Consider the following 144,179-nt stretch of genomic DNA (forward strand, 5'->3'; position numbering starts at 1 on the left):
TTCTAAGTGCCCAGCAGATGGTAGGCATCCCTAAATATTTTTATTATTGTTTCGAAGTCTTCACTTGAATTTAAACTGGAAGTCACGATGATTGTATACAATGACATGTTGGCTAGGGTTGCCTTTGTGAGAAACAGGAAGCCTCCAGAAGATGTTTCATTCCAAGGGAATAATGAGATCAGAATACTGTGTGAGGCTCTATTAAAAATAAAGGGATAAAAGTGCTTTGGGACTGTAGGACAAGGTGTCTGTGAGTCATCAAGGTGACTGTGAACCAAGCCTGTGGACTCTCTCCTTGGTCTTGCAGTGAGGGGAGTCTGTAAGTGAAATTGAAAATGCCGCTTTGCTAAGCAGACAGGCAAAACTGCACTGCATGGTTGTCCCTTCAACTATAGGCGACTTCCAAAATGCCTAGAGAAGATGGAAAAAGGACCATCTATGAGTCAGCCTAGACTCGATGACAGCTATAAAATGACAGCTATGAACAACCATCAGCACCCTGAACTTGTGACAAGCAAATGGTCACGGTCACCCACAAGTCCATGCCAGGGGAAGGCACGTGCCGAGGACCACTTTGCTCTGGTCACAGGCACGTTTGGTATGATACTGCTTGTAGCTGTGGTGCAAGCATGTTTTGCATTTCTCTTTACTGACTCCTTGCTGTGTCATCCTTGCCTCCAGGAACCCCTCACTGAGCAGGTAGAAAGAGGGCAGGATGCGGGGCCCACCCTACCAACAAATTCATACAACTTACTCCGTTTGAAAAGAGAAAATAGAGAAGGATTTAAAGTTCAAAAAACCATTTCAGAAACCATTACAACTTGAAACTGCCATGGAGCTATTTTCCCTTTTCATACAACACAAAATGATGAAACTGGAAGCATGGTAGGGCTGCACTCTCAAGCTGTGTAATTAGGATGTGTACCTCTCTGCAATGGCCTAGCTGCTTCGAGAGCTAAATCCAGATGAGAATATTGAATAAAAGATTCAACTGTATGTTTTCATTTAGAGTTGTAAATCAGGGTGCTGGACAGGGTCACCCATCCATCCATCAAAGATAACGCTAAGGGAAGACAGACAAAAGGCCCGAGATGCCTGGTATAATCTCCCAACGCAGCGTCCTGAGCAGCTCATAGTGTCTGGCACTGAATTTAAGCTCCAAATCACTCAAATCCTAAAGAGCGACTCTCAGTCTGTCATCAGGAAGCCAGCTCTCCCAGGTGTATTTTTATCCCAGCCTCATCTAAGTTATGACAACTCACCTGGTTGGTTTCTGCCATTTGAGTAGCGAGAGGCATCAAAGTGACAGGACATCCGTCTCCTTGTTCCTCGTGAGGTATGGTAGAGACGAAAAACAAACCTGGGGAAACAGATTTCAGAGTATTGCCGAAATGGCTTCAAATTGGAAAGAGAGGAATCGGGGACTGGTTTTGCTTTCTCTTACCCAGGGCTCTTCTGAGACTGAACGTCCCAGGTTGGCTCCACTGTGGGCACCGATTACATGCTTCTGTCTTTGAATGCTTTGGTTTCGCCTCATCTCTCTGTTCTTCCAGTTCTTATTCACAGCCTGGACATTGCTCTGTTGGCCATTGCTTCACAACCTGATTTTCTATCTTTCTGGACATCTGATCCATTAGGACGCATGGGTTTTCCGCATTGAAAAATGGGGGAATCAAGTGCCTGCTTAGTTCACATGAAATGTTTTACACACACACACACACACACACACTCACAGATGTTACAAGGAATTTAAGGTCAACTAGTCATTCCGATGAAATATATTTCTTCTGCTAAAATGTTAGTCTGTTTAAATGGATAAACATTAACTGCATATTTCAACGTTTCCCTATTGTATTTTTTGCTTTCTGTTTCCCATGCCTTTTCTAGACCCCTCTCCCCACACCCCATTCCCTAACTTCTTTGGAAGTGATGGAGTTTCTTTGATTTTATATTTTTCTCTGCTGGTTCCGTAGACAGGCATTTTACTTGTATTATTTTAGTTAGGCTGCTAAAATTTTTTAAATGCCTCTGACTTAACAGGATGAAAAGTCGTTCTCTTTGGTCTGCTACAATATGCTACAACACAAAATGAGGACTAAGGTGCACCTGGCCCCTGGCATGGTCAATGGCCTCATATGCATGTGAAACTTGAACTTGGTATAAGGAAGGCTAAAATAGAATCAATACATTTAAATCATGGTGCCGATGAAGAATGGCAAAAGGACCATGGGCTCCCCCAGAAAACAAACCTGTCCTGGAAGCAGTACAGCCAGCATGGTCCTTAGAAATGAGAACGGCGAGACTTCATCTCATGTACTTTGGACATGTTATCGGGAGAGGCCAGTCCCTGGGAAAAGACAGCGCACTTGGTAAAGGAGAGGGACAGAGAGGGAGACTCTGCATGAGATCCGAGATGATGGTACACACAGTGGCGGCAACAATGGGCTAGGATGGGGTTGGGTGGTGTGGGGGGCAAAGTGTGACTCTCAGGCCACATTTGGCTCTTTTGGTAAATACTTGGGCTCTGAAGTAAAATTGAAAACCAGCTACAAGATAGTATTCACATAATGGTGGTTCCATTCGTTTCTAAACACATCTTCATTGCTCTCAAGTTAAATTGTCGTGAGGAACAGGATTGGCGCTTCCCGCCTCAAAGGTTTGCCGACCCCTGGGCTAGAACAGAACAGTGGTCAGGATGGTGCAGAACCGGGAAGATTCCGTCTCAGCGGAGCCAGCAGCTGCTTGTGGCCAGAGAGTCCGAATTCTAATCTGTCCTCTGACCCACTCACATGAGCTCCCCTTCGCTATGAGTCAGAAGCCATTCTGGGCAGCCTCTTCACTTCTTGATTTTCATCATGCTGTCTTCCTTGTCATCGGTCTGGGCTTCCTTTTCATGAAACTTCCACAAATCCATTGTCTGCTTTCCTTTTCCTTCACTCAGGTTATCCTGGCTTAACTGCAATGTCTTTCCCGTGAACCGTGGAAAAGCATCAGCTGTACCTTTTGCCGAGGGATAACCGCAAGAGAAGAGGCTCTACCTTAAATGCTACTAGGATTCAACTTGGGTCCTAGGACTCCTGCTTCATGGCCCAGGGCTTAGTTGTTTAGTTAGTATTTATTTTGTCATGTCATGTCTGGGCCTATAGTTCATCTCAGGGGCCCTTGTAGAGTAGCAGTTTATATGCTGGGTCAGTAGTTTGAAACCATCAGCCGCCCCACGTGAGGAAGATGAGGCTGTCTATTCCCATAAAGATGTGGAGTCTCAGAAATCCACAGGAGCAGGTCTGCCCTGTCCTACCAGGGTCACCATGGGCTTGATGGCACTGAGTGCAGTTCATCTTAGACAGACTCTGCAATTGCTCTACACCAGTTCTCACATGAGCAGTCACTGTGCCATCAATAATTTTTTCCTCAACCATGCATTTGCGCCTAATGCCTTATTTATTTTGTCAAGAAAAAGCATGGCTAGTCAAATATGCAAGCTGTTGGTTGTGCATTGCACCTTCGACAGTCCTCGTGCTTGGGGTGTTTCAGGACGACGTTCCAGAGTCACCATGGTTCACTGCTTCATGCACATGATGCTCCCTCTGGAAATAGTGACTCTTTCAATATGACTGGGGACAAACCAACCTGCCATCCTTTGTGATGGATGTTGAGGACACCTACAAGTGACAGAGATAAATGCCTCAAATGGATCTGTAAATTCATTGATAATTTCCCAATCAATCCTACTTGGATTACATTATTTTATGAACATGTCATTAAAGTTTTAGTTACTTTGTTTATGAACCGCAATAAAGTCTCCTAATTAGGCGATTCCACCAAGTGAAGTCGAACTATGGGTTACGATATTTAATAACACCAAGATAAGTCATCTTTGCTCTATGACATTCATAGCCTTTATCTTTACAATTGTCCCCAGATTAATGTTCTTGATGCTTCGGAGAATCGATCAGCAGATCAAGAGTGCTGTACTATAGTGAGTGAGGGGGCACCTCACCCTGGCCAAGGGAGATGGGTACCACAGGTGTCCAGCTTTCATGGTGACAGCTTCTCTAAAGACACGAAGCAGTTAAGGAGCCTGTGCTGTATTGCAAGGAGCACTTCTCAAATATCACTGAATCTTGCAGTGGAAAGCATTTTAAAGATGGTCTGCTTCTCCCTCGGCCCTGCATCCAGCCTCGACTTTATCGATTAGGAATCACAGTCCCTTTGGCTGTTCTCAGCTTGACAGCACATTTCAATCCCAGCTGTCACCTGGACCAGTCCCCAAGAAGGCTAGGCAGGAGCGATCTCGGTATCTATCAGTTGTCTGTGAATTCTTCACAGGCTGCCTGGACTTGGCAGTTTGCTTCCCCACAGAAGTCAAATGGGACCATTCAGACTTGACCTCATGTCTGAAAACATAGTGCTAAGGATCAGGTTCAGGCTGGGCACCCCACTTACTGCCAGTTAGAGAGGCAGAGAAGAGGGTGGTGAGACCACCTCCGGCATACATTTACAGAACCATCCTTCCGGGAATAATGCACAGGAGAGCCAATTCCCCCTCGGTTCTGTGCTTGAGAAGGATGGAGGACTCTTTGTCAAAAGACATTTTCTTCTTGCAAGATATTCGCTGACTTGCGCCACGCGCCCAGCTCTGAAGTTTGCATCCTCACGAAAATAATGCTGCCTACAATCTCCCGGCAGTTTAATTTCTACAAAGAGAGAGCGGATAGTACCTTAAGCCACTCTTTCAGAAATGGCAATACCAGCCCAAGCAGACTTTGGGGGATGACAATGGGAACGACAATGGTTGTCACCAAGGTAGCTGCGTCTGACTACGAACTCATGTGCCACAAGAAGAAACTGTTGCTAGGTCTTCAACAGCTTCACAATTGTTGGTACGCTGGACAGAGCCCAGGAGATGGCAGCTACTGTGTATTTTCAATACCGTTCAACCTACAGGACTCCTCTCCCAGGATCATATTGGACAATAGTTTGTGGGTGACCCATAGGGCTTCCGTTAGCTAATTTTCAGGAACTGAGCTCCAGGTATTTGTCCTACACCCAGAGTGGAAGCTCTGCTAAAACCTGTTCACCACAGGTGACACTGCTGGGTTATGAAAAGGAATCAGTGGCACAGCACCCAGCATTGCAGCAACATGTCAGCCACCGCAGGGCAACCCAAAGATAGTGGAGCAACAATAGTAGCGGTCAAAATGGATGCGCTGAGTGTCTGGCTTCCTTATCGAACCTATGGCAGTGAGATTGGGGGGTCATTACTAGCATCAACAGTCCAAGGATGAGTCCTGAGAAGTGGAGGTCAGAGATACCACATTTCCCCCAACATTTTACCAATTCTGACACCTTCTATCTCTCCCATGTCACTTTCCGTTTCTCTTCTCCATCTGCTAATGATCACAAGGGTCATAGAGAACGCGCAGACAATACTCATGATGGGGTTATTAAGGAAGTAACAGGTTACACGTTTGGATCAGGAACAGCTCCGGATACAGTTCTTTCATCCAGACAATTTCTCAAGTGTGCACATAGACAGACCTCAATTTGGCCCTCAGACTTTCTGTCCTTGGTCTTGCAGGAGTCTTGGTCTAGCAGCCAGACTTTAGCTGGCCTCTGCCCTGCTCAAGCAATAACACAAAGCTCCTTTGAGCCACCCACAAGTGTGCAGAGGCATTCAAGCCTGGGAGTTAGTGTTGGCCTGAGGCCCTCTTCTCTCTGGTTCTGTGGATCAGTTTCCCAGGGGTTCACGCCTGCCTGAAGGCACTCAGCTCTCTTGCTCTATCGGCCAGCAAGCCCAACATGCTGTGCCCTGCCAGGCATCTGGTTCTGCCGCCTCTGCTCTGCTATTGCTCTGCCATGACTTTTCACCATTTCTCCTTGTGTCTAATATTACAGTTCTTTCTTTATGGTGCCTGAGCCTAGAAGGTTCTCAGCACAGAGATGATGGGTTCAAAGGGTGCGTTCCATTACTAGCTCTTCTTTTTGGATGGCAGCGAGGGACAGTCTGTTTGTCTTTAAAAGAGTTCATTTTAAGATCAGTGGGATGCAACATTGACCAAGCCCCTCATTAGGGTAGCATCATGCATTTTATTTTTTTGCATGGCTAGCAAGCTACCCAATCCCCATTGGGGGTCCATGAGAAGCTTATTTACATGGTCCCACCAATTATTTGCTGGAAGTTATAAGACCGTGGCAAGAAAGGTCATGGAAATGCAATCCATCCGTCGCTAACAATTATTCCCTATGAATCTTAACTGAGGCTGTATCTTGGATTTTACTTCCCATGCAGTACAGAGGAAGAATGGGACATTCAAAGAGGTTGGGAGTGCTTCCGACCTGTCAGCTCTGAGGCCAGGACTCCAGTCAGGTAGTCTCCTTCTGAAAGCAGGCATCTAACCCCTCACTACACTGCATGGAATGGAAGCAGGGAGATAGGGGCGCCTGGAATGCAAACACAGCCACCTGCCCTCACACCTGGCCCAAGTTCTTGGGATTCCAGACACCCCTCAAAGCACAGGCTTATGTCAACACGCATTTTCTGGAGAAGCTGAGGTTATCTGGGAATCTGGCTGCCAGTGTTGGTTCTCTGATCTGCCCTGCTCCATCCAACAACGTCAACCCAGCTTTCTTGCCAGCAGCCAGCAGTGCAGGGCAGCCAAGACTAACAAGGGTAGGCAGTGTGCAGGGGACCGGCGCATGAATAGCACCATTCTTCACCGTCCAACACTGGCCCCATTGTTTCAGGCAATGAATAGAGCTGTGTGGAAAAAAAAAATTCACACACACAGCAAAAGCAGCAAAATTTGTCTCTTTGTGATGGCTTCGAGACTGGGTGAAAAAGTCGTGCTTCACCTGGTGCTGTTTTACATATTCTTTCACAAACAGAAAACTCTCTCTGGCAAGGGAAGAGCCTTTTTCTGAAAAGGAGAACGTTGCAGGTCGCAGTGCAGGTGGGAGAACAGAGGGTCGACCCCGAAGTTCAACAGCAGTCCTTCATTCGCTCCGGCACTGGGGCGACCAGCGTGATGATGCATCATTTTGATGGAACGTAGCTGAGCGCTCCTCCCACAATCATCCTGATCTATTCAGGATCCATTTCCCCAGATGACAGAGGGTGAGTGATGCTCATGGGCATTCGACTGCTGTTTTTGACAGGGCTCTCTGTTCCAGCAAATAATTGCCCCACTTCTTTCCCCTTCAGCAGAGCTAGGCTCCCCGGGTCTCAGAACCATCTATGGAGCTGTGTTTCTGGGCTGCAGCATTTCCAAACCAAGGGATGCATCCCCAACTCTCTGTGTCTTGGGGTACCATGCAATCCAAATCATAAACCCAACCAAACCGCTCTGACATCTGCACGCAGAGAACGTACCCTTCCTTGAATCGCAGAGACACAGCCTATGTCCTCGGTCTATAGTTTTAGCTGATCTTATTCCTGAAGCATTTGTAAGATCACCATTGGAAGTCCATGCCCTGCCATACAAATAGTACTAAGTAGCATTCTGGGTGAATTCGGGTTTTGCACATCCTGGTCTCTTACAGTCGAGTGAATTTCATTTCTCCAAATTGACTTTGGATTGAAGTAGAGACACTTTCAGAGGCAGCTGAGTGTAATGACAAGAGCATGGATGCATGGGCTTGAGATGCACGCAGACTTACATGCTGGCTCCACCGTTTGGTAAGTGGCTGATGCGATGAGGCTGCTAATCACCGAGTCAGCAGTTAGAGCCCCCCAGCCCCTCTCCAGGAGAACGATGGGGCTTCCTACTCTCGTAAGGCAGCCTCGGAAACTCAGAGGTCCCTCTAGGGTCCTATAGGGATGGAGTGAGATGTGGGTTGACTATCTGTGTCTGCTTGTCCTGTAAATACCTCATTTATGTGTGGATTGCCCTGATGTGACACTCAACACTACATTTTCACTGTGAAGAGTGTCAAATGCAGTTTAGACAATAGCTGCCTTACACTTAACCCCACATCTGACACTACGTCACCCTGCATAATGCAAATGGTGAACCAGTTTGGCTGCGAACTAGAGGGTTGAGCCTCCCAGAGGCACCTCCGAGGAAAGTCCCCAGTGAGCAGAGCAGGTCTGTGGGAGCTGGTTTCCATTTATGTCACTGTGGGAAAGCAACTTACCTTCTCTCTGCCTGCTTTTCTCACCTATGAAATAGGAAGGATGCTGTCCTGTCTACCCCTTAGCATTAGTGTTACAATACAAAGAAGATCCGGTATGTGGATTTTGCTGTAAATGGTCCAAAGCACAGCAGGGACTTGATAAGGGTGGCAAGGCGGCCCTGTTGTGACTGCTATTGTTGCTGTGAGGCCCTGCGGAGTCAGTTCCTATCCAAAGCAACCCTATGGACCACAGAACGAAACACCGCCCAGCCCTGCGCCTTCTTCGCAACAGTTCTTCTGTTTGAGCCCATTCTTGCAGCCACTGTGTCCATCCATCTTATCAAGGGCCTTCCTTTTTTTTCATAGCCCCTCGACTTTAGAAAGCATGATGTCCAGTCTCTCCTGACAACATGTCCCAAGTACTTGAGGCGAAATCTCGCCATCTTTGCCTGTGAAGAGCACCTGGCTGGGGTTCTTCCATGGCAGATCTTGTTGTCCTTTTGGCTGCTCCTGGGACTTTCCCTATTCTTTGCCAATGCCAAAGTTCAAATGCATTGATTTTTTTCTTCAGGCTTCCTTATTCAGTGTCCACCTTTCATATGCATATGATGGGATTGAAAATACCATGGCAGGTGTGTTGGGGGTGGGGTCAAGAGCAAGCCGTTACTACTCCTCCACCTCTAGCTCCAGGTGGTGGTTCCAACCCTTCAGAGGCGCCTCAATGACATGCCTCACAGCCATCTGCTTCTGAAAGTCAAGGCCTTGGCAGCCCTCTGGAGCCATTCAACTCGGCACCTCAAGCTGGAGTGGATATTCTGAAGGAATTCCCCTGCAGACACCACCATAGAGCAAGGGGTACAAGTCTGCGAGAAATCATGGAATGCTGACACGCACAGAGCAATAAAGTTTTTTTAAATGAAGGAATGGCATTGTACCCCACCCCCTCAAGTTTTAGTTTGTAAAATAAAGACTTTTGTTCCCCTTAAGTTACCAATTGCAAACATCTTTGAAAGAAAGATTCTTTAGAGCTGAAAATCAAGGGGTGGTGGAGGAATTATAGACTAAAAGATTATAATTTAATGGAAAGTATCTATCTCTTTAAAATTTTTAGTTATTTATTTATTGAAGGCCCAATGAATGCTCCTAAAAATGATCAAGGTTAAGGGCAGAGAGCTGAAGACATACTGCCTTCCTGTTGGGTGCTATAGAGTTGAGTCTGACTCACTGAATCCTGTGGTGCACTTGGATAAGCAGTAGGCTGCTAGCCACAGTGGTGGTGGTTCAAAGCCACTAGCTGCTCCGCAGGAGAAAGCTGAGACTGGCTACTCCAGTAAAGACTAGACAATCTCACAAACTCTAGAGAGCAATTCTACAGGAATCTTCAGCCCTATGGGGCTGCTAGGAGCCCTGGTGGTGCAGTGTGTTAGGCATTGGCCTGCCAAATGCAGAGTCAGTGGTGGGAAACACCAGCCAATCTGTAGGAGAAAAACGAGGTGCTCTCCTCTTGTGAAGAGTTACAGTCTCAGAACTCCACTGGGGCAGTTCTACCCTGTCCTTTAGGATCCCTATAAATCAGAATTGACATGATGGCAGTGAGTTTGTATTTTTGTTTTGTTTTTGTGTTTAGGTTTATGGTGCATGTTGGGATTGAATCGAATAGAGTGGGTTTGGTTTGGTTTGGTTTGGCTTGACTTGGCTTGGTTAATCTTTATAGGAGCATATCACCAGGTCTTTATTTCTGTGAAGAGGCTGATAGGCTCAACCCCCTGACCTTACGGTTCACAGTCAAGCACTGAACCATGAAGCCACAATGCTCCTGAAGCAGTGCCCTGGAGTCTTTACCCAATCTGTTCTCTACCGTTTCTCCATTCCTAACCACTGCCCTCTCCCTTTCCCTGTCTTTCAGCCCCCAAGCTCTCCAGCACTATTTTTATTTTCACTTTGCCATTTGATGGCTTTCAGATATTAAGCATTCTTCACTCTTGCAACACAGTACTCAGTAGGATATGAATAGTACTTCAAAAATACGTGGCTGATTTCCAACTTTATCTCATGTCTTCTTCAGTAAATATCCTAATTCTGCCAGCTTAATTAAACATGATTGCTATCCTAATTCACCTGTGTGTTTTTCTGTAGGGTTGATACACTACTGGAGATTCCAATCAATATAGCAGAAATGCAGGCTATTCAATTAAAAAGGGGAGGGAGAGGTTTTATATTGGGCCTATGAAGATATTTTGTGCATTCATTTCTAATGGTTTCAGCACTGCGTAGGCTTGGTTTTGGCTCTCAGTCCGTACATATCTCCGAAGCAAAAGAAAATTTGTTTTTGTTTGCTAACACATTCAACTTTAATAAAAATTGGGGGTAAATGGATCCAAAGGGAATTGTTTCACAGAAGGGGTGAGGCCCCTCTCCAAGGGGGTGCCTGCCCCCTCCATTCTATTTCACACTGCTTGCCATTTAATATCTATGACTACTTCCCTAGTATTTAACCTAACAATGCTTTTAAAGATTTAATATTACCCTCTTTTCCTTCAAATGATATTTGCATAAGCCATAATTAAGTTTTTGGAGCCTTATAAAAAAACCTATTGAAAGAAATAAAGCAGTGAGGCAAACACTGTAAATTGGATTAGCTAATCACACACAGAAAATGATAATAGCTTCCAAACTGTAAGGTCAACATTTACTTATATTTCCTGAATATTATGGCTGTTAATATTTTAAGATCTATTTATACAAAGATGTATCTCTGCTTTCTAATTTGCTTCTTGATTCAAAATGGTCTCTAACAACTACAATCTTGTAACCCAATATCATAATCAAGCCATTGAACTTTTAAATTGAAGCCAGCCTCTTCTTAAGCACCTTCATTTGCAAACATGAGGAGATGAAAAAGCATTTATTTTAAGATGCAAATGTTTTAATTCTTTTGGAAAGTAGAAGGGTGCTTGGACCCGACATGCCAATGTGAACCACCTTTTAGCAAATAGAAATCTTTCGAAAAGATGCAAATTCTTCATTATTAGTTTAACTTTACCATTAATTTTTGAATTAATATAAAAGATTGTATTTCATTGTGTGACCATTTTGTACTTTGGTTTATTAATGTTCTTAGCCATCTAACAAGCCCTTCAAGGAGCAAAAGTGTGCACTTCTAGCTGCGACAGACAGAACTTACCATTTTTAATTTTACAGCTCGTATCACAAGAGGTTGATAAGCAAATGGAAAGTTCATTTCAGCAACGTTTCCTTTGATCATATATTTGTGTTTGAAATGTTTTGTTCTTTTTACAGGACCAACCAAAGTTCACCGAATGATCAAAACATTCCAATCGAGGTGGGGTGAACATGTGACCAGTGTTAAAACGTAATCAAACCTCAAAGAAACAGAAACCGAAGGTTTATACTGAAGTTATTCTGTATGCGTATAGGGAGATGACTCTAAATCCATAAGAAACGCCAAGAGGTCAAAGGAAACTAGTTAGTGGGAGGCTTATAAACAGAAAGGAAAGAAGACCAAAAGATCGATAATTGGGTTAATCTGTAAGTGATTGATTGAAATCAACTGCTATTGGATTACTTACTTTGGGCCTGGCTGCTAGGAATTGGACCCTCCGCCTACTGCAGACACAGACTTTTCAGACTGATGATCAGGGAACCGAGATGTGGCCGAGTGGATCACAGTGGGGGTGCTAGGCTTCTGGACAGCCGCGGGGGAACATCTCAGGAGGAAGAGGAGACTCTACTGGACTGATTGAGAGTCTGGGGCACCCACGTGGCAGCTCTCCCCTGCCCTATAGGGTTGCTCTGAGGCAGAGTGATAGGGTAGCCGTGAGTTTCATTTGGAAAGGCTTCTTAAAGAGCTCAGGGGGGTGTGTGTGGAGGGGTGCTGTCAGGTAAGTGTTCTACTGCTAACCCTAAGGCTGCAAGTTCAAACCCACCAACTCCTCTGGGAGAAAGTGGAGGCTCTGTGCTCTTGCATAGATGTCCAGTCTTGGAAACAAAAACAGGGCTGCGATGAGTCTGAATAGACTCATCGACAGTGGTGGTTGGTTTTAAATGAAATAATCTTCTTAAAAGACTCAGCAGTGCAGTGGGTCAAGTATTGGACTGTGATTGCAAAGTCAAATTTTCAGCCTTTAGGAGGTTGGGTGAAGTGCTGTGGAGTCGCCGTGAGCTAGAAGGGGCTCTGTGGCGGGGGCTTGGGTTGGCGTCATTTTCACTGCATCCGCAGTTCATGGTTTGTTGACTATTTTCGAGCAGAGTAAGACAATTTCACGTGGCTGCTGAATCTTCCCGACAGGCTTTCTCAGTTTGAGTCAGTCTTTTTATAGGAATTATTTGGTTGCATGGATACGCAATCCCTTACAATTAAAGGAAAATGTTATTAATTTCCCTCTTCATCACCAGGATACACCGGCAATCAATCTGTACTTAATGATGGAAAACCATCCACTGGGAGGTGCTATGGTTGCCCTTAGAGTTGGTCTCATTGAAGTCCCCCGAACACAATATTATCGAAGAACTTGGGACCAAAATTGCATCCGTGGCTTCTTCTTGAAGGTGACAGTTATTTTCAATGTTCTTTCTATACAGCAAAATGATGAAACGCCAGGGAACTTTCCATTAAACCTTAGCAGGCTGCCCAAGTTCAGCTTTGTGTGCACAGCCAGGTTGGGAAGAACCCCGCAGACGTGACTTCTATTTTTTATTTTTATCAACTTAACAAATGTTTGTTTGCCATTTGCTTCGGACAATGGACTTAATAAACTCTTTTTGCCTAGTTAAGATTTATGGAAAGTGTCTCTCCCCTTATTTATCTCATTTGCAGAATATGCATTTGCATAATGGCGAGACGGGGCATTCTCATTCCTGCGTTTCAAGCACTTCCATTCTAATTTTCCTGGTAATCATAAGTGCACTTAACAACAATGGTCCATTGATCCAGCATGTCTCCTACCTGCCCTGGAGCGACTGGGCAATTGTTAACCAGAGAAGCCACAAAACAGATAACGGAATGGACCATTAGTGCAAAAGCGATGCCTATCATGGTTTCAATAATAATTAATATGCAGGATAGCTCGCCTTGTCACACACCATTTCAGACTGGAATTGCATCTGTCAGTCCAAATCCTGACTCCATTCGAGGCATCCAGCCCCGAATCTAGTTAGACAGCTAACTGAATTAAAACAAAAATCTACAGATGCATGATAAATGCACAGGATGCGATGTCACACGTGAATGACTCCTGTGCGGGCCAAATGACAGATGTATTTCCGCGACTCCAGGCCAGGCTCCAGCAGAAACCACTCTTCATTTATCAATAATTGGGCCTTAATTTCATTTGGCAGTGGTGGAGCGGCATGCTCAGCTTCCTCTCCAATAGACGAACACTAATTAGACTTTTTTTTTTCTTGTGGGGCTAGGGGGTGGGGGCGTTGGGGCATCACTCTTTTGATTTTATTTCAAACATTCAACCCTAAGCAAAGATAGAGCTTATCCTTTGGAAGGGAAAGGTCTATTTCACCCACAGCTCATTATTGCTGGTAATCTCTTGCAATGAGAACTCTTCAATTATTAATGTTCCATTTTGATAAAGATGAGAAACATAGGAGAGGCTGAGTGGGGGAAAAAAGACCCAAGAGGATGGATTGAATTTATCCAGCCCATCCCTCAAAATATCTGCTACCTCTTCATGCTCTCTTCGGAAAGTGCTTGCTTGGCCCTGTAGGTCAACCTGTGCATGTGAGTCTGTGTACACATGCTTCGATGGTAAATGTGAAAGAGAGAGGAAGAGAGATGGAACCACAACAGAGATTCACAAATATCATAGACAGATGGACGGACAGTGTGGAAAAACTGGGCGGGGGGGTTGTGGGAAGAGTCTTAAAATTGTCACTTTGAAGGAGAAAATGATTAGGACTAGTTCCTCAAGTTAGGATCTGAATCTTCAGGCAACATTTGATAATGCAGCTGTTTTTATTTTAGGTGAATTCACTGCAATAATTTGTCAAATGTTTGATCATTCCAAAGAGAGGGAACACACTCTACTACCATTTATAAAGGAACCATATCCAAACTTTTAAAAAACATATGTCCAGGAGAACAGACCAAATCTCTACAGGACATTGTTTGAAACAGCCGCAGAATTACCAAAGATATATGGAAAGCACCCAGCTATTGGCCCTGTTCCCCTATGTCTCCATCATGGAGATCAGCATTCCCCTCTTTCATTGTCTGTGGATTCCAAATGTTCATCTGTTCCTTTTTTTTAAGCAAGAAGCAAATTGGCATGGCCAACCATTTGCTCTGGCTGTTCCCCGGAGTAGACCTTTCTCAATTAAAGGAGGCAGCGCTAGTTGCTCATTTGGGCATTGGACCAACTATTCCTTCCACTTCTCCCTAGCATCGCCATGCTCCCTCCCTCCAATGAGTGATTAAATGGGGGTCTTGCTTCTTCTTCAACTTCCACTCGAAAACTATTCTTAGCTCAAACCCTATGAATGCCCACTGGGGACTCATGCTAGTCCCCTGCCACTCAGACCGCTCCTGATGACATGTGTCTTATTCTTTATTGGTATAGGTGAGGGTGGCGATGTCCTGAGGACAGATTTCTATACCCAGATGATCTATTGAGTTGGCTGCCTGATCCAACACACAGCATCATTGAAGAGGACGAGGAACAGAATCCGTTCCCAATTCACGCCAGCCGCTATGCCAAATTCAACAGAGAGCTCTCCATATGGTCTAGCACCAGCGAGGTAATGTGTATATTATATGCCGCAACCAATGAACTCTCAGAGGTTTCAGTGGCTCAGAATCGCTATCAGAAATCTTTCCTTGCAAATCATGGGAAACTGAGCAGCATGCCATAAATGGGAAAGCCATAAATAATGTTGCAACCCAGCCACTAAGGCTGTGGTGAAACGCTGTGCTTGTATTATCAGCTCTAAACACTGACAGACACGGGGGTTTGTCTGCCATTTTGTAAGCAGGCACCCCTGCAGAACACACGAGCTCCGACGGGCTGGCAAGTGGCAATTTTCTTGGGAAAGATGTGAATGCTTACAGATTAAACAAAACAACAAAAAAAATTAAGACAATGACTTGCCACTTACAATTCCAGAGTGGAAGGATTTTTAAAGATTGCTGCCACTGGTTCTTCTCGGGAGATTTTTACAGGAGGATAAAGCAACATATGCTCCGTAGAGTATATCAGTATTTAAAGCATTCTTTGCCTCTCCCAGCGGGAGGTTTCGACTTCCTGGTCACCTCATTGACATGAAGCTCGTTCATGTGACTTGGCCAATGAAAGGTGAGTGAAAGAGTCACCTGCCAGCGTTTTTCGAACCACCAGGTGACTCTACAATGTTCTCTCTCCCTCCACCAGGACACCAGAAATATCCCACGTAGAGGCTCGTGCCATCGGCCTGGGTCCTAGAGGAAGTATGTGGTGCAGTCTTCTATCACAAAGAGGTACTGTGAGTTCAGTTAGATTGTCATTGTTTTAAGTCACAAAGATGTGGGAGAATCATTCATTCCTACCGAATAACTCACCTTAAGATAATTGGTATAGGTCTTGGCATATGTTTAAGATAGTATGGACTAGTTTATTCATCATTTAAATACAGTATTGCTCTTTGGTGAGGATGTCATAGCTAACCATACTTACACTCAACAATTCCCACCCAGAATCTTCAGTCACCTTCGTCGCGTTCTTCACATTGCAGCGATATTCTCACTAGTTCTTTTCTAGTTGTTTAACTCTCGCTAACTTACTCTCTGCCCCACACACCCTCATCACCTCCCCACCCCCCATACCACACACAGCCCTCTCACCTAGGCTTTAATTGCCCATTGGGCCTCAAAGAGATTGTTTCTAAAGAGCACAGGACTTGAGGATGATGCTTTTTTTCTTTTTTTAAATAATTTTTTTATTTATTGAAAAAAAGTCCAATACCATATAACTTAATTGTTCAATCGCATCACGCTTTGTGCAATCATCACCACAATCTATTTCAGAACATGTTGCTCTCTTACTCATTGCTAACGCCCCATTGCCCTCCAGCCACCTGGGCCATGCCCTTAGGCAATTATCAGTCCAGTTACTGTCTCTATGGATCTAACTGTCCTGGGTTTCATATCCAGAAAATCATACAAACACAAACAGGAAGCAAACAAACAAACACAAACAACAACATTGATGACCAAGCAAAACATAGAAAAGCCTCAATCAAAAAGAAAGCGGAACATATTAAAACTCGAACATCTTTCAAATGGGCCAAAAGGAAGATTAAATGTTAATATTCCTAATACATCTGACCACAATAGAGTTTACAATAGTCTTTTTTCTGACAGCAAGGCTGCTCCCATCCCTCCACTATGGTCACAGGGGAATCACGGGAGGCTTGATCCATGCGGGCACCCAGCGAACCGAATTTGGGTTTCAGTGTCATCCATAGATTTCTTTCTGCCCACCAGGTGTTCACAACCGTTGGCATTCTTTACTAGTGAGCTAAAAGAGACGTACTTCAAAGGGCACGACACAGCGACCTTGCACTGGGGTCCTGGTAAGCTGTGAGTTAAGCATTTGGGGCAGCTCACCACAAAGTAGTGGGTAACACCCACTAGCCACACCATTGGAGAACAATGCAGTTGCCTATTCCCATAAAGATGGCTAGTCGTCGCAAGCTTAAGAATCAGTTGCTGCAGAGGGGTCTAAGAGAGGAGATGAGCCAGTCAAGGTGCAATATAGCAACGATGAAACATACAACTTTCCTCTAGTTCCTAAATACTTCCTCCCCTCACCCCCACTATCATGATCCGAATTCTACCTTGCAAGTCTGGCTAGACCAGAGGATGTACACTGGTAAAGATAGGACCTGGAAACACAGGGAATCCAGGGAAGATGATACCTTCAGGACCAGCGGTGTGAGTGGCAATACTGGGAGGGTAGAGGGAGAGTGGGTTGGAATGAGGGAACCGATTACAAGGATCTACATGTGACCTCTCCCTGGGAGACAAACAATAGAAAAGTGGGTGAAGGGAGACATTGGACAGGGCAAGATATGACAAAATAATAATTCATAAATTATCAAGGGCTCATGAGGGAGGGGGAGTGGGGAGGGAGGGGGAAAAATGAGGACCTGATGCCAAGGGCTTAAGTGGAGGGCAAATGTTTTGAGACTGATGAGGGCAATGAATGTACAGATGTGTTTGACACAATTGATGTGCATATGGATTGTGATAGGAGTTGTATGAGTCCCTAATAAAATGATTAAAAAAATAAAAAGAATCAGTTGTACTCTGGGCTATTGGGATATGAGAATGGGCCCAAACATCACGAGTGGGAGGGCGGTGCAGGAGCAGGCAGTGTCCTGCTCTGTTGGGCACAGAGTCGCCGTGAGGTGGAACATAATTGACAACACCTAACAACAGCCTATGGTCACTGTGAATCAGCATCAACTCAATGGCAGTGGGTGGAGGGGTGAATTTTAATTGACATGATTTTTAAGGGAAAGGACCAACTTTTCTTTGTTCTTGGATTTCATAGCATCTTCCTCTCAGCTACACAATACTTCCAGAGTTTTGCCTTCTGGGGGAGGCAACCTACTTAATCGGACATTTTCGTGGTGTAGATAGGTAGGGCGGGTGACAACAAGGAGCATTTTCAAAACATATTTTGTGTTTAAAGGTGAATTTAGGGGGTAGGTTTACTTCAAGATTTGAAGAGCATTTGAGGGCAATTGTCTTGGGATTTCTCCCAGTCTCAAGGAAGTCTTTAAATATTTGGAATCCAGTAAGGCTAGGTTCTTTTTTTTTCTCTTTTCTTCTTTTACATTTTAAAGGCTAGGTTCTTAAAGACTCTGAAGCTCCACATATTTCTGCCTATCAGGATCCATCAATTGTGCCCCTGGCCACCATCTAGATCCTCTGGTCTCAAGGTAAGTTCGCAGTGGCTCATCCTACTGAACTATTTAATTCGATATCTTAGCATAAATAGTGGCAGTCCATGAATCTCGATAAACTGTGATAAGAAGATTGATTTGTCTTCAGTAATCAGACATGCTGCTGTTGTTGTTGTCATTAGGTACCCTCAGGTCTGTTCTGAGTAATAGCAACCCTATAAACAACAAAACCAAACATTCCTCAGTCCTGCACCATTCCTCTAGTTGATACGATTGAACCCATTGTTACAGCCGCTGAGTCAATCCGTCTCCTTGAGGGTCTTCTTCTTTTTCAGTGACCTTCTAATTGAGCATGATAGGATCAAACATAGACGGAGATAGTGCTTTCTGCTGCCATTGACCATTCTCTATGTGCACATGATTCCTTTGGCTTCGCCTTCAAAAGTTTACAGTCAGTATGTGCTGGCTGTAACTGTGGAATGTAAAACTGCTGGTGTATACATTTCCCACTGTTCATGCCACTTCCTTTTCATGCCTTCAGGCTTGCTTCACACACTTCCCATCTGGTGCCATAATAAATATTATTTTTTAATGCTGGTACCTAATATGGAATATTTCAAAGTTTTCAATCTGCATTTGATTCTGAATCAGAGCAACCCAATCAGATGGAGCAGATCAACTCCATAGGGTTTTGGAGACTAGAAATCTTCACAGAAGCAGATTGCCCCATCTCTCTCCCAAGGAATGGCTGCTAGATTCTAAGTGTTGACCTTTGGGTTAGCTGACCAATACTTACCTATGTGCACAATGAGGGTTCCTTTTGATTGACACTCAACAAAACAAAAACTGTACCACCATTGAGTCGATTCCGACTCGTGGAAACCCTACAGTATAGGATAGAACTGTCCCGTAGTTTTCTGAGACTGTAACTCTTTAAAGAAGTAGAAAATCTTGTCTTTCTCCCAACGATCCACTGGTAGTGGTTTTGAACTGTTGACTGTGTGGATCACAAACTCAATGCACAACCACTCCATCATCAGGCCTCCTGTGATCTATGCTAGGTTACATTCATAGCCCATTCTGATATCAGGTGAGGGATTGGGCTCACAATGTATCATGCACAGGGATCAAGTTGCTTGTTCAAATGCAGACCTGGGGATATTTTTGCTTTGGCAGAAGTTCTTCTTACAACTCATTGGTTGCTCACAGCAAATCCTATTATGGAGTTGATTTCACTAAGTTAGGTCACATCATGGGGGATTACTAGGCTTTCCTTGCTGAAGCACTGAGAATCCAGGCCCAACTAAGTTAACACAAAATCTAATGACCACAGTAATGAAGGAGTTTATTCCATCTCATTCCGTTTTTGATGATTTAAGAATATTTAAGTCCATGTTATTTTATAATACTTTGTGCATTGCTGCACTGCCACACATACATAAAAACTCTTAATGAGTTTTTAGTACTATAGGCTTTACTTCTCCTTTTTTTCTATCCTCATAGTCAGTTTAATTTCAGCAAAGGAAACAGATTTTTTTTTGCATTGTAAAAGGGAAAATAGCTTGTTACATTTGGATGTGTGACTTTCTCAAAAAGGAGTAAGCTGCTTGTTTATTATAATGGAATATAGAAGAAAAGCAATTAGTTCTATATTCCCGGCAAATGATTTCTTCCTGACCATTCCTCATGCAAGTTTCAGACAATTTAAGCAGAAGTTAAAACACATGGTGATAACCTCTTTGGCTTTCTGTGCCCTGGATTATCATCTGCTCTTTCTTTGATCGATTACCTTGCCGAGCTGGCAGCACTAGGAGGCTTTGTGCAAGATAAAAACATCTGATAGACAGCAAGCAGGAAGGTGGGCATCGAGGATGTTAACAGGAAAACTAATATTGTCCTCTATTAATCAATTGAATGCCTCATAATATTGTTTGATTTAAGCTTGGAATAAGTCTGTCTGCTCAGAAATACATAGAAAAGTTGGTGTGTATTGAATGCATCCCAAGAGACCCGAAGCATTCTACCCTGGAATTACAAAGGAATAGAGGAGGAAGGGGATTGTGTCTTGGCCAAACTGAAGACCAAAGATTTTCAAGTTATTTTCCCCCAATCCATCCTCTTAGCCATGTGGTGTTTCAAAAAGTAATACAATTACCTAAAGTGGAGAGCCAGGCAAACCTTAGTTCAGACTCAGGTCTGTTATGTCCTGGCTTGTGGGAGGCCCTGAGCCAATGTCTCTCAGTTTTAGTTTCTTTGCAGTGAAATTGTGAAAATGAAATGAAATGACATATTAAAAGCATTGCTCTAAGGAAAATGTTAAAATTAGCTTCCATTTAATAAGAGCCTCTATGTTTGAATATTAATATTTGGTACCCTCTAAAAAGGTATCATTACTAACCATTGTATAATCTGGGATATTAAAGTTCAAAGAAGCAAAATAATTTGGAATTTGAGCTCAAATCTTCAGATTCCAAAGCCTATGCTATTTGAGTTTTTGTTTGCTCGTTAAAAATTAGGCCCAGTCTGTTAGTTTAAATCCTTTGCACTCAACTAAAATTATTCAAATCCAATATCCATTGATGAGAAGAAAAGCTAACAGGAAGTGTACATACCACCATGCTGCATGTGAGGATCTTTCACTCCAAGGTGCCTGCCCTGCTCTGAAGGCAGAGGAAGGACCATGCTCCTGGCTATTGTTACAGCCCATTGAGACCACAGACACTGTTTAACAGTTAACATCTGGTCATCAAATAATAAAAGTGTAGGCTCAAAAACAATCACTGGGTGATCACCTTTCTCACATAAGCGCTGTAGAGGAAGGTGTACATAAGCAAGTGTGGTGAAGAAGGCTGATGGTGCCCGGCTATGGAGAGATATAACATCCGGGGACTTAAAGGCTTGAAAGCAAACAAGCGGCCATCTAGCCCAGAAGCAACAAAGCCCACACGGAAGCAGCACACCAACATGGGTGATCGTGAAGGGCACAGGAGACCAAGTCTCAAACAACAAAGGCAGGGGTGGGGGTGTGGAAATCACATCACCGTGAATGAGGGGGAGTGTGTGATGGGGACCCAATGCCCATCTGTAGACAGCTGGACATCCCTTGCAGAGAGGTAGTGGGGAGGAGATGTGTCACTCAGGGTTCAGTGTAGCAACAATGAAACTCAAAACCTTCCTCTAGTTCCTGAACACTTCCTTCCCTCCCAATTATCATGACCCCAATTCTACCTTGCGGACCTGGTTATACCAGAGGATGTACAGCGGTGCAGTAGGGATCTGGAACACAGGGAATCTAGGACAGACGAACCCCTCAACACCAGCGGTGGGAGTGGCGACACCAAGAGGGAAGGGGTGTAGAAAGAGAGAACTGATCTTGGAGATCTATGTGTAAACTCCTCTCTGAGAGATGAGCAATGGGAAGGTGTATGAGGGAAGACGCCGGGCAGTGTAAGATAAGATAAAATAATTATTTATAAACTATTAAGGGAACAGGGGGAAGGGGGGAGCGGGGAGGGAGGGAGTGGGGGAAAAAAAGGAAACCGAGCTGATTCCAGGAACCCAAGTGGAAAGCTAATTTTGAGAATGACGAGTGCAACGAATGTCTAAGGGTGCTTTGCTCAACTGATGTATGTATGGATTGTGATAAGAGTTGTATGAGCCCCAATAAAAAGATTTATTCATTTTAAAAATAATAATAAATAAATTATTTTGTTGGTGAAAATAAAAAAAGTGTAGGCTCCATGAAAGCACACTGGAATTCCCAAAACACACGATCAACTATCAAAATTTCAGAAATACTCTTTGTCGTCATAAGAATAATGATCTTCATAAAGCCACAGCAGCGATGTGAAAAAGGACTATTGACTGTGCCGGTGGGCAATGGGTCAGTATTCAGCAACTAACCGAAAAGCTGGCAGAGGAAACCCACCCAGAAGCTCCACAGAGAAAGACCTACCAATCTGGCCCCATGATACTACAGCCTGGAAAACTCTACAGAGCAGTTGGACTGTGTCCCATTGGGTCGCTAGGAGTCAAAATGCACAAGGAGCGTATCCGTGGGAAGGTGTAAGACACTCAGTAAGATGAAGTGACCCCACGGCTCCCCCTATGGACTGGAACATAACAACGACAGTTGTACAGAAGACCACGATAAGGCAGAACCAACTCGCTGGTTACTGACAACACACACAACCAGGGACTCGTTAATGGTGTTGACGAGAACCCTGAGACATTGTTTCAGGAGAAAGGCAGCACATGGGTTTCTGCCATCCTGGAATTCAGGTGGTCCAAGATCCTTGTTTTCCCATGAATGAGTTTTCTGACATCAGGCAATTCATAATCTGTCTGGATTTTGGTGTCCTTGTTTATAAAGGCGTATAGTCATGTCTCAAGACACCCTGGTGGCATAATGGGTTACTCATTGTGCTGCTAAATGCAAGGTCAGCCGTTCAAAACCAGCAGCTGCTCCTTGGGGGGAAGATGGGGCTTTCTATGCCTGTTAAGAGTTACAATCTCAGCAGACAGCAAAAGCCAGATGCCTGAGAGTGGCAGGGTAGTAGTGGCTCCAGTGCAAGCAGACTCTAGCCCTGACCTTGCTCCCCTTCCCACGTGTTAGTTGTGCATTGGACACGAGTTCCTGCGCTCTCCTCAGCTGTCAAACACTTGTGCAGACAAAAACACTCCACCACCTTCCATTGTTCCCCAACCCCTGAGGCAGCCACCTCCAGGCCTGTTGCTATAGAGCCTACCTGTATGTCAATAAACAACAGCTGAAGCAAAAAAAAAAAGTTACAATCATGGAAACTGCTGGAGCAGTTCTACCCTGTCCTAGAGTCACTATGATTCAGCATCAACAGTGATGACAGTGAGTTTTTTGTTTTTAGTTTTTGATGGTCATTTTTCAGGCTCCTTCTATCTCTGAAATTTTATGATCTGCAATAGGGAAGAGGTATGGTTAGGGTAGGTCATAATGTTGCTTTTCTGACACCACAAGAAAGAATGTGCTTCATTCTCGGCAATCATGAACATACATAGATAATTATTCTCTTTGCCACCCGCTTGTAAGTACAACTATTCGCGTGACTGTCCATTTGTTTTATGGTTTTTGCAAGGCCCAGGGCCTAGCAGGCACTTCCTTCATGAAAATGGCCACTGCTGCTGCTGTTGCTGCTGATGATAATGAAATGGAAGGTCAAGGTCACCATCATCGTCCAGATGTAGTGGTGCACTGAGGTACTGACTCAGCGATGCCTAATGGAAATGTTTCTGGGGATACTTCTGCTTTGCCCCTCTCCTCTCTACTTCCTCTAAGTTCCTTTTCCCTTGCTGACATTGAGCCAGGGCTGCGCTAGGCAATCAAAATCACCACACGAGTCTATCCAGACACCAAAAAGTCAAGGATGCACGTGAAAGGCTTTATCGTATTGTTCTGAGCTCCTTGGTTTGGAAGAGGTGACTACGATGAGTGAATTGGTGCCACTGGGAACTTGCTTCCTCTTTGAGTGTCCGATGCCTGTCATAGTCCTACCCCAACAAAGACCAAAACAAAACAAACCAGAGCAGCAGACACGTGCTAAACACCATGGGAGGAGTCTGCACATGCACTCTCCTCACTTAGCTTCTATCACAGTCCTATCAAGTAACTTTGAGCACCCATAAACTACAACTTCGAAACACAAAACAAAAACCAGGGTCGCTATGAATCGGAATCAACTATTAGTGCGTTTTTCTGAGTTTTAGTGAAGTGATAGGCCCGGTCTCACATAGCTCATTCATAGCACAGGGAGGAATGGAAAAGCAAACACCAACCTTTTGCCACAAAATCAGACACATAGTCACCCTTTAGGACAGACTAAAACTGCCACATAAAATTTCCAGAACTGAAATCCTTAGGAAAGCAAACTGCCACATCTTGCTCCCACGCAGCTGCTGCAGATTTGAACCATCAGCCTTAAGCTTAGCAGACAAGCACTTGATCCCTGTGCCTCCTGGACTCCTCCCAGGAAGGGATGAACCTTCTCATTTTGATTCCAAGTTATTTGGAATCCAAGTTATGCCTCCTCTCCCCTAGAGCATTTCCTTCTTCATTCTCTTGAGAGAGGGTACAGTCTGGGGGCCATTGAACCCGAAGATGTGTTAACTTTTGTTACTGGAAAGTTTGCCATTTTCAGGCTGTGCTTGGTCCAGTGTGAGAGATCAAAACGAACTTTCAGGGATAGCTACTCTTCTGTTTGGGAGAAAGTCATTTGGTAGCTTCTTTGGGTTAAGGAAAAGCCACCTGTGGCTCCATGGGAGAATTATATTTACACTGTTCCTGTATATTTGGGGCTGTACAGTAGGAGGGAAGTCCTTTCTTATTAACAGTGGTACCATCGCTATTCTTTGTGGAGTATGATCACATCTTTACAGAACTACCAAAAATCGCATCCTTACATAACGTCACTGCATATTGACAAACCACTGAAAATAATGACCTAGTTGAGGTGAAATAAAACCTTAACCATTACACAGAGATATAAAGGGGGGAAAGAGGCAGCATGAATATTTAACATTATACTATATTTTATTAGCAAGTCTCCACTCTCCTTAACTCACTGCCATCGAGTCATAGCAAACCCTCTCCTAGATTTCTTAAAAACAATATAATAATAGCCAAGCAACCAGACAGGCTGAGTCTAAAAAGCAACTCTCCTGAATTTCCCACCCTGGAACTGATTGCTTCTCATATTATATAGTCAGAAGCTTTTCATAATAAACACATTAAGGACATAAATTATAAAATATTCATTAGAATTGGTGATGACAACAATATTGTCTGGGATATTAATGATCTAATCTGTTGCCCTAAAAACCTTAGTCCTCTCTTCAAGTTAGAAAAAAGTCCTCACCTGTGTTCGGAGTGGTTCAAATTTGCTTATTAATGCTGACAGGATGGTCACTCCTTACATAACCATTCAGTAACCCACTCAGTACAATGGCATTTGTACACTCTCCTTTAATCACGGGTTTTCTCTCCATAGTCATTTTTTCCCAAAATAATTATAAATTGGAACCTTATTCTAGACAACCCCCAGCCCCCACCACCCACAGGAAAGGCAAGATACGCCAATATTTCTTGAGAACCCAGGATGACTCCGGTAGTAGGAGCTACAAATATCACCTCAATCAGTTGCCCGCCTGGAAGGCAAACAGAGAGCAAGTATGCCATGCCATGATGTCACTGGCATCTTCTCCGTGGTTTTCTTCTTGTGTAGCATCTCAGGACAATGACCAGGTGAGATGTTTTTCACCGTAGGATCTGTTGATGGTGACTGAAAACCAAGACCTCAACTTACAAGCCAGATACGTTATCACAAATGCACCTGGAAGGAAGGATCTCTGAGAAAGGATTTTGTCTTCAAAATGAGAACATAGGCTGTTGTGTCAGACGCATTCAAGGCCGGTGGCTCTTACATGGGAGTGGAAAGATTGCTAGCTTCGAATTGGAGCTACAAACTTGATTTTGTTGTGTTTTTAAGAGGGGGTTAAAAGAAGCTCAGAACATGTCTTTGATATCAACAAGGTGGTTTAGAAAGCGTTTTTGAAGGATTCTGTATAAATCGGTGGTTTATATAGAAAATCATCTTTAAAATGCACATGAGATTTAAAGTTGTTTAGGGAAAAAACTTGCATGTTGGACTATTGAGTGCTAACAACGTTTTGAAAGTAGATAATGATGATGGTTGTACAGCAGTGTAAATAGACTAGCAACAATTGAACTCTGCTAGAAAGTGTGGACAAATTTTATGGAATGTTGGCATATCTCAATTAACAAGACCCTCTTGAAACAAATTTTTCTGTCTCTATTATCACGTAGCTGCGAGTGTATAACTCACTGACATTGAGTCCATTTTTGACTCGTAGCAATTCAACATGAGGTTTCCAAGACTAAAAACCTTTCCATAAGTGTATATAGGTAGCTGCTTTTTGCAATCTTGCTTGTTAGGACAGGAATTTGGCCAATCAAGCTAGAGGGGAGTTTTGAATCAGCAAAGCCTTACACATGGTCTTAAAACTCTTAACTGAAGGACCAAATGTTTGTCTTATAATTGGTTGTCATGGTGCTATGGAGACATTGCTTTCTTTTCAAGTCTACAGAAGGCTTCAATTCCTAATATCTGCAGGAGACACCAGTGGATGTCTCTGCCACTGCTACTTCCGAGAGAAGCTAAATCAGCTAAAGATCAAATTCAATTATACCGCACTGGATACAGTTAACCCCCCTCCCAGCATTTGTTCTCCTTAAGTCATTTCCCCATGCAGAGAATTTCACAAATAACTGTTGAGTTAAGGAGTGAGACATATATTAAATCAGAGAAATCATTCAAGTCGTTGTGGGGAAAACTTATCATGTTAACCCATCTTTTGAGAAAAAGAAAGGTCACTTAAAATTTTTATAGTATATTAGATAATAAAGACAGTAATACTTATGTGAAACTTAGAGACAAACATTGAGAAACTAGCAATTTATCCAACCGTATCTTTCTAAGATTCTATGAATGTAGGTGTACATATGGATGTATCTGTAGGTGTAAACTTTAGAAATGAATCCATAATCACTCATATGCTATATCCAAGCCCACTGTCAGAGAGTTGATTCCAACTTCCAGGGAAACTTAGAGGATTTTGAAGATTATCAACCTGTGCAGGAGCAGATATTCTCAACTCTCTCCCAGGGAGGCTGATGGGTTGAACCACCTGTCTCGCTGTTCACGTTTACCCAACAGCACCGCCTTAGATGGGATCTGCATCAGTACCCTCTTTCTCCAAGGCAAAAGGGTCCTGTCATCACAGTGGATTACATATCGGCCTGATAGCTGAAAGTCCAGCTCCTACACAAGAGAACCATAAGGCAGTATGCTTCTTGAATGGCTGAGAGCCTTGGAAAAACCTACGGATTCATTCTACTCTGTCCTATGAAGTCACGATTAGGTGGCATGGACTCAATGCCCATGCCTTTGTTTCTTTTGGTTTTCATCAAGAAAATTACAGTAGAAACAAGACTACGGCATGTGCAATCCTAAAATGGTGTATCTACGTGCCAAAATGTCCAACTCCACTCAGATTCCTCTGCAAACACTAGCTTCTAGTAGGTCTTAGAGCCAACTGAGTTCTTCATTATCTATAAAAACGTCATCCTTAGAATTAGTCACTAAGAAGTGAAGTTAGACGACTCATCCAAGCAAGGAGGTGACTGTAAAAATAGCCCTGGGCACTCTTAGGTCATCTATTTGAGTCAGGAATACAGACGCCTAGTAAAAAAGGGTGGTGTATTAACACCATACCCCCTCCGAACCTGTTGTTTAATCTAATGATGACTTCAGGAACAAGTACAACGGGGACCATGGATTTGGGGAAAGTTAAACTATAACCTCCATTTGAGAGTCACAGTTGCTATTCAGAGAAGATGCTCAGTAAGGCAGGACCCACTGATGAATAGTCCCACTCCCTGCTGATGGTTGCTGTACAAATGTTTCCTTCTGAGGTAATGCCTTGAATGTGCGTATGTATGCACAGCCAGTCACCATGGTTAACACATACGTATGCACAGAGCCTAGAGCAAACGGAACAGATCTGAGGTCATTAGAAACTAAAAATCCTGAGCTCTCACACTTACCCTGGAGAAGTGCTCTCCTGCAGAAGTGTCAAAGGGATTTTTAATAAAATGAGCCAAACAGCCAGTCTACTCATTAGCGTTTTGCACTGTACGGATGTCAAAAACAGGAAGAAGTCCTCATGCCCCTTGCTTGCAGAAGACTGGGAGTTTCCTTCATTGCGTATTTGGTTCATTCCAGATGCACGGATTGCGTTCCTTTCATTTGCCAGAATCTGTGTTCAGCAATGGTGAGGCAAAGATGAAGAAGACTCCCCTAGCCTCAGCAGGCTCAAAGCTGACTGATGACAGCAGACATTAGACTACTGATCATAGCATGTGGATGTACATAGGACACCAATAAAGATATGATTAGTGGGGTTTTTTGGACACAGTGTTTCACATGACTGTGGGTTTGCTGGTGGTTTCAAACTGCTGCTTTTATGATGAGAATTTCACAAACGTGTAACAGAAGAGACTATTCAATAGAAGGAAGGAAGGGGTGGGGGATACCCTCAAAGCCACAGGCACAGCAAGACCCCAGTGGGAACAGTGGGGGTAGCCTATTTTAGGAGGGGAAAGCACAGCCTAGGCATGTAGTCAATAAATCACAGGGATCTAAACCATGGTTTTGTTTGCTTGTTTTGCAATTGGAAGAGATGGTCAAATGTTCATGGGGTGGGAGGAAGGGGCCTCTCTGGCTGAGGGGAGTTGATCCAACAGTGCAGCCTTAATGAGCAATACCAGCCCAGTCAACATATGACAAGTGCTATGTGAAGAGCATAGAAGACGATCCTCAGGGGGGTTTGTCCTCAGAGGGGGTTTTAAGATGGAAGCGTAAGGATCCCTGCTGCATGTTGGTTGTTTCCTCCCTTTGCTTTCTCTCCAGAGAAGTGGTTTTGGAGGGACCGGTGCCTTTCCTAGCCTTGCCTTGATTCGTCCTTATGCATGATAATATCGCCATAATAACAATGTCGTCTATCATAAAGGCTTAAGGTGGGGATAAAATGGTGAAGAGTAAGTAGGAAAGTGCCTGATCGATACGTTGCCTCCTATCTTTATGCCCAGAAGGCCGTACATCCACGTCTCTTCCGCACACTCGGTAAGTTCCCAGCCAGACCACGCCCCGCTTACCTTCTCTATGAGCGTTTCCGTGATGGATTGTATGTGCTGGGAAATGTGGCGATGCTCTCTTCAATGCTATTTTAGGGATTGTTCTTATAACATGGTTCATCAGGTAGTAAACTAGGTAGAATAACTCTAAGAGTTTTTTCTTGCCTGGAGTTTTTTTTCTCCACTCGCTGCCAGCTTGGTGAGGAGCACCATAAATCACTCTGACAGCTCTAGGTGTCCAGAGGTGGTTTGCCAAAATGGAGAACTGGGAAGCTGTTTGACATTCACAAAACATTGTCCCGTTGCTTCTCCTTGCGGGTAACTGCACACAGATGAGCGGTTGATGCACACGTTTCCTTGGAGGAGGCAAGGAAGGCTGAGATCATATTGACAAGGAGGCAGAGCCCTTTGCAGACTGCCGAGGGGGCGAGAGAAGTTAATGACGTAGCAGAAGCGTGCATGGTCGAGTTCTGCTCTGAGTGGTATTAACTAGCATGAATATCAGGCATCAGAGTACTTTGTCATGAATCGTAACTTTTTGGATCCTCCCATGTAAGATGTATTAAAAAAGTTTGTCCAATAAGACAAATACAGGGACGCAGAATGCCCAAGGTTCCATATCTTGGAAGCTAAAGGTGGGGACTTGAGCGTTCTGGCCAAGCCACCTCTACCCCTTGGACCACATCATAGCTCGTACTTCTTTGGTGGATGTGCAAAAGAGGGCGCTCTTCTCTCATGGTCGTAGTGAGAGTGTGCCTCCGTAGCCCTCGCTGCCTTCAAATATGAATACCAGCTCATGTCTACTGAGTGACAAAGATGTCCCAGGTTTTGCTGCTCCGAGCTCTTTGTCTTAACGTCATGAGCTAAGTATTATGATAACACCCCACCCCCACCAGTATTCCACAATATAAGGACAGATTTTTTAATGTTTGTGCTGAAAGAAAAAGAGAGGAAGCAAGAAAGGCTAAATAGCAGAACTTATCTTTCCAATTAACACATATTTATTGGGTGCTCCTAATGAGACAGGCATTCTTATAGTGGCAAGCATATTATACTACAACCCCTGTACCGCTCTATCCAAAATGATAACATGAACCACTATTATCTTGGGTCTTTCCATTACAAGAGCTAACCCTGTATCCTAATTAATATTGATAATTACAAGAAATCTAAAGCAAACCTCATCTCGTTATTTGTGAGACATAAAAAAACCTCATCATTAAAGGCAAGTCTGTCTGTTATTGCTGCCAAAATTAACATTATAAGAGCAAACTAAGCCAATGTAATGAGATTTTTTTTAAAAAAAACGAGAAAGGAATAATACAAACCAAACTGTCACCATATTCAAATGTATGATGGCTGACTAAAAGCTTTAAGTACTACAGCAAGACTCGTAGATGCCTCTCCAAAAGCCAATGCACGATCCATAAGAAAATGTCTGTATATGAGCAATAGGACATTTTAAAATGCAGGGGGAAATTATGAAATTTATAATTGCAATAGATGCTTAGAATGGTTAGGAATACACCTAACAAGGAAGATGAAACCCTTATATGATGAGCAATATAAAACATTATTGAAGGAAGTTAAAGATGACCTGGTTAAATGGACAGACATGCTATGTCCCCTGATGGGAAGACTCAGTATGACAAAGAGATGATTTTCCCATAGTGACCATAAAAATTCAAAACAACTATCCTAGTCAAAAACAATGTTGATGTGTCTCTACAACTGATTGTAGAAATCATCTGGAAGAGAAATACAGAAAATTGTGACATTTTGGGGAAATATAACTTAAAATAGATTCCCTCTCCCAATAATCAAAATATTATATCAATAGTAGTCACTAATACCTATCAAATTAACATAGGAATAGACAAGTAGACCCCAAAAATCAATAATATATTAGTTGTAACTAGGCACACTTGATTGGAAATATTACCTGTATTCACACATATACATACAGGTAATCATTCCAATTAAGAGGATAGGCTATGCAACTATTAGGAAATTTGGAATACTGGATACTCCGTAGGAAAAATAAGTGAGTTTTTCCCTCACATCATACCTAACCTAACCTTTCAAATTTCACATGAATTAGAAATTCAAATACACTTAAGCTACAAAATTCTAGAAAACAATAGAAGGAAAAATTTAAATTATGACAGAATTTACCCCATGAGCAACTTCTGTGTGAGGAAAGATGATAAAATAATGATAAAAGGCATGGGAGAAATTGAGATCAAAGGTGCCAATTCTATAATAGGCAAAGGCTTAAGAAGTGCTGTGTACAAAGAGATGAAGAGAAGTCAAAGCTGCACTAAAGATTTTGGCAAGCAACAAGGCTCTGACAACGAACAGAGTCACCATGGAAATGGCTCAAGCACGCATGCAACCTTGAGGTGCCTAATGAACGACATTAAAATATTTCAGAAGCCCTAATCAGTTGACGAGAAGAAATTCGTACGTAAACCCCTTCCAAAGAAAGGTGATCAAATAGCATGTATAAATTATCAAACGGCATCATTAATATCACACACTCACATAACTTGTTCAGCATGCAGATTGAGTAAGTGTGGTGAAAGACTACAACCCAGATGTGCACCATTCCTGATTGTAAACCATGTGATCTCCCATCCTTTTCCAGGACTGCCCGTTGGTCTAGGTCTGGGTTCCGCATGAAAACAGTGCCATGTCCTGAACTTCCCCTTCTTCGCCATGCTGTCCTTCATTTGTTGACTGTAATCCACACAGTGACTGTAAGCCTTTACATAGTCAATAAAAGGCAGGTCAACATCTCTCTGGTATTCTCTACTGTCAAGCAGGATCCATCGGACACCGGCAAAGGGGAGTCCTCCTTCCAGGTCCTTTTCTGAGTCCGGCTGGCACTTGTGTGGTGTATGGATGAGTGCGGCTGTTTTTGTAGTAGCTGCATGCTGACCCAATGTTATGAGAACCTGGATTAGATATGAAAAAGACGATGGCACCAAGAGTGGAGAGGGCTCATGAACAGTCTGCACTCTGCAGATGACCCAGCCTTGCTTGCTTAAAGTTGGGTCATTCAAATTCAAGAAAATTTGAAGCACTTATTGGGAAAGATGCAAAAATATGCCTGTGGTCTTCAGTAAAGATTCCACCTCAAGTTTAAGAACACAAAAATCCTCCCCACAAAGAAATGACTGAAGTTGTTGAGAATTTCAGTTTACTTGGATCAACAGTCAATGCCCATAGAAACAGTGAAGAAATCAAATGACATGTTCCACTGGGTCATCTCCTCCAAAAGCCCTCTTTGAGCATTAATGAGCAAAGATGGTACTTTGAGGTATTTTCAACCAATGGTATTTTCAGTCACCTCACATGCATGAAAAAAGAGACATGAAGCAGAACTGGTGCACTTGGATTAGGGGTGGTGAAGAATATTGACTAGACCGTAGCCCTACTATAAGAGCAAGTACATCTGTTCAGGGGCAAGTTCGGCAAGAATGCTACGTAAGTGCAAGGATTGTGAATCATTGTGCCATGGACTTTTGACACATTATTAGGAGAGACCAGTCCTTGGAGCACAGACATCATGTTTGGTCAAGTCGAGGATCAGCAAAGCGAAGGGAGTCCCTCGGGCCACACGAATTGCCATCGTTTTTGCAACAATTGGCTCAAACCTAGCAAGAATCCAGAGCGCGGCAAAGGAGCAGGCAGCATTATGTTCTGTCGTGCGTGAGGTCGCTCTGGTTCAGAAACAGCTGGCTGGCACCCGAAAACAACATAAAGCAATAGAAGGAAAATCCGCCTAACTTAAAATTTAAAAATGAATATAAAGGGAGAACTCAAATGCAAATAGCCACAGACACCAGAAAATATGTTCCCCTTCATAGTAATTAGGGAAATACAAATTAAAAACAACATCGACATGGTATTTTCCACAAGATTGACAAATATTTTAAATTTTCATAGCACCCAGTGTGAGAAAAGCAGCATTTATATTCACTGTTAATATGAGTGTCAATTGGTGGAGACTTCTTCAGGACAATTTGGCAGGAATGATCAAATTTAAAATTATGAATACTCTTTGACCCCTATTCCAGTAATGTATTCCAGGGAGATACTGCTGGAGAAGCACAAAGACATCTTTGAAAATTTATTTGGGAGCAGTAATTGCTATCACGTTTCAATGATCCTCTAAAGCGCCTCTTGGTCTAAAAAGAATTTTTTACCCTTTCCTCCCAATTAAAAAAAAATACACTCCTGTATCTGTGCATTTAAAAAACAATGGAAAACTATGATGACGTCAATGAAAAGACTCGTATGTAATTGATGCATAACACTGTCCCCCCCCCAGGGAGGTGGTTACAAACAACAGAAACTTGGGTGAAGGGAGACAGATATGAAAATAATAATAATTTATCATGGGTTCAAGATGGTGGGAGGATGAAGGAAGGAGAGGGAAAAGAGGAGGTGATACCAAGGGCTCAAACAGATAGTAAATGGTTAGCAAATGATGATGGCAACATACGTACAAATATACTTGACACAATTGATGTATGGATTGTTATAAGAGCCCTCAATAAATGATCTTTTAAAAAAATAAAGACGTGCTATGATCCACCATGTTCTTTGATGATGAAAATGCCTAGTCCACAGGAAATTCCTAACATCAATGTACACACAATTAAAATGTCATCAGGAATTTTAGGACCATAACAAAATAGCTCTAACGTCTCCCTGGATTTTATATGAAAACATAATAACTACATTGTATGAGACCATTATTATAAAGAAAAAAATTTTATGTGTCCCTATGTATGGGTGGCTACCCACACGTGTCTGTGTGTGGCTCATTTTAAAAATAATTTTCTTCTTCTTACCTTCTTTTTCCTTCCCTCCCTTCACTGTAACCATTAAAGTCTGCTGCTCCTTAGATGAAGCTTATTTTTCTTGATTATTTTTTATAATCCATACTGATGTCTACAATTCTTGATCATCTTCAGCACGTGCTTCAAGAGCAAGGTTGTGTGTTCATAAGACTTGCTCCAGGACCGTCTCAAGTACATTGGACAGGTGGTATCAGGAGAAGACAGTCCCTGGAGAAGGACGTCATGCTCAGTAAAGGAGAGGGGCAGCAAACGTAGAGGACGGCCCTCAATACGACGGATTGGCACAAAGGCGGCAATGCTGGGCTCCAACAGAAGAACAGCTGTGTGGATGGGGTAGGACCGGGCCATGTGTCCTTCTCTGTCCACAGGTGGCCTCACTTCACAACGTCATTAATGGTCAAAGAGCTCTTCATTCCAGATAGCAGAGTGGAAAAATGTCGGGGTTCATTGGGCATTTTGTAACAGAAGCCAATACGAATTCTCACATTGGCATTTACTTGTGGGAATCTTTCCTAAGGAAATAATTCTTAATACATTTTAAAAAGCTGTGAGCACAATGAAATTTGTGGCGGCATTCATAAGACTATCATAAGTTTGGGACCATTTTGGGAAATTTGGAATGCAGCCCCAATAATGGAATAATTATTTTAACGAGGAATCTAGCAACAAAGATGGAATAATTCAGTAAATAATAATTATGGTATCTATTTATTGAAGTATGCAGAAATTAACAGTAGTCCTTATGAAAAATGTGTACTCAAATGCAAACAGGCATATACAAAACACTACATGAAGAAAAATCCCAGAAAGACACCCTCTGTTTGACAGAGTTTCAACTCTGTAAGAAAATGCAAAATTGAAAACATATATAAAGACTGCAAACTCATAGACCCCCAATTGAAGTGATGGTATATGAATGAGGAGTTACTGGATGGCCCAACCTTTCTTTGTGTTTTTCTACAGCTTCCAAACGGTCTAAAACAATTGTGTATGAAAACAAAAGTTTATTTCATAAAACGGTTGGGGAGGGAAAAAACAACTTGGTGGCACATTCTGCAACATACGCTGCCCATGCACAGGACTCTGGGGATGCTAATTAGAAAATGATGAGTTAATTAAAGTTGTATGCTTAGTCTCAATGGCAAGGATTTCCTTGAATCCAACAGTGGTTTTCTCTCCATTTGCAGAATGTGGTTTCTGGATGAAACACTGAGAACAGACTGACCCTCTGGACACAGCGATTCACGTCAGAGCCGCACAGTTGCAGGTGCATGCTGTTTGGTTGGGTTTGCCAAGTCAAAATAGCTGTGCTTCCCACTGTGGTGAGCCTTTCCAACTTCAGACAGGGCAAGAGAAACTCTAAACTGTTTGCCCTTTGCAGATGTACTGAAATTTTACTGAAACTCTCATTTTTTCCATGCTTGTATCACCACCCTGAAAATAAACATGGAGGACATGACTGCAATACCAAATATGCCCTCAGTTATTGGGAAAAATGGTGTTTTTCTCAGTTGTGCTGGGGCTCCAGCACTCCTGGCTCGACATGAGAGCAAAGACAAAGAAAAACCACACTTTCCCCTCCGAAAGACCAGCTTATTATGGAGGCTTGACTGAGATAGGAGGATCTGTATCAAAGGTGCCATGGAGGAAGCACTGGCAAGGTCCCACAGGGAGCAACGAGAAGCTAGAAAACCTTGGGACAGAGCTCCCTCCCTTCCTCTAGGGTCAACCTGTGGGTCACGACCCCTTTGGCTGGGGGGTCAAACGACCCTTTCACAGGGGTCACCCAATTTATAACAGTAGCAAACTTACAGTTATGAAATAGCAACAAAAATAATTTTGTGCTTGGGGGGTCACCACCACATGAGGAGCTGTAGGAAAGGGTTGATGAGAGCATCATAGGGCTCCCTTACAAGATGTTGAGCTACCTTGCAAGACGTGGACACAAGAAAGTCCATTCTGGAATGTCCGTGATGTCCAGCCAAGTCTTATGAGGGTTCCCCAAACTTTCTTGGGTGGCTTTTCAGACCATCTTTTTGTTCTTGGCAGTGGCTCAATATTAGGGGCGTGACCTAAATATTATACTTTATTTCTTTTCCAAAATAGAGTTTCTTGTGTCGTCGTCTCACAAGGTAGTTCAACGTCTTGCAAGGGAATTCTATGAGGCTCTCATCAAGGGTCACAGCATTAGGAAGGTTGAGAACCACTGCTCTAGGGATTTTAGGTCGCCACTTTGTTCTCAATTTCTACTTCCTGTTTCACCAACCCCCAACACGAATGTCATGAGCACTAATTAGCTATTGCTTGTTCAAGGGCTATAAAGCTGAAAGGCACCCTAGTGCATTTGGGTGGGAGATCCTGTGTGGAGAAAATAGCTAATAAGCTCAGCCACCAAATTTGAGGCCCCCACCCAGAAGCTCCTCAGAAGGAAGCTCTGATGATCTGCTTCTGAAATCTTACTCAAACACCTATGGGACTCCGCTCTGACAGGAATGCGGTCACTGTGTGTCCACGTCCCCTCAAGGGCAATTGGTGATCTGTTTTCTTGGCAGGATACTAAAAGAAGTCCCTCTTTCTCTCTCATTGAGGTATCCATCGAGAACTGCAGAACACTTGATGAGGCATTCCCTCGTGCAGTATTCCCACCCCCTTAATCATCACTACACAATTACAATTGCCCATGCCGAGGTGCACACCCAGCCACTTCCCCAGCACTGTAGCTGTGTTCGCTCCAAGAGAACGGAAAGAGCCTGGAATGGAGAGGTAAGGAAAGGTATTTCTATAGCATCCTAAAATATTTTGGGAAAAGAGATTGATTCTAAGTGAGTCCATCTCGTAATCTTGGTTTCACCCTTGGGAAACTTAATCAGCAGGCCTCTGCTGTTGGAGTAGAGGGCACTTTGGGCCATTTGGGGGGCGAAAAGAGCTGGAAAGCTAATACTTTAATCATCCTACGGACTCATCAAGATACCTCTTCATAGCATTGCCCACGCAGCCAGGCTCAATGAGCTACCAGGAGCAGAGTGCAGTGTCTAAACAAACAGTGCGACCACAAAGAGCCAGGAGATGAACACGTCAATGATATGTTAGAGAAGAAAGCAGAGGGGGCTTGGAATGCCACTTAACCCCCTGGGTTTGTCCTTGAAGAAGCAATCGCCATTCCAGACCCTCAGGCTTTGCCATCTATCTCGGTCATCTGCTGAGCAACTTAGTCATCGCGAGCACTATCCGCCCCAGGAAGCTGTGTGGCTCTCTTCTCTGTGCAGCAGAGCCTCTCATTAAATATTTTGCTAATGGTGCGGGGGAGGGGGGGTTATGATATTTCAGCTCGCATTGTTATTTTTAAAGCAAAGATGTCATCTTGAAGACTGTCAAGCTGGGTTCTCTAGAGAAGAAAAACGAATCATTGATTGTGTGTGTGTGTGTGTGTGTGTGTGTGTGTGTGTGTGTGTGTGTGTGTGTGTGATGCCCTGATGGTATATGGTTACATGTTGGGCTATGATCTTCATGGATGGCAGTTCAAAATCACCAGCAATGCCACAGGAGAAAGAGTGGACTTTCTACTCCCATAAACAATTACAGACTCAGGAACCCATAGCAAGTTGCGGTGAGTCTGCATTGACTGGATGGTGAAAAGTTTTTGTAGATAGATACCTAGATACTACTACTACTACTACTACAGATAGATAGATAGATAGATAGATAGATAGATAGATAGATAGATAGATGATAGATAGATAGATAGATGATAGATAGATAGATAGATAGATAGATAGATAGATAGATAGATAGATAGATAGATAGATAGATAGATTCATATCAAGATGACTCACGCAGTTGTAGAAGTTGGTACATCTGGTCCAGGTTAAGTCTATGGATCAGATGTAAGCTTCTCCTAACTTCTCTAGCTGCAGGGACGTACAAGCAGGAAGCAAGAAGATGAAGCAATAAGATTACCAGCTGGTAGATGGAGAGCTGAATGAATCTGACTTTGGCTAAATGAATCTGGAGTTAGCAGTCTGCTGATCGCTCCTGGGATTGGCAGGTGATTTAACAGGAAGTCGATGAACTAGATGCAGGCTCCAGATCCAGCAGAAATGAGCTAAGTTCTGCAGTGTTGAATCTATATCCAGAGTGGGCCACACCTTGAATGAAAGCTCCCTCAATAATATCAAGGCTGTGAGCAGATGAAGGAGGTGGCGCTCTACCCTATTCTTCCCCCAACTCTTTGGTTATTTCACAGAAGATCTCATTGTGGGGTTGACCACATACTATATCATATCATGGAAGAATCTGGGCCTACATAACTTGACATAAAACCCACCACAAGAACTAAGGTGCACCTGACCTAAGCCATGGAATTTTCAGTAACCTCATAGGCATAAAAAAGCTGTCAGTAGAGTGAGCATCATAGAGTTCCAATTTAATAAAAGAAGGTATTCATGCATTGAGGGAGTGTTTGAGTAGAGGCCCAAGGTCCTTCCGCCACCTTAATACTTGACCTATAAATATGGAACTCTATGATGCTCACTCTCCCGACACAACAGCTGGAGCCAAAGTGGGTGAACAAGTAAATGTGGTGAAGAAAGCTGATGGTGCCCGGCTATCAAAAGAGATAGTGACTGGGGTCTTAAAGGCTTGAAGATAAACAAGCGGCCATCTAGCTCAGAAGCAACAAAATCCACATGGAAGAACACACCAGCCTGTGTGATCGAGTGGTCCCAAAGGGATCAGTTACCAGGCATCAAAGAACAAAAAATCATATCATTGACTGCACACCTCCATGATAGGATCGCTGAAGACAAATGGGTGCATAAGCAAATGTGGTGAAGAAAGCTGATGGTGCCCGGCTATCAAAAGAGATAGTGTCTGGGGTCTTAAAGGCTTGAAGGTGAACAAGCGGCCATCTAGCTCAGAAGCAAATAAGCCCACATGGAAGAAGCACACCGGCCAGTGCGATCACAAGGTGCCCAAGGGACCAGGTATAAGGCATCATGCAAAAAAAAAAAAGATATAAGTGTGTGTATGCATGTGTATATATGTGTATATGTATGTATATATATACATATATATATCATATTAAATGAAGGGGGAAGTGCAGAGTGGAGACCCAAGGCCCAAGTGTCGACCAATGGAGATCCCCTCATAGAGGGGTTTAGGAGAGGAGATGGGTTAATTAGGGTGTGAGGTAGTATCAATAAAGAACACAGCTTTCCCCCGGATCCTGGATGCTTCCTCCCCCCAACTACCATGATCCGAATTCTACCTTGCAGGGCTGGATAGGACAGAGGCTGTACACTGGTGCATATGAGGGTTGGAGGTACAGGGAATCCAGAGTGGATGATACCTTCAGGACCAAGGGTGTGAGGGACGATGCTGGGAGAGTGGAGGGTGAGTGGGTTGGAAAGGGGGAACTGATTACAAGGATCCACATGTGACCTCTTCCCTGGGAGAGGGACAGCAGAGAAGGGGGGAAGGGAGACTCCGGATAGGGCAAGATATGACAAAACAACGATGTATAAATTACCAAGGGCATATGATGGAGGGGGGAATGGGGAGGGAGGAGGGGAAAAAAAAGAGGACCTGATGCAAGGGGCTTAAGTGGAGAGCAAATGCCTTGAGAATGATTGGGGCAGGGAATGTATGGATGTGCTTTATACAATTGATGTATGTATATGTATGGATTGTGGTAAGAGTTGTATGAGTCCCTAATAAAATGTAAAAGAAGAAAAGAGAAAAAAATGATTAGGGCAAAGACTGTACAGATGTGCTTTATACAATTGATGTATGTATATGCATGAACTGTGAAAAGAATTGTATGAGCCCCAATAAATTGTTAAAATTTTTTTTAAAAAGCTGTCAGTGAATAAGAAAACATGATGTCTTTGAATTACAGTATTGGCAAAGAACATTGACATACCACAGTCTATTGACTGCCAGAAGAACGAGTAAATCTATCTTAAAGGAAACATGATCACAATGCTCCTCTGAAAGTAGGTTGGCAATGACACATCATCTCGCGTACTTTGCACATCTTATCAGGACGGACCAGACCCTGGGTAAAGGCATGGTGCTTGGTAACAATGTGTCAGCAAAGAAGAGGAAGGCTCTCCAGGATGTGATTGACACAGTGACAGCAATAATAGGCTCCATCATAGCAACAAGGATGATGCGGGCCTTGTCCCATCTTGTGCATAGAGTCACTGTGAGTCAGAACTCACCCCGCCCACACCCAACAATCACAACATTGTTGTTCTTAGCTCTGGGCCTTTACAGAATCTCAGCACTACAATAATCCCCTATTCAGACAGTCCTTAGGCACCACAAAGTAGCTCTTTGGACTCAGAAGCATTGTGGTCAGAATTTAAAGTACACTCACAAGATCAAGTGCAGGGATACTGTAAATCCTGTGACTCCTTCCTCAAGCCACATTGGCAGTCTGTCTGTGGTCGATAGTAGAAGTGTACCACATACCACAATAGCAGCCCTGGTAAAAACTAACCAGTAGCTCTGACCTTAGGGAAATGATACGCCGGCACATGTGAAATGTTGTTAGGGAGCTCTTGCTAGGCTGAGGCTGGGAGCAAGGAAACAATGGGATGGGTGGATGTGGGCTCCTCCTACTTTCCAATAATTTATAACCATGCAAGGAAGATACAGTTTATAAGTAAAATGGAGCATGCAGCAATGTGTGACTAAGGATCCCATGTTAATTCTGTGCTTTAGAGTGTAGTCACGATGGAAAGTGGGTCTCCACATTGTTTTTCAGAGCGATGCTCAAGATAATGAGTGTAATGAATCTTCAAGCCTTAGCTAATGTAATGCTTGTGGACAGGCCATTTGACGATTGCTATTACAACCTGCATTTTTGAGATGAGGAAGCTGAGCCACCAGGAGAGGAAGAAATCTGTTCGCGTCACTGTCAGGTGGCGTTTCCAGAGTTGGAACTCAGGTAAGAGACCTGAAGATGATGTGCTTACCCTTAGTGCTAATGATGAGAGTGGATTATACAAATCCCATGGTCATGAGCTATCCTTCATTGCGGCTCATAGACTGTAAGCTTCACACGAATCCCTATAATGTGGATGATTTTTAACCTTTCTTTCAACTATTTTTTATCGAGATAGCAAATAATAGAGAGCATGTATACCTCAAATTAACCCTTTAAAAGTGTACAATTTTGTGGTTTTTAATATGCCCACAGGGACATGAAATCATGACTATTATCTGTTTCCGGAATATGGGTCACACCCCATTTCCCCATTCCTACCAACTCTGGGCATCTACTGTTTTACTTTTGTGTGTCTATTTGTATGTTTTGAGCAGTTTATTTAAATAACATCATATCATGTATGGTCTGTATGACTGGTTTTGTTCATTTAGCACAATGTTTTCAAAGCTAATCCACATGCTAGCATGTATCAGTTTTTCATTCTTATTACTGGGTGTATCATATGTTGTTTATTCATCCATTGGTTGGTGTATATTTGGTTTGCTTTCTGTTTGACTATTATATAAAACACTGTAACTATCCCTGTCAAATTTTCATTTGAAGCATATATTTTCAGTTTTCATGGGTAGATAGCTAGAATCGTCCTTGCTGGGTCCTAAGGTAAACACAGTTTCACGTGTTGAGGAAGAGTAAGCCACGCAGAGGTAACTCTCAATGCGTTTAGATCCAGTTTTGGGGAGGAAATTTTATGTGAAAATGGACCGTTCCTGGGAAACAGCAATAAGGGTAATGTCTGACCTCCTCTGACTTCGCACAGACCAGGAATCACCAGCATCTGAGTCAGCATCTGCTGCCCGAGGCCAATTCTGACACCAAATGTCCCTCCCACCATACTCCCTACTTCTCAGTCAACTCTGATCATTCAAAGCAATGGCCACACAGCACTCACGGAAAACACTCGGGTGATGGGGTTTTTCCAGAAAGGAAACAGTATACAAATGCTTAGGATGCAGTTATTCGGACAGGACAGCCTCTTCTCAGGCAAGCCCACACATAGGCTTCTCTGTGGTCTTTGGCATCTCAGCCACACAGCCCCTAGGCTTCTGTCCACTCAAGGTCAGCGGTTGAACTCACCAGATCGTCTGAGAGAGAAAGGTGAACTTCCCGCTCCCGTAAAGACTTATAGCCTTAGAAACACAAAGGGACCGTTCTCCTGGACCTGAAAGAGTCCCCTCGACCCTATAGGGCCCCTATGTTTTGGAATCGACTCTATGGCCAAAAGAAGCATATAAGATCATTTGCTGCACTTCGGAAGGGTTTTTTTTTAACTGATTTGCAAAAAATACTTTACAAGAGCCCACCGCTCATTGGTTCAAAGAAGAAAAGGCCAACCAGAAAACAGGCCAGGAGAGGAGGAGCGCTACTTTCCCCTAATTTCTCAGCAGCAGAGTGAGGATGTCAAGTCTGCGTAAACCATGTGAGTGTGTCAGGTGAGCAGAAGCAAGCAAAACCAGCCGCCGGGTTGGAGGGACATCGAAGTGGCAGAAAGGTCGACAATGACTTGCTAGCTTTATTAAAACCCAAAGCCAACCTGACGCCGAGAGACCCAAGAGCCACTGAGTGTCACTACTCCCTTGCAAAAGTGTGCTTTTTCCCCTTGATTTCAATGGACGAAAACAGGGGGACAAAAGAGTTGTTGGGGCCTGGAGGCTTTCTAGCGTCAAGAATGTTTTTTTCCGCTTGTGTTCTAAGGTTATTTCCGTCCGAAGGCTACCTTGGACTGTCTCTCATTGGGAGTCTTACAATAAAAATGTAACGGTGCTCCATGCCCTCGACTCCAATACAGAGGGTATGGAAGGGTCATCTTCCTTCCCAAGCCAGTCTCAAATGATAAGCGAACAATCTCAGCGTGTAGGACAGTGGACTCCCATGAACTACCCACATGGAGCCAAGGAAGGTCTTCCCAATTTTTTCCTGAGATCAGGTCTCCCTTCAAAAGAATCATCCCTTGGTGAATGAATTCACTTGGGTGAAAGGGGCTGGCTCCGTTTACTCAGTGTCGGACGATGGTTTTCAGTAAACTTTGCTGCTACCAGAAGTCTGCATCTCACGATGCGAAAGAGGAGCAGGTTCTTTCGACAATATGTTTTCCATATGAGCTGCCTGTCAGGGCTATTACAGGCAGAGAAAATGGAAAACTTCAATCTGTGACCTTATGTCCAATGCATGGCCCTTTCTATGATGACCAGAAAAATATCCCCTTTTCAATTGTAAAAATGAGCCAAAAGGTGACTTTTGGTTAATTTTTGTCATCCTGGTCAACAATGCTCTGATTTATTAGTTCAGAAAATTAATAAAACACATGGCCTAACGGATGAGATTGAAACCTCAAAATCAGAGAGAAGTGGACGTGAAATGTGACTGTCCCTCAGTTGCTACACACACACACACACACACATCTCAGAGCTTTGCTGATGCAGTGGTTAAAGCACTCAAATGCTAATCAAAAGATCCACCTTTCAAACCCACCAGCTGTTCTTCAGGCGAAGGCTGTGGCAGCTGATGCTGTCCAGATTACAGCCCAGGAAACCCTACGGGGGCTTTGTCTGTAGGTTCACTGTGAGTCAATCCACTGGAGGGCAGCCAGGGCTTGGGGAGAGTCACCTTAATCTAGATCAGTCTGGATTAAATGAAATAACACACATGAAAACTCTTGTGACGGTAGAGCATTGCCTGGCATACAGTCAGATTAAACGATGAGCTATTTAATGACTGAACACTCTATGATACTACTGTTATCATCCGGTGACAACGTGCTGTAACAACGAGACGGAACACAGGCTGGGACAACACAGAAGACAGTCACCTCCATTCTCTCATGGCATGTAGCTTCCTTTTTGCTTCTTCTTCTGAGAGCGGAGCCTTTGTGCCTTCTTCGCCGCAGAGCTGGTTCTAAGTATTGTCACTCTTCTCCTTCAACAGATCTGGTCTGATTTTAACAGCTCTACGATGAGCCCCCACCCCCACCACCCACCCCAACTAGCTCAGCAGTGATGGGAATGAGCCCACAGCTGTTGAAGGCTGTGCTCACTCTGGGGCGATTCTCGGTGTTAAAGATGAGACTCCTTGTCTCTCGCTCCTGGCATTAGGCATTCTCGATGTCAGCTCTGACCATCCTCCACTGCCCGCTTCAGTGCCCGTGGCATTGGCTTGCTGGGGTAGAGCCTGCATTAGTGGTTGGTCTGTAGCACAATCACAGTTTCTGTTCATCTGATTGATTTGTTCCTGAGCACTAGAAAGCTCAGCAGCTCTTTATGACATCTGGCACAGACAACAAATTCCTTCCAGCTCAGCTCGTGGATCTGAGCTCTGTCCTGCCTTAAAACCAGCCCCAGCTCCTCAATTACCTTCTGCCCTTATTCATGCCCTGCCAATTTCTCTTTGCTGGAACCTGAATGAGGCCACTACATATGCCAAGGCAGGGAATTATCTAGGAGGAGTTATGGCCATCTTTGTTGAGGATTGAGTTCCTAGGTGGTACGGCTGAATAATATACTTAGCTCTGACTGAAAGGCTGACGGTTCAAGACCACGAGAAGGACTTCAGGTGGGTGGGTGGTGGGTGGGGGTGGGGGAGCCTCCTATTCTACTTGTGAAAAATCAACCACTTAAAGTCTTATATGCCATTGAATGTGAATGGTGGTAGAATGACCTTGAAGGAGAGAGTGAGCAGGGTTACACATCTTAAAATATGATCAATGTCATTGAGTTCTACCTGCAAGAATTGCTAAAATGGGGCACGTTCTGTTGGGTCTACTTTCATCACCACAAAGTAAAATAGTACAGAAACCCCTATGTGGCACAATTCTGCTCTCATCCCTATGGGTCACCATGACAAGGATCAATGCCAGGGCAACTGGTTTGAATTCCTTGATGCTAACAATGGTTGGGGGACTTGATCTCCAAAGACGTCATTCTACTATGCATTGCAAGCAAGGGGAGGAGGGTAGAAGTCCTCTGAAGAAACCTTCCTGTCCGTCTGATCTGTCTCAAACCGTGTATAGAATTGGACACACTCGGTGACTCAGGCTGGGGCAAGCTCCAAATCCAAAACCATTGGGGCAGAGGTTTGAAGATAAATTGTTCTCAATGCCCCCCTGGGGAAAGTGCACTCACTCTCAAAGGACTAAGTCCGTTATTTTCTAGCTGACGACATGATGTCACCGGGAAGGGACTTGTCTCTCTCTCTCCCTTTCTCTCAGAGGATTGTGCTTCTTTGGGAAACCAACATTCTAGGGTGGCTTATTGACCCTTCTCAGAGTATAGGAGCCTCTATGGGGTGCTGTGAGAGCCCTCACTGCTGACCAAAATGTTGGTTGTTCAAGTCTACCAGAGGCTTTGAAGAAAGGCTGAGGTCGACTTCAGAATAATGAGCTGTGGATTGCTCTGTGGACCAGAGTGTTGCTCTAGCACATGGGGTGTTGCCATGAGTCGGGGTTGCTTGGTCACAATGATGGCAGTCCAAGAGAAAGCTGACTACAGAGAGTACAGATCATGACACTAAGAGGGAGGGGAGAGGTAGCGATGTTTGCCTCAAGTTGGAGAAGAGTTCTGCAGAAGGCGTAAGCACATTTGCCCAGCTTTATTTCTCTGGTTCCTTGTTTCTCTGTGGTTTTGCTGCATGCCTGTCTAGATATGTCACGCACAATAGTATTTTAACTGAAAACGTCCCTGTGGCCTCACAGGAAGCGGCAGATCTCCCTGAAACTAATCTCCAAGGGTCTGACCAGGAGCAGGAAATGGAAGTCAAAGGGCACATCTGTCGGAATAATCCCTGCTGCTCACACTTAGAAGGTCTTCTCCGTCTCCTCCCCTCGCTGGTGATGGGAAGTGCACACTCTCGGGCTCTGTTTCCCCACACGCCCCAGTGGGATCATCCAGCTGAGGGGCATCCCTGCAGCGAAGGATAACATTCATCATCAGGAGATGCATGCTCATTAAGACATCCCAAATGAAATTCCGCACAACAAGTCTCTGGACACCGATCCCATAATAGGCCCTGCGATTAGGAAAGGGACAGAATCATCGCCAAGGGACTTGCTATCATCACGGATTCTACATCCTAGAACATTTCTCAATCACACGTCTCAGTGGATCCCCACTCAGGGTCATCGCTGGCAATCAGCCCTAGTCCATCCCCTTGTCCTAGCACTGCCGTACAACGGAAGCCTCCCAAGATAGAAGAGATGCTTTGGCTGAATGTCAGCAGAAGTCACTGTGTATGCGTTAGCAAATATTTGTGGTGGTATTTTTGTTATTGCTAAATGATGATAAAAATTGAAAGCCATGACCAGAAATGTTTTGTTGTTCCCTACTCTGAGGCAGGCAGGATCTCTCACTGCAGGGCCCTATTCAGTATACTCAAGAGACTCTGGGTCCATGTGAATGGCCCAGGTAGCTGTGAGAATGAAATTAAGGTCTGAATGGGACGTTGAAGGGCATGGTGAGGGGTAGCTGAGGAAGTTCAGTAAACATGTGTGCAGGGGGCAGAGGACATAAGGACCACTATGACCTGTCCTTAACCATCTAGTAGACAAGTAAATTAACAATTAAAACAGACTATGCCACACACATGAATATTTTCAGGGTAAAGAAGTGCTCTAATGTAGGCAAGTTAAATCTTCTCAGGGATGATGGGACCTGGGAAGACAGCCTAGAGTTGCTGACTTTCTGAGACAGGAGTAAATGCAACCCTCATTTCAGAGGTGTGAAAAGTGTGGATCAACAAGATGAAGCTACTGAAGGCACGAGTAAAATTTTCCAATTCCTAGTCTAGTCTATTTTCAGTGGAAGGCAACAAGGGTGGAAGGAGGGAGAGGGAAGTAGAGGTTCTTTTGGATGGTGGGTTGGGACAGCTAAATGAGGTGTCAGCTAAATGCACACAAAGGAAATACACCAGCCTTGTGAACCAAGGATTGTAAATAATAAAATCCTAGGTTTGAGCAGGGAATAGTATTCAAGTTCAAATCCTAAGCACCTGGTATGTAGAAGGCTCTGTGAATGACAGTGAATGCCCAAACTCCGTTTGCAGAGTCCCCGCGTGGATTAAGTCTCCAGTGAACCCCCTCGAGCCAAGGATGTGAAGAGTCTTGCTGTCAAACAGACAGAGGACATTGGGAACTGGATTCAAGCTGATGTAGTTAGGTTAAAATGCAACCCTTAACATGTGTTCTCCCTTTTGACCCATTTCAAATTTATTCTAGTTTTTTAAATATTTTCTACCTCCTTTTCATTTGAAGTTTTCCCCTATTTTCCTATTGTTGCAGAGGTTTTTTGTTTTGTATGTTTTTCTTTGTATGAAATCCAGGATAGGGAAATCTATAGACAGTAACTAAATTGGCATATTGTAAAATTGATTGTACTGATGATTGCATGACTATTTTCAACATGATTAAACCATAGAATTATTTTTTAGAGAAAGAAATAGATATTTTCTAAGAGAAAAAAAATGTATTTAGCTAGGAAAGGACTGTTAGTAATGTTTTCTGTTACTATTTACCTGCTGGACTAACGTACGGATGGGAAGGCTTGACTTGTCCTAAGTGATGTTGGGAAAAGTCTCTAGAGACAATTCCTTTTATTCCAACAAGTCTGTTTCCTTTACAGGACTGTTTGCTCTTTTAACAGAATTATATTTTTATATGAGATGTTTTGTGTTACAAACTAATATTTATGAGGTATATAAAGATTTCTTTTTAGAGAAAATCTACCAGTGTCTCCATCTCTTAAAAACATCGATTGGCCCAAGAAAACATGGGTAATAAATATCCTAGGTTAGCATGAACGCATGTTTAAGGGTATTTTAAAAATCAAAGTGATATGAAAATTCTGTAACAGATAATTTTGTTTAGGAAATAAGGTTTGTAAGAATTATTTCATACAGAATAGACAATTGTTTTTCTACTCTGTCCTATAGGACATCTCTGAGTCAGAAATGATTTGAAGGCAGTGGTGTGATCCACAAACAGTTTATGTATACATAAATGAAGTGCTCTCAATTGCTAATTTGCCTGGAAAACTAAATAAATGATACTTTTAGAATACTTTTTACGTTATGGAAACTGTAGATAAACAAGATGTAATTTCTTCTCTACAGTAATGAAGCTATGGGAGGCATGAGTAAGGTCTTCCAACTCCTAGCCTAGTGCCTTTTCCATTGAATCATAGCTACCCTGGGTACGGAAAGAGGATAAAGTGGAGGGAGAGCTAAGGAAAAGCTTCTATGGGTGGGCTGGGACTAGACAGAGAAAGAACAAGTCAGTCCTTCTGTCCTGATTGCTTTCAGAGAAAACTTGAAATTGGAGAAGCCTAAAGATAAGCAATAGAAATACTTACCAATAGTGGGAATATGCATACCAAATCTTCTTGGTTGTTTTCTTCCATAAAAACTAGTGTCTCTATTCTACTACCAGTTCTAAACATGTCATAGCAGCTAGTGAGCATTCGATAAAGGTTAGCTGTCAGTGGCTGTAGCTGCACTCTCGTCATCACAGCCGTAGCGCTTGTGGTTGTAATATGGTTGTTAGGATGTCAAAATATTTCCCGAGGAAGAAGACAGTGAGCGTTCATTAGGTTCATGGAAGTCAGCAGGGATGAAGCGTTTGGGATGATACTCTCAACCCTCCCAGCTCATTCGCATCTCCTCAAGGTGGAATGGTAAGTCTGGTGTGGGGTACTTCCTGTTGGAATGCTCATTTCTCGATAGTCCTCTGAGTCCACATCCTAATGCACGCCTTCCTCCAGGATCGCACTGGGAATGCTCACGGTCTTCTTCCTCGGGAAATGGTTGGAAAGCCTACACGCACACGAAGATCTCAACTACTACTCTTACGATGAGGACCACTGCTACAGCTACTGGCAACCCTCATTGAATGCTCACTACCCCGTTAGTCGATTTCTGCTCTTAGCAGAATCTGTACTTGCTCTTGTCAGAAAAGATTAAACCAGCAGATTTAGTGTGTCTATTGAAAGAAGTCAGAATGCATGGGTTCCAAACCTGGCTGTCACTTGGGACCTGCCTGATTTGTTTTCTGCACTTCCTTTCCCCCCTGTGTAAAATGAGAAAAAAATGATGCCAGTTTGCTTGGTAAAGTAGTTATGGGAATGAAATGGAATATGACTTAATGAGGTAGACCAGAGATGTAATGAGCAGTTGTGCAGCCATGGCGTTCCATGTGTAAGGTTTAAGTAACCATTTGCTAGTATAATTAGTATTAATATTAGAATGTACTTGACAAATAAAGCGTAATGCCTGCTCACGGTCTCATAGAAAAAGAAGACAGGTGTGGAGATGAATGCAGAGTTGGCATGAATAGGGGTGTGGTGGAAAACACATTTTGGACAAGGTACAATACATGGTAAGGAATCCTGATTAAAACCCGTGGGGGTAGTTCTCTGTCACAAAGAATCACCATGGGCTGAGTCCACTCTATAGCAACACAGTAACAAGAGCACTATTCACAGTACGTCTTTGAAACAATGGGAAAAGAAGGAGTCAGGGTGGGGACATTCGAGGAAGAGCAAGCTTTTTTTTCAAAAGCAAGGAGACATGGCATCCCATGGGATGTTTGGCAATTGTTAGTAATGAAAGATGGTGGGAGGACAGATTGGCAGGGTGATAAGGGACTGGAAGACGAGGCAGGAACCAGATGACATGGTAGCTGCTATGCCAAGCCAGGAGTCCAGCACATCTTGAACTCAAGAAGAACCCAAGGAGGAGCTGCAAGAAGGAGAAGGCTGTGATGTGACTCATGTTTTAACAAGATGCTGAGAGACGGTTGGCAAATGAGTTGGACTAGGGAGAGCCTCTCAGTAAGAGAGCTGGTAGGGCATTGGTTTAGGATTTTAGGAATGAAAGCGTAAGTGAATCAAATGAGGTGAAGGGATCACATTAAGAAAAAAATAGTAAATTAAATAGATGCCTGAGAACCTAGAAACTGGTAACTGTCCCCAGGGGGCATACAAGGAAATGATCAGTTAGGAAAGAATTTGATCAGTTAGGAATATCCAACTTCAGGATTGGGTGGTGGTCCGTTCACAGAGATGGACTAGGGGGACATAGTGTGGAGGAGAGTAGAGATCATGCCCAAATGGAAATCATCCTTCCAGTCAAATTTTCCTTCAGGATAGACAGATGTGTGGGTTGATTGTAAATAATGTATGCCATGATTATGCAATCTTTACAAATAACTCAGATCATCCATTCATAACATAAGGAAGCACATTAAAAACAGCTCTATTCCCTAATGGTAATGAGTATTATGCCTGGGAAGCTTTGACCTAGGATGCTTAGACTGTGGCATATTATAGGCAAGAGAGTCCCTGGGCACTTCAGAAGGACAAACAGACCTTTTGAATTTCTAAGATCTGGAAACTCCTTATCCTCAGGGCAGGTAAACAGCTCTCTTTTTATTTTTATGTCCTGGCTCTTCTTGGAGACGTACTAGTTGTATTCACTGAAATAGGGAGTGGACGGAAGCTTTTGTATTTCTGGGCTTCAAAGGAAAGCAGCTGGAGCCATGGCTGGAGACTGTCCTTGTGGTGATCAGGTTCTCACTGCAGAATGTTTATTGGAACACGAAGTGATATGGCCCGGGAAGTACGGTGAGAGGTACCCTGACTCATATGGGGTACTGAGAAAGGCAACACCCAATTAAGTGGTCCTTCTTGGTACAAGCCATATTGTCTGTACAGTGACACTTCCCTCCAACCTCAACAAATGAGGCCCAGTCTGTCCAGAAGAACCACAACTGGAAAACCACTCTGAGGTACAACAAAGAAGATGGTGGCCACAGGGTCTTCCCAGTCTGCAATTGGAAGGGTGGTGGGTGTCTGGGGGACTGGGTGATCTGTGAGCTCTTGTTTGGAACAGAAGATACTGATCCTCCTGTTCAGGGGGACTGTGTGGTTCAGGAACAAGAGTCCTATTCTATTCATACCTCTTACATTGGGATTACTAGACAAGAGGAATCTCTCTTCCTTGACGCCAAACCAAAACTAAATCAACAAAACTAGTTTTGCTGTCATGTCAATTCCAACTCATGGTGACCCATCCCATGTGTTCCAGAGTCAAACTGCTCTCCATTGGATTTTCAATGGCTATGCACTTTGGGAAGTGGATTATTGGGTCTTTTTCCAAAGGTGCCCATGGTTGGATTTGAACCACCAATCTTTTGATTATTAGCAGAATGCTTAACAATATGCATCACTAGGGACTCTCTTCTTAGTGCAGAAAGGATGCCAAAGGCTAGCAATTGCTATAATCCAGGTATAATTATCATTGTCCATTCTTTCTACAGATTTATTATACTGGTATTGTGGCTATGTTGATTGTGATATCTGTCTTCTCTTTAAGTATTATGGAAACTGTGTTAGTTTGAGTACGTTAAAGAAACAAATCCACAGAAATTCATATGTATAAGAAAGAGTTTTATATAAAGGGTAAGTGCACATCCAGAAAACATCCCAACCCAGTACTGTCCAAGCCCACAAATCCAACATTAGCCCAATTTTCTGACACCAATCCAAAGTCCTCTTCCATCTCACAAAACACACCCAATGATGCCAACTGCAGGAGGAAAACTGAGTCAGTTAATGTGTAAGCATCTCAGCACTGGCAGGGGTCTCCACACAGCTGCTGCAGCACCCAGGGCTGCATCAGGGTAGGTCCATGTGGCTTCTCCTCAGGGATGCCTTGCAGGAAATGAGCCTTGCAAGCTGAAGCAGGTAACTCGCTAAGGCAGCTGCACCCTGGTCTAACCATCACAAAGCAAGAGACCAAAAGACGAGACTCACTGAGCCATTTATCATTCTGCCCTTCAATTAACCCCACATGTGTTTATCAGCCAGGTTGACACAATAAACTAACTCAGATACATTTAAAAGTATACAAAACATTCTTACACTAAGCAATAAAGATCTTATAATGCAAGTATCATCACCTATTTATATACTTTTCTAAATTTTCCTTGAGAAGCAGCATCTTTGGGTCTCTCTTATTTATTTATCATGTTGAACAGCACTTATGCTTCATCTAACTCTAATTATTAATATCTGAAATGTCTTGCCTGGGAAGCATAGATGCAGTTACAACATAAGCATATATTTTTACATTTGTTTAGGAAATTATTTGAATTATTTCAAGTCCACTTCTAGGCTAGAGTTACTACTACTCAGCAAAAGAAATATAAGCTATATTTTTACATAATCAGAGCTCGCCAAGAGGTGAAGAACTGCCATTTTCTTCCAATTTGATGCGAACCTAGCAGCAGATGGAAAATTAGGACTATTAAGAAGCTTTAGGAAAGCCATGGAGAAATGGAATGAAAAGTAAATGGATTTTTCACAAGATTTTTTGAAGTTCCCTTATAACTGTATTAAAAATTAAATTATCTAAAGCAAGACAGTAATAACAATATTAAAAAATTAGTAACTATGGCCATCCAGTCGATGCCGATTCCTATTGACCGTCACAGGACTGGCTAGAACTGTCCCTGTAAATTTCTGGGCCTGTAGCTGTAATCACAATCCAAAGAAGTTTTTTAATGGGACACTATTTCGACCTGAAATCTACCTGTGATGTGTACATTTTCATACAGTGCTGAGAGCCTCTTTTCCTAACATCACAGAGGCCTGTGCTCCCCAAGGAGAGGGAGGGCGTCCATAAGGCTGATGCTCGGGTCATATGCCTTCAGCAGTGAACAGAGATGTGGCGGAAAATATGAAAAGGTAATATGACAGATTTAACTAATTAATTTCAGGAGAATTATATATAAGTTAAAATGTTGTGATTGTATATTCAGGTTCTCTCTCTTCACACGCACATACTGGTGGGGTATAATGAAATAAACAAATCAACATATCGCTAGAGGAGAATCACGTTCCAAGCCTTTGGAAGTCCGTTGCACACTGGGATTGAATGACACTGGTGGTTTTCATTTCCAAGTGACGTACCTACCATTGGGCCCAAGTCATTGATTTAAACACACCCCCACCCCCCGATACCCAAATCCTGCCATTTCAAACCATAATAATTCCTGAAGGAGGAAGGTTGAAGGGTGAGTTAATATTTTTTAATTAAATCATTTATTGGGGGCTTGTACAACTCTTATTACAATCCATACATACATACATTGTGTCAAGCACATTCGTACATTTGTTGCCATCATCATTCTCAAAACATTTGCTTTCTACTTGAGCCCTTGAAATCAGCTCCTCATTCCCCCCTCCCTCCCCGCTCCCCTCTCCCTCATGAACCCTTGATAATTTATAAATTATTATTGTTTTGTCATATCTTCCACTGTCTGATGTCTCCCTTCACCCACTTTTCTGTTGTCCATCCCCTAGGGAGGAAGTTATATGTAGATCCTGTAATTGATTCCCCCTTTCTACACCACCTTCCCACCACTCTCCTGGTATCACCACTGTCACCACTGGTCCTGTGTTTCCAGTTCCTATTTGTACCAATGTACATCCTCTGGTCTAGCTAGATTTGTAAGGTAGAATTGGGATCATGATAGTGGGTGAGGAGGAAGAATTTAGGAACTAGAGGAAAGTTGTATGTTTCATCGTTGTTACCTGCACCCTGCCTGACTCATCTCCTCCCCAAGACCCTTCTGTAAGGGGGTGTCCAGTTTAATAGATCACTATGTCATAAAGACTGAGTTTCTTTTTGTCTTTCTATTCCACCATCTGTATATCAGACAGTTTTTCTCCTCATCCCAGGCTGACGAGGATAACTCTGTACATAAGAGCTATCTCTGACCCATCAATAAGAAGTGGGGGTTTGGGGAGGGGAGAGAAAGACTAGCTCTACCTTGAATCTGTTTCTAAAACCTAAGGAAGCTTTCCTTAAAATTACCTCTATAGATTTCTCCTCTTGCATGCTCCTTCCTAAACCAGTCACTGACAAGGGGAAAGGAATTACCATGGTGACAGCCATGGCCCAACCTAGACTCGTTCCCTGTGCTTGAAGGTAAGGTCAGCTTCCTATGAAGAGAAGAATATGGCTGGGCAGAAGGTGATTGCTTTTGGTGTGGTCAGTTCTGTCCCCTCCACTCTGACTCCCGAGGACCCCAAGTGAGCAGATTTTCAGAAGCAGGCATCCAAATGCATCTTCCAAGATGCAACACCTTTAGGGGCGTTGAAAACTTTACAAAATGTTTTAAGAGTTTTCTGGTCATGCACTTCACAAACCATATAATTCAAGAGTTTAACTCCATTAACAAGAGTTGTGCAGTCATCCCCACAATTCATTTTAGAACACTTTCTTCATTCTTGTACTCATTATTCTTAGCTCTCCATTTTCCCCAACCTCCTTTGCCATAACGCTAATAAACTATTAGTCTAGCTGATGTCTCTAGGGATTTAGAGATAAAGAGAACCAAATCAGAAACAACAAAAGAGAAAACCCTCGATCCAAATGAAAGCAGAAAATTTAAAAAACAAGCAAACAAAAAAACCAGAACAAATTTAAAATGGATCAGGTGGGGAAACAAATGAGAAGGTATTAAAATTTTAACCTAAGCATATGTGCATTCATCCACTTTCCACTGTCCTCTGTGTGATCGGCGATTCACAGCCCCGGCCACTGCTCAGAGGACATTAACCCTCCTGTGAACTCTGCAAAGAACGACCTGGTTTTCAGTTGGTGGTGGAGTGCTGAGTCATTTTCACCCCCCAGAACTGAGTGGAGTGTGATCGACACCAAGTACAAGTAGAATACTCTCAGCAAGAAGAAGATTGGGGTTGGTTGTACACAACCAGGAAGAGATTGAGTGGTGCAAGCCCTTTGCAATTGGGTGCGCAGGCTAGAGGTTCTACTTTCCTGCCCTGTGCCACTGCAGAAAGGCCGCGTGAACTGCTTCTAGAACATGACAGCGAAGGAAATCCACTGGAGCAGTCCTGCTGGGTCATCTGTGAGATTACCACCAGTCAAGACTGACTCTCTCACTGCTAACCCCAATAAGGTCTACCACCAAGAGTGTGGACCATAAAACTAGGCTTCAGAAAATTCATGGGAAAGAAGGAATGAAATGATTTATGTGCATTTCTGCACAAACTCTTTGAAGCCCCTCACATGTATCAAGAGTCACCTAATAATTCTACTTGTACAGAATTCATATTTCTTACATTCAGTGAATATAAGAATTAGATTCTTATATTCAAAGGATTGTACATTTTTAGTTATAGCTATCCAATGATAGAAAAGTATTAAGTATGTGATTTTATTCCAATTGTATAAAATATAGCACAATGAGTATGATAATTGTACAATTGTCATTAATGACGGGCATGAAATTAAAAAAATATTTGTATTAAAGAAAAGATTGTAACTTTTCTCTTTATGTCTAAATATTTTGTTACCTTATATTTAAATGAAGAAAACCATCTAACTCATTACCAATATCAGTATCGCTGCATTGTATTCTAACTTCAGACTCTGACAAGATATGATAACAACATCAGGGACTTTTATTACAATTGGACTGTAACATAGACTACAGAGTTCAGAAGTTAGTTATCTAAATCAAAGTAATTCAAACTTTTGAGTTGAAATCAAGGCATTCAAATAGATGCATCTCAAATGTGTGTAATGTTGCACAACATAAAAATGCTTTAATATATATCTGCGTTTTGGGGGTGACAGTGGACTATTAAAATTGTGCTTGTTTTTTTAACTGAATGTCAACATCTCAAAAAAATTACATATGCAAAATTTTCCTATAGCCCATACAGATTATACCAATAAATATATGTGACCCTATCAGAGAAAGTCTCCCTTTTCCCCCCATCTGGCTTCTAGTAGACCTTGTAGATTATCTTTAGCACATTTGTTTTTCTTTGATTTCTTGGAGGAAAGAAGTCAACTAACCCAGCCTTTTATGCCCAAGGTCCAGAAGACACACACCTGGAAAGGGCCACTGAACTTTAATTAGTCTTTCCTGTGTCTGAGTCTCTTTGCACAATGGCCCGTTCATGACCCTGTCACCAACTGTCATTCTGAAATGTTTATAAATAAAACCATGGAAAAAATATGAGGTCACAGCCCAGCATATGCATTAAGCTGTGTCTTTAGGACTGTTGCCATAGCAGAAATGTATCCAGGATAAAAAAAATACACTCTCGAATCCCAGGACTCTTATACCATTTATAAGCAGCCGTGCACCTGGTATTGCGGAATGCTTACTCTGCGACACATGGTGACCCGTTCTTCATGACAAGCCCTGATTAAAGGTGAAGCTTCTCACTGGAGTGATGGTCCTGCACCGTGTCTCACCCATTTGTCCTCAGGAAAGCACTAATGGGGTAGGGGTGGGAAGATAGATGTGATTGAGACCAGGGGGTACAGCAGAAATGCAAGTTGTATTCACAATATCCATTGTAGAGCATGGTAGAAAGTTAAGCAAAGCCTCTAGGTAAAACAGAATGGCTGTCTGATAGTCATTCTTCTTTGCCTCTCCTATCCTCAAGGAGTTATCTAAAGACATCTGGAAGAGTTGATTTGGCTTGAATGTGTTGGTGTAGAAGAGGCTGAAGGTGGGGACATAGTTCTTTGTGAGTCTTTGTTGCCTCCCTTATTCTCTTTCACTTGAGTTCAAGGGTATAATGTCTAAGAACCTTCTCCGATTCCAAAGCAGGGATACTCACACACTTCTGAATGCCAGTTTTACTAATATGCTGAGAGGAGGAAATTTCCTTCCATAGAAATGTCTACATACATATGGACACACAACTCTTTTGGTGGTTTTGAGGGAATTGAGAGTCCTCCCTGACACCATGCACTCAACCCCAGGTTGAGAATTCCTTTCTTAGAAAAGGTGTTGAGCCGGAGGTCCTAGGAAGCAATGAACAGGCTCAAAAGGTCACTCCAGCTTTCTTTCTATAGTATCTCTTCCCAGGAGAACAAACAAGACAATTCCCTCCAGTGGACGCTCTGACTTCTTTCCACTTCAACTATTGACCAGATTGGACGCAAGTTGTTTGATAAAGCTCTTCATCTGTCCCAGTGTATCATATTCTCCCATATTTATTTCTAAGTCACATACTTTTTCACATATGCACAACCCTGCAATTGAGATGCATCTTAAAATAGAAAGAGACTAATCCCAAGTCACAGTGGGAAGTTATGCAAACCTTTCTTAAATGACATAAACAAGCGGACAAACAATCGGTAAGTATTGAGCAGAGGTTTACAAGTTAACAAATTGGATCTGTTAGGCATAGAGGCAACAGTGCAACAAATGACGGCAGAGCACACTTTTTTAAGCGTGTATGTGAAAATCACTAAAATATACTGAATGTTGGGCAAGAAAAGCAAGTTTCCACATTTAAAAAAAGACTGAATTGTACAGAGTATTTACGCTGATCATAGTGGGACTAAACTAGAAATAAAAAATAACCAGAAATACCCCCAGATTATTGGAAATGAACCAAGTGGCATACTTATGGATAATCCATGAGTCAAAGGATAAATCACAATAGAAATTAGGAAATATTTTAGCTGAAATGTAAAAATATCACATCTCAACAACAACAAAAAATCCTGTGCCATGTAGATAAGCCATGTTTAAAAGCAAATTTACAGCCTTACATACATATATTATATAATGGACAAATCTGAAATCAGTCATGTAAGTATCACTCTTGAGAATTTAGGAAAAGATTTTCAAATTGAGTCCAAATAGGCTAGTGGGAGGGAAATAATGAAAGGTTAAAAATTAGCTAAATGGGTAACAGATGTTTAAAAGGAAGAATCAACAAAGCCTAGTGCTAATTCTTTGAAAAGATTAATAAAATGAATTACTGGCAAGCCTAATCAAGAGGAAAAGGGGAAACCACAAGGAACTAATAGCAGGAAGAAAAAAAAGGAGACATCGTATTCAAAAGACCTATAAAGGATGTTATGAACAGTGTCTTTTAAGACTTTGAAATTTCAGATGAAGCAGAAAACATTCTCGAAACACACGACCTACCCAAACTGAGGGGGGAAAAAACAACAACAGAAAATCTGAACCAAGGAGACTGAAGGCATACTGTCTGCTAACCAGAAAATTGGAGACGTGAGCTCATCCAGAGGCATCTCATCAGAGAAGCCTGGCAATCGACCCCTTCAAATCAACCATCGCACTTTGTGTTTGAGTAGATGCAGCAGTCGTGTTGATCTCAAATGCTCTATACATTGTCGACTGCAAAACTGATGATGTGCTGTGGAAACCTTCACCCAATTCACAAGACACAAAGTTGAAAGGAAAAAAATCAGTCATTGAAAACATGCTAGAGCCCAGTTCTCTCCTCTGACAAGCCTGCAAGTCGCCATGAGGCAGAAATGACTCAACAGAGGCTGGTTATAAACAAGTCTCTGTGACCACAGAGAGGAGAGAAAGTCAACAAGTATTGCTACCAGGCTTCCAGTTCAGACATGCATAGGCTTATTCCAAACAAAACCTGTTCAAACAGATCGCTGTGATCAGCGAGTGCTTGCAACAAAACCTCTCTCAGTAAATAGGTGTGACTTAGTCTTCTTACAATATTTTCCCTCAAAAAAGATACAACCAAAGAACCAAAACCACTGTCCAATCCACCGTGACTTCTGAGAGGATCTGCTGGGCCAATCGAGTTCAACACTGACAAATCAGTTCAGAAGGTTACCGTGTTGTTGGCGTTTTTGTATGATTTTCTTCAAGTGAAATCCACGTAATCCATAGAGACAGTACTAGACCAATAGTTCTTTGGGGTTATGGCAGAGGGGGGCTGGGAGGCCATGGGAAGCTAATAATGGTTAAAAGGACAAAGGAAATGATTTTAAATTGATTATGAAGATTATGCAACTTTCTAAATATACTTAAACCATTGAGTTGTATAGTGTGTGAATTACATGCCAATACAACTCTTGTTTGCTTTTTTTTAAAGGTCATGAGGACTGTTTTATGAGCTACAAAAGGAGTAATCTTGGTAGATTTTCTCAAAGGTCACAATAGTGACCTCACATTTTGAAGTTTTTGCTTAAGAAAGTTTTCTATATTTAGATCTCTATAAACATATGTAAATATATTTATATATGATGATGGGGAAATAGATCTATGTACATATATTTATAGATTTAGCTTTAAGGAAGCAGATGGACATAGGGCCTCTACTCAAGTGATCCCTCAACACAAGAACATCTTGTTCTAATAATCCGGCACTCTGAGATGCTCACCTTCCTGACAGGATCGCTGAAGACAAAGCGGGTGCATAAGCAAATGTGGTGAAGAAAGCTGATGGTGCCAGCTATCAAAAGATATAGCATCTGGGATCTTAAAGGTCTGAAGATAACTAAGCAGCCATCTAGCTGAGAAATAACAAAGCCCACATGGAAGAAGCACACCAGCCTATGTGTTCATGAGGTGTCGATGGGATCAGGTATCAGGCATCAAAGACCCAGAGCAAACAATCATAATGTGAATGAGGTGGGGCGGGGAGTGCAGAGTAGAGACCCAAAGCCAATCTGTAAGCAATTGCACAACCTCTTGCAGAAAGGTTGTGGGAGAAGACGGGCCAGTCAGGGTGCAGTATAGCACCGCTAAAGCATACAGCTTTCATCTGGTTCTTTAATGCTTCCTCACCCCCACTATCATTACCCTAACTCTACCTTACAAATCTGGCTAGACCAAAGCATGTGCATGGGTACAGATAAGAGCTGGAAACACAGGGAATACAGGACAGATAAACCCCTCGGGACCAATATTGAGAGTAGCCATACCAGGAGGGGAAGGGGAAGGTGGGAGAAGAAAGGGGGAACCATCACAATGATCTACCTATAATCCCCTCCCAGGGGGATGGACAACAGACAAAAGGGTAAAGGGAGACAGTGGACAGTGCAAGACATGAAAAAATCATAATAATTTATAAATTATCAAGGGTTCATGAGAGAGAAAAGGAGGGGGGGGGATGACGAGCTGATACCAAGGGCTCAAGTAGAAAGAAAATACTTTGAAAACAATGATGTCAACATATGTACAAATGGGCTTGACACAATGGATGGATGGATTGTGATAAGAGTTGTTGGAGTTTATGTGATTTTGTAAAACATTTTATCTGTTTCCCTCCTATGTGGGCTTACATGTCATATGTACACATGTCTGTATATTTCCATATCTAGAATATGTAGAGGGAGCCCTGGTAGCATAGTTGGTTATGCATTGAGTGGCTAACCAAAAGGTTAGCAGTTCAAACCCACAAGAGGGTCAGCAGGAAAGCATGAGAGGAAACCCTAGGGAGCTCTTCTACTCTGTCCCACAGAGTTGCTATGAGTTGAACTCTGTTCAGTGGCAGTGGCCGGGTGAGTTAACTGTATATGTACCCACATGTGTATCCTTCCACACATACCTTAAAATCTCTAGTCATCGTTTACTCTCCTGCACATGGGAAGCACTCCCCAAGGTCTTACTGGATAGTGAGAAACATTCTGATTCTGAAATTACTTCTTTGGTGTTGATTTTATTTGCTTTCCTTTCGGTGACTGCGCTGTGATTAGGACGTGCATCGTTCCTATTTTTATGCTCAGCCGTGGCTGCATTCTGATTTTTAAAGGCACAGATAAAACCACTCTGATTTTTACTTCCAGCTGAAATAGTATAGTACCTTCATGTGCACTGATTGTCTGGAAGATGTCATGTCTATACGTTTTCAATAGCTATGAGTGTTCGTATTTTATTTAAAATGTATTTTTTTTGACCAGCAGTTTGGGAATATTTCTGTCAACCATTCTCTACCCATGTTGTCTTCCTACCCATAATGATGCTGCTGTGTATGTCAGGGAAGTGTCTGACACGTCTTCAATCTGGCATGCAAGCAAGTATCTAGGCTCTCCTGGTAAATGGGTAATTGGTGATGCCTCTTACCTTTATTCAATGGCACTCTATGATGCTTCCATTGTCAATTTCCAAAGCCTACCAAAAATTAATTGCTGTATCAAATACAGTAAGAGATACTGTTGCCAACTATAACCAGTGGTTAGCTACTCCCCAAAACAAGTGAAGAAAAAGCAATAAGAAGATTGTATCTTCTTTGGCTTAAGTGGTGGTAGAAACAGAAAGGACTCACAGTCTTGAAGGCAGTGAAAAAGTAAAGTCGTTATGGACGTTGACCGCTGCATAAAGACAGGAATAATATTGTAAGAGGCTCTTCTTCAGCCTGATGAACAGGTTGGAATGAGGCACTTTATTCTTCTGTGCGCCCATTTCAACTTCCTCAGATCTTCAGGTGGGTGGGGGGCGGTTAGTGCCTTGTTCCCTGACTACCTTCATCCCCCCCCCCCTGCTTTTCCCCTCTTTTATAGTTGACTGCCATATGCATCCTTGTGTTGGGTCTGACCCCTGCCAGAGTGCTGGATGTCGCCCTGGGAATTTATATCTTTTTTTTTTAGATATGCACTATGTCAGTGGTTCTCAACCTGTGGGCCACAATCCCTTTGGGGGTTGAACGACCCTTTCACAGGGGTCGCCCGATTCACAACAGTAGTAAAATGACAGTATTGAAGTAGCAACGAAAATAATTTTATGGTTGCAGGGGGCGGGCGGTCACCACAACATGAGGAACTGTATTAAAGGGTCGCGGCATGAGGAAGGTTGAGAACAACTTCCCTATGCCCTTTGTGCTTTTCAGCTTACCTACACAATCGCTGAAGACAAAATGGGTGCATAAGAAAATGTGGTGAAGAAAGCTGATGGTGCCCGGCTATTATAAGATATAGTGTCTGGGATCTTAAAGGCTTAAAGTTAAACAAGCGGCCATCTAGCAGGGAATAAACAAAACCCACATGGAAGAAGCACACCTGCCTGTGTGATCATGAGGAGTCAACAAGATCAGGTATCAGGCATCAGCAGACTCAAAACAATCTTATCAACATGAATGAGGGGAGTCAGAGTGGAGACCCAAAGCCCATCTGTAGACAATTGGACATTCTCTCATAGAAGGATCACAAGGAAGGGATGAGCCAGTCAGGGTGCAGTGTAGCACCGATGAAACACACTACATTCCTCTAGTTCTTTAATGCCCACCCTATCCCCGCCCACTATTATGACCCCAGGTCTACCTTAAAAATCCAGCTAGACTGAAGAATGTACACTGGTACAAATAAGAGCTCTGGAAAAATCCAGGACAGATAAACCCCTCAGGAACAGTAATGGGAGTAGTGATACCATGAGGATAGGGGAAGCTGGGAGGAGAAGGGGGAGAAAGGGAGAACCAATTACAATGATTGACATATAACCCCACCTACCCTGGAAGATGAACAACAGAAACCTGGGTGAAGGGAGACAGAGGATGGTGTAAGATATGAAAATAATAATAATATCTAATTTATCAAAGATTCATGAGGATGGGAGGGCCTGGGAAGGAAGGGAAAAAGAAGGGCTGATAGCTAGGGCTCAAGTAGAAAGAAAAATGTTTTGAAAATGTGCTTGATACAATTGATGTATGGATTGTTATGAGAGCTGTAAGAACCCCAATAAACTGATTTATTAGAAATATAATAATTAATAAAACAGTTGAACCCCCCAAAAGTCTTCCTCTTTTTCACCGTCCCTCTACTTTATCAAGTAGGATGTCCTTTTCCAGGAGAGGTATCTCCTTAGAACATGTCCAAAGTAGGGGGAAAGTCTCACCCTCTTCACTGTTAAAGACGATTATGATGGTACTTCTTCCAAGAGGATGAGTGGCAGTCCATGGTCCTGCCTTTATTCCTCTCCAACACCATCACACTGTACATCCATCATTCACTCGTCAACCATATTCATGGTTCCGTTTCCACTTGCATGTGAGGTTATTGAAAAGCCCATATTGGGTCCACTTTAGCCCCTCAAAGTGACAGCTTTGTCTTTCTAACACTTGAAAGAGGTCTTGTAGAACAGATTTGCCCAATTCAATGTGGTATTTGATTTCTTGTCTGCTGCTTCCATGAGCGTTCATTGTGAGCCCAAATAAATTGAAATCTTTGACAATTTAAATGTTTTCTGTTTATCATATTGTTGTAAAGTTCGGTGAAAAAGAGGAAACCCCTCAATGAGAAAGAGTGACACAATGGCCTCAAACATAACAATCGCCAGTTTGTTAAAAAGTTGGTAATGTTTCCTTGTGTTGTATTTAGAGTGGTGCTGAGTCAGAATTGACATGACAGTACCTAACAGTGACAATAGCATCATGATGTTGTCTGTTGGTCCAGTTATGATGATATTTGATTTCTTTACACTGAGTTGAAATTTTTTACTTAAGGTCACAGTCTTTTATCTTCATCAACAAGGACTTCAGGCCCTCCTTGCTTTCAGTGATCTGCAGATTACAGTATGTTGATGAGCTTGCCTCTAACCCTGATGTCAATTTCTTCTTCTCATACTCCAGTTTCGTTGATTATTTTCTCCTTGTAAAACTGAGTAAGCTTGGTGAAACAAGACAAACCTTTCCTGTTTTCTAAACCATGTTGTATTTCCTTGTTCTGTTTGAATGATTGTCTCTTGGTCTATGAAGTGTTCTGGAATTTCAGTCCTTTGCAATGTTATCCGTGCTTTGTTATGATCCCTCCCCCTCCCCACGTCCATCCCCTAGTCAATTGCCTTTGCAGAATGAGGAAAAGAAAAGTACACATCTTTTTTGTTTTCCTCTGTTTTAGCCAAGATCCTCCCGAGGTCTAAAATGATATTCCTCATTCCATGCCCTCTTCTGAATCCAAGTTGAATTTTTGGCAGCTTTCCATGTACTGTGCAATTTCTTTTTAATTATTTTTAGCAAAATTTTACATGCATGTGATGTTAATCATATTATTCCATAATTCCTGCATTCTGTTGGGTCATCTTTCTTTGGAATGGACAAAAAATATCAATTTCTTCTTGTCACTTAGCCAGGTGCCTGTCTTCCAAAGTTCTTGGCATAGATTAATGAGGGCTTCCAGCACAGTATCAGCTTGTTGAAACATTTCACTTGGTATTCTGTTATGTATTGGTGTCTCGTTTTTGCCAACACCTTAAGTGTAACTCGAATTTCTTCCTTCAATTCCATTAGTCTTGATGTTCACATATTCTATCTCTTCAAGTGGTTGAACATTGACCAATCCCTGTTGGCACAGTGACTGTATATTCTCTTCATCTCCTTTTGATGTTTGCTTCTTAGTGTTTTTCCCCTAGAATCTTTCAATATTGCAACTTGCAGTTTGAATTTTATTCAGTTCTTGCATCTTGAGAAATGCTAAACATGTTCTTCCTTTTTGGCATTCTACTCTAGCTCTTTGCACATTTCGTTGCAGTACTTTACTTGGTCCTCTGGTTCTCCCCTTGGACATTATCTGCTCTGCTCCTTTAGTGTTTAATTTCTTCAATTTGCATTAGTTTTGCTGTCTGAATAAGCATGGCAGAAGAACACAACCCTGATGCACAAAATTAAAAAGAAAAGTTCAGAGTTTCTTCTGCCATCCACTTTGATATTTTCCTTCTTGTCTTTTTAAATAACTTTTTACTTTCTTCATCTAGATTCTTGATGTCATCCCTTAACTCATTAGATCTTCTCTCATTAGCATTTAATGCGACAAATGTGTTCCTAGGATGGCCTCTAAATTAAGTATGATTTAATCAAAATTGATTGGGGTTCTTGTTGACTGGTTTTAATTTTTTTCAATGTCATATTGAACTTGTGCATGAGAACTTGATGATCTATTTGATAATCGGCCTGTGGTTGTTGTTTTTTTTTTGGCTGATTATATTGAATTTCTCTATAGTATTTTCCCACATATGTATTCAATTTGATTCCTGAGTCTCTCATCTGGCAAGGTTCACGTGTATGTTTTCGGGTGCTAGCAAGTCAGTTCCGACCCAAAGGACCCCCATGAACAACAGAGAAAAACACTGCCCACTCCTGCAACATCCTCATGATTAATCTTATGTTGAGTCCAGGTTACAGGCACAGTATCAATCCATCTAATCAAGAGCCGACCTCCTTTTTGCTGTCCCTCTACTTTCCCAAGCATGATGTACTTACCTAGAACTGTTCTCTCTTGACAACATGTTGTCACCATTTATGTGATTAAAAACAATATTTGTAATGAAGAAATCACTGGTCTTGAAAAAATATTTCATGCAATCAATTTCCAAATTAATTTCTATCACTAAGGTGATATTTTACAACTACTGTTCCTTCCTCTTTCCCCCCAAATTTTCATAAATGGTAATTATCAATATACATAAATTTGAATATCATTCATATTAACTGAACTTCCTTGTAAGGCTAGAGCTTTATCCTACCACAGAGAGCATTGTACTTCAAGACAGACCTTGAAATGTTATTTTTGATGACAAATGTGACATTTTACTTCTTGATTTTGTCTTTATTGCATAATAAACTATATGATTTTCTGACTCAAGACAAAATAAAGAAGTGGGACTTATTTAAAATATGATAGTTGCGTACTTCAAAAGACTTCATCAGAAGTCCAAAGGGAACCCACTGATTGGGAAAAAAATAGGCATAGTATATCAGATAAAAAACTAATTTCCAAAGCCTATAGAAAATTACAACACGTTAACAATAAAATAACAGATAACCCAATCAAAAAGTGGGCACAGGATGTGAATAGACAATTTACCAAAGACAACAATGAGGCAGCCAACAAGCACATGAAAAAATATTCGCAATCATTCCCAGTAAGAGAATGACAAATTCAAACAACATCAACATGAGATATCACCTCACATTGATAATTTTGGCGAATTCAATAAAGCAGAAAATAATCAATGGTAGAGAGGATATGGAGAGATAGGAACAATTTTGCATTGCTGGTGGGACTATAGAAATATACAACCTCTCTGGAAATCTGTTTGCCTTCCTTACACGAATTCAAACACAAGCAGTTTGTGATCCAGCGATCACTTTATTAGGTATATACCCTAAATAAATCAAGACGAGAACACAAACAGACACTGCACACCTGTGTTTATTGCAGTAATTTCTGTAATAGCAAAAACATGGGAACAACCAAAAGACCCAACTATAGAGGACCGGATTAACGAGCTCCGGTACATTCATACTATGGATTTTTATGCATCAATAAAAACAATAACAACTCTCTTAAACATCGCCAACACAGTCAATCTTAGAAAGATAAATACTTAATAGTACCATTGTTAGAAAGAAACACAAAGAATAATAAACCTAGTATATACACCAATAGACAAGATTTTGATGACTATGAAGAGGCGGGAGTCTCAGGCAGGAACAGGGAGGGGAGGGGAGAGAAGCGTGGGGCATGAAAAGAAGCTCGCATATGTGGAGGGTTTCATTGGATCTCATTGCTGATTTCATTTCTTGACATGGGCTGTGTAAATCTATATAGAGTGTTTCTTTAAAAACAAACAAATTCTCCCCAAAGTCCCTATAGATTTCTTATCCCCCTGGCTTCAAAAGAGAGAAAGAAAGAAAGTAAAATTCAAATGGGTTTGGCGTTTTTAGTGACAAATTCATCACAAAAACAAATGAAAGTCCCTAAGGCTTTGTTCCATCCATGTCATTAAGGTCAATTCTACTTTGAGAAGGGAGCTCTCAGCCCTACTTTGAATGCCTTCTAACCTGTGGCGTGCATCTCCCGGCTCAGTATCAGATAATGTCTGGCTGCTAGACATAAGGTTTTCAGTGGCTAGTCTCTTAGAAGCCTACTCTTATTCCTTTTTCCTCGTCTGTTTGTAGACTAGAAGCTCCCTGAAACATGTTCACTAGGGGTGACCCTGCTGGTATGTGAAGTATGGATGGCGTAGCTCCAGCATCACAACAGACAAACCAACATAGTACAACAACCTGATCGGCAGCTCTTTGTGGAGATGCTGGTTGGATTAAAATGAGGAAAGGTAAGCACCAGGTTTGAATAATTTTGTCAGGCTTCCTCAATCTGTATTCTGAACGAATACTTTGAGAAGCTGGACAGTAGAAAGGTGAACATGGCATCAGGATTGGTGCCCATGTAACAACCCGCCACATGCCGATGACACAACCTTGACTGCTGAAATGGAAGAGGACTTGAAACAATTAGTGATGGCGATCAAAGGGTAGAGCCTCCAATATGGAGTAAACCTCAACATCAAGAGAAGAAAACCTGCACAACTGGACCAATATGAAACATTATGACAAATGGAAAAAAGATTGAAGTTGTCAAAAATTTCACTTCATAATCAATACCCCTGGAAGCAACAGTCTAGAAATCAAACAATGTATTGCATTTGACAGTTATAGTGCAGAGAACTCCTTTGAAATGTCTAAAAATAGACAGGTTACTTCTCAGAGTAAGGTGCCTCTTTCCCAAGCGATGGTAGTTTTAATCCTCTCATATACATATGAAAACTGGACAATGAATAAGGAAGATCAGAGAAGAATTTATATACCCAAATCATGCTGTTGGCAAAGAATCCTGAATACCTCATAGGCTGCCATAACAAAGGGCTCTGTCTTGGGAGATCTCCAGGCAGAATGATTTTTTTCTTTTATTCTTAAATAGAGTAGTAAGATTTTGTTTCAGATGTTATCAGGAAAAACCAGTCTCTGGAAAAGGACATCATGCTTGGTAAAGCAGAGGGTCAGAGAAAACGTGGAAGACCCTCAGTGAGCTGGCTCTCACAGTGGCTGCAACAACGGGCTCAACCAGAAATGACTGTGTGGGGAGCAGGCAGTGTTTCCTTCTCCCCTAGTTAGTGAGTTACTGGACAGCACTTAGCAACCATATAATAAGATCTTTATGAAACAGTAAAATGATCAAGATTTTTGAACGACTACTTGAGATATTCTGTCTCATCACTAATTTTTCCCCAACTATTTTTAGCAGCTGCAACATCACAGATAAGAACATTCCTATGGCAGATGGCTCTTTTCCCTTTTATACCTGGAAGTGACAAAAATTGTTAAGTATGTTTTTAATCAAGCCTGCTCTTTCTTTCTTAGTTCTTTTTGTTTTGTTGCTATAGTTAAGAATATACACAACAAACCTACACCAATTCAACAGTTCCACCAGGTGCATTTCAGTGCCATTATTACATCCTTCAAGTTGGGCACCCATTCTGACCCCCCTATTCTAAGTCGTTTCACCCTCAGTAACATAAATGGACAAACCCCGAAGTTCCTACCTAATCTTTCTAGTTTCTGTTAACTATTAGAGAATATTTAAAAGACATAATGATAAAATTATAATATTAAAAAATTACTTAAGCTAACTATTGTTTAGTTTTCAGAAGATGTGAGTGGGGATTTTTGCTTTACTATTTAAACATGATCTCAGGACAATAGTCTCAGAACTTCGTCTAACTTCCTTAACATCTGCCCTCCGTTTCAGTTTGCAGAATCCTTGATCCAAAAGTTCAGTAATAAGAGCTAGACATCATCAAGTCCTTCTGGTCTCATGGTCAAGGAGACAATTGTTTGTGGTGGCAACTAGCCACCCAGTCTCACTCGCTGACATTGACTTAGTTCTTACTCAGAGGGACCCAAGAAAAGTCGACCTGTCCTGTAGGTTCCCAGACTGTAAGTCTTTACTGGAGTAGAAAGTCTCATCTTTCTCCAGAGGAGTGGTGGATAGTTTTGATTTGTAGACTGTGAAATTAGAATCCCAATGTGTAACCTACAATGCTGTCATAGCCTCTTCATATGATGCTGCAGGTCAGGTATTTGGTTGCTTATCACCAGGTTGGAGAGTCCAACCTACCAGCCACTCCCCAAGAGAAAGACGAGGTTATTTACTTCTATAGGAATTTAGAGCCTTGGAAACCCTAAACAAGATCATTGTGAATCCGTCCATTTCATAGCAAGGGGCTTATTCATGAGTCTCCTTCACGCTGCTGCTCCAGGTAAATAAAAGCCAATGGTTGTGTTTGGGTTGATGGCTACCAAGCTTTGAAGACCCCAGGTACTCCGTAAAATCCTAGGAGGCAAAACAGAAGCACTGCATTGTTATTATCCAGTTAAATGGAATGCCCGTGAAAACAGGACTTTCAGCTTCCAAACCAAGGAATGAAATTCCATGAGGTGGTTGGTTGCACATAAGATGTCTCAGCAGTTATTCTCGCCTCTTCTCATTGTTATCAATATATCTATCAATCACACAATTTTGCCAATGTAACTTTTTAAAAGTGTACCACTTATTGACCGCAATTAGAACAACTGGCTGTGCAACACAGCCATAATCAATGCACTATCTCCGCTATAGTTAGCCCTTCCCACCTCCCATTTTCCCCTACCTCCTTCCCTGGTAGCCACTTAAAACTTTGTTCTCTGTGATTTGCCTTTTTATATAAATTGAGTTATAAAGCATTTTCCCTTTTTTATTGTGGTAGTCACCTAATCTGATGTCAATTTAAGGATTAAGAGTGTAGGGGTGGAGTCCAGGCTGTCAATCTGGAGTTAGCCAATGAGACTTCTGTGGGCATGGCCTTCTGAGAATCTGGAAAAAATCTGGTACTCCCTCCTCGGAGGGGGTAGACACCTTTCTCTCTCTGAGACTCCCTGGGAAACATTGCAGAGACAAGCCATGTGGATGCAACCAGACTTATGAACCTGGAGAAGCCACAGAGAGAACCCTGCCAGTGCTGAAATGCTTACAATGCCACTGGATCCAAAGACTTTCTACCCACTGGCTTGTGATCGTCTTGCATTTGGCTTCATTGCATGTGATTCATGAGTCTGAAGAGGACTCTATATGGGCTACTATCTGATTTATGGACTTGATCTGGACTGGACTGGACTGGGCTCGGATGTTTTCTCCATGTTCAATTGCTCTTGTATATAAACCTTTCTTTCTCTTTTTCTTCCTTTTTTTTTTTGCAATCCAAAATGTTCTTTTTAAAACAAATCATTTTATTAGGGGCTCATACAGCTCTTTTTACAATCCATACATAAATCATTTATATCCAGCATATTCATACATATGTTGCTATCATCATTCTCAAAATACCTGTTTTCTACTTGAGCCCTTGGTATCAGCTCCTCATTTTTCTTCTCCCTCTCTTCTCCCCCTTCCCCTGAACCCTTGATAATTTATAAATAATTATTATTTTATCATATCTTACACCATCCGATGTCTTCCTCACCCAGTTCTCTGCTGTCCATCCTCCATGGAGGAGGTTACATGTAGACCGTGTCATCTGTTTCCTCTTTCTCCCTCTCCCTCCCCCCACCTTCCCAATATCACCACTCTCACCACTGTTCCTGAGGGGCTCATCTGTCCTGGATTCCCCGTATTTCCAGTTCCTATCCGTGCCTCTTTCTTATACACATATCTGTGTCCATGGATTTGTTTCTCTAGTCTACCCAGCCTAACACATTCATTGACTTATTTCACTCAGCATGACATCTTCCAGCTCCAGCCACATTATAATATGTATCAAGATTTCATTTATCCTGTATATATGCAGATCACATTTTGTTTATCCAGTCATCTGTTGATGTGCACGTAGGCTGTTTGCAAGTCTTGGCTATTGTGAATAGTGCTGCAATAAACATTGGTGCTCATACCTCCGCTTAGTCTCTATTTTTAAAGCCTCTTATATACCTGGGAGTGAAATTGCTGGCTCATATGCTAGTTCTGTCATGAGCAGTTTGAGGGCCCACTACTTACATGTTTTTCACACTGGCTGGACCATATTGCATCGTCACCAGCAGTGAGTAAAGACTCCAATTACCCAACATCATTGCCAATATTTGTTATTTTTTGTTTTTGTGGGGGTTTTGGTTGTTTTGCTTTGCTTTGTTTTTAGGTTGGGTACCCAGGTGGGAGTGAAATGACAATTCATTATGGCTTTGATTTGCATCTCTCTGTTGGTTAATGATACTCAGCATCTTGTCATGAGATAGGTGGTCCTTTGAATGGCCTCTTTCATGACTGTCTTTGCCCTTTTATGATTAAGTTATGTGTCTTTTTATTGTCAATTTGTCAGTTTTCTATGTACATTGGTTATTAGTTTCTTATTGGCTATATGGCTTCTAGGGATATTCTTCCAATTGTTAGTTGGTCTTCTCGATTTTTCTGGTCAAGTTTTTACCAGATGAAAAGAAGTTTTATTTTTACTTCATGTTTCAAAGTTCCTATTTACTTACTCTGTCGTTTGCTATTTGTGCTTCTGTTATTAAATTAGCTAATCCATTGTTAAATGCAAGCCCTATCATGTTGCCCCTGCTTTTTCTACTAAGAATCTTATGGTTTGGGTTTGCACATTTAAATGCTTAATCTGTTTTAAATTTCTTTTTGTATGTGATGTGAGGCATAGATACTGTTTCATTTTACTGCATGAGGCAATCCAATTTTCTCAGCACTATTTATTGAAGAAACTCCTGTTTCCCTTTCAAATGGACTTAGCGCCCTTGTCCAAAATCAGCTGACCACAAATGCGTGGCTTTATTTCAGGACTCTCGGTTCTCCCCGTGGGTCTCTGTTCCCATTATTATACAAGCTCCAGTCTGTGTTGATCACTGCGGCCGTGTTTCCTGTTTGAAAATCAGGGCATGGGAGTCTTCTTACGTTGTTCTCCTCCTTCAACACTACCTGAGCTGTTCTGGACATCTTGCCATCCCACAGAAAGCCGCGGGCTGGTCCTTCTATCTCTGCAAAGAAGGTTTTGGGAATTTGGTCAGGATTGCATTGAATCTATAGATTCCTTTGGGTAATATTGACATCCTAATAACATTAAGCCTTTCAATCCATGAACAAGGCACATCTTTCCTCGTCTGTCTCTTTGTTAAACGATTCCATTATATATTGGTATATTGCCAGCATTTGAAAGCAAGTGAAATTTTCCTATGTGTAGATGGCAATGCTTTCCGATTTCAAAAGAAATCGCAAGTTTTCATATAACAACATCTTCACCCTTGTATCAGGCCTAATTTTCGAAAGCACAGTCCTCTGACTTGCATTTCACTCCTTCAGTAACAAGGCGAATATCCTGAGAAAGCACAGTCTCCAGTAGAGTTCCACCTGTCTAACAAGAGGGAAGGGGAAAGGGAGAGATAGCACTTTCCCAAACCTTCATCAGCTTGCTGTAGCCAGCACTTACGAAGCCCTTTAGGAGAGAATTTCATAAATTATGATGGCTGCTTTACATGGACCTACAGCCTGCATGACTTCAGCCTCCAGGAATTCATGAGGATCCCACGTGGAAATGGGGGTCAGAAATGGTCCCACTGATCATGGAATACTGAAGATGAGTGTTGAATCATAGATTGCATTTCAGGTTTGGTGCTAAAGAAAAGAACAAAAATTGGAAGATGGGAACAAATATGACACCTTTAAGGAGGAGTGAATCAATGATTTAGCTAGAGCGTCAGGTTTATGTGGAAGAACGATGGCAGCGAATGCTGGAAAGGAGTTTGAACCTGACAGTGATAGGGTTTAAATTCTCACAAAGAACGGACCATTTCATGAGCTTCTCCAACACTCAACAGTCATGTGGAAATGACCCTCCCTTGATAAGTACTTCAAAGAGATGATGCCTTGTCAAGAGGCTGGGAAGAGAAGGCTTCACAGAAAGTTCAGGGTTGAGTTGAATCATGAACCTCTATGGATGGTTGGCAGGTACTATCTGGCCAGTTGGTAGAGAGGTGGCACTTTAGATCACTTGTCAGCTCTCAGTTGCCTTGCTTTCCTAAAGAATAATGATTGATCATCTGGTAAATGTGTTAGGATGAATTCCTTTCCTGCCACTCGCATAAAGACATGGAGAGGAAACCCCAGAGAAGTGCCCATGGATGCAGAGACATCAGATCATGAAGCCTGGATTCAGATTGGTACTGAGGCGAGTCTGCAAACCGACATCCCAGAGCCCATCGCAGGTTTTTGTAACCCTTCAAATGATAAGGTCAACTGAAGGGCAGGCCAGACAGGAAGCAGACCATTTGCTCTGGGCATCGGAAATGCTTCTACAGCATCACTAAGAGGATCAGATAGGCCGTAGCCTCACCCTTTCTATCCATCCTCATTCTTACCGGTACATGAAAAAATGGCTTCACCCGCAGGCTCTGTATCTACTAGATAAGGGCAAAGCTGGATCTTTGGGTAGGGTTCCAGTACCCCCCTTGCTCCCCCACCACCAACAGAAACCCAAATACCCACAGCAAACACGAAACGTTGCCCCTGAATGTGCAAACACTCAACCCGAACAAAGAACCCGAAAACCATTTTCTTTCCCATTGTTCTGAAAGACTGTAAAAGTTTTCTAAATGTAATTTTTATCACCTTTCTTTTAAACATTTATGAACATATGTGTTTTTATTATATTCCCAACATACTTGTGTCACAAGATTCAAATTTAATTTCCTGCAATTACTGCACAATGTGCATGACAAAAAATGATATAAAAATGACAGAAAATAATGAACAGTTACTCCATTCCTGCTAAGTTACCCTTTGGATATAAAACTCTCACATAACCCAGCCAAGGCTTTTGATTGGTTCTCGCCAATCCTTATGGTTTAGAGGCATTGGTAATAATCGTTAGAAATCGTCAGATCTTCCGATGGTGGCAGGATTTAGTTTATTGGGAAATTATCATCCTGCACATCCAGAGATTTAAGGTAGGTTGTAACTTTTTTCATATTATTCCAAAAAATGTGGAGTTAGGGTGGTTGGCTGGTGGTTTATCAGTAACGCTTTGCACCATCCAATTTGAAGTTAAATGTACTTGAGTTGATTTATTCATACCGTTAGCTACCTCATGTCTTACAGGTAGTAGTAATGAACTTCAGATAAAAGCTGACTTATGATAGAGGTGAATGGGAAACCCCCCTGCTATTGTTTCCAAGAAACACTAAAGAACAAAGATTAAACTCAGGACGTGTGGCCAAGCAACTGGGTTTACCATCTCAATCTACTTCTCACGAACTGTGCCCCGTGGACAGGGTTCTTAACACTTCTAATCCTCAGGCTTGCCATCACTAAAATGGACATTTTCAAACTTCCAACTTCATAGTGTTGTCGGGGATTAAGAGCATGTAAGGTGCCTGACCTGATGTGAATGCTCAATAAACGTTAGCAGTTGTGATGAGGTTAACGGTGACAGGGATGATGAGTGCCCCGGGGCCTTTCCCAACGTCGACAATGGTAACTCTAGTATATGAAGGTGGATGTTGCGGTGCAGTAAGCTCTGTTGTGTGAGTGACACCTCCCACCTGTGTTTATTTGCCTCTTTCTAATTCAGGCACTCCAAAAGGGACAGAACATGTTTTATCTTACTAGGTGTCATTTTCATGAAATGTCATTCCTAAATTGGCTTAACTTCTCCCAAATATTCCCGAGTGAGAGATAACTTATAAATACATAAGGAAAGGGAGGAAGGGCCTTTCTGCATCCTGGGCTATCTTAGGGGCTGCTCTTGACTGAAGGCCATCCTACACATAAGACAGGAAAACGGTGGAAGCAAAGAAGACAAAAGAGTCATTGGAATCAATCCACTCCAGGCTTCAACTCTTGAAAAGTGGGGAATACATGCGGGGCGGCAAGCAGAGTCTTAAGATGATTAAGCAAATCAAAGCAAAATTGGCCATCCTTATCAACAACTGCCTGGCCTTGAGGAAATCCAAAATAAAGCACCGTGTTGGTCAAAACGATTATCCACCACAACAGTGGCCAAGCTATCCATTGGGGGCCCCAACCCTAAACCAGGTTCACTCCATCGAGTCGATGCCAACTCTGGTGACCCATAAGCACAGGGTAGAACTACCCGTGTGAATGTCTGAGACGGTAACGCTTTGCCTCGTCTTTGTTCTCGAATGGGAGACAGGCTAGAGAAAATACTACAGCATGAATGGCGATCTGGCTGCATTGGCTCTCACTGATCCAGGTGATCCTGGCACCCTTAGAAACATGCCAGAACAGACTGGTGCAAAATAGATCCTGCAATATTTGTCTTTAAAGAAATGGGCCAAACTTGTTTAGGAAAAAAGAAAGAGAGCGAAAGAAAAGAAGGAGATAAGGAAGGAAGCGAGCAAAGAAAGTGAAAAACAGTGAAAGACATCTGAATTTTAAAGTCAAAATAATATTTGGGAGGGGGCAATGAATAGGAAAAAAAGAAGATGTCTCCAACTAAGCAAGGGGCATGCACATCTCCCGTGTTGGCATTTGATGAGTTTCAGTTCTGCAAGGACCAGCCATGCATTCGTATTTTCATACCATGAAAGCCCAATAAGACTTCCTAATTCAACTACTTGCTTTCTTGAGAAAACTCACTGATGACAGAATCCCAGTGCAATGGAGATAAACAATGGCAGGGCAGAGGATGTGGAGGATTGCTAAGAGTCCTCTATGCTGCCTTTATTTCCTGGCTGCTCATTGTTTCTTTATATTTCTTTCATTATTCTAGATTGGGTCTTCAGGCCTATGGACCACCGTTCACAGGAACGCTCCAATCTAGGATCGGTAGAGGTAGCTTGGCGGTCTCTGCTGGAAGAGAGCCAAGGAGGAGAAAGGGGACCCCCAAGAAGATGTAAGCTCTCTGAGTGTGATTAGAAAGAGGATGGGGGGGAAGGGAGACAGTGGATGGTGTAAGATATGAAAATAATAATCATTTCTAAATTATCAAGGGTTCATGAGAGAGGGAAGGTGGGAGGAGGAGGGAAAGAATGAGGAGCTGAACACAAGGGCTCAAGTAGAAAGACAATGTTTTGAAAAGGATGATGGCAACGTAAGTACAAATGTGCTCGACACCATGGACGTACGGAATGCTAGAAGTGCTGATAAGGCCAATTTTCAGGCATTTGTAATTAGGTCTCGACACAATTTATTAAATGAAGCTTTCGAAACAGTAAAAATCCTTGTCAAAGTAAAATCGTATCCAATTGTGTAGTTGTTGTGAAGTGTCATTGAATCTATGCCGACTCCCATCACCCTGATATCCAATGAAGTGAAATGCTGTCTAGGACTATGCCACCACCACCACCCCCAAAAAAAGCAAGGATGCCAAATGCTAATTGTGCACATTGGCAACCTGGAGCCCCAGGTGAGCGAGTGAGATCTTTTATCAGGGCTCCATGGGAACTGATTCTAGTCAAAGTTGGTTACAGAGCTTTGCCAGGAGCGCCATAGAACAGACATGACTGGTTATGGAACCCTTGCCCAGCAGGTAGGAGCCTACGTTAGTTGGCAAAGTTAAGCTAAGACACAGGGGCGGTCATAATAAAGGAAGCATGGAAAGTTGAACCACAAAGTACTATTTCCTACAGAGCTCACATTCTTGAAGGTGGTCCATGTCTGGTTTATGCAATGGTGGAGGGACAGAATGACTCACACCACAATGACCTCCCATCCACATACCTTGTCCTGTTATTGAATTGAATTAAAATCCACTTGGTATCAGTTTTTGAGAAGTCATTGGACATAGAAGTAAGGTCATTTTTTCTTAATAGGACTATGGGACCTATGTTTGCCACTCAGCTCTTTATCCTGTTTGAATCTCATAAGCTTGACATTGGTGGTTGAGATAGTCAGGTAAAACCAGCTTTAATACTTTTTGATCTTTTGTGATTGAACCATGCACAAGCTCTTGTCTAGCGCAGAGTGATTTTGAAGTGTGAGTAATCAGCCAGTGACATGGAAACACCAGTTTTACACCCAAAAAAGAGTCATCTTGGAATCACATTTTTCACAGACCAATTTCACCATACACAGAAACCTCTCTTCACCAGAAGGTTCGTGTCAGTTCACAACATCGAAACAATCAACTGGTGTCTGCTTTACTACAGGATATCTCGTGGGGCAAGTGTTTCCCAAGCTTTTTCCCCTAAGTGAAGAGAGAGAGAGGGGTCCCTGTACGAGAAACACGCACGGCTGAGATCATATGTGTATAAACATGAACAGAGCTGATGTGACCCCTGTGTTCTTTGGAATGAATACCAAATGTAAAAGAAAATTCTTTAAAATTAAATGTTTCATAACCATCACTCATTTGAAAGCAGTGCGGGCAGATGTGAACTCAGCACCAAGAGGCTATTTTGAAACTAGCAAAAGTGTCTGTCAGTGTGCTCTTCAGGTGTGCAGGTGAAGGACTGGAAGAACTCTTTGCAGAGTCGGTGTTAACACCAGTACTATGTCCATGTCATGGGAAGAAAACAGTGAATGCTGTCTTTGACTCTTCAGATCACATTGATTAAATTGGTTTCGAGCCTGCTTGCCTACATGGAAGAGAAATCGCCACTGTCCAGAAGAGAGCAAATGTAATGGAGAAAGCACGTGTCTGAGAGACAATCAAAGAAACTGGATGGTATTTATTTCTGAAATTCTAGTGGGACAGCATGGTTTTTCTTGCCCCACACAGCAAATCAAGAAAGAGAATGAGGCTGTCAGAAAAGCTAATTTCAACAAAGCAGGACGTGGACATTTTCAAAGATTGTAAATGTGTTTTTCCCATTCTGAGACTTACTCGAACAAACAGCTCGGTCTGTGCCCTGACTGCTGAAAAGGGGACATTTCTACCCTGAGAGACGGTAGCTGACCTTCAAAGTAGTCTATTTCTACAATCTTGTCCTATCAGACTTTGGCCCATTGGGTTGCTTCAATGCAATCTCTGGACTCTCTCTGTGTGTGTGTGTGTGTGTGTGTGTGTGTGTGTGTGTGTGTGTGTGTGTTAGCTATTGTCAAGTTGATTGTTTCCAAGCATGGAAACCCCATGTGTGCAGAACAAAGCTGTCCCACCGGGTTTTCAAGGCTGTGATCTTTTGGAAGGAGATCACTGGGCCTGTCTTCCAGGTGCCTTGAATTGCCAACCTTTCAGCTCATAGTCAAATACTTACTTGTGCCACCCAGAGACTCCCTTCCTTCTGTCTCTCTGTCTCTCTGTCTCTCTCTGTCTCTCTCTCTCTCTCTCTCTCTCTCTCTCTCTCTCTCTCTCTCTTTCTCTCTCTCTGTTTGGAGAGAGAGAGAGAGAGAGAGGCGAGAGCTTCAAAAGGCTCACAGAAAACAGAATTAAAAGATTATGGACTTTTAAAACAAACTTTTATAAGGTGTCATGTGTGTGTTCTCATAACAATCAATAAATGGATCCATTTGGATGTTGTGTCAATCAAATATTTTGTAGATAAAGTCATATTCTAAATGCCTCACCACGTACAGGGCACCGAATGTAAATCTTTTGTTAAGAATCCTTTGCAGTGCAACTAATTACTTCCAAAATGAAACATTTTTCCCTTGAATTGGCTTTCCCTGCACAGCGAACATCTGTACACCCCAGCAGTGCAGGATGCGCTACAAATAATTAACTAGTGGAAACGCAGGGACTTTAGTGCTGGAGATGAAAGGGTGAGGCTCCGCCCTACCCTTCCCCTCATTGAATAAGCACTTCATTAGAATGCTTCACGCTGGAAATATTAACACCAAATTAATGAAATGCAGCGCCATCCGGAAGCTTCCACATGAACTTCTTGTGCCGGGCATGGAAGTTAAAGTCCGTTACTTCTCCAGCGTTCCTGCCCGTGTCTAGCATTTCTTCATCTGGGAAATGGCGAGACAGCACTACATGGCCCTGAGCGTGAGGATAGCACCCACCTACAGTATGAAAGGTACGGTGTGTGGCTTCAAGGTGCGTAGGAGGAGAATCTTCAGTTCAGCCTGGGTTGGTATAGCCAGAGATATTTGAAGGCAGAAGGAACCTTGGTGTACAGAGGTAAACACTCCGCTGCTAAGTGAAAGGTTGGCAGTTTGACCTCACCTAGTATCTCTGTAGGAGAAATACTGGGCCCTCCGTCCCAGTAAAGGCTAGGCGCAGGATCCCCATGGGGCAGTTCTACTCTGTCGCCTGGCCTCTCCAGTCAAAACTCAACTCACGAACAGCTGGTGGCCATAGCAATCAAGTTCCAACCAGCACTGCTCTTCCCCAAATTCTAACTAGTCGCAGACTTTGGGGCAATGTTTAACTCCTAGTTTTATTTTTTAACAATTGGGAATTAGAAACAATCTCTCATCCAAAGTCATGGATGACGGTAATGCTCTCTATCATGATCAAGACTAAATGACTAAAAATGCACATTTAGATTGAAGTTAATACTTAGAGGAACTTCCATAGAATTTGAAAGAATTATATAAAGCCATTTGATAATTTCTAAAATCATATTTTCAGGGGACAAAGTCTAGGGTTTTGCATCTCGGTAGAATCACAAATATATACATGGATTTGGCATATATATGTAATATTTCTCTCTGCTGAAAGGTTTGCCTGACCTGGATGAAGTTGGCTTTTTCTTCTAATATGACTCTCAGGGGTAAATTTCTAGCAACTGGCAAATAGCCATGCTTTTATAAACAGGAGTATTTACTCCACCAGATAAGCCCTTACTTGTTCTTTGAAATGTCTGTGGCCATACTCCCTAGAATGCACAATTATATTCCTATTCAATATTTTCTATGTTCAAACATCAAACACCCTACTCTATTGATACCATAGATATCGATAACTCGATATTTCCATTTTTCTTCTTTTTTCTTAGAATGAAATGAAAAAGAACAAGTTCTGGTCAGAAGAAGACACTTGGTGGGTGGATTCAGGCAAGCCACTGCTTCATTTGCACCATACTGAAGTTGGAGGAGATGGTTGGGCAGGTGGAGGGGGGGCTGGTAGAACCACAGCTTTGGGGCAAATGAACCTTGTTTGGCACAGCCTTCGAGGGAAGCATGGCTCCCACATATTGTAACCGTTGAAAAAAGATCCAAAGAAGGATATTTTATGACATGTGAAAATTATAAGAAATTCAAATTCTAGTGCCATAAATAAAGTTCTTGGAACTCAGCCACACCCGATAGTTTATGTGTTGTCTGTGGCTGTGTTCACGCTTAAACAGTACGGTTGAGTAGTTGTAACAGAGACTATATGGTCTCCCAATCCAGAAATATGTACCATCTGGCTCTTTACAGAAAAAGTTTGTTGACCTCTGGACACCTTCCCCCCTTCCTAAGGTTCTTGCCAACTGAAAATCTTTCATCATTTCTTCCTAATCATTCCAACTCTAGACTCCTTTTGGCATGTGTCTTTAGACTTCCAAATTAGGGAAACAGAATCTACCCCAAGGGGAGTAATGTGGTTGTTGTTGAGTGCCATCAGCATGGTTTGGGCTCATGGTGACCTGATGGCAGATAGTAAAATACCCCATAAGATTGGCCAGCCTGTAAATCTTTCCAGAAGCAGATTGCCACGTCTTTCTTCCGCAGAGCAGTCCCACTGGGATCAAACTCAACCACTGCATCACCTAAAGGGAGTACTAACAGTTTTAAGATAAACCCCTTTTTGTTGTTTTTTACCATCTTCTTCACTTCCCAGACATCCTTTGGCTTCCTTTTTTACCTTCCTGCTTCGGATTCAACAAGGTCATCTCTTGTCTGCCTCCCCAAGTGTATTATAATAATAATAAACCAAAACATAATAAAGAAAAATTCAAATGGAATGGTGCCGGATTTTAAATTCTGATCTTAGAATTTTTCAGTGAAGCTACTAATCTTTGTCTCCCTCATCAGTGGCCCCTTCAGGTAATTCAAACGATCATTGTTTGTGTTGATTAAACATTCACTATCAAAGGGTGACATATTCTTAGACCTAGGAGGCAGAAACTTGGGGTGTTCAGACAACCATAGCCAGACAACCCCCCACCCCCCGTCTTCTATCACCTTCAGTCCTTGTGCTGTTGGGTTTTATCAACATGCAGTTGACTTTTACAGGGGTCACGTTTCATTATACATAACATGTAATGAAATAGAAATTATACCCTAGGAATCTGGTGTTTCTATTTCATACAAAATACATGTTTGAATTTTACATTCATAGATTTTGCTGGTCATGACAAGATTTCAGGAACAATCACAGAGTTTATGTAACCTCCTCTAAATTTACAATCTAAATCTCAATTTCCACCTCAGGATGTACTGTTAGAGAGTTGTTCTTTTTTTTCCTCTCTGTACGTGACATCTACATAGACCATTTGTCACTGGCACATCGTTCACCTGTGTCAGTAGAACTCGGTGCGAATGACATTGTGCTGTTCTACTGTCACCACTACCCACCGTTATGCTAGTGTGGCTCCCCTCACACAGGCTGCAGTGAGCAACCAAATTTTTTCCCTAATGTGTAAGAAATCATAAGTTTAAATCTCAATGAAGACCATTGTTGCCTATAAAAAATAATGGAAAGGATTTATATAATCTCCCAAAGTCCATGAAAGTAAAGTTATAAGAAAAATTTAGTACGCAATTAAAAATTAAGCGAATGTTTATTTGTGCCTCCCGGGCACAGGAAACTATGCCAAGTACTATGGAGAGTAGGAAATGGTACACAATGTGTTTATTACTCTTCAGAAGCACAGTGAACTCACACATGAGGAAAATCACCTCTCTATCTATCATCTATCTATCTATCTATCTGTATATATACATATTTATATATATAATGTGTGTATGTGTAAAAGTATATATCTGTGTTATACATTAGCTATGATATATATTGTGTTATATAAACGATATACATTAAATCTGCACTATATGTATATAACCTACATATAATACATACACAAACTGTACCTGTTATATATACATTATATGTGTACCTAAGCATATACCTGTGTACATATAGTATTTGTCTATGTATATATACACACATGCATATGTATGTGGTTATATATATAGGAGTACAATAAGTACAAGGAGCCCTGGTGACGTAGTGGGCTGATAATCACAAGGCCAACAGTTTGAAACCACCAGCTGCTCTGCAGGAGCATGAAGAGGCTTTCTATTCAATAAAGACTTGTAGTCTCAGAAACCCACAGAGGCAGTCCTGTCTTGTGCCATGCAGTCACTATGAGCTAAAATGGACTCAATGGTATTGAGATAAAGATAAGACACTGCTATCGAGTCAATTCCAAATCCTTGGGATCCTGGGTGTCAGATTAGAACTATCTCTGTAAAGTTTTCCATAGTTGGTTTTCAGAAGCAGATACCCAGGACACTCTTCTTTCTAGGAGTTGAGAGGCCCTTTCTCCCGGTTGAACAGAGAAACCCATGTTCTTGGAGAAGGTGGCACATGACCTGCACCTGGGATGCTTGCAATGGCTCATAGGCCAAGCACTACCTGAGCACATGGGCAAAGGAGGCAAAACAAATGAGACATTTTTGCCCTGTGGAGGCATGCACATTCTGAACAGAGATCAACAAGAAAGCGTTCTTGAAAATTCCTTTAACAGATCTTTTTTTCGGGACCAAAGCAAAAAAAAAAATCCGGGGGAAGATAAAGTTCACTTTTGAAGTCAGGGTTTGTCTTCATTGCTCTGACTCGCTTCGTAGCTTTCAAGTCCGAATGCCTTTTGAAGACACTGCTTTAACGCTTTGACAAATTCCTCTGACAACCCTGTTACCTCATTTATCCAGAAACGGGGAGGTCCATGCACCGTGCACATGGTCTGCAGACTCTAGATTGCTAAAGCCATGTTGATGAATGATGATCCAAAAGAGAGGGTGTTGCATTTTAAAATAATTTTAAACATTATTTATATCTAGAATATCTGACTGCATGTTCCTAAACTCTAAATCTATATGTGTGGTGTAACATAGGAGTGACGGAAGGGGTTTTATCTGACATCATTAGGTGCGGTAGTGTAAGAAGGCCAGAAAGAAAGTCTTTGAAACTCAGAGTTTGTGCTCCTGTGCCTCTTAATGGACTAACAATTAAGATCTAACTGATCACAGCATTATTTGTCCATCATCTCCATATACAAGGGTAGCCTTGTGGGATATTACTAATCAAAGTAAAACTCATGAAAGCAATCTGCATGTACAGAATGTTCTGTCTCCATTTCAGGCTTGGGGAGTGGCGGGCAACCTTGAGCTGGTGGCAGGCTTGCGCAGTCTAAACAGAATGTTGCTGTGTAGTGGACTTGCGCAATGGAATCTCACGAGAAAGGGACTTTATTTTCATTCTTAAATAAATTTTAAAGAATGCTGACACATATTTGTTTCCAGTTCAAATATCTGTGTCTGCCAAACTCTTCCCAGGAGGCTTCCGTGGGAGTCCCCTCCATTAGGAGCCCCGTCACAGGAGGAGGAAAATCTTCGTGAACAGTTAGAGCTGAAATTCGGGTGCCTGGCCAGGGTTCAATCCTGTGATTTTATTGTGCTGGGTAATATACAAAGAAGAGGAGGCGTAGGCTTGCATTCTTCTTCTTTAATGGGGACAACTTTAGTCAAAAGTCCCTAAAGCCCCCAAAAGACACAAGGCAAGCAACCACAATCTTTCCAAGCCCTCTGCCCACCCCCATCCAAGTGCGTCCCTCCTGACCCATGGAAAATTCCTATTACAGCACTGTAACCAACAAAGAGGGGACTTATCGAAAGATGTTCTGTGTCTACTAAAGACCATTCAAATGTCAGAGAGGGGACATATTTGTTCCTCAATGGCCCATTGGTAGAAATTCTAGGGCATGCCCAGATTCTTCGTTCTCAGGATGGAAGTGCCAGTGCTTCTTCCCGATAGATTTCCAATCCTATCTTCAATGTCCTAGTTTCCAGTCTTCTTGGGGGAGGTTGCAAACTCTCCCACCCCTGCCATCAAGGTCACATTTACTGCATCTGCACTTGTTACTCTGAGAGTCACATGCCTCCTCTGAAATCTCCAAACTCTGTGCTTACTGGCTTTTTAACTCTCCACATGTGTTCATATTTTTCACAAGCTTATACCAGGCTTGGGGGAAGAAACAATGTCTTATTCACACAGTATCCCCAGTGTCTAATACAGACCATGCATGGTACATTAGATGCTTCATAAATATATGTGGCATGACTTTGAAACCCCTGTATGCAGGGCCCAGGTTGAGCAAGCTTTTTTCTCCACATTCCAAGAGCATGGCATTTGCATCAGCACCTGAGCACATTCAAACCCCATAATACATTGGAAGTATGTTTTTCCTTACACTCGCAGACCGATGCTGTTATTCCCCAACAAAGCATCTGTTCTTCCTGTGAGTGATGGCTTTTTTTTCTACCCATTTCTCATCTTTTACCACCATGCTTGCCTCTCAGCCTCTAAAGTACCCAGACTAACACAGTATGGTACCTTGGGAGTGGGGTACTGGAGAAACAAACCATAAGATGGAGAGGAGATGTTTGTTTGACCTCTCCCTCATGGTAGTCTTTCTTCTTTGTCTATCCAGAGGTCAGATAACGTCACACTGTTTACTCAGTTGTTTTCTGGGGAAAATATGGGAAGTATGAAAATAGAAAGTTTGTAAGGCCACTTGCTTTGAGCCATTAAAATTTGATCTTTAGATGAGTTTAGGCTATGCCTGCAAAGAGAGCTTTCAAAAGATATGCCCCACCCAGGTCTTTGTAGTACTCGGGAACCAATGGTCTTTGTCAGAAGCTGGAAAAAAATCTGGAACCATGAAGAAAACTCCCCTCTAGGACTGAATGTTAAAGGGAGCCTGTGAGCAGGCTGAAATACTTGCTAGGTGACCACCTGGATCTACTTGGTGAGTCGAAGTGGGAGATATGCAGCAATAAAGAGACGGGTTGAGTTTGGCCACTGACACCTGTGCACTTGGTTTACAGGTAAAAGAGGAGAAGAGCGGGTTGACTGGTCTAAGGTCCATGACCTAGCATGAGGGGCTAGGCTTGTGGAGTACTGGTGAGAGCCCATGGTCTAAAGGCAAGGTGACCAATGGGCACCCTGTGGAGGCTGAGTGAGGCAGCCCACATTGAGTTGATCAGAACCCAACCAGATGGAGATTTTTGAGCCTGTGAACTGGTGTATATTGTTGCTGACTTTATGGATGGCCTGTCTGGATTTGATTTTGCTTATGGATACAGACTTCACAAGGTTCCAACTGGAATGAAGACTCTTCATGTCAAAATATATGACTGTCTTCTCAGAGAACTGGGTTGATGTAAGTGGGCAGTATAGAAATTGGATACTCGAAACTGAGGGGATAACGGCATGAAGTGGTTGGCTTACAAACTTTCATAGGTGGGGGAACATATTCACAGGATTATAGGACTAAAGTATAGGTGTTACTTAACTGAAATTGTGAGTCTAAAGAATGATGCACAGGTGCCAAGTTGGCAAGGGGTGGATTGAGTTAGTTTATTGTCCCAACCTGGCCATTAAACACATGTGGGGTTAATTGAAGTGAGGAGGGATAAATAGCTCAGTGAGCCTTCCCTTTCAAGTTCTCAGATCTCTTGTTTTCTGATGGTCAGACAAGGGTTCAGCTGCCTTAGCCAGTTCCCTGCTTCAGCTGGGAAGGTTTACTTCCTGCAGGACATCCTGAGGAGAAGCCACATGGACCTGCCCCAATGTAGACCTGGGTGCTGGAGCAGCTGTGTGGAGACCGCTGCCAGAGCTGAGATGCTTACATATTCACTGATTCAGCTTTCCTCCTGCAGTTGAAGTCAGTGTTTTGTGAGATGGAGGAGGACTTTGTGGATTGGGGTCAGACATATGGGTTAATGTTGGACTTGTGGGTTTGGGCAGCACTGGGTGGGGATGTTTTCTTAATGTGCACTTCACCTTTATATCCAACTCTCTTATTCATGAGTTTCTGTGGATTTGTTTCTCTAAAGTACATGGACTATCACATCCTGGTGATAGTCCTCTACACCTCCCTTTGTTGACCCTGCACTTCAGTTCCTACTTTCCGGTTTCATCTGCCATTCAAACAAGGTGACCTGTGAAACAGGGATAACCTCTTTCTCCCTGTTATTGTCAGGCGACATCAGTCGGTACCAACTAAGACGTAACGGGTACAACAGAATGAAGCACTGCCAAGCCGGTACCGGTCTCGTACTTGTTACGTGTGTGCCCATTCTTGAAGGTGCTGGGTTACGCCAAGTCTTTGAGGATCTTCCTCTGTTTCAGTGCCTGTCTGCTTTAGTAGTATGATGCCCTTTCCCAGGGACTGGTCTTTCCTGAGAGGATGTTCAAGGAACACGAGATTAAATATCACCATTCTCACTTCTCAGGAGCATTCTGGCTGTATTTCTTCCAAGACATATCTGTCTGTGCCTTTGGCGGTTCATGGTACTTTCGACATTCTTCACCAGCACCCTAATTCAAATGCATCAGGCCTTCCTTATCTGACGTTCAACATTCACATGCATCTAAATCAGTGATTCTCAACCTTCCTAATGCCGTGACCCTTTAATACAGTTCCTCATGTGTGGTGACCCCAACCATAAATTTTTCTTTATTTTATTTTTCCATAAAATTATTTTCATTGCCATTTCATGACTGTAATTTTGCTACTGTTATAATTCAGGTGAACCCTGTGAAAGGGTAGTTTGATCCCCAAAGGAGTCATGACCCACAGCTTGAGAACTTCTGATATAAATGATCATGATGTGGTCAGGCACACTGTGTTAGTCTGGGTTGACTAGAGAAACAAATTCATAGACTCTCATGTGTATAAGAAAGAGCTTTATTTAAAAGAGAAATTGAATATTGAGAATCATCCTAGCCCAGTCCAGATCCGATTCATAAATCCCTATATTAGCCCCTATGTCCGATACCAATCTATAAAGTCCTCTTCAGACTCACAAATTACATGCAATGATGCCAAATGCAGTATGATCACAGGCCAGTGAGTGGAAAGCCTTGAGGATTCCGGTGGCAGTAGAAGCATCTCAGCACTGGTGTAGGTCTCCACACGGCTCCTCCAGCTCCAGGGCTCTGGTTGCATCAGTGCAGCTCCATCAGGCTCTTCGTCAGTAATGTCGCACGTGGAGTGAGTATGTGGCTTGCCTCCAGTGAGCTACTTATATCCTTAGTACCTCCAAATGAGGTTATCAAGCTGCGACCTGATTGACAGGCTAAACTCCACCCCTTCACTCTTAATAGGCTCAAATTGACAACAGATGATGTAACTGCCACATGTATCTTACCACTGAACATGACAACTTCATTCTTCATCTTTTGAAAGATGTTTTGTGCAGCAGATTTGCCAATGCAAATATGTCATCTGACATCTTGACTGCTGCTTCTATGGGCATAAATAATTATGCTGAAGCTAATTTGAGAGAATGACATTTACTTAAACTACTCTCTCCCCACCCCCCACCCCAAGTAGAAGTTCTTTCTCTAGCCTATTTTCTGGCTCTTTATGGTAAATCTCTCTATTTTCTATCAAATTTCTTTAGTTATCTGCCAATACTTTTTCTAGTTGTATTCTTCTATGAATTTGAATGATTTGGAGAAATCACTTATAAGCTCAGAGACCACTCTCTTATCCAATTTCAGATTCATTACAAGCACCACATGATTGGCTATTGATGTTACAGTTTCCTGTAATGTTCCCCACTTTCAGCCATGAATGAGATAACACAAAAGAAGGAAATATGAAGAAACGGATGTGAATTTGCTACTTGTTGTGGAACATTGTCACCACTCGCATTGACAAGGAAACTTTGGATGCAGAATTAGGGAAAATGTGAAAGAAATGGAGAATTGATTCCCAGTATCTTTGTGGTTAATCCCATAAATATGTCTATATAATGGACTCTTCTATCTATGGGCACCATCCTACTTAGGCACAGAGGCCTTAAATCTTAAAAATAGGTTATCTGGGTCCACAGTAAGAATTATATTAAAAGGCAGCACTGGATAATACTCACCTTCCTGACACAATTGTTAAAGACAAAATGGGTGTGTAAACAAATGTGGCAAAGAAAGCTAATGGTGCCCAGCTATTAAGAGATATACCATCTGGGGTCTTAACGGCTCGTAGATAAACAAGGGGCCATCTAGCAGGGAAACAACAAATCCCACATGAAAGAAGCACAGCAGCTTGTGTGATCATGTGGTGCCGACAGGAAGAGAAATCAGAAGTTCATAAACAAGCAACCAAATCAATGTGAAGGGGCCTGGATGTAGTGGAGATACAAAACCCACCTGCAAGATAATTGGACAGTCCCTCTCAGAATGACCACATAGAAGGGATGAGAAATCCAGGGTGCAATGAAGCACTGATGAACTACATAATTATCCTTTAGTTCTTTAATATTTCCTCCCCTTGCTATTATGGCTTTTATTTATGTTACCTCATGTTAGATTTGTGCATGTTCATTTATATATATAAGTCTGCTTGGTACACGAATGTCAAGATAGATAACCCTTCAGAAGCAGTAAATGGAGTAATGGTTCCCTGAGGGTACAGGAAGAGGTGGTAGATCAGTAGGGAGGTGAAGAGGGAGCTGATAGTATTGATGACTAGATGGAATCAAACAACAAAATTGTATGTGAAAGGATATATTGGATTGTGTAAGATATGGCAAAAAATCCATTACAGGAAAAAACAATAATCATAAGGGTAGTAGGGTAAAAGAGGGAGGGGATAAAGAGGTACTGATACCAAGGAGTTCAAGTGGAAAGAAAATATTTTGAAACTGGTTGTAGTAGCAATTGTACAATACTGCTTAATGTGGTTGAATGAAGGATTGTTATGATATCGGTAAGAGTTCCCAATGAAACAATTTAATTTTTTAAAGAATTACATTGAATTTAAAGGTAAAGATAGCATTCACTTTGGGGACATTACATTATGGCATAGAGGGCAAGGGGTGAGTGATCTATACTCACCGGGTGATGTTCTCCAGGAAATCCAAGCTCAAGGATCCTGCCTTAAAGTTCTATGAAAACCCTGATAAAGTGAGACTTTCTAATGCAAGGAAATAAGGGCTTTAAAATCCTATTAACAAAAGTGTTCTAAGACTTCTGGGAAATCAAATGGCTCGCACCAAACAGCATTTGCTATGTTAAGTGTGATGACTTAAGAACATGTGGATTAAATTTCCTTTAAAGTGCACATGGGTTTAGAAGCTAAAAGGAAAACATGCTCTGTGAAAGTCCTGTTGGGTTTTGCTAAACCCAGTAAGAGGAGTCAGAACTGTGTTTCCGCTCAAGAATGTGTCAATAGATTAAGTGCTCCAGTAATAATCACTTATTGTTTTAATTCTTAAATATTCCTTGGGGGCTAGTTGAGAATGAAATTCTGTCATATTGTTGCATCAGAGAAGAAGTGGTGTAAGTAAACTGACCACAGGCTTTTCGGCCCTATGTCAACGGATTGTTAAGAAATGGCAGCAATTGCAAATTTCAAAGTGTGATCGCAACTAGCCTAAAGGTTAGGTAGCTCTTCTTTCATCTTACTGACACTGATTTTCATGGAACAAGCACACCATAGACTGTCAAAAAGCCTGGGATTCGGGGCTGGCTCTCCATTTAGAAGTTAGGCAATTTAAGGAAATCACATGCCATCTCAGAATCATTGTTTAATTATCATGGTTTAATAAAATTGACCTAGTAGGCTTGTGATGACCTTTTTTAAAACCCAAATCTTCATCACACCTTGAAAGCTATGTTGTCATTGGTGGTGATGGTGGTCGTCAAGTTGGTTCTGACCCATAGCCACTCGATGCACAACAGAACGGAACATTGCTCGGTCCTATGCCATCCCCACATTTGTTCCTGGGCGCCAGCCCATTGTTGCAGCCACTGTGTCAATCTATCTCCTTGAGGGCCTTGCTCGTTTTTACTGCCCCTGTGTGCTACCAAACAGGGTGTCCTTCTCCAGAGCCTCATCTCTCCTGACAGCACGGCCAGAGTACTTGAAGTCTCACCATCCTTGTCTCCAGGGAGCACTCCAGACGTCAGTCTTCCAAGACAGATGTTTGTGCATTTAGCAGTCCATACTACTTTCAAAATTCTTCTCCAGTACCAAAAGTCAAATCCATCAGTTCTTCTTCAGTCTTCTTTATTCAGTGTCCAACGATTACATGGGTATGACGTGACTGACAACTCCATGGCTTGAGTCAGGCACTCGTTGGTCCTCAAAGTAACGTCTTTGTGTTCCTACACTCCAAAGGGGTCTTGTGCAGCAGACTTTCCTAATGCAGTATGTCTTTTGATCTCTTGACTGCTGCTTCCATGAGCATTGATTGTGGATCCAAGCAAGGTAAAACCCTTGACGTCAACCTTTTCTCCATTTATCATAATGTCACCTTTTGATGCAGTTGGGGGCTTTGGGTCCTCTTTGCATTGAGCTGTAATCTATACTGAAGGTTTGTACTTCATCAGTAAGTCCTTCAAGTCCTCCTCACTTTCAGCTAACAAGGTTGGGTCATCTGCATATTGCAGGTTGTTTGAAAGCCTTCCTCCAACCCTGATGACACATTCTTCATCATATAATGTTCTCTGATTATTTGCTCAGCATACAGATTGAAAAAAAAACACAGAAGAGGTGAATTTCGGGAGCTTGGAAAGGCCATAAGAAGGACCTATGCTTGGGTAAACAGGAGTAATCTGAGTCACTCTGCCTGCGATCGTGTGTCCTTCCTTCCTTCCTTCCCCTCCAGGCCCATAAAGTGCCTTACTGAAACACAGTTCTATTCTGACACCCATGATGTCACCACGAGTCCCAGATGGAATGCCCTGGAAGCAAATGGTGGTGTAGATGGAGTATCTACAGAATATGAAGAACTTGATCAGATTTCTACTGAATCTCACTGCCATCACTCTCACTGTTGTCTCATAGCAACTCTGTAGGACAGGGTACAACTGCCCTGGGAGTTTCTGAGACTGTTACTTTTGAAGGGAGTGGAAACCCCTGCCTTTCTCCTGCAGAGCGGCTGGTTGTTTTGAACTGCAGACCTTGCAGTTAGCAGCCCAATTCATAAGCACTCTGCCACCAGGGTTGTGTCTCTATCTCTACAATGGGAACTCCCTCTTCTTTTTCTCCTCCTCCTCTTCCTCCTCCTCCTCTGCCTCTCCTACTCCTCTTGCTGTATGATATTGTCTCTTCCAGATTGTGGCAGCAAGAAAGAACTTTATTCCTGTGTGAGTTTTTAAAATACTATTAATGAGTTTTAAGAATTATGGCATAGCATAGGAATGTTTTAGAGTTTTAATGTATGTATTCACTAGAAGTGATCTCCTTAAGACACAATACATTACAAAAAAGCCTAAAGAGGGATATTTTTTATGAATACAAACAAAGAGGCAAAGTTGTATATATCCTACAACGTGATAATCTGAATCCCAAACGGAATTCGTTCTTTGTTTTTTTAAAATATATTTCCTTATAGTCACACAATGACCTCAATTATGCATGTAACCTTGTCACTGTTTGCCCCACGTGATCAGTGGGTGTGAGTAAAAGCCAAGAGTCGCATCGGGCCATCTGGGGATAAGACATGAGCACTAACATCCGATTCTTCTTCATAAGGAATCCCCTCGGATGCTGCTCGACGGCACTGTTGGAAGCCAGAGCTCACCGGGTTTTCCTCACCTTCTTGGGTGTCTTTGACTCCACATTTAGAATTAAAGATCTTAGCCTTCTACGTGTTTTCCTTACATGCGTGTTCATTAGGAGAGAACATTATCAGGGATACTGAGCAAGGCATCATGAGAGGAAGCAACTGGACTTCAGGACTTTCACAGAGATGCCACTGCAAACGTCACCACCCTCCCCGCTTCGGGCTTTGAATCTCAGCTTCCGCTTAGCCTTTTGAGGCTAAGAACGCCAGCCACTTCATGTGGGCTGTGTTATAAATGATCCCCGAATTTGTTTCGCTGGCTCTTTGAGGTTGAACTATGGCAGCCTATGTTGAGTTACTGACACACAATAGGTCCCTCAGAAAGGCTGGCGTTAGTGGCTGTTATGTTGGTCTCTGGTTCACGGTGACCCTCGGCACAACAGAATGGAACCCTGCCTGTGTCTGTACCATCGCTATGATGGGGTGTTGGTCCTACCGCTGTGATCCCTGGGATTTTAATTGGTTAGTTCCCAGAAGTAGCACTCCAGAACTTTCTTTCAAATCCATTTTTAGTCTGGAAGCCTCCCTGACACCTGAGCCTCCCTGACATCAGAGCCTCACACAAGCCCTGGCTGACAGAGAGGTGGTAGTGATACAGGCAGTGCCCTGGGAGCAGAACCTCAGTTTCCCACACCACAGTGGGGACTTCAGTCACTGACCCACCAGTGCAACTGTGCGTGGCAGGAAGCCACGTGCTATTCTAAAAAGAAACGTGCTTCTAATTCAGAGAACAACCCTTTCGTCGCTTCTCTTCAGGAGAGGTTATCCATCAAGTTTTCTACAGATCTCCAAGCGGCACTGAAGGGCCAAGGACTAGGGGGCAAGTTGAAAAGGCTTGGCCTTTTCCTGGGAATCTGCCCTTCTCCCCCAAGCCGGAAGCGCCCATCTGGACTTGCCTCACAGATGGTGCCCTGATGTCAAAGGTCTCCCCTTGCACCTGAACCGGAGGGAATCTTTGATCATTCTCCCATAGGTATCTGGCTGAATGTTTGGACTAAACAGTTTAAAAACTTTTTTTCCAGTCTATTGATTCTAATTAATTTTTTAAATGTATAGCAGAAACTCGTTAACTTTAATTCCAAACTGACATTTACATGCTGCCTAAGAAGTAGGAACCTAAAGTGGACAATTCGTCTTCATTTTGGTGCAAAGCATCATTTAAATGTCAGAAAATTGCATATTTAACATTTCCAGTAATTAAAGGACTCGAATTTAATATTAAGTCTCTCTGTCTTTATCTGTTTACACTCTTTCCTCTGTTCTGGTCTGGCACTTTCCTTAGTGAATCAAGTACCACTAATTGCTTCTTTTTGAAGTGTAAATATGTTTTAATTCTTCTTACAGGCCAAATAGCACATTTACTATTTAATTGGTAATTACCTTTTCCATGAGTTCCTTCCTTTTAAGGGCTTGTCTCAGGGGAGCAAAGAATTTTGTTTACCCTTTGGCATTGTGGAAATCAATATCCCTGGACTGCGAGAGGCATCCACCCCAGACATGGTACTCCTTGGTTTTATGCGATAACTGAACTTAGACTTCCTTCTGAGAGCCACGCTCGCTTCAGTTCCAAATGGGGGCAGAACAAGGCCCTCCAGGAACACCTGGTGGGTTCAGGATGGAGAGACTAGAAATGTGATTTGAGATTTTCATTCAGCTTACACTCCAGTGTAGACATTTAGGACTAAAAATGCCTTGTCTAATTATGGTTGATTGATTTGAGGAAGTTTCAAAAAGTTTTTGAGAAAATTGCACTATCTTTCCATGAATTTTTTTGGAAGCCTTCTCATATAGAAGTATTCAGAGGGGCTGGGCTTTGTTCTCAAAGGAGGTCAGCTGAAGTGCTGGCTTCTCAATCCACCACTGAGCCACTTCATTAGTACTCAGAATGGAGAACCCCGTCATTGTCATTCATGATCAAAGCAATCGATGGACTATCAAAGCCCTTGATAGGCAAAGTTTTCGCCTCTTCCAGCAAAGGCAAAAATGTTGTTAGCTGCCATCTAGCAGATTTGAGTTCATAGCACACCCCGTGACAGAGGTGGCCCGTCACATCACAGGCCCTGAGGCCTTCCTTCTGTGCAATCACCACCAACCTTTCGGTCAGCAGCCAAACAGGTAACCTGTGCCCACTAAGTCTCATTTTAGGGCAAAACCAGTGACCATTCAAGTTTAGAATGCAAGTACTACTCCTTAGCCTATTCATTTTTAGTATTGTTCTTTCTTTTTTTTTTATTTTGGTAATGCATATGTAGGACCAAAAGTCACCAGAAGCAGATTAATAGTCTGTAATGAATTCACCTCTGGTAGGAGTCCGTCAGGCAGTCAATCCCTGCTTTTAGAAATACACATTTTTAATTAATGTAATATTGAGAGAGATCTGAGCCCTGTGGCATAGTGGTTACCAGTTGACTTGTGAGTCTCAAGGTTAACAATTCAAAACCACCAGCAGCTCCCGCAAATAATTACAGTTTCAGAAACCTACAGGGGTCCTATGAGTCAGCATTGAATGATGGCAATCAGCTTGGTTTGTGGTGTATATATATATATATATATATATATATACTTACCTTTTGTTTATCCAAAATGATAGTAGAGTATGTACTATGTTTAGTGATTTACTTCCCCCCCCAATATGTCTGAGCCATAGTATCGCATATGAAATAGCCTATTATTAATGACTGCTTAGTATTTTGTTGTATGGATTTATCATTATTTACTTACCTCACCTGTCCTTGCTGAAATTCAGGTTGTTCCAAATCAACTGTCATTTTGAAATTCTATAATGAATATTCATTATTACATTCCCGTGAAAGTGCTCTGTAAGAAAAATATCTACAAGTAGAGAGTCTGGGTCAAAGAGGACATGTTTTAAAAATTTATACTGCTTGGTTGCTATCTTGCCTTCCTTGAAAGTTGTAGGTATACATGTTCCCACTGGTAAACTATGTGCCTTTTCCTCATTAGAGAGTTGCCAGTCACATGCCAGTATGATACCATTTTAGTCATTGTAATTTTAAAGTCTATTTAGTGCCTAATAAAATTAGTCTTTGTTAATTGCTCACCTGATTATTCTGGTCAATCAATTATTATATGAACTTTATCACATTTAAATCCAAAAACAATTCTGCTTGTATATTTATTGAGGTTGGCGTAAATGTATTAGGAAGAATTAGCAACTTTTGACCGTTTTCCTTAAAGAAAAAAAAATGGTTTTCCTTTTTCTTAGTCTTCTTCTTTTAAAGTTTGTTGATAACATTCTAATGGTTTCTTTGTGTTTAGCTTGAACTCATTTCTCTTAAAATTGGGTTTTAAGAATTTTACAATTTCTGTTGCTATTTTCAATGCAATGTACAATTCTTTGAGCATGCATCTATGGAAATCATATTTTAGGAATTAACTTTTCTTCCATAATTTTCTTATTTGTTCCATATAAGTATACAAAAGTCTATTGTTTTCTTATATTATGAACTGCTGATTTCATTTATATTTTTTAATATTTTTATTAGACTTTCTTCCAGATATATACCAACAGAGTCCAAAAATAATAATCTTACCTTTTGCATTCCCATTGTTATACCTTGACTTTATTGTTCTTCTACAATTGGTCGTATTGAGGATTCTTATCTTGTTCCTGGCTTTAATCAGAATGTATCATCATTCAGAACAATATTGGCTTTGGGTTGACATATCTGAGCGTGTCACCATCAAGTGACTGCAATAGCCGTCTGTCCCTATTTTTTAAGATAAATTACAAACAAAGAAGCAAAGATAGGAATGACTACAATTTTCCCAGGAAAATACAGGCACAACATCTTTAAAACACTGAAAGAAAAAAAACTCTAACCTTAAATTCCACACTAAGCAAAGATATCATTCAAAACAGAAGTCAATCATTGATGCATCGAAGAACCGAGGAATGCCAGGGGTGACCAGAAGCTGTGAGAAACCAGACAGGCTCTTCAGCCAGAGACAGGGCCCAGTCTACACTCTGCACTGGGACCACCAGTTTCTGTGAGTCACTACAAGCCACCCAATTTGTGGCAATTTTTTTATGACAGCCCTTGGAAATTAATAGGGAGAGGTACACCCTTCTTCGTCTCTCATCCTTTTTTTAAAAAAAATATTGTTTAAAGGCAGACTTATAGTTTGTGCCTAAGCAGCCTACTTGGACCATGAAAGGAAAGCCATATGTTGAAGTTAAACAACAAAGACACAGCTCACTGCCATTGAGTCTACTTTGATGCACAGCATCCTCACTTTGAAGACTGTGGGACACAAACGAAGGAGCCTGGGTCCCTTAGACTGGGGAGGGTCAAACCGCTCTAGATTATGTATCTCTGGAGTTCCCTTATGGGTGAGGGAAATATATTTCTATTTAGTTTTTTTTAAGTCAATCATTGAAATAATTTTCTAAAGACAAACCCAAAAGAGTTCATTATGAAGAGAGTAGCACCATGTAAACAGTTGAAGAATCTTCTTTGGGTTGACAAAATATGATACTTGATGGATATCTAGATGTAGCTAAAAAATAAAGATCTTTAGAAATAGCAACTATTTGAGGAAATGAAAAATATATATTTATAACTCTGAAAATAATAGCAAGATGCCATGGTTTGCAATTGTTATGGAAGTAGAAAGCCTGATAATACTCCATTAAAGACTGGAAATGGAAAAAGAGAAGTATAAGGTTCTATGCTTCTTATAGTATCTGTGAAGCAATATAACTTGAACATAGACTATGAATAGTTAAGACTGTTAACTATAAACCCTAATACATATTAACTAACTAAACACACAAAAAAGTTATAGCTAATAGCTAACAAGAGAGATAACATGAAAACATTTTTAAATTACTCCATTTCCATCAGAAAAAGTGGAGAGAAAGGAATGCTTAGCAATTGACACAAATAGAAAACAAGCAGTCAGATTCAAATATTAAATAATATAATATCAATAATCCACTACATGTAAATAGTCCAACCTCACCAATCAAGGAGCAGAGACTTTCAGATTGGATAAAAAAGCACATCCCAGCCATGTGCTCTTCAAAAGAAACAAATTTTAAATGTAACAATTTAAATAATATAAATGTAAAAGGAGAAAATATATGCCACACTAACATTAATCAAAAGAAAAGAATGTTGGTGTGTGCATGTTAAGTCTGTTAGTACCTAGACATCAGAGGAAAGACTAGAAATAAAGTTAGCTCCAAATGAAATAGATGCCATCCAGAGGACTTAACAGCTTTGAATGTTTAAGCTTCACTGATAGAGTTTCTAAATATATAAAGCAACAGATTAACATGCTTCTAAACATTCACATTATAATGATGAGGGTACAAATTAATTTAGTTCTCCAAATTTAAAGGAAATCAAAATTTATAAAATATAAATAATAGGTCATTTTTATATGTCATCCAAAAATCAAATTATACCATAGTGTTTCCTAGGCCTTTACAGAAGCAGATAGTCAGGATTTTTCTCTTACAGAGCTACTGGTGGGTTTGAACCATCAACCTTTGGTTAGCAGACAAGCAGTTAACTATTGCACTGATGGGGCTTCTTCATGAATAAAACAGGCATTCCTTTCTCTCTCCCGGACCAAGGCAGAAGCAAGTGGTTGAATGTAGGTATGGTAGCTCTGCTTCATGAAGCCCTCTGGGCACCTAAACTCCATCTATCATTTTGCTCTTCTGTGCAGAAAAATTTCCACATCCAAATAATTGAAGCTAGTTTTTAGACCAAAGCTCTTCCAAGCCATAGCAAGAGGAAAGGTAGAGTAAACAGATTCCTCATTTGAAATTGACCCAGAAGTTACACAAATTTTCTGCACTCACATTCAACATGTTTTGGAGCATGAACATATCTAGCTATAAGGTAGTTTGAAAATGTCTATAGCTTGACACCAGGTAATTCTATTTGTAAAAGAAAAAGGGGTGGATCTTGGAAGACAAGTGATTGTCTGTCCATCATGCTCTCTCTAGCCCTGTGCTCTTGCTCCAACAGAGATGGCTTCTGCTGTGTTGTGACGTCAGGCACTTTGGCTTTCAACTCTATGATGCCTTGTAAAAAGCATTTAACTCAAGAAGTGCCATGTCTCGCCTACTCTTAATTCATTCTATGTAAGAGCCCATCCCCAGAAACGGTAACATTATGGACCTGGTGGCCTTAAATAAGAGCTACCCTTTGAAGGAATTTTTATTCCTATATTGTACAGAGCCAGCTCTCCTTTTGAGGGCAGAGGATAGATGTAGCAGGACAGCCTTTGGCTCTCATCAAGAGTAAATTACAAGAGTAAAGGCTCAACTTAGGAGTTTTAATGTAATAATTTATTAATAATTGTTTTTTTAAAAAATAAGATCCCGGTGAACTGTGTCATGAAATCTGAAGAAATGAATATTTACTTTAGGTCAGACATTACTGCCTCCCGATGAAAATGCCTTGCTTTTAGCTGATCCCAACTGCTATTGTCATAGTAACTCTGTATGTTTTATTCCATTTGAATTTTGGATTGAATAAAACCCAGAAGGCAGAGAAAAATCAAGATATGGTTAAAACTATTCTTACGAGCAACCCACCATTAGAGCTCTTCAGAGGCTGGGAAAGCTTTCTCGTCTTCAGGCCCAGGAACTGCACCATAATGATGACACGATGCTCTCCTTTCAAAACCCATTTACTTCCTACACATGTAGATAATGTTTGAAACCCAGAGGAAACCCTCAATTCTGAAACATAGAAAACCCTACATTTCCTCCAGGGCAGACATCGGACTAGTCCAACCACAATATGGGAAAGCCCAATTGACCATGCCAAAGTAATTAAATCATAATCCCAAAAGATCTTTCAGTAATATAATGTAAAATAAATCAGTACAATATGGCCTCACACGAATTTCCTGGGACTAATTTTATAGTCATGAAGATGGCTTATATTTATTGGGCAATAGCTTCAAAAGAGGGGTTCTTTAAAAAGAACTTGGCTTCCAGAAGTGCGTTCAGGATTCCTATGGAGTAAGGGTGGGGCTCAAAACTCAACGGAGCTGACAAGTCCAGAGGAGCTGGAAGAGAGGAATCGCGTACCCTTGAGTATAAGGAGGATGCTTTGAGTCTATTTTCAGTTTATTGATTCCATCTTTGCTTTATGTTCAAGCAAAACTGCTCTAAGTCATAAACAACATCTTTGAGAAATTTTAGCTAGGCAGATGGTTGTTACTTAATTTCATTTTTCAGCATAGTTTTGGTTACAAGACCATAGAAAGGCATCATAAGTCATGATGGTGCCACTGGCAGATCGGAGAAGATTAGAAGTGGCTGTGGTCGCAGGGGTGGTGAAGCTAGTGTCGTGGCAGTCTAACAAGGAAGGACAGACTGCCTATCTCAATTGTTTTTCTCTGTACTATTATTATTAGCTTTCTCTTAACACATGGAATGAAACATCCTACTAGACCAGAGGCAAGTCAAACTCGCAGGAAGTCATGGTTACAAAGTCACACAGTAACATTAATGTTATTTTATGGTCAGTCACTTGTTGGAAGGGACATTCCTCTTGCCCCTTGGTTGCTCCTTTCCTTGGAATGTCCTTGTTTTGCTTTCGTCTCTGCCCAATAAACCCTTTCCTCCACAAAACTGAGGACAAACACTCCTTCTTTGGGACTGAAAAAAAAAAGTATGAGTTGGCCCAAGCAGACATACTTCACGTCGGTTCATAAATAGGTCCTGTAAGAAATCTGATTAGAGGATTGATGGCAGTGGTGGGCGTTCCAGCTTAGCACCTGGCACCCTTGGTGTCAGTTTCAGTGTCTGTGCCCACTGGCAGCAGTGGTAGGACCTTCACGAGTTAATCCAACAGTGTATTTTGGGGGTTATCTAGTCTTCTGGAAACTGGGGTCCAACGATATTGTTTGATATGTTCCTTTTCTCCTTATATAAGCTAGAGGGCAAAGGATTGTATACAACCTTTGTTTGCAACTAGAGGATTTAATTCATAAAGTTTTCAACTGGAGAGAGATGTTGAATAGGTATATTTCTTTTAGAAAATCAGACTCAACCATCATGGCTGTGTTCCAGCAAGGCGATTTTGAGTAGGTCCACTCATCGTGGGACCATATTTTGCACTTTAAATTTTTCTTACCTCAAGAATTCCAATGCTTAACTCCTGTGTTAGCTTCCTGCAAACCCTACCATTCTCTATATTCATTAATGCCTCCTCAGGTCACCTACCTATAGCACCCAAACCTTAACCATGTTGTTGAAAGCATTGAAAGTACTACAGACGGCTAGAAGAGCAAACAAATCTGTCTCGAAAGACCAATTGTCAGAAGGTTCTTTCGAAGGGAGAATTGAGAGCATTCATATCACCAACTTTGGACATGTTGTCAGGAGAAAATAGTTCCTGCAAAAGGACAATCATGCTTGGTAAAGCAGAGGGGAAGCGAAAAAGGAGGAAGATCCTTGACGAGATGGATGGACACAGAGGTTGCAACGATGGGCTCAACCTTGCCAACCATTGGGAGGACGCCACAGATGAGGGGTCTTTGATTCTGTGGGATATAATGTCACAATAATTTGGCACCAACTTCAAAGCACCTAACAACAGTAGCAACTTTGAACAGGTTGTCAGGAGAGCCCAGTCCCTGGAGGAGTGGCATGAAACAGGTTGGTTCTCATGGAGATGGATTGACAAACACAGTGGCTGCAAACAGAGCAACAATTGGGTTCAAACAGAGCAACGATTGTGAGGATTGTTGTTGTTCAACAGGACCCGGCAGCATCACCTTCTGTGGTATGTAGAGTTTCTATGAGTTGAAGCCAGCTCAACTGCCTCTAACAATCACATACCTTAATCAACTCCAATGATAATATTTTTATGCATTGACTTTTCATTGATAGGCATATTTATAACCTAGATAAATAGATAACTTGTAAATGTTGCAACTTGTTCAGAATCAACAGAAAGGGATGGAGTGAAATAAACCCTCATATAGATTGTTCCCATTGCCGTAACAACCAGTGCAGGCTGTGTGCATTATGGGAGGCACCAATAAATAGGCAATTACCCATTCGTGTGGTCATTCACTCAGCAAACATGTTCAGTCCCTCTCCAACCTAGGCACAGTGTTTATGTAGCAAAGTTCTTCTAATGGTTAAAATGTTTCCAAATTGTATTTACTTAGCTAACCTGACCACTATTTCTGAAGAATAGCTTTTCTAAAAGGAAAGAAAAAAGAGGATGGGGTGGGGGAAGAAAAGCAAAGAGAATACAAAGGAGGGCCCAAATTAGAAGGAAATGCAAAAAGTGAGTACCTGCAGGCTACTGGTTGTCTCCATAAATAAATATGAGCTAGAAAGGCTAATTTGACTTACACCTTTCTATCATCCAGAAGTTTTACTCCATCAGATGCATCTAATTGTTAATTATGTCGATTGATCGTGGCAACAAGTCACGGCGAACTAGTTAAATCATATCTCACTATCTTTCCTAGCTCATTTAAAATTACATAGCATTCTATAGCATACGAATATATCTGTATTAAAGACTCAACCTGTTGGTATAGAAATTTAGAACCTTGGGCAAGGTGGGAATCCAGACAATATACAGGGGGAAGGTGATCATACAGAGATCTAACGATTGATACTTCAAAAATCAGATCATAGGTGAGTGAAAGGGATGCCTTGTTACATTTGTATTCATAAATAATTAATCATATATAGATCATATGTACTCTATATGGAAATTTGATATGATACATTTTCTTTCAGGCTATTTTGATTTTGCAAGTTGACATGAATTTCTTTTCTTAGGTTAGTGACTTAAGAGTTCCTAATCTCCATTTCCCAATTTGTAAGGCTGAGATTATAGTCCCTACTGTGGAGGGTTTTATAAGAAATGAAGGTAAGTAGGCCTCACTGATCCTCTACTTTAAAGAAAAATCCAGGATGAAATGGATTAACACAGTAGCTGCAATAGTAAATTCAAACATGACAGTGACTGAACGGATGGCACAGGAATAGGCAAATGTCCGTCTTGTAATACACAGGGCTCTATGAGTTGGAACGGACGGGATGACAATTAGCAACAACCTGACAGAACCAACCGCCCTGACCAGAAAGGACAAAGCCTGATATTCCCCCATTTCCCCACCAACTCACAGACTCACACCCAAATACACTCCCCTCACCCCAATTCATAGAAAAGCTGGGTAAGACCTACCCAGCAAAAAGAAATCATTGAAACAGATTAAGGGACTCTGAGTCAAATGCAGCTTATTGACCCACACATTAAGCTTTACTCCTTCTCAAAGTTCTCTCCCAAACAACAAAGTATAATCGTCAAAGACAAATCAAATATAGGAAAATGCAACAGTGAACAAGGAGTATCAAAAATATGTTAAAGGCTAAGTAGATCTGGTGATAATTGACTACAGCCTAAAAACAGGAAGTGACATGCAAAACAAGTTCAAGACCCGAGGGCCATTCTCAGCCCTCGGAGTCCCAGTGGTAGGGCAAGAGGTAAAGGCCTTTGCTTGCCAACGGAAAGATCAAAACTTTGAGTCCATCTAGGCATCTGGAAGAGAAGTCTGGAGATCCACTTCTGAACAACTAACCTTTGAAAATCCTGCGGGGTATAGTTCTTCTCCAATGCACACAGGGTCGCCAGGAGTCAGAGTGGATTCTATGACAACTGTGGTTGTGGTGCTTGTTACTCTCAATCATTCAGCATGGCCCCGTCCTGTCTGAAACTTCTCCAGAGGTGACATCACCATCCTGCTTGCATCCGGGATGGTCTTGACATTCTCCCATGCTCGCTTCTGAAGTTTACAGCCTTTTAATAGCCCTTCCGATTGTCACGTCCTCCGATTATGTCTGGTACAAAATATACTGCCGTTCAGTACTGGAAGGCATTGTGTGGCTTATAAATGAGAAAGTTTTGTCCCGACTGATAACATTTTCCCAAAGTCAAACACACTCTGCTCCCGTCTGTCTGCTTTCTCCATAAAGCTGCGCTTTATTTCAATACTCCTCTTGTAATTGAGCAATTCCATAAAATCAAATAAAATGATTTATAATGGAATGATTACTCCAGGGTAACATTTCAAGTGAAATTAAGATTGAAATCTAATTTAAAAGCTTTAATGTAACTGGGTCATTAGAGGCGGCTCTCCAGGGAATTTGCAATTAAACGAAAGTGACAAGGCTTTTGTAGGGTGACAGAGCGATAGGTGTGACAATACTGATACAAGCTCAGTGCTGATGTAGCTAGCCTTATCACAAGCACTCCACAAGATCACAGTCCTGAGGACAGGCACGCATCCAAGCCTTCTACAGCCGTTCCAACCCACTGCAAGAATTTCTCATGAAAAATTTTGATCTATGTTAGGGCATTAATGAACCCAGCGTGTTTCATTGACCTTAATTAATCAAGTTAACCATTGCTAACTACCTCCAGAGCAATTTTGTATCCCAAGCTTACTTTTTTTTGTCATTAGAACTATTCACTTTATAATACCAAGTCTTCTCTGGATGTCAATTTTTAACCAATACCTTGCAACTGTGTCTTCTGTAACCACAGTTGCAGAATATTTCTCTGTGCCCCTTAGCCTCTTTTCATTCAAAGGTCTTCTTTTATTTGATGGTACGGCTCATTCAACAATTAATTATTTAGTTCGTTTTATGCCTATATCTCCTGATGGTTATCCCTTCCAGGTGGGAAGGGAAAGAAACCATTTCAAATTTTGCTTTGTGTGCCTAAACAAAAAAGAATAAAGAGAGAGAGAGAGAGAGAGCGAGGAAGCATGCTGTTGAGTTCATTCTGACTCACAGTGACCCTATGGGACAGAAAGGTATTGCCCGTAGCGTTTGGGAAAAAGCAGAGCACCACAGCTTTCCCCAGCAGAGTCTCGGGGGATTCGAACCACCATACTTTCAAGTAGCAGCCAAGCGCTTAATCACTGCACTATCAGGGCTCCTTTGTGTCCCCCTCGAGGCTTAACTGCTATCATTAGGGAAAGAAATCTTTGATTTTGTTGGCACTGACAGTCACATCAAAAATGCTCTATGTGTAAATGATCACACTTAATCCTTAGAATCATTCCTAACTTCTATTTTTGATGATCTAGAGATTGGAAATTGAGATGTTTCAGAGGTCACAGAGCTATGAAGTGGCAGGGCCTGCCATAGAGCCAGGATTATGTGTGTCCAGAGACCACGGTCACATCTACTCTGCTACTCAGTTGGAAACGGATGTTGGAAATGACCAACAGCAAAGAAACCACCTTCATGGTTGTCCTTTCCTATCCTGTATATCAATATCTCCGATTGATTTTGTGCGTTGTCAGATTTAATTGGTCCCAGATCTTCTAAGCTGGACTCCTTCAGAGATAATAAAAATAAAGTTCCTAAGCCATCCAACAGATGTTTCCAAAAGGTTAGATTTATTTTTATGAAGGTTTTATAAAAATCAATTCCAATTTATATGCTTTATTTTTTTGGGTGACAGAAAGATCTGAAGAGCCCTATTGAGAAAGGTGGCTGAAGGTTCATTTATTGCTTTTGAAACACACACACACACACACACACACACACATTGAAGGTTTTTGCAGGAGATACAATGCAATGGATCACAAGACGCTGTGTTTTGTGATAACGAATAAGGCCAGGCGTCAGTCACTTGAGAGTTTTCAGAACATGAACTGTGCAACTCAATGACAGACAATCAAGAGATGGCCGCAAACCAGGTCAATAAAGGGACTTTGGAGAGAAAGGAAATAATCTGAGAACACCCCCCTTCTTTTTTGCCTATGAAGAATACAGTTGGGTGTTTTGTTGTTGCTGTTTTTCCTTCTGGACCGCCAAGACAATTCTATTGTTCATTTTACTGTTGCCAGACTTGGCAATGAGCATTGTTTAGATTGTCGGTGCAGTGGGTGTCAGGTAGATTAAGGAGCAAAGAAAGAGCCAACAATAAGTGGGTTGGCACGCACACAGCCAACTGTAGAAAGATGGCTTCCACATCTAGCTTATTCAGACAAAACCACACATGGGAGGTCAGATGTGTTGGCTCTCTCAGAAGGCAGTCAGGAATCTGCCTGCCCTCGGCAAAATTAGGCTGCCTTAGTCCTAACGGTGAGAGAATAGCTACAATGTAACCACTCCGAGCTGTTTCTTGGGGGATTTTAATATCCTGCTACAAAAATACATATGTTCTTGACACAATGGTTGGATGTGTGGATTGTGATAAGAATTGTATGAGCCCCCAATAAAATGATTTAAAAAATACATAAAGAAAAATTTCCCTGAAAGTCATTTCATTTGCAACTGTGGTGTCCCTATCGCGCATCCTCTGACCTTATCTTACCTCTTCAACCATATTGGCCCATTTCCTCCACTGGCCACTCCTGGGTCAACCTGACTTCCCCTGGCTCTTTAACACCCCAGTCTTATCCCTATCTTCCTGTCTCCCAGCATGGCAGTTGCTGCCCTCTCTAGCTTTAATCGTCACTTCCCAAGATCTTTGCATCACTTGGTACTTCCCACATGGGTCTAAACGTGTATTTCTCTGTTCAAGCATCATCTCCAGAGAACTTTCCCTGACCACTGAACATGATCCCTCACTTTGCCCCTAGGAGCTCTTTCCTAAAGCAGAGGAGGCAAAGATCGTTGTGTGGTCTGAAGTCCAAAGAGAACCCTTAGGGTTTGGAAAGCTTTCATCTTTAAAGGCTTGGATCACCCCCATCTTTCTCTCACAGTTTGAGCCTGTGACCTCAAGGTCCACCGCTGAGTGCACCGCCACACCGCACCCCCAGAACGCCTTCGCTCATGCTCTCACCCCCTCCTTTATAAGTAGACACAGGATATTTTTCCTAATCTCTTTCTGACATATCAAAACACAAAATGCTAATCTATCCTATGGCCTTGATTCCCAACATTGAGGCAGATTGAACTGAGCAATGTCAGTAAATGTCCACTTTCACTGGAGCTTCTGACCAGACACCCTTTGGGGGCTTCCATGTAATAGAGAAGAGCACAATCATCATCAATTTTCAGATCTTGTGTGTGTGTGCGCGCGCACAGGCACGCATTCACAGGTTAAAATGTCAACCTCGTTTATAAGATTCCACTGTTAATTTGAAGTCTTTTGTCAGTTTCTCCCACCTTTGTGTTTTCTCCTAAAGAAACATCAAACGTTTTATTAGGTAAAAAACCTCCAAGAACCCACAAATTTAATGAGAACTTAATGACCAGGGGAGTCATGTCAGTCAACTTATAAGTCATATGGAACCCCTCGGGTTTAAAAGGTTCTATCAAATACCGCTGTCCTGGTGTGGGAGTTTATTTTTTCTTGGCATCATGCAACTTCCTGTTTCTAAGAAAAGAGGATTAAAGTATTCCATAAAAGAAGGCTCCAAAAGCTTCTTGGGCATCAAAGGGACTGTACACAACAGCATTCTGATGAGTTAAGTGTAAAGGAATCAAAAACACATGGATTAAATTTCCTATAAAACCCACATGTGTTTAAAAATCAAGAGAAAACGTGCTTGGCCAAATGCATTTAGGGTCTGGTCAAACCCCAAACATTTGAGGAATAATGTGAGATGTTTAAGGCACTCAAAACACAGCTGGACAAGTCTATATCATTCCAAAAGCAAGCACCAGTGGGAGAAAATATAGGAGAAACCCCAGAAAGCTATAGTTTATGCCTAAAAGCAACATCGCTGATAATCAATAAGAATGTTTCAGGTTTTCAAGTACATGTATTTTAAGGGCTATTACACATCTAGATAAAAATACCACTTACATAACCTTAAAGTAGTTTATTAAGGAGTTGCTCTCTTTAATATATATATATATATATATATATATAAATGAACTATATATATATATGAAATCATCATTCCCAGCCTTCAAATATTCCAGCTTAACCAGATGGGAACTTTTCCCCAGCTTTCAAACCTTGATCAACTTACTCCACATTTTGTATTATACTAGATTTAGCATTGCTAGACTAAACACATTATTAATTGGTTCTCCTTTTATTTACAATACTATTGCTTGAAATATATACTAGAGTGTATAATTGAATTTTGCGTTTGCTATAATTAAAAGAGGCAAAAGAGCAATAAACATAAGCATTGGTAAATAATTGCCTCTGAGAAAAACCATAAATCATCTAGATTAAATGATTTTCTATCATATTTAAACCTTTTAATTTTAATTTATGGTTTCCAACCTATTTTCCTCCCTTGGTGACTCCAATTTCTTCTCAGTGACATTTCTTTAGAGGCTCTGGCCAGGGCTTCCGGACACTCCTTCTTCCCCTTGTGTTTCTTTCATATTTTTTGTTATCCATTCTTAAGTTGAAATAATTGTTTGGTGTCTTTTCTTTCTGGTCACTTTCCAAGGGCATGTTTATGAATTTTAAAGATCACCCAAGTTATGAGCAGGCCAATTTGACCATAAAGTTAAGCGATTCTCTAAATCCTCTGGCTAGTTTAGTAAGTAAGGTGTTGATTCTAAAGAAGAGCTCATTTCTAGATGTGTAAATATTTAATAAATGGTCCATGTATATAAGAGATACTGTGTATCAGTTATGGGAGTGGGAGTGAGGAAACTTATCCCTAATGTGTCACTTCTTCATTATTTCATTATTTCCAAAAGGTACAAAGGTATAGGAAGCCACCTTTGCATCTTCTTCACCTGTAAACATTTAAGATAGAAAGCTATTTTTCCTCTTTTCCAGAATAAACATGGAGTTCTACTCAAAATCGGATATCCTGGAAAAAATATATAATCAACAGAAAGTTGTTTTCAATTTTTGTTGCTTTTATTTCCCTAATGAAAGCAACACTGATATGTAAGCAGCGTACAGGAAATTCAAAACTCAAAGTCACTGCCAGTGAGTCAATTCTGACTCATAACTTCATGGGAATATAGAATGAAAAGATAAAATGGAATTTTTCCACAAATTTTTGAAGCCCCTCATGTATCACTCCATTCTCAGGTTTAAAGGTTGCAATATGAATAACTGGGTTCCACAGGCTTGAAGCCAAGCTCAGTACTGTGCATGGTGATTTATTATGCACAACAGAAATGCATCACAAGAGCGAACTACATATCCATAACAGCAGGAATTGTGATCTAAACGACATTTATTGCAGCACACCCGGGGCTATGATCTAACCTAGATCCTTTAGACATTGGTTCTAATGCTTGCAACAATCTCAGCAGGTAGTTTGCTGTTGTTTCCATTTTACAACTGAGGCTGTTGAGTCTCAGATAGCTTGAGTCATCTGATCCTAGCTATAAGGAGTCTTGCTGGCACAATGGCTAAGCATTCAGCCACTTGCCAAAGCACTGTCAGTTTGAACCCACCAACAACTTGGATGGAGAAAAGACTTAGTGATCTGCTCCCAGGATGATTCTAGCCTAGGAAACCTGATGGGACAATTCTGCTCTGTCCTGTCAGATCAATACGAGTCAGAATTGACTCGATGACACACAACATCACCCACGCAGCTGTGTCTGGCTGCTCAAGGTGCTCCCATCCTTTCCTGGACTCTGTTTCTTTTTATACATTTAAGGGGAACAAAAGAAAACAGTAACTACATCTTAGGAAACTAAAGAGGGGGCCACAGGAAAGAGAAGAGCAATATAATGCAGCCTTAAGAGGTTGGCAGGAACTGACATCGATATGGTTGGTAGTTCTTAAAATCACCGATCTTCTTCCGCTGCCTACCCTAATGCTTTTCTATGTCCCCGTGTGATACATCTTTCACTCCAGGTCTGACTTGAATCAGTTTGCTGCATTTGTGCTCCTTTAAATTTCCTTTGCACGTGCTCAGGGCATCGTCTCAAGTGCAGTCAATTGCTCTGGGAACTCACTAAACGATACTTTCGAGGCCGTCACCTGGATCTCATTATTTCTTTCCTGAACTGAGCTAATAGACGTGAGTCTTTTACCTTGGGAATGAAGTCTATGGCCAAAACAACAAACTCACATCCACTATCATTGTTCTCTTGTTCTCCACCCACCAGTTGTCATGTGAAATCTGCTAAAGAACATGATTGCATATTTACCACCGCCTTACAGGCCTTTGCCTTAATACCAGGGATGAGGGGGTCATAGGTCCTCTAGTTTGGCCAACCAAACTCACTGCCATCTAGTCGATCTGACTCATAACGACCCTTTAGGACAGAGTAAAATGCCCATGTGAGTTTCCAAGACTTTAAATCTTTATGGGAGTAGACAGCCTCCTCTTTCTCCCACAGAGCAGCCAGTAGATTTGACTGAACTTGTGGTTAGCAGCCAAATTTGGGACCCACTATGCCACCATGGCTCTTTCTAGACTGGTCAGTCCAGGAAACAATTAGAAGATACTCTTCAACTAGAACAGACACCATCCTATGGATAAGTCCTACAGAAAACCCAAGTCAGACCAAGATTCTGAAGCCTATGGTCAAAAGCCAAAATCACTCCAGCAGGACAAATTCAGAAAATGAAATCACGATAGAGGCACAGTGCCTTAAAACCGAGACAAGGAAAAGATGCTCTCTTCATCACCATCGTGAATGTTAAACTAAAATCGGGGAAATGATAGGAAAAAATGTTGTGAAAAACAGATATAAAGTCGAGTTATATAGGATTGAGGACATGCAGTTTAGTTGGTTAAGAAATTTGGGGGCGCTTCTAGGAAGATGGCGACGGAGTAACACATACCAGAGGGACTCCGCAGAATTCTGCCCGGGAGGGTTGCTTAGAGGGAACTTAAGCACTGCTGGAATGTAGGAGGAGCATCATAATTATAAGTAGGCACAGACCCACAAGATTTTGAGGGGCAGGGGGCTTTTGGTTTACCACAGTGGAGGCTGGCAAGGGCTTGACCTTGACCCCGTCACTGTCTCTACGGGAGCCAGAACCATTTGGAGCCCGTGCATAGGGGCTTGATCTCACCAAAGCCACAGTTTGCCGCTGCCTGCCTTGGGACAGGGACCCTTGCAGCTCCAAGGGCTGGGATTGGGACTCAGCTACATTGTTACTTTTGTTTCCCTCTATTCTCTATATCCCTGCAGTCTCAGCAGGCTTACTTTTTATTTATTTTTTCCTCTTTGTCTCTTTCCTCTTCTCTCACACTCCACTGCTGACCTCCAGACTACTCCCCTTAGACTAGGACATTTATGCCTGCGCCACACCCAGCTATGTAAATTCCACCCTGTGAAGCTAGCCCGAAGCTGGGGAAAGCCCTGACGACCTCCACCAGGGGATACTCTGCCCAACTTCTTACCGGGGAATCCCTGCCTGTGTGCCTGGGGGCCTGAGGCAGCTCAACCAACATTTATCAACATTTTCCAAGATGCTGCAGGAACATTGCAACCTCTGCAACACCAAAGCAGGCACCCCACCAACCACCCGGGACACTCCACTAAGATGTAAGCCACAGGAAGATAAAATGGTAGGTTAATTACAAAGTGAAATTAGCTGTAGGCCGTTCGGAGAAGCATTCCTACAAGTCTTCCAGAGAGAGCCAGTGCTCTTTGACTCCCTGCAAAAAGACACCTGGCTCCTCTAAAACAACACAACGCAAACAGCCATCAGCCCCAACGGCCTCAATAACAAAACAGGAGAAACAAAAAGCAATGGCAGAAGATGTCCCAAACATAACAACATGCATAGAAGAAGCAGACACTGAGTTGCCACAAAAATAAAAGTTCAGAATGCTGCTTGGAGTCATACAGGATATGAGGGAAACAATAAAGAAAAAGGACGAAATGATAGAGGAGATAAAAGCCATACACCAAAGGGAAATACACGAGCTTACAGAGGAGATAACACAAACCAGTAGCAGAAACACAGACCTTGAGAATAGACTAGAGGAAACAGAGAACCACATCAGTGACTTTGAGGACAGCCAAGCAGACTTTAACAAACGCGAACAAAAATCTAATAAGATCATCAGAGAAGCTGAAGATAACCTACGAGCTATGTCTGATGCTATGAAGTGGAACAACATTAGAATTATTGGCTTACCAGAGGAAGACACAACAAAGAAGTCATCTGCGACAATAATGAGAGAATTCTTGGAAGAAAACTTCCCCAGCTTAATGAATGAAAACCAGGCAAACATTCACGAAGCTAAAAGAACACAGCAAGCCTGAATCCCAAGAAGAAGTCACAAGGTACATAATATCCAAGGAAAAGGAGAAAATCATTAAAGCAGCTAAGGAAAAAACAAACAATAACATATAAAGGTTCCCAAATAAGAATATGCTCAGACATATCAGCAGAACTATGAAGAGGAGAGAGTGGAGTAACATATTCCAAAAATGAAGAAAAACAACTCAAACCCAAGAATACTCTACCCAGTCAAATTATCAATCAAGATACATGGAGAAGTAAGATTCTTCCAAGAGAAGAAAAAATTCAAAGAATACATTAGAAGAAATCCAGCCCTACAAAAGATCCTTGACAACCCAGTATGGGCAGAAGAACAACACTCACCAAGCATAAATAAGAGACTGCTACATAGAACACATTCACCCAGAGGGCAACAACGAGAAAACAGACCCCAGGATAAGATTGGCTTAAGGATGGAAAGAAGACAAGAATCACACAATCACACACACACACACACACACACACACAACACAATAATGAGAAAGGAAAGTAGGAAGACACCCAATACAAAGGGTATAAGATGACATCACATAATCCGCAGATGGAGATAATAACCCTGAAAATCAATGGCCTGAACTCAGGCATTAAAAGACCGAGACTAGCAGACAGGCTTAGAATACACAACCTATCAATTTACTGCCTAAAGAAGACTCATCTCAAGGCTACAGACAAAAATAGGTTGAGAATCAAAGGCTGGAGAAATGCAACCAAGCAAAGAGCAATTTAAAAAAAGCAGGGATTGCAATCCCAATCTCGGATAAAATTGACCTCAAAGTGCAAACTATAAAAGGAGAGAAAGAGAGAAACTATATAATGCTCAAGGGAAAGACAAAGAACCATTAAGCATTGTAAACATCTATTACCCGAATGAGAGATCCGCTGAATACATCAACCAAACACTCCAAAAAATAAAAAAAGAAATCATAGCCTCAACAATTATAGTGTGTGACTTCAATACACCGCTCTCTGAGAAAGATAGATCACAGGAAAAGAAACTCAACAAGGAGGTTAGAGATAGAAACACTCCAATTAGACAATTTGACCTGTTAGATATTTATAGAGCTTTTTATCCAAATACAAAAAAAATCACATTCTTCTCAAGCCCACATGGCACATATTTGAAGATAGACCATATGCTGGGTCATAAGGCAAATCTACAAAAATTTAAGCACACTGATATCATACAGACCTCTCTCTCTGACCACTGTGCCTTAAGGCTGGAAATCAACAAAAGGAAGACAAAGAAAAGAAAACAAGAGCAAACAATTGGAGGATGAATAACTCCACTGCAAAAGGAGTGCATATTAGCACAGATCAGAGATGAAATTAGGAAATGTTGAGTAACCAATGAGAATGAGCACATGAAGTACCAAAACTTGTGGGACACAGCAAAGGTAGTTAGTTATCAGAGGACGTTTCATAGCAATACATGCACACTTGAGAAAGAAAGAGAGACTCATGATTGATATGATGGCACAAAATTTACAACACAACTAGAGCAGATCAGCAGGACAATCCTACAAATAGGAAAAAAGAAATAATAAAATTCAGGGCTGAGATTCAGGAGAGGAAAAATAAGAAAACTATGGGAAATAATAATAATGCTAAAAGTTGGTTCTTTGAAAGGATAAACAGATTCGACAGACTGCTGGCAAACCTAACCAAAGAAAGGAGGTAACAAATTTCAGTAGCAAGAATAAGGGGTGAAAGTGGGGACCTTACAACAGACCCTAATGAAATCAAAACGATAATTACACAGTACTAAGAATTGTACTACAATTAAGTCAACAATTTGGAAGACATGGACAAATTCTTGGAAAAACAATCCCTCCCTACACTATCCTCGATGGACGTCAAGAATCTCAATAGACTTATAGCAATAGAAGTAATAGACAAGGTTATCAAGGGATTACCAACAAAAAATCCCCTAGACCAGATGGCTTCACTGGAGAATTCTACCAAGCAAATAGGAAAGAACTAACACCAATCCTGCACAAACTCTTCCAGAATATAGAAAAAAATGGCAAACTCCTTCTATGAAGCTAGAAAAATTCTGATACCAAAACCCGGAAAGGATCCCACAAGGATTGAGAACTACAGACCAATATCCCTAATGAACATAGATGCAAAAATCTTTAATAAAATACTAGCCAACAGAATACAAAAGTATATAAAACAAATAATTCAACACGACCAAGTGGAAATCATACCAGGGATGCAGGAATGGTTCAACATACGAAAGAGCATTAGCATTATTCGTCACGTTGACACGAAAAACTGTAAGAACCACATGATAATATTGATTGATGCAGAAAAAGCATTCGACACCAACCAACACCAATTCCTGTTTAAGACACATGAGAAGATAGTAATTGAAGGAAAATTCCTTAAGACAATACAGCTATATATGAAAAACCAACAGCCAATGTGGTAGTCAATGGAGAAAAGACTAATGCAATCCCACTGGAAATGGGGACCAGCAAGGATGACCCTTGTCCCCACTTTTATTTAATATCATGCTGAAGGTTTTAGCTAACAGCATAAGGCAAAAAAATAAAAATAGAAAAGACACCAAAAAGATATTCCTCTGGGGAACAAAGGTGAAACTTTCGCTATTTTCAGATGATATGATTTTATATATGGAAAATCCCAAAAGCTCCACAAGGGGAGTACTGGAAGCAATAGAGGAAGTTGACCAAGTGGCAGGATACAAGATCAACAGACTTTTATACACATTGGATAAGACCACAGAAGAGAAGATCAAAAAGGTGGTACCCTTCACAATAGCCAAACACAAATTGAGATATCTAGGGATTTACAGACTAAAAGAACAAAAGTTCTATATGGGGAAAACTACAGAACTGTATTACAAGAAACCAAGAGCGACCTCAACAAATTGAAGAATATCCCATGTTCATGGATTGGAAGAATATAGCGAAGATGTCAGTTCTGTCAAAGGCACTATATAAGTTTAATACAATCCCAATGCAAATGCCTTCATTTTTCTACAAAGAAATGGAAAAATTGATTACCATCTTCATATGGAGAGGGAAGAAACCCAGAATTAGCAGAGAACTCCTCAAGAAGGACACAGTGGGAGGGCTTGCTTTACCTGACTTTAGCACATACTATACAGTAACAGTTGTCAAACCCACATGATATTGGTACAATTACAGATACTCAGACCAATGGAAATAAACTGAAAACCCAGAAATAAAATCATCAGCATACAGACTACTGATTTTTGATAAGGACCCCAAAAAATTCCAGTGGGAAGCAGATGCCCTCTTTAATAAGTGGTGCTGGAAAAAAATGGATACTTACCTGCAGAAAAATGAAGCAAGACCCTTATCTCACTCCATGCACAAGAATAAATTCAAGGTGGATCACATGTCTTGCAGTTAAACCCTAAACTTTTAGAGCCATCAATGAGGGAATTGGGACCAACTTGAGAACTTTGGCATATAGGCTATCAGAAATAGGGCAGGACACAAACACAGAGGAGGCACAAATTGACATATGGGATATACTGAAGATAAAACACCTGTATACATCAAAATAATTCACCAAGAGAGTAATAAGAATCCATGCACTGGGAAAACATCTTTAGCAATGACACATCAGACAAAGGCCTTATTACGAAAATCTACAATACTCCACTAGCTTCCAAAAAGAAAAAAAACTAATTGCCCACTGAGGAGGTGGGCAAAGGACCTGAACAGAAGTTTCACAGGGACAGAAATCTGAATGGCCAACCAATATATGAGAAAATATTCCCGACCTTTAACCATAAGAGAAATGCAAATTAAAACAACAATGAGATAGCTCAGAGATAGCTCAATTCAAAACATCAGAAAGCAACAAGTGTTGGACAGGCTGTGGGGAGACAAGAACTCTCATCCATTGCTGGTGGACCTGTAAGTGTGTACACTCACTATGGAAATCAATCTGACGTTACCTAAAACAGATGGAAATCGAGTTACCATACGACCCAGCAATCCTCCTCCTACTGGGCATATATCCAGAAGTGGCAAGAAACCAACCAAGGCCAGACATCTGTGCTCCATTGTTCATTCCAGCACAATTCACAATTGCAAGGAGTTGGAAACAACCCAAATTTCCATCAACTGACGATTGGATTAAAAAGCTGTAGTACGTACATACAATGGAGTACTACCCATTGCTTAAAAAGCAGTGATGAACATATGAAGCACATTGCTGCATGGAAAGAACTGGAGGAAATCATGCTAAGCAAAATAAGCCAAGCACAAAAGTATAAGTACAACATGAGTCCGTTGAGGTAATCTTTAAAAAAAAAATGCAAAAGGTCCATAGGGAAAAAGCTACTGTATACAAACATTCCTGGGGTGAGGACCAAGTAGTATGGCAGGGACCAGACCAAATACAGGGATACATATGGTAGTCAAATAAAAAGGAGGTGGGGAAAGGAATAAATATTAATAACATACCCAAGGGAGGGTATTGCTTATATCTCCACAGGGAAAGAGGGACCAGATTTCAACCCAGTGCTCCAAGATGTGAATGCCAGCGTGGAATAGGAAACCAGTGGAGAGGTCTGAGGGGCCGACCCCAATCCCAACTACTACATGGACACCTGCCCCTCCCCTCAGAAGAATTTATTTCAACGGAGGCATTGAATCTGTCCCTCTGGGAGAGAGACATGTCTGATCAGAGCACACGGGAGCAGATGAAGGGGAGGAGGAGAGAGTGGAACACATCCTGGCCCACCAGGCCTTGAAGACAATGACTCCAATGAGAGCAGCCAGTCCACAGAGAGGACCACATGGCCGGCCCCACTATGAGACATGACATCCTTCATTGACGCATAGCCCTACAGAGTACAACACTGGAGACAGTGTGGGAATTGTGCCTGATCAGATCCCACCACACCGAGGCAAAACACTAAGGGGGTGCAACAGAACAGCAAGGGAATGGAGCGGCAAGGGAATGCTGAAGGTGGACTTTGGGGCCAGGGCATGGTTTCCCAACAGACTGGACTGGAAAACACTCCTAAAGGCCAACAAACAGTCCTTGAATTAACTGTAAGCTTTTCTTTCTTGTTGTGTTTTGTTTTTGTCATTGGTTGATTGTTGTTGATGTTTTGTTGTATATTGTTGCTTTGTTTTGCTTTGTCTCATTTTTGTGCATGTTATTATATCCACAGGTCTGTCTAAATAAAATAGGCTGGATGAACAATCTGGAGGAGAAAACAACGGGACCAACAGTCCCGGGGGGACATGGGAGAGGGGGAGTTGGGGGGAAAGGTAGTGGTGTTAACAACCCAGGGACAAGGGAAAACAACCAAATCAGTGGTGAGGAGGGTGTAGGAGGCCTGGTAGAGCATGATCAAGGGTAATGTTACCAAGAGGAATTACTGAATCCCAAATGAAGACTGAGCATGATAGTGGGACAAGAGGAAAGTCAAAGGAAATAGAGGAAAGGGCTAGGCGGCAAAGGGCATTTATAGAGGTCTAAAAAGAGGCATGTACATATGCAAATATATTTATATATTAGGATGGGGAAATAGATCTATGTGCATATATTGATAGGTTTAGTATTAAGGTAGCAGAAGGACATTGGGCCTCCACTCAAATACTCCCTCATGCAAGAAAACTTTCTTCTATTAAATTGGCATTCTATGATGCTCTCCTTCCCAACACAACCACTGAAGACAAAGCAGGTGCATAAGCAAATATGACAAAGAAAGCTGATGGTGCCCAGCTATCAAAAGATATACCATCTGGGGTCTTAAAGGCTTGAAGGTAAACAAGTGGCCATCTAGCTCCGAAGCAACACAGCACACCAGCCTGTGTGATCACGAGGTGCCGAAGGGATCAGTTATCAGGCATCAAAGAACAAAAAATCATATCATTGTGTGCTCACCTCCATGATACGATCGATGAAGACAAATGAGTACATAAGCAAATGTGGCAAAGAAAACTGATGATGCCCGGCTATCAAAAGATATAGTGTCTGCGGTCTTAAAGGCTCGAAGGTAAACAAGCAGCCATCTAGCTCAGAAGCACAAAGCCCACATGGAAGAAGCACACCAGTCTATGAGATCACGAGGTGTCGAAGGGATCAGGTATCAGGCAGCATCAGACCAAAAAACCTTATCATAGTGACTGAGCGGGAGAGAGCAGAGTGGAGACCCCAAGCCCATTTGTAGGCCACTGGACATCCCCTTACAGAAGGGTCTCAGGGAGGAGATGAGCCAGTCAGGGTGCAATGTAGCAACGATGAAACACACAACTTTCCTCTTGTTCCTAAATGCTTCCTTCTCCCCCACTATCATAATCCCAATTCTACCTTACAAATTGGGCTAGACCAGAGGATGTACACTGGTACAGATAGAAACTGGAAGCAGGGAATCCAGAGTGGATGATCCCTTCAGGATCAGTGGTGTGAGTGGCGATACTGGGAGGGTAGAGAGAGGATGGGTTGGAAAAAGGGAACTGAATACAAGGATATACATGTGACCTCCTCTCTGGGGGACGGACAACAGGAAAGTGGGCGAAAGGAGACTTCGTACAGGGCAAGATATGATAAAATAATAATTTATTAATTGTCAAGGGTCCATGAGGGCAGGGGGCAGGGGGGCGGGGAGGGAGGGGGAAAATGAGGAACTGATGCTAGGGGCTTAGGTGGAAAGCAAATGTTTTGAGAATGATGAGGGCAATGAATATACAAATGTGCTTTACACAACTGATGTATGTATGGATTATGATAAGAGTTGTATGAGCCCCTAATAAAATGATTTTTTTAAAGAATCTAAGGGAAAAAAGAAATTTGGAAGAAAATATTTTCAAAAGCTTAATGTGAGCAGTCAACAAATAAACAGTCAAATGAGGAGAACAGATAATTAACAAACAAAAAGAAAACAACATTTCTTTCCTTACTAGAAATGAATTCTAGGTTTTTTAAAGTGACTTATTCTTGGACATTTATTTTGAAGTGTATAAAAAACTCACTCCTTTTGAGTGGATGCTGACTCAATAGCTGTTAATGATGAGGAAAGAAGTCATGAGCATTTGCAAACATTGCTGATGGTACCCTGAATAGGTACAAATATTTTATATAGAACTTGGACAATAAATAGAATTCTCCACTGTGTTTATATATATTTAGTCTCTTAGAAATTGATTCTAAAGAAACAATCTTAAAAATATAGACAAAGAGGCTTATCATGGCATTTTTTATAAGACTAAAAATTTAGAAAACTTCCCTAAATGTCTTAAAATAGAAGGATGACCGATCCATTTATTAAAATATTATTTTATAGCTAAGATTATAAAATTGGGGAAGTGCTTTTGATACACAAGCATATCTTATTTTATTGTGCTTGGCCTTATTGAACTTCAAAGATACTGCATTTTTTTAAGAATAGGAATTTTTTTGGCACCCCTGCATTGAGCAGACAGAGAATTGATGGCTTAGTGGGTTCAACATTGTGCTAATGAGGCAAGTTCTGCTCTTTGAATCTACCAGTTGCTCCTTCGGAGAACAATGAGCTTGTCAGCTCCCATAAAGATGGAAAGTCTAGGGAACCCAAAGGGGCAGTTCTACTCTGTCCAAAAGGTCAAGATGAGTCCAAGTCTACCAATCTCAGGCTGTCTCTTCATCACATGTCATTAATTCTCACAATATTTCCATCTTTTTCATAATGCTTCTGTGCACTTGCTATACTAGAGTGTAAGGTGAACATAACTTTAATATTCACTGGGAAAGCCAAAAATATGTATGATTTCATTTACAGCCTCACTTATTGTGGGAGCCAGGATCCGAATCTAAAAATATCTCCTAGGTATGCCTGAAATATTGACTTAAAATAAGCATGAAAAAAACTACGAGAATAACTACAAACAAAATTTTATATTTTCAAATATATGAAAAGAAATAAGGTCAAATAATAGCAGCAATTATACTAGCATTGAATTCTTTATATATATATATACATATTTGTATTAACAATATAGTTCACATATCACACACTTCCATAGTTTCATCATATAAATAACAGTTGCACAATCATCTCTATGTAAGTTCCAGAAACATTTTCCCTCTTGTATTAAATATTAGCTTCCCATTTCCCTACAACATCTCCCATTCCCCCAACAAGCCCCCAAGTAACTTGCAGTCTCTATAGATTCACCCATCTTGGTGTTTATATACTGGAAAACACACACACACACACACACACACACAAAGAACAACAATAATAACAAAAAAAGCCAGAACAAAAACCCCAATCAAGAAAAAAACTAGATATCAAAAACCAGAATATATTTTAAATGGATATAAAGCGAGATCAAATGATCAGATATTGCAGGGCTGGATAGGGCAGAGACTGTACACTGGTACATATGAGGGCTGGAGGTACAGGGAATCCAGGGTGGATGATACCTTCAGGACCAAGGGTGTGAGGGGCGATGCTGGGAGAGTGGAGGGTGAGTGGGTTGGAAAGGGGGAACTGATTACAAGGATCCACATGTGACCTCTTCCCTGGGAGAGGGACAGCAGAGAAGGGGGGGGGGGAAGGGAGACTCCGGATAGGGCAAGATATGACAAAATAGCGATGTATAAATTACCAAGGGCACATGAGGGAGGAGGGAATAGGGAGGGAGGGGGAAAAAAAAAGAGGACCTGATGCAAAGGGCTTAAGTGGAGAGCAAATGCTTTGAGAATGATTGGGGCAGGGAATGTATGGATGTGCTTTATACAACTGATGTATGTATATGTATGGATTGTGATAAGAGTTGTATGAGTCCCTAATAAAATGTAAAAAAAGAAAAGAGGAGAAAAAAATGATTAGGGCAAAGACTGTACAGATGTGCTTTATACAATTGATGTATGTATATGTATGAACTGTGATAAGAATTGTATGAGCCCCAATAAATTGTTAAAAAAAGATCAGCTATCACATTTTAATCTAATTACATCTGCCGTGGTTGTGTGTATGATAGTCTCTCATAGCAAGGCTATTCATCCTCAGTTGTGGACAGAGGAGATTCATCATAGGCTTAATACTTATAGGGACCATGTAAATGGATTTTGGGTTCCCACTGTCATCCAGTGCCTTCTGAAAATCAGTTGTTCACAATTTAAGCTCTGATACCATTCCCTCCTTCAGATTTGGATTTTATTATTTATCACCATTGAATGACACAGGTTGGTGTTCTTCTTTCATGTGGACATAATTGATGTCTCCCTTAGATGGCTGCTTGTTTGAAGACAAACCTTTAAGACCCTTGATAGCCAGGCACCATCTGGTTTCCTGCCCACACATTGCTGTATCTCTCCCAAGTCTTTAGTGATCTCTTCATGAGGGTGAGCAGCAAGTAGAACCAAGCATTCCTAGCTTGGGGCTAAAATAAAATGTGAGCCACAAATCCATAGAATTCATTATTATTATTATTCTCTATTTATTTAATTTTCTTAAATGTGCGACATTTTCTGGGTGTCAGGGCATATGCTGAGTCATGCTTTGGTGGCCCTCAAATATGATAAGAAATACACAAATTATTGGGCAGTGTGTAATTCAAGGATTGTAAATAATGAAGTCTAAGACTAGAGGAGAGACAGGATTAGGGCTTAAATTCTGAGCACCAGATTTTCAGACGGCTATGGATGATAGTGAAAGACACAAATCCATTTGCAAGGTCTCCACGGGGATGTAGTCTCCAGTATACCCCCTCTGATCTCAGAATAGTGTGTCCTGGAAAGTAGAATAATACAGACGTTGTTTTTCGGTGCCTTCAAGTCTGTTCTGACCCATAGCAACCCCCCGCACAACAAAAGGAAACATTGTCATTCCTGTGCCATCCTCATACTTGTTCCTATGCCAGAGCCTCCTATGGCAGCCACTGTGCCAGTACATCTCATCAAGAGTCTTTCTCTTTTTTGCTGTGTGCATCCCCCCATCCCCCCACTTTACCAAGCATAATCTCCTTCTCCAGGGACTTATGTCTCCTGACAATATGTCCCAAAGTATAAATAAAGCCTTACCATCACTACCTCCAAGGAGTACTCTAACTGTACTTCTTCCAAGGCCAATAGGTTTGTCTTTTAGCATTCCATAGTATTTTCAATCTTCTTTTCTAGCACCACAATTCAAATACCTCAATCCTTCCTCAGTCTTCATTATTCAGTGTCCAGCTTTCACATGCATATGACGCAATTGAAACGATCACGGCTTGGGTCAGGTGCTTCTCAGTCCTCAAAATAATATCCTTGCTTTTTAATGCTCTAAAGAAGTCTAGTGTAGCAGATGAACCAATGCAAACCATCTGTTTATCTCTTGACTGCTGATTCCATGAAAATGGATTAGGGTGTCAAGCAAGATAAAATCTTCGACAACTGCAACCTTTTCTCCATGTATCCTGATGTTACCTATTGGTCCCGTCGTGAGGATTTGGGTTGTCTTGACATGAAATTGTAACCCAGACTGAAGCTACAGCCCTTGATCTTCATCAGTAAGGGCTTCAAGTTCTTCTCACTTTCAGCAAAGAAGGTGTCTCATCTGCATATCAAAGGTTGCTAGTAAGCTTTCCTCCAATCCTGATGTTACTGTCATCTTCATATAAGCCAACTTCTCTAAAAATCTCATCAGAGAGTAACTGTGAATAACTATAATGAGAGGAGACAACCCTGATGCACTTTTCCTGATTTTAAACCATGCAGTAGTCACCTGCTCTGGTCTCACAACTACTTCTTGATCTATTTAAAAGTCTTCATGAACACAGTAAAGTGTTCTGGAATTCCTCTTCTTTTCAAGGTTCTCCATAGTTTTTTTTATGATCCATCCAGTGAATGCCTTAGCATAATCAATAAAACACAAGTAAACATCTTTCTGGTGTTTCTTGCTTTCAGCCAAGATCCACTTGACATAAGCAATAATATCCTTTGTTCCATGTCCTCTTCTGAATGAAGCCTGACCTTTGGCAGCTTCCTTAGGGCACTGCTGTAACCTTTGTTGGATTATCTTCAGTAAAATTTTATTTGCACGTGATCACAGTGATATTGTTCTACAGTTTGAGCATTCTATTGGGTCACCTTTCTTTGGGATAGGTATGTATATGGATCTCTTCCAATCACTTGACCAAGTAGCTGTCTTCCAATATGCTAGTATAGACTAGTAAGTGCTTCATTAGTTTGTTGAACCATTTCACTTGGCATCCCATCAATTCCTGGTTTGGGCTAATGCTTCAGTGTAGCTTGAACCTTTCCCCTCAGCACCATTTTTTCTTGCTTATCTGCTACCTTCTGAAATGGTGAACTGTGCATTAGTTCTTTTTGGTACAGTGACTCTATGTATTCTTCCCATCTTCTTTTGATGCTTCTGGCATCCTTCAATATATTGCCCTTAGAATCTTTCAATATTGAAACTCGAGCTTTGAATTTCTTCTTGAGGTCTTTCCATTTAAGGTATACTGAACATGCGCTTCCTTTTTGGTTTTTGAACTCTAGGTCTTTGTACATGTAGTGGTAGTTGGACTAGAGTTAGCTTAAAATGTAATACAAATGTAGCTAGGTTAAAATTTAACACCTTATCATTTGTTCTCCCATTTGACCTGTTTTAAATTTGATCTAGTTTTTAATATTTCTGCTTTCTATCAGATTTAGATTTTTTCTGTTTGATTTTGTTATTTTTATTGGTTTTGTGTAGATATTTTTTATGATATGAAATCTAGGATAGATAACTCTGTGGAGACCATTAATTGATTAATAGTTTCTAAGGAATATGGCAAAGGACGTTGGGGAGAAATGAACACCTAATAATAATTAGTACAAGAAAGAAGAAAACATTCTAAAATTGATTGTGGTGATGATTGCACCAGAATCAAACCAAACTCGGTGCCATTGAGCTAATGCCAACTTATAGCCACCCGACAGGACAGAGTACAACTGCCCTGTGAATTTCTGGGACGGTAACTCTTCACAGAAGTAGAAAGCCTCCTCTTTTTCCCAGATGACTTCACAACTACTGTATAATATGTGAATTAAATGTCGATGAAACTGTTCAAGAAATTGGTGGGTACGTCTGGGCAGTTTCTGCTGCCGGATACCTACTTCCTTGGGCTCCTTTACTCAAAGGAGCTTCCTAAGTGCTGTTGCTCATTGACATGGAGTTGATTACAGATCATGGTGAACCCGTGTGAATAGAACTGTGCTCCATAGGATTTTCTTTTCTTTTTTAAAGATAATCTTGTGAATCAGGTGAGGGTTTAGATCAGTCTGCCTTTCAACCACTCGTACATAGTTTGTCTCATGTGATTGACTGCAACCCTTCCAAGGCAACTCCACTTATTCCCCTTGCTCACTGGGTTTCCTGTTTGTATGCCTCCTTCTGCGTAGCCCTCCTGAACTTTGTCCTTTGGGAAATGCTGCCCTTGTGGTCTCGATGGCTCCTCAGTCTAAGGTGTGCACACTTTCCTAGTTCCATTGTTCCCCTTATACACTTCTATCTATTGCTTGGTCAAAAACTGAGTCATAGAGGGAACTCATGTCCAGATCCAAAGGTTGGCCAAGGGTCAGAGTCTTAGGAATTCTACCAGTCTCCCTAGATCAGGGAGTCTGGTCTGTTTCATAATTCTGAATTTTGTTCTCTATTTTTCTCCCCCACTCTATCCAGGACCTTCTCATGTGGTTCCCTTTGGAATGGTTGGTTGTGATCGGTGGGGATCCTCCAGTTGCCCTGCTCCTAAGGTGATGGAGATGGTGTTCATGGGATCCATCGGTCATCACATCCACAATTTTCATGCTTCTTCGATTCTCTTCCCTCTTCCTTCTTCCACTTTGGGAGAGACTCGCAGTTGCACCTCAGGTAGTCGCTCATAACCCCATAGCACTCAGCACAGTGGAACTCTACCCGATATTCCCCTTCCATTTTCTGCACCTTCATAATTGGGATTGCCTTACATTAATCATCTTTTAAGGTATTGGTTCTCAACCTTACTAATGCCGCCATCCTTTAATACAGTTTCTCGTGTTGTGGTGACCCCCCCCAACCATAAAATTATTTTTGTTGCTACTTCATACCTGTCATTTTTCTACTGTTATGAATTGGGCACACCCCCGTGAAAGGGTCATTCGACCCCCGAAGGGGTCAGGACCCACAGGTTGAGAACCAGAGTTTTAAGTATAGAAGTAATGTATTTCAAAATAAATACCTTATTTTAATATAGCTCATTGAAAGACCAGGTCAAAAATACCCCACAAAACAGATATATACAAGTACATATAGCCTCCATATATAGGTGCTTCAAAAGTTCATGGAAAAATAAAACGGAATTTTTCCATAAAATTTTAAAGATAGATGACGAAAACATCTAAAAGGAACCATTAATAAAGGGATGAACCACCGATCTTGGTAAGGAAACAATGTCCTCCAAATATCCAACACAATTTGAAAAAAGGAACACGAGGCCAAGTGAACTGAATCTCCAACACAGGTTGCCATGTAAGGGCAGAAGGAACAGCTTCGGTGAGATAAATTGGCTGGTGCATGCATCTGACAGTGGTTCCCACTTGGAGTCTCGTCAATAATCTCGTGTTGGACATGATTTCAGAGTTTCTTTGCCTGTGGCCCTAGGGCTACATGATACTTCTCTTATGCCCTCCCAATTCAGTGATTTCAAGCAATACAAGCAAGCTGCCTTGATACCTCATTCTAGTTTGCAATTTTAGTGAGCCCAAACCACTCAAAGGGATAAATTCTTGTCAGCATTAGACATACTATTTCCACCGATTTTGTAATATAATGTTTCCACATAACATCTACTCCCTGCTTGACCAAAGAGTGGAAAAGAGCACAACCCTTTTTAGTAGCTTTAAAAAGGTATCTTGTTATTAGCCATAATAATGTCTCCTCCAGGAGATACACAGTGGCTGAGATGTGTCAAAGGGAGAAGGACATATGGTCTAATATAGTCATGTGGACTCACCACACGGTGGCATAACTTTTCTTCCTCGAGCGCTCCGTCTTGAAGAAGGAGGCCTGGTGGCAGAATGAGGGGCCCACTGGGCTGCTTCCATAGAGCGTTAAAGCCTAGTAAACCAACAAGGGGAAGTTCTAACCTCTCCTATATCATTGGCATAAATAAAGGCCCATAAGAGTTAAATATTGTGTGTTGCCTTTGTAAGTTTATAATCTACCTGGGAAGAAAAAACATACACAGTTAAATGAAAAGGAGATTAATGTCTATAAAAAATGAAAAGGACAACAGGGGAGGTAAGAAACATAATGCAATGAAGCCCTTAATTGGCATAAAATCTGTTCCCGGGTCTACATGTTCTCAGATTTTGTGCAAAGAAAGCGACATAGATACTCTACGGAGAGCAGCAGAGTGTGGACGTCAGGATGGGGAGGTCATCTGCCTCTCTGTGAGCATCCGCTCAGGAAACATATACCAACGAATAAAAACTGTTTAAAATGCATATCCTCCCAGACACGACGCTTTGTTATTTTTACAGCTCTAGAAGTGCCCTGTTGATTGCTGTTGATGATGAGATTCGATATGTGCTGAAGAAGTTGGATTTTACAGAAACACCTTCAGTGCTAGTGTCAATCATTTCTCTCTGGGCTACGTTTGGACTTAATGGGGGGAGCAGAAGCCCTGAGGTTCAATATAGCAAGGTGCCAGGCACTTCTGCAATTCACAGGAAGACTCACTAAACACTTTTATCCACCAAGGAAGTCCAGAGAGTTTGGGTGATTGGTTAGGAGAGAGGTTGACCAAAGATAGAAGACGCAAGGTTGAATGATAGACTCTTCCTCCATGTGACTGTTACTCATATGCTCGCTTGTTCTTACTGCTCAAAGTCCTACAGTCCCTGCAATGTATTTCACTCTGTGCTGCCCAGAAGGGATCAAAGCTTTCATGAAAGGAAGTTGTTCCTTAACTTCTTCTTTTCCAAAAGGAGATTCCACCTGGAGAGATCAAATATGTGCTCTATAAAAATATTTACAGTCTCCCTTGCTTTGAAAGGATATGTTTTGTTAAGATGGTAAGCATGACACCTTCACATGAGGGCATGCTGTTCACTTGAGAAAGCAGGTACCCACGTTCAGAGAGGTCAAGAATCTATTGTTGTGCCAGGGATGAAAGCCAACAGTAGATGAGACTTTGAAAAGGAGAACTTAGGCAGATTTTGTAATTTTGCTATTGTCCTGGAAGTAGGGATAGACACTTCCTCTTCATCCAGACTGGCATTGTCCTAGAAGGACCCTAAGCAAAACACCAAACCCATTTGATGTGACAGAGCCACCCTATAATACAGAAAAGAAGTGCCTCCATATGGTTGTCCTGGAGCAGCTGGTGGGCTTGAACCACTGACCTTGTAGTTCATTGACAAGTGTTTAACCTTTGCACCACTGGAACTCCTTATTGGGAATGAGTCTATAGGCCTGGAATTTACACCTCCTCCGTGAAGTTCTGTGAAAGGTAAATGCAATATTTCAACCAGACAATAAAGCATTCACTCTGGCTCCTGCTACTAAAGCATTGCTGTCATACAAGAGAATTTCCTGTAAAATATAGTAATTGATTAAATATATACTAGATGGATAAGCCTATGAGTAAGCTGGTTACTTACCTTTTTTATTTTTTAATCATTTTCTTGGGGGCTCTTACAACTCTTATCACAATCCATCCATCCATCCATTTTGTCAAGCACCTTTGTACATATGTTGCCATCATCATTTTCAAAACATTTTCCTTCTACTCAAGCCCTTGGTTTCAGCTCTTTCCCCCCCTCCCTCACCACCTCTCCCTTATGAACGCTTGATATATATTTTTTCAAGTCTGAGGTAGTTAGTTTATTGTGCCAACCTGGCCAATAAACATATGTGGGATTAATTGAAGGGCGGAGAGATAAATGGCTCGGCAAGCCTCTCCTTTCTTGTCTCTTCTCTTTGATCATCGGACCAGTGTGCAGCTGCCTTGCTTGTTCTGTGCCTCAATGTGCAAACTACACTACCTGTGGAACACCTAACCCGTGGACTGTGTTGCTGTAATTTGAGGGTCCTTCAAGACCTGCTTCGCCACACTATTGGAATTTACATCTCTTTAGCTGGGGACTGTCGGACCCCATCATCTGGCTGACTGTTGGTGACCTGCCTTGCTGTTTGCAGCCTGTGTCCGGATAGCCTGAATTGCTCTACAGAGGACTAGCTGGCGACCCTCAAGACTTGAAGGACTGCCAGTGTCTCACGACTGTCTCACGGGAGTGAGTTTCACTGAGCCATTTGTACTGCTTTATAATTTAATTAACTGTTTATTTCTTATGATATATATGTATAAATATATATATAAAATAATTAGCATTCTGGTTTTGTATCTCTAGAGAACACTGTCTAGCACAATGTCTTACACTGACCACTTTTCTATTGTCCATCCCCCTGGGAGGGGGGTTATATGTCAATCATTGTGCCTCAGTTCCCCCAGTCACTTATCTTTACACAAATCCTGCACTAACTTTTAAATTTCTTTCATAAGTAGACTTAGAACTTTCGGTTGGAATAGGCTCATTATTTCATTTTTATTAACCATTATTACTTGAAACCCAGATTCAAGAGACTGGCATTGATGGGGACTGCGCTCTATTGAAGGGAGGATACCAAGTAATTCGGTCCATTATCCCATCAGTTGATATTCATGACCTACCTATAAGTCTTATTACCCTAATCCAAAATTGAGTAAACTGAAATATAGAAAATTCAGAGTCATAGCCAGTATTGAACCTTAACACTTATGTACTATTTCCCACATCATGTCTAGACAATCCTTATGTAATTGCTGATAGCTTATCGGATTCATTTATTCATCTTTCCTTTTAAAAATCTATACACTTATGAGCACATAAATGGGTAAAAGCTGGGCAAACCCTGGGAGATTTTAAGTTTACTATGTGCCTGCCATAGTGAAGGGGGAAGAAAAACGGAACTTTGGGAAAGATCATTTCAGCATATGCAGAGGCACTCTTAGGTGAAGGGCAATATAGGTGTTCACAAGAAAGGTGACAGAGGAGAGAGATTGAAAGCATGGAGAAGACAAGGGTTAATTAAAAGGCAATCTCTTAGAGAAAGAGGCAGAATTCAGGGATATCAAGAGGAATCATCCTGGGGAAGAGGCTGGGGATTGTCCTTTCTTTGAGACAGGAAGGAAGGGGCTACAGAAAGAGCGGTTCAAGAAACCCTTGGGTTTTGAGAGACAGGAAGGGATGAGATCTTGGTATGTATACTTGGAATGTGTCAACACAAGAGGAGACAGATCACCTGCCAAGAAGCAGAGTTTTAAAGACCCCAAGACATTTGGACAATAAATTCTGGGGTTGAACTATCTAAGAGGGGGGAAGGAGCCAAGTAGCATTCTGGCATTCAAGTCAGCAAAGTCTCACTCGTTTCTACAGGCAAAGGGATTGGCATTTCCGTATCACATCTGTGCATGCCGCTCACATGGCCCTGCCTGTCACGCACTGTTTCCGGGCCTGTCTTTAGCTGACACGCTTTGATGGCAGGCATTGAGTGTTACTCAGCACCATGTCCTCGTTGGGGCATGTGAAGTAGATACTCAGCATCTGGTTAAGAGATGCTGGTTGGCATGGTAGAAGATCAAGGAGGAAAACAACTTCAGCCACAACACCTCAGCACCCTCGGCAGATTAAGGGTCTTCTAAAGCTTTGCCCCCTATCATCTGAGTACATCAGTGGAAAAGGGAGGACATGAGTTTTTTGTCTGATTCAAATGCATGTCTCCCGGGAACGAAGGTGAGAGTTTGTTGCTACAGAGGGTTTGAGGGCTGGGTGAGGACGCCAGACAAGGCAATTTATATCGTTAGCTATTCTGCTGCTTTCCCGTTAATTCCGACTCATGGAGATGCTACAGGACAGGGTAGAACTGCCCTGTGGGTTTCTGAGGTTGTACATCTGTTTGAGATTAAAAAGCCTCATTGTTCTCTCTCAGAGCAAGTGTTGGTTTTTGAACTGCTGACCTTGTGGTAACCCATTAGACTACCAGGACTAGAGAATGAGAAGGAGAAAAGGTACATTTCTAACTTGGCTAGAGTTGGTTCAGAGGGTGTTGGGCAGAAATACAATTAAGACATGCACAAGGAAAGGGGCTTCTACCAGTTTATGGGAAAGTGGAACTGAAAGACAGTGCAATGTTTCCATGAACCTTCAGAAGCCCCCCTCATATTGTGATAAGCACACGAGACATGATCTTTTTAAACACTGGAGGAAATTATTATTTGTCCATATTAATATCTTGATAAATTGTTCATGTGTGACAAGGATAGGAGTTGTTGTTTTTTCATTGTTTGTTTTGCGTTTTAATAATTATAAGAATTGTATTGGACTAAAATTTCTCTATCACTTGGATCATCATGTTCTCGGGCCCTCTTCTTGTCTTAGAACAGTCAATGTCAGAGGATAGAGGGTCTACTGCAGGTGAGTCCTGACGGAGCTTCGGACAGGATCTGCCAAGCATGAAGAGACATTGTCTTGACTGTGGGCATTCCTGATTGAAAAGTGAGAGCTCGTATGTTCAGGAGCTGTGTCTTTGCTGAGTCTTTTTAGCGGTTGAGGGACTGGGGCAGCTCAGTGGTCAAATTCTCCTCTTCTCTCTGAGAGACCAGGGTTCCGTGCTCGGCACCTCCAGCACAGCCACCACTCGTCTGTCGGTAGAGACGTGTAGGTGGCTGGGATGCTCCAGCTCCACAGGCTTCAGCAGGACTTCCAGACTAAGACAGACTAGAGGGCAAAGGCCTGGTGACCTACTTTGGAGAAACAATGGAATCCCAGTGGATCACAATGCAACCACTTAGGAGAGCCACGCAGGACTGGACGGGATTGCATTCAACTGTGGAGGAGCTCACCATGAGTCGCCCCAGTCTCCGTGAACAACAATTCTACAAGTATAAGATGCTGTAGAGATACTCTGGTCCTTAATGTCAAATTCCACATCTCTCTCTTGTACTCTGTTATCATCCGCTGCCCTAAGTCCTTACCTGGTCGATCTTACCCATGGGTTACTTTTCTGCCCTAGTTTTCCATTTTCCCCAGGTCTTCTGGTTCGTACTGTGATCCAGTCCTAATGAGATGGATGAAATATACTACTCTTCCTTGTTTGGGCCATTGAGGTCGACTCCAATTTGTGGTGACCTTGCTCAGAGCAGAATTGAACTGTGCTGCAAAGGGTTTTCAACCGCTGATTTTTCGGAAGTTGATCGCCATGTTTTTCTTCCAAGGCTCCTCTGGGTAGACTCCAATGCTTCACCTCGTTTTGAGCACCACGCACATTAACCACTTGCCCTCTATTGAGTCAAACAGCAGCACACACTCCAAAGAAAGACAAAATGTCTCTGACCCTCAATGGCAATCCTGTTCATGGCCAGGGAGGGTTGCTGGGAATGGAAGTCCAAAAGCAGTCTTTGCATTGACTATACATCTTTCTAAAGCATTTTCTGGAGGGGTTTTTTAGCCCTTGGTTTGTTTTTAGGCTGTCATGTTTCCTTATAGATAAGAAAACATTCCAAATATGTTAAATTACATTTTCTTCTGTAGACTGTCACCAATGTGTTCAATGGCAGATTTTCTTTTCCCGTAATGATAACTTTGCCTGTCTCTAAATCACAGATAATCAGAAGCAGAGTTGGAGGGAGGGAGGGAGGGAAGGGGTGTGTGTGTGTGTGTGTGTGTGTGTGTGTGTGTGTGTGTGTGTGTTTTCTCCAAATGGTTGCAAATCCCCAGCCCATGTGATAAAAGATGCTGACATTAATATTCTAGTGTGCAAGCTAATTCCTTCAGCCCAGCTGTGAGGCAGAGGCTCTGCGACCGAGGTGAGACCGCCGCAATGTGCAGCGTGTGCAGGGCCCTCGGAAGGCTGATCTGTTACTTGCACCTTGTGCAAATTGTGGCAGCTTGACTGTTTCCATGGGTGAGCAGTGTCGGCTGTTTTCTCGCTGCTGCATTCAATTTACTGGCTGCCTCCGAAGGTTCCGAGCAGGTCCAAGGTTTGACTATTAACTATTTATGTCCTTTCTGGACCACATCCCAGACTGCTCTCAAGATTCCTCCTTTCACGAGCCCTCTGGCATCCTCAGGCGATTGCTTACTTCTCTAGGAAGGACGAGGAAGCACAATGACATGCAACGTAATGGCGTCTCGTGCCTGTGCTTGCAGCGTGTTCATTCAGCAATCCGCCACGTTGATTCAACCCCCACTGGGCCCCGGGGTCTTAAATAGTAGCATGATGTTACCTTGTGATGGCTTTCTCTGCAGAAGAAAGGAAGAAAGGGGCTTCTGTTCACTTTCTTATGTGGGGGACATAGCAGCATTGAACCCCAGACTTCCTTGTAGCATTGTCCAACTGCTCCCTAAATGTTCGCTTCTGTGCCCTTGGAGTTTTGCGAGTCCTTGAATTTTAAACACAATGCCTCCTCTCTCTGTATTTTGTCCAGTTTTGATTCATATCGTTGGTGTCAGCTGCTGTGGAGTTAGCTCCCCGCCCATGGCAATGGTGAGCAACAGAACAAGATGCTGTCTGGCCCCGCACCACTCCCTCTGATGCCTTGTGGATGTCTCCATTGTAATCCACACTGTTTTCAGTAGCAGATTTGGGTAAGTAGCTTGCCAGGTTTTTCTCTCTCCTCCCTCTTAGTGGAGAATCGTCTCTGAAACCTGTTCACTAACTTCCCGCAGTGGTTAGCTGTGCACTGGCCCGCAATCAAACCTGTGTTTCTGGAGAGGAAAGGGAGAACACTAATCCTGCAGTTACTAATACCTCCTCTCTTGACAGTAGTCTACCCAGGGAATGCTCCATTCATGCTTGCTGACATTGAAATGAGGACAGAAAGACTCGGCCAGTCTTGGCGTGAGTAGAGTATCTGGATCCCTTGGCAGAACCCTCCTTCCCAGTTTTCTTGCCCGATGAATTGACACGGAGTCGTCCAAGTTCAAGGTAGCATTCTGCTCAACTCTGGTTACCACGTAAACAAGGCCCTTCATAAGTCGCTTTGCCCATACAGACCACGAGCTCAAGTTGTGTGACCTTTGCACCCACAGCACATTACACCCTACTTGAAGTTGATTCTACAAGCCCCTGTTAAGAGGGTGTGTGCCGGGCTTGATTTCTGTAAAATGCTCCACCTTTTCCCCAACGCATATCCAGGAGAAAGCCTTTAAGAGCCCTCCTTACTGAACATTCTACCAATCGGTCAACCAATCAATCGCTCCTTCTATGTCCACAGAGTAATCTGTACACTCTTAATTTATTGATCTTATTTGTCTAGATATCACTTTCATCTACCATATGTAAACTCTCAGAAATCAGGGCCCTATCTTATGGATCCATATTTTGTGCTTGGCATATCGAGCCTTTGATATACAACCACTCGTTGCCATTAAGTTGACTCTGGCTCCCGGCAGCCCCGCGTGTGTCAGAGCAGAGCTGCCCTCCAGAGGGTTTTCGGTGGCTGCGAGTTCAGAAATGGTTCACCGGAGAGGTCTTCAAAGGTGCCTCTGGGTAGACTCAAGCCGCGAGCCTTTCATTCAGCAGGCCACACTAACTTCTCAGGGACTCTGCTTGAATATAAAGTATGTGAAAGGAGCATTTTAAAATGCCTTCCCGAGCATTCATCACATTTGTTCATTGTTAGGATAATATGTGTCCTCCTCCCACCCGACTCTCCATCCTCCCAGTCCCTGCTCTCCAACATCCCTCCACCATCCTAGTTCCACTTCTCACTTAGCCTCAGTCTCTTCCTCCTGGTGCGTTCCTGGTAACTGACACTTTTGGTTTTCTGTTACTCTTGTCAGAAATCTGTGATTTATTGTTGTTATCACAAAAACCCTTTCTTCAGGTGAGAGGAAAAGGTGCTTCCAAGACATATTAAGAAATAAAAGATTACGGGTATATTAAGTTGGGTTAGTTTGATACGACCATCAGATACGATGTGCTGTTAGAGATCTCAATAGAGGCACTATCTACGTAAAAGAACTTAGTTAAACTAGACAGAGAGATGCCATCAGCACGTAAAGGCTGTACACAAATGTGACAACCTTTAAGAGCCTGTGTATTAAATGTGAAGGAAAAAGCCACACAGACTGAAGGGGAACAAAAATGATCATCTGGTCTCTTAGCTCCGAGTTTGTCACAAAGCTTCTCTGTGGCCAAGCCGTCTTCAGAAACAAAGGCCCCTATGACCCAGAAAAGACAAGTCCTATGAGCACGTAAGCAAAATGGAAACACCATTAACTGCCCAACACGACCGTTATTTTTGGCATAGACATGGTTATTGGGTTTATATGTTGGTGAAGTTGAGTTTGGGTATTATGTTTTGATGAGCCGTTCTCCTTGTGGGTGCAGTGATGGCAGAGAGGTGTTGTTAACACGAACCAAGGAAACATGGTAATTCAATGGTAGATTCAGAGCACGGTAGCCAAGAATTTTTTTTTTGGGTGGGGGGGCTTAAGGTATTCCCAAAGTTCAAAATTCCTACCAGATCTCTACAATTCCCCTTGCTGGAACTTGATTTATTACTCATCCAATGTAACAAAAAGGATAAAGACTTATGTGAAGACCCACTATAAGCTAAAATTTGCCTCACGGTGGTTAGTTTAGAGATGGCTCAAAGAAAAGAAAAACAAGAAATCTACGGCTCAGTGGAAGTGTTCCTGCCTCTGGGCCCTGCCTCGGCTTGAAGTATTGAATGCTGGGTAGTGTTTTTAACACATCCCCACGAGTACCCGTGACCGCAGGGCACCTATTATGTCGAAGTATTAGAAAGTCACCCGTGGTAAAATCAGCTGCTTTCATAAAGCAGAATGCTCTTCATGTGAACAGGCTTCATCTGCTCTATGAAAGGCCTTAAAGAGAAAAAAGAAAGCTATCCCAGGGGAGACTCTGCCTCCAGGTTATAATAGACATTTGCCATACCGTCTTCACGCCTCACTCTTTTTGTTGGTTGACTGACAGGTTTGGGGGGCACAAAACCACAGAAATCTGATTTGGGGTTTTCCACGTCTCAACAATCATATATGCCAATTCCATATATATATGAATAACTATACATACAAAGGAATAACTAAGCATATGTATACCTGTTTGTATAAACATGTGTGTATTCCATACATAACAGAAGACTCCAAAAATGTTGTGGGAAAATTACATTATCTTTTCATTCCATTTATTCGTGAACATTTTGAAGCCGCCAAAACAGAGAAACGGAATTAAAAAATACTGGCCTTTCCCGACAAACTTTTCGAAATTCGGGTACTTTCATCCCAGACCACCCTGTTTAACACACAGAAGAACTTCCTAGCGTGGCACAGCAAACTCTGGTCCATGTGAAAAACAACACTGATGAAGACTAGAAGGTCACCCGTCTCAAAGGGCGGGAGGGAAGCAGAATGGCTCTGTCGTCCCAAATCTGTAGAAATGGTACGACACTCCACGAGGACAAGTTCCATCGATATTCTGATGAGAAGTAAGGAGAGGTTTTCACAAGATGTTGACCCAGATTTCGGACCCGCAGATGCTTTCTCCTTGGGATGGTAATGTTTTCAGGCGTGGGGAATAAACCGAGAGCCTGGAGGTTGCCTCTGCGTGACTCTGGACCAAGCATTCATCCTCTTTGGGACTCTGGTTTCTCCTGAGTAAAATGAAGGCAATTACATCACCAAGTAGGGTTGTGATGCTTTGGGGTTTGGGGGTGGGGGTGAGAATTAATTGCTGATGAATGCTAATATCCTTCTCTTAATCTCATTCTAAATTTATTTTCCTTTTTACCCCATTGAGTGGAAATAATCCACCTGTGAGAGGATCTATCTGATTATCATCAGATGTTGATTTCTAAAGATATGTGAATGCATAGACCGGTGACACAACAGGGTCCCTTTTGAGAAGAGGACCTGTGATATTTTATGGTATTCCATAATAAATAACCTTTGCCAAACAGGTAGTCCACACGTCAGAGAGGTTTATAATGAGCTGTCTCTTTACCTGAAAGGAACACTGTGTCGGTCAATAACTGGCACGGTCTTACCTAAGTTTGATGGCATGGATCCAATATAAATTTACAGAGATTAACCACCATGGGAATGCATCAAATGAACGCTTCCTACTTTTGAGATAGATGATAATGTCAGTTTCAGGTACTACTTTCCCAAGGCCTAATATGATCATAAGTGCTATCAGAAGTCCAGAGGGAACACAGCCAAGAGTGAGGGATCACATTGTGTGCATGGAAATAAGAAGGTGAATGAGGAAGCATGACAACAGGCTCCACGTGAGAACCTACTACGCTCCTTGCTGACACAGTGAGTATGTGCATCTGCCAGGAGAATAAGGTTGCCCTCAGGCATAATGAAAAAGAACCAGGGGCCAGGCCATGGGTCCTTGAACAGCACGTGACAGACAGGAATATTAGGGAAATAAAACTGAGTTCAAGAGAATGAGCTGTCAGGAGGCTAATTCATTGTCCCACCTGTACGTTTGCCTTACATTTTAGTTTAGACATGACACCACTTACTATCAGAAAAGCATAAGCACCTCTCACGGAGCCCGGAGCATAGATGCTCTGCAATACTCTGACTCATTAAAAGAAGTTCAGAGTCAAGCAACACTCTCTCCTATCAACCAGGTCTTCACCAACCATTATCATCTTCTGCTTAGAAACGCCATTTATTGTTGCTCTTCGTCAATATGGAGACTGAAACAGAATATAAAGTTTATAAAAGACATTTCAACATAAATTTTTTCTCACTTACTTATATTGGTAACAAACTTTGTACAAAAAGACTATGGGCACTAGGAGGAGATTAATATTCTGGTTATGACCTGATTCTAAGGAAAAAACCCATGAGTCCAAGAATCTTCATCACCTTCTAGAAACTCCGCTCAGACCCATGTACTCCTATGCACTAATTTCTCTCCATCAGAGCAGATGAATTGACTAAATGTTTACTCTTGAACTTCTTTGAACACTAACTTCTGCTTTACAGTTTGCCACGTCAATTTGTCTGAGAGCTGAGATGGAAAACTGAATAGTTATTTCAAAAGTACAGATGGAGCTCCTTGTTTATAGTACAATTCTTTACACCAAATGGAACTGCAGGAGGTTCAAATTTTGTAAAGGTCTTCCAAAAATCCAAACACGTTATTCATTTCAACAAATCTGACAATTTTTGAACTACATAAATTTTTGAACATTTTTTAGTCCATTCGTGTTAAATGAGGTTAATTTGAAGATATTGCTACTTCCCAAAAGAAGTCAGTGAATTCCAGAAGACAATTTGGGGGGAACATTATTATTTCATTTGGACTCTTCTATCTTGGGTAAACAAAGAAATTACCTGTAAGAAAGGATATTAAAATATTTTTTAAATCTAGTCAAATTTATTTAGCAATTATCAGATAAGTGCTTTTTAAAAAGTGGTAATATGTTTCAATCTACAAGCAAAAGAGATAAAATATAGACATTAGCTGTTCCCATCTCTCATTAATTCTTATACTCTTGTAATTGCATTTGTTATAAACATTGAATTATGTGTTGTTTTTCTAAGTGATAAAAAAAAGAAGTGGGGAAAGAAAAGAGGGAGGGGGGAGAGAGGGCATGGGAAACCAGTGGGAAAAGTGAACTTTAATGGGGAAATCAAACAATTCTAAATTATTTCCATAAATTGTATTGAGCGAACTAGTTAACTAAACTAGCTAGCTTAAATAGATTATGGCCTAAACGATCTGATATGTTGACAATTCTCCATTGTCCCGGTGTTTCCATTATAGATGATTTTCCAAGCATGTTTTCAGAGACAACGCTGCACATGTTGAGCTCTTCTGGATTGATTTTTAAAAGTTTAAAATGTGATTGCTAAAATCGCTACCTCTGAAGGGAGACGCACAGTGACCAGTGAAAACTGAAATTCGGGCCAGTAGCTGGGCTTTTCAACTTTTTTTTTCCAACAGAAAAATAAAAATTGCTGCTTGAAATAGAATTTGTTTCTATCTTTGGATACCCTCCACGAGAGACCTGCATGCTCAATCTGATGGAGAAGGGGGAGAAATCGAAACCTGAATTTCCCCCAATCACCTTCGCACTTTACTGCTGATTGACACAGTCAAGGAAGAGCGCCGTGCCCAGAGAGCAGGTTCCCAAAGGGACATTACATGATGTGCAAAGTGACTTGCATAATTCAGAGAACTGGCCACCCAGCGCCTTTCTGATATCATCAACGATATCAGCAATTGGGGATCAAATTGAGCCCGTTTCCTTTTAAACATGAGTCTCCTTCACAACAACAAAAGGAAAACCTTGGAATTTCATGAGGGTTACTCAGACTCCTCTAAAATAGTCCCAGCTCTGTCAAGTCTGGATTTAAATGTCAGTAATTTAAGGCTAGTTTTATGAGTACAATGTCTATCTCCTGCAGCTGGGCCGTATTATTTCAGTGACTTTATTTTTTTTATGCTGAAGTTGGCTATAAGTTCTATGCTTGGTTTATGGAGCAAAACACTCTATTTACTGTACAATGCTGCAGTGCTGACACACGGGTCCCTCAGAAATGCACTTGGAGTGGCGCGTGGGAACAGGGTGAAACGAACAACAAGCAATGGATTATGAATGTAAAATGTGGCTTTTCCCCAAAGAAGGCACGAAGCTAAGGCCCCGAATGAAAAATCGTGACAAACAGTAGCAAGCTGCTTGAATTTATTTGTAAGCACAAAGATTACATTTGACTAGGCAACTTTGAATGGAACTGAAAAGTGCAAAGTTTAAGAAATGAAAATGAAGGTACAGACGTCCCAAGCCCCGTTGGGGTACTGGGGCTCCATCTGCTCCACGAACCTCGGGCTCCAGGGGGTTCTGACGCCATACATGATTATTTCTTGTTCAGGGAGTCAAAGTATGGGGGAAGAAACAGGAAACAGCCAATGTCCAAACTCCGGGCCTTGATCCCAATGTCAAATTTGGGTGATCGAGAGCCTGACGAGCCTCGGCGACATACATTAGCATGACAGGCCTTTTCTTCCCCATCTGAATTCTCATTTTAAAACCAAAGTGAAGCACCCACAGAACTCCTTCCTCACTGCATCAACGAAAGAGGGAATAGAGGGGTGGATAGGAGAGACGGGGCTACTGATGTTCAATTCTGGCATTTGGAGGGAGAGGGACTGGTGGGCAATTTTCTAAATTGAATCTAATTTATTCAGGTGGTGTTCAGGTTTGAAATGGGAAATATCAACTTGGAAAGTAACTCTTAGGTCAATCCATCTCATATTTTTCTTTAGCCTTAATCAAATTCTTTTAAAAATCATTTGTCTAACTAGAGTTCTTGCTACTCTACCATGGAACGTTCTAAGCTGCTACTCCATATAAATGGAAGGATGCTTTTCAAACCTGTTGAAAAGCCAGAGAATGTACCCAAAGGGTGCTGAGTTTAAAGGACTGACCACTGAAGGTGGGAGCTGAGAGACTCAACGGCATGTAACAGAGAACAAGCAAGAATTAGGCCTGCCTTACATAACATCCGGAGCCCTGGTGGCATCGTGGCTACGCATGGGGCTGTTCACTGCAGCATCAGTTAACACCCCTAATGAGTTACAGTCTTGGAAACTCACAGGGGCAGTTCTACCCTGTCCTATATGTTAGCTATGAGTCCGTCGGCATGAACTTGATGGCAGTGGGTTAGATTTTTTCAGTCTTAAGTAGCGTTTGGAAAGAAATGGGTGAAAGAAAAGGAGGAGTGAATGAAACTAAAATAGTTGTAGAGAGCAGTGATTGTGGCGGCAGATCCGTCTTGTTCCTTCCATTTCAGATTAGCCTGCTACTGCTGCTGCTTCTCCCTGTCAGAGCTGGGTACTCTTAACAGTTAAAACAGGACTCGCTTGCTTGAAACATAAAATTAATTACACTTGAGAAACCATTCAGGCAGTTTGGGGTTTTGTTTTTGATAGTTGGTTGTAGGTTCCCCGTGTTTTCTCTGACTTTATGAGAGATGCTGCCAAAGTGACCACTTGATTCCCCAGAACGCTACAGCTAGAAGAGCTCTGTAAACTATCAGAGTTACCTTAGCATGTTCCCTCTACAAGAAAAGTAATAAATAAAACAGAAATAATAAGTAAATAATGAAATCTTAAAGTAATAAATTTTAAAAGTTAAACCTCTTCACTTTAAAAAGGTAATATAAAAAAGATCAATGCCCCAAAGCAACCGAATATGGTGGATTTATCTTACAAGAAGATCATTCTTAGCTACGAAGGGTATGCCCCAAATGCTTCAGTGAAACTTAATTTCCTGCTAGCCAGGCAAAGAATGGCAGACACCTTCTAATTTGATTAACTCGGGCTCTCGGGGCTGGTGGGTTTTCTGCCACTTTGTGATTGATAAGATTTCAATGTACTCGCTGCAGTCAGCGAATAGTTCCTGCCTTTATTTGGGACAGCACTTTTGCTATCAAACTGATAAAATATTATATCGGTTTAAGAGAAGAAGGCAAATAAAATCACTTGTGTTCCCCCAAGTCTTGGAAAACCTTCACATTTTGACTTGAATTAGAAGGGTTTGATTTGGCGAGGCCTGCAGCATCAACAGTCATTGAGTAGGTCCATCAAGTAGATTTTCAGCTCCATGCAACCCCATAGCAACCCCAGGGGACAGAGAACTTCCCCAGAAAGCCTCCTGGGCTGTCATGTTTTACAGCGTATCTGTCGGTCTTCCTTCTACGTGACTGCTGGGTAGGTTTGAACCTTAAACATTTTGGTTAGCTAAAAATATTTTACCAGTGGGCCACCTGGGATCCTTTAATGGCTGAGCCAATGACGCAGCATCAGTGAGGTGCCTTCCAACCCAACCCAAGCATCTTTGGATGACTCTTCTTGTTGTGGACACCAAGCACCCTTTGGGTATGCCCTCTGCCCTTTGAATACATCCTACCATTTCCACGTGGCAGCAACTTGGAATGCTCCATTGTAGAGTAGCAATAACTCTAGGTAATTAAATAAATGATTTTTTTAAAAATTCAAATCAGGTTAAAACAAAACAAACAAACAAAAAGTCAAACTAAAACTATTCTCCAAGGTTTTTTTTATTTCCTGTCTCACTCCTGAACCCCACGTGATTAAATTAGATTGAATCTAGAAAATTGCCCCAACATTTGTATTAAGGATTGCCCTTTTCTTCACAAGTCCATCCCTTGGACCCTGGTGGTGTAGTGGTTATGTGTTGAGCTGAGATTCTCGTGGTCGGCAGTTTGAAACCACCAGCAGCTCAGAGGGAGAACGACTGGGTTTTTCTACTCCCCTTCCTTCAAGGAGCTCAGAAGCTGTAATTCATTTTAAAATGAAAGAAGATAAAAGCAGCTTTAAAAATCAGACAGGAAAAGATTGTGAAGGGAAATATCGCGCTCAAGTGTTAGGCATAGGAATAATGTGCAGGGCCTCCACCGTTCACCTTTCTCCCCCAAGAGTTCCTGGCACCACCGCCTTTCCCACTGTGGACCTTCGGGAGAGTCCCGTTGAACTTCACACAATTCAGGTGAGTTAGATGACCACCTTCCTCTCACCTGCGTGCCTTCCTCTGGGGCCTTGCTCCCGGAGCTCAGGCTCTCATCATTGTTCATCTCGTTCTTGTCTCCGATCTCTTTTCTGTTTTCACGCTAATTCATGCTACATGTCATTGCCAGGGAAACCTTCCTGCACTGCAACTCAGAGCTGACCATGTGCCTGCTCCAAAATCAGCAATGACTCCCCATGGCCTATGAAATTAAATAGCTAGCTCTTTGTTACTGCTTTCATGAGTCTCTCCATTATAGGGCTAAACTGTTTTTGAGTCCCCTTAAACAAATGGAATATGTTGGTCTGGCTTCCTACGCCGATTCTTTTTCTCTAAAAACTCTAAGATGAGAAATGTCCAAAAGTCTTGGGAGGTTGGTCTTCTGCATGGTAGGTTTTATTCATTTCAATACGTCATATGGAGACAATGTTGGAAGTGCATTGCTTCGTATCCATTGAGACGCCGTGTCACAGTGGTAACTGTGAGGATGGTGTCAGGTCATCAGGAACTGGGTGCATCAAGAAAGTTGCTCGTTGTTGTTGTCATTGTTATAGGCACCATGGAGTCAGTTCCGACCCATAATGACCCCATGCACAACGGAAGGAAACACTGTCTGGTCCCACACCGGCCTCACACTTGGTCCTCTGCTTGAGCCCATTGTCGCAGCCACTGTATCAACCCATCTTGCTGAGGGGGTTTCTCTTTTTTCACTGACCCTGAACTTTACCAATGATGTCCTTTCCCTGATACTGGCCTCTCCTGATGACATGCCCAAAGTCTGTGAGACAGCGTCTCACCAAGCTGCCAAGATGATGGATTGCTCAGGTTTGTCCAGGACTGTCCCAGTTCTCACTCGGAAAGTTCCACGTGTTAGTAAGTCTCCCTCTTAGAGGTAAATCTGATGTCTGGGCCTCCTCCTGTGCACCGTGGTGCCTGGAGACAATTTCTTTTTACTCACTGCCCTTTTGTACCTCTACCTTTGTATGCTGGGCAAGTTGTGTACCTATTTTTAAATTTCTTAAAATTTTTAATTAAACATAGAGAAGTGATGACAGGGGCTGTAAAAACTTGCTTGGGGGCTGGGGGTGGGGTAGGGACAAGGACACAAATGTGGCAAAATGATATCCAAAAGTTAATCAATCTGTCAAATCTTAGCTAATTCTGCCTGAGTTCCAAAAGAAAGACCTGCCAACTCTAGCATTGTGACCTAGAGATTTTAGGCCCCACTGAGGTTCTGCACTTAACACAAGGATCCTGCGGATAATATGTAAGCAAATCGTCTCTGTAGATGGAATCACGTTCTTAGACACATATATATCATTGCTCTTAAGATCTTTGTCAGAACGACTGTCAAATAGAAAGTAGGAATTCACTTGTATGTTTTGAAAATTCTGTGTGTGAGTCGTAGAATTGCAGGCTTTCGAAGCTGTATGGGACCTTGGAGATCTCCTCATCTCTCCCCATTCCTTCACAAATGTGAATTCGGCAGTGCACACAGCTAGTTAAATGGAATGTGTGCTCCGTGAATGAACCTACCTCATGGTGGTAAGCTAATTACAGTAGGGTTTATATAGCTCTTATAGAATTGTGATTAAAGTCCTGTGGGGATGTGTGATCACCAATTTGCTATCTATCTTCCATGGCATTCCACAGTGATGTTCCCCACCTCTTGATTGATTACCTAGTGGTAGTATAAGAGTTCAGTGGACAAGAGACCCGAGTCATAGGCCTGGGTCTGCCACCGCCTACTTCAGTGATCTTGGACAAATCATGGGCCACCTCCAGTCCTCAGTGTCCTCTCCATGAAAAAGAAAAGGCACTTGTCAAGATGTTCTCTGGGGTTCTTTTTCCTTGACGACCTTTTATGAGCCTGGAAACAATTAGAGAACTTCCTTGGTCAAAGCTTATAGAAAATTGGTTCCCGGAGCTTTATCGGAAGCCAGGGTGACACTGTTAGTCAATGGCAGCGTTACAATTAGAATCTAATTCTCTGGACTCCCTGCCTTTTTATCTCGTTTGGTTCCCCCATCGTATACATAATTAAACTTGCAATGACTGCCATCTTCCCCTAGGAAACAGGATATCACAGATCAACACAACTATGGAATGCTCCCAAGTAGTAGGCAATTATAAAGTAAGCTTGGCCGTGTGCAGAGGGACGTTCTTCTGCGTGTAAGAGGGGACTGACCATGCTTGGCTTCATGATAGCAGTTGTCGTTCATGACCTATAGTTGAGGGGTGCTTTAAAGTTCACAAAGCACATCCACACATGACCTCCTTTAAATCCATAGGTGTATGTCATAGCACTGTTGCTGGGCTTGCCATTAGCAAGTTATCCATCTGATTTCACGGCGACCCTGTGTGTGCAGGGTAGAACTGCTCTCTGGAGTTATCAAAGGGGTGCCCTTTCCGAAGCAGATTACCAGGCCTGTCTTCCGAGGCGCCTCTGGATGAGCCCAAATCACCAAGCAACTGACAAGGGGTCAAGTATGTCACCATTTGTGCCACCCAGAAAGTGCTGAAATCGTTCATTGTTGTTGTTAGGTGCCATTGAATCAGCTCCAACCATATCAGCCCTACGCACAACCGATTGAAACGCTGCACAGTCCTGCACCATACTTAAAATTGTTCCTCTGCCTGAGCCCCTCATTGCAGCCTTGGGGTCAATCCAGCTGTCTCTCCTTTACTGTCCTTCCACTTTACCAAGCCTGATGGCCTCCAGAGATTGTTATCTTCGAACAACATGACCAAAGTATGGCTGGGAAGTCTTGCAATCTGTGGTAGTTACATAATCTCTTGTCAACTTGATAACTAGAGTGAAGGGGTAGAGCCTAGCCTGTCAGAGAGGACAGGCACGATGGCACTTCCTTGTGGGCGTGGCATTCTCTTGATTCTGGGAACTTCCTCTCTTTCTCCCTGGAGGCAGGGCGCTCTCTCTCTCTGCTAGACATTCCTGTCGACAAACCACATGGAGCCACACTGATGGCAGCCAGCGTCCTCAAGAGATGTCCACTGCCATTAGATCCACAGGACTTTTCACCAACTGTGATCTTCCTTCCTTCAGAATCATTGCATGTGCTGTGTGAGTCTAAAGAGGAATTGACGGACTAGTAGTGAACACATGGGCTAATGTTTTACTTATGGACCTGATCTGGCTGGGCTGGGAGGTTTTCTCAATGTGCAATTGCTCTTTGATATAAAGTTCTGTTCCTTACCCACATATGAGTGTCTTTGCATTTATCTCACTAGTCAACCTGGACTAACACACCATCTTTGCCTCCAAGCATCGCTCTGCCCTTACTTCTTCCAAGACACATTTTTTTTAATCCTTTTAGCAGTCCCTGGTACTTTCAATATTCTTCTCCAGCACCACAATTCACACGCACCTATTACCCTTAGGCTTCCTTAGTCCGCTTTCACATGCATACGCAGCAATGGAAAATACCATGGCTTGGCTTGGGCAACCTTAGTCATCAAAACAACATCCTAGTTTTTCAATACTCTAAAAAGTCCTTGTGTAGCACATTCACCTAATGCAATTTACCTTTGGATCTCTTGACTACTGCTTCCATGAGCACTGATTGTGGATCCAAGCAAGACAAAATCCTGAACAACTTTAAACTTTTCTCCATTTACCATGATGCTACCAATTGATTCAGATGTGAGGACTTTGGTTGTAATCCACACTGATGGCTACGATCCTTGATCTCCATCAGCAAGTGCTTCAAGTTCTCCTCACTTTCAGCGAGCAAGGTTGTGTCATCTACACATTGCAGGTTGTTAATATGCCTTCCTCCAATCCCAATGCCACATTCTTCTTTCTATAAGCCAGTTTCTCTGATGAGTTGCTCAGCCTACAGATTGTACAAGTACAGTGAAAGGCTACAACCCTGGCTCACACCTTTCCTGATTTTAACAAATACAGTATCAAACCGTGAAGAGGTTTAATAGAGACGGTGTTTTATCACTATATTATGAGAAAAGTGATAGATATTCTAGGATTACATATTCAATAAGAAACCATTAATAATATGGTTATTTAAGTTAACTAATTAAAATTCTATTCCTTGGTCATATTCGACTACATTTAGAACACTCAAGGCCACGTGGAAGCAGTGGCTATCATATTGAAGAGCACAGGTACAGTATTTCCATCGTTGCTGGGAATCCTCTCAGAAAGTACTGTTCTGAGTGTTTGTGACCTAGTTAAGCCCATATTTCCAATTAAGTAACAAGACCAGAGCTTTGACACCTACTCCAGGGGCTGCAACCCAGAACAGTTTCTTCCTGCCCTCTAAAAAAACCCTCACCTTTTAATTAACTATCCCTACTGTGATATTTAGGTCTATTTTGCCAACGAGGCTTCCATAGGAACATGGGCGGAGTTTAATCAGGTTGCAGCTTGATTGGAGGGCAACCAAGATAAATGCTTTCTGAGGGCGGCCGCCTTCTCTCTTTCTCCCTGAACAAGTG

This window comes from Tenrec ecaudatus, chromosome 15 (assembly GCF_050624435.1).
Source record: "Tenrec ecaudatus isolate mTenEca1 chromosome 15, mTenEca1.hap1, whole genome shotgun sequence".
NCBI lineage: Eukaryota > Metazoa > Chordata > Mammalia > Afrosoricida > Tenrecidae > Tenrec > Tenrec ecaudatus.